Raw genomic sequence first — 144,179 nt, forward strand, 5'->3', positions numbered from 1 at the left:
CTATCTGTAACCATAATAAAACAGTTATTACTAATCCGGGTCCTATTCCTGCCGAAGGAGCGCAAGATGGCAGACACAGCAAGTGCAAACATTTAAACCAACTTAAAGCGGCCGTTAAAAATAATTCACAAGCATTTTAAAAACAGCCAAAACATTCACACCAGTTTTTTTAGATAAAAAACCCCCACAACTTGAAGCTATTCACAACTAGGGATCTCAGAGTTGCCAGAAGCAGTATATCTTCCAGCCACCAAACGCCTGAGCAATTAGAGGTGTTCCTAAATTTCTTCTGAGATTCAGTAATGAAGGAAGGTGTCCAACAAAGGGGGAGCCACCATTGATAAGGCCCTGCCCTTGCCCCCAGCACACCTGGTGGAGCCACCACCAAGAAGGCCTCACCTTCCAGCCATAGGGTGGGTCTGGAAGTCACTGGTTCAAATGTTGCTTTAAGTGAGACGCTTGCATATTGTTTGAATAATATATTTTTGAAATAATTTTAAAAGAAAAGGCCTTCTAGGTAGTTAAAGAATTTTTTTAAAAAATTATATTTATTGAAATTTCCAATAAAAACATAAACACAAACAACAATAAAAACATAAACAAACACAATACCTAAAACATGTATAATTTCAAATCTTATTTTCTTAAACCTAATTTCCTCGACCTCCTCACACCTCCCCCTTCTGTATTCCAATTCCATTTATCTAATCAGCAAATTCATTCCCTTATTTCCCATAGTTTTTAATAATTCTGTTCTTTTTCCTTAATCAATGCCTCTGAAAACCACAAAATTTTTAAACTCATGTCAGTTCTAGCCTTCATTAAATTTGTAGTATTTACTTAGGTAGTCCTTAAATTTCTTCCAATCTTCTTCCACTGTCTCTTTCTCCTGGTTTCGGATTCTGCAGGTCATCTCTGCCAATCCCATGTAATCTGTCATCTTCATCTGCCATTCTTCCAGAGTGGGTAGATCTGGTGTCTTCCAATACTTTGCGATAAGTATCCTTGCTGCTGTTGTGGCATACATAAAAAAAGTTCTGTCCTTCTTTAACACCACATGGCTAACCATGCCCAGGAGAAAGGCCTCTGGTTTCTTCAAGAAGGTATATTTAAATACCTTTTTCATTTCATTATATATCATTTCCCAGAAAGCCTTGATCCTCGGGCATGTCCACCAAAGGTGAAAGAATGTACCTTCATTTTCTTTACATTTCCAACATTTATTATCTGATAAGTGGTAAATTTTTGCAAGCTTGACTGGGGTCATGTACCACCTATAGATCATTTTCATAATATTCTCTCTCAAGGCATTGCATGCCGTAAATTTCATACCAGTGGTCCACAACCTTTCCCAGTCAGCAAACATAATGTTATGACCAATATCTTGTGCCCACTTAATCATAGCTGATTTAACTGTTTCATCCTGCGTATTCCATTTCAACAGCAAGTTATACATTTTTGACAGATTCTTAGTTTTGGATTCTAACAACTCTGTTTCCAGTTTTGATTTTTCCACCTGGAAGCCAATTTTCCTATCCAACTTATAGACCTCCAATATTTGATAATAATGAAGCCAGTCTCTCACTTTGTCTTTTAAATTGTCAAAACTCTGCAATTTCCACTTGTTACCCTCCTGTTCTAAAATTTCACAATATTTTGGCCATTTAGACTCCATATTAAGTTTTTTCAGCGCTTTTGCCTCCATTGGTGACAGCCACCTTGGAGTTTTGTTCTCCAACAAATCTTTATATTTAATCCAGACATTATACAATGTTTTCCTGACAATATGGTTTTTAAAACCTTTATGAGCTTTAAGCTTGTCATACCACAAGTATGCATGCCATCCAAAAAAATTGTTAAAACCTTCCAAATCCAAAATGTCAGTGTTCTCAAGAAGCAGCCAGTCTTTTAACCAGCAGAAAGCTGCTGATTCATAATAAAGTTTCAAATCCGGCAGGGCAAATCCCCCCCCCCTTTCCTTTACATCCGTTAAAATTTTAAATTTTATTCTGGGCTTTTTGCCCTGCCAGATAAATTTATAAATGTCTTGCTGCCAACCCTTGAAACACTCCATCTTCTCCACAATTTGCAATGTTTGAAACAAAAACAACATTCTAGGCAATACATTCATCTTTATAACTGCTATTCGACCAGACAAGGAAAGCTTCAAATTTGACCAAATTTCAAAATCATTTTTCACTTGTTTCCAACATTTCTCATAGTTATCTTTAAATAAATTCATATTTTTTGCTGTCATATTGATCCCCAAATATTTTACATTCTTAACCACTGTTAAATCCGTCTCATTCTGAAACCTCTCTTTCTCAGTTACTGTTAAATTTTTCTCTAATACCTTAGTTTTTAACTTACTCAATTTGAATCCTGCCACTTGACCAAATTCTTGAATTAATTCCAAAACCCTTTTAGTACTAGATTCTGGCTCTTGTAGTGTAAGTACCAAGTCATCTGCAAATGCTCTCAATTTGTATTGTTTCACTCCGACCTGAACCCCTTTAACCAGCTGGTCCTTTCTTATCATGTTCAGCAAAACCTCCAGGACCGAAATAAAAAGTAATGGGGAAATTGGGCACCCCTGGCGTGTCCCTTTTTCTACTTTAAATTCTTCCGTAATCACATTTGTCAGGGGCTCAGGAGCTGAGGCACAGGGAAGATGGGAGATGGAGAGCGAGGGAGAGGAATCCGAAGGGAGCGTAGGAGGGGACAGTGGTCCGAGGGATTCCATGAGCCTCTCCAGCGAATCGGAAGATTCACAGAAGGGAGCGCCAGTGGCCAGGGGCAGGAGGGTCCCAAGGGGAACGCCCCAGGAGCAAGGGGGCAGCAGGGACTCCCAGAGCAGTAGTTGGAAATCAGGACCAGCTTCCCCACCAGAGCAGAGTGGGGGGGAAGAGTCCCAGGCATCGGGGCCAGTGCTTTCCCCACCAGGGAGAGGAGACGAGGCAGAGCCTACCACGCCTCCCTCGGAGAGTCGGACAACAGAAGGGAGGTCAGATCCGGCCAGTGTCACGGAAGAGGGAAGCAGTGATAGAAGTAGTGTAACGGTTAGGAGAAAGGTCACTGGGTTGGCGCGAGAAGCAAGTTCAAATGTACAGGAGCACGGGACAGCAGAGAGTGAGGATTGGGAACCGGGTCCTAAAGCACGCCGGAGGCAGGGGGAGGAGCTAAGCGACTCAGCGTCGGAAGAGTCCAGAAAGGGCAATGCCCCAGAGGGCAGGAGGACCCAGAGGAGAAGAGAGCAGCACAGGAGGTGGAGCAGGGCTAGGATCTTAAACTGGTGCGGAAGGGGCGGAGACTCAGACGGGACTTCGCCGATCTAGAGTCTAGACGTAGGGCTGCACGCTCTGGCTTTGAAATGGAAATTAAACCTCAATAAAGACTTTTGTACATAACATCAGCCTGGCGTTGGTCCTCTGTGAGCTGGGACCTAGAGGCAGCTCTGACAGTAAGTCCCGTCTCCTTAAAAACCTCGCAGCGTGAGTGGACGCAGCGAGGGGCGAAGATTGGTGCTTCGCGAGCTCATGAAAGCAAGACAAGATGACTACCGAAGAACGCGGATATTCTAGCATCTAGGAAGAGGGAAGACGAAGCCGCTGCTGCCTGCAAGGATCTGCAAATCATGTTGGAAATGTTGACTAAACAGGGGGCGCCGGGAACCAGACCAGAGGGGATTGGGCTGGGAAAAAGAGGAGGCAGCCTCAAATCACTATGACAGCTGACAGAAATGGAATCCAAAAACTTCCCCCTGCATTTAGTGGCTTTTACTCTGAATGAAGCAACTCTCCAGGTTACATACTATCATGTGCTTATAGCAGGAAGCCCAGATTCTTTCAAATCCAAGTATTTAATTCTCTTTAATAATAGCTTGAAATAATGTTCTGTAATATCAGTATACAAGTGACACCGAAAGATATAATGAACCAAAGCCTCACAGACACTAGGATGTTGCACTGGGATCCCATGAAATCTCCCCAACGGCACCATAGATTCCATTTGTTCGAAATGTAATTGAGTGAAAGCTTTCCAATAGTCAGTTGTCAAAGGGAATAACAACATTTTTCATATTGATACTGATGTTTTACATTTCCCAACCATTTCACTGTTCTTGAGGATGTGGGAATTCTGGTTTTTCTTTGGATTACATACTGTAGATTAAGTTAGTGTTAATATGTCTATGGCCATCTCTGTTGAAAATGGTAAATGCTTTATTTTCCTTGCTCTCTTGGGAAAGTGGCAAGGTATCAAAGTAACCATTTCTTTAGTCTGCACATTTAGATAATAAGACAGATATATTTGTGGGGTCCTTCAATACAGCTCTGACTTGATTGGGTAGATAAGATTGGGTAGAATCATAAAATCACAGAATTGAAAAGGACTCCAAGGGCATCTAATCTAATTCCCTGAAATGCAAGTTATTAAATTGCTAAATAAACTGCTTTTATTATTTCAGTTTCCATGCTGCTATTCCACTCACAACATAACAATAAAAAATACAAATCAATACATTATTAACAATAACAGTTTAAATGCTAATTTATTTCAAAACATAATATGGCAATCCAAATAAGTAATTCATTTTGATAATATGGATGTTATATTTTAATTCATGATAAAATAAACTTTCAATCATGAAAACATATCAATTGATGTCTGTTGTTGTTGTTGTTGTTGTTGTTGTTGTTGTTGTTGTTGTTTAGTTGTGTCCGACTCTTCGTGACCCCATGGACCATATAAATCAGAATTGGATATTTGCTTGTTAAAATTAGTTCCTGACCTTGATCCCAAAGGAGCCTTGGTCTGTGGGAACATAATGATAAACATTTCCAGTACCATCAGATATAAACAGTTAAATAACCAGCAGCCAGTATGCGGCAGTAGTAACAAATAAAGTGCATAACACTTTTTTCCACAGAGGCTAAAAACTGAAGTGCACACAGTTTGCATTAGCTGGGTCACATACTATAAACGTGCACTAATTAATCCTTGCACAAAGTCATTCTGTGTTGGCAACAGGTGGTTTCAGTCACCTCCTTCAGTCTGGCTTATCAACAACCATCACAACACGCCTCCCTTTCCTCGATCTCACCTGGGGGGTGGCCATAACTAGGGCAGCCAAAAGGATACCCCCCATCCCCCACCCAAAGGGAACCCTTGTATTTCGCCCCACCACCTTCTTTTCACCCCTGACCAAAATACTGGCAAGGGGCCTCCCCCCCGCTCCCGTGTGGTCTCCAACCGTGGCTCTCAAATGGTGTGGCGGCAGGAGAGAATGGCATGTGTCAAAGAAGCATTTAAACATTTCAGTGCAGTATAGTATGCTATTGATTGATTGATTGTAGAATATGGATAAACGTATTTTCAAAATGAGAGCAAGACCATCAAGTGACAATGAGGACAATCCTAGCTGTTTTCCAATGTTTCCGTTATCAGAAAAAAAATTACCATACTTTTCCGTGTATAAGACTAGGATTTTTTTTACTAAAAATGTTAAAAGGGGGATAGTCTTATACACGGGGGCAATCTCCCCCCATTTTCTTAATTTTGAGTCCCCCCAAATAGGGGGAATCTTATACACGGAAAAATACAGTAAGTATTTTTATTTTATTTTATTCTGAAAGTGTCGGTCCACGGGAAAAAGTTTGAGCACCTATTATTTTTTGGGAGAACCACAGACAGCTTTAACACCTTCACCTTCGTGAGTGATGTCAAAGTTACAGCGCCTGCTGTGTCTGTGTACAGACTGATACTGGACGACGGACATGTTTTGCTGCAGCTGGGGCAGAGGAAAGTGTCTGCTTTGGCTGCTGCAGGTGCACTATTTCGTTGCACTGTGCAATGTTGCACTTGTGTAATGACAATAAAGAATCTATCTATCTATGGCAGTGCCTCTCTCTGTGCTCCTCCCAGCTGTCATTCCTCCTCTGGTCACTGCTGGGGATGCACCACCTGACCAACTGTCTCCAGGCACTGGCTGTCATCTGCAAAGGATTCCCACAAAGCAGAACCAGTGAAGATCCTGTGGTGAGCCAGTGTGGTGTAGTGGTTAAGAGCGGTGGACTCGTAATCTGGGGAACCGGGTTCGTGTCTCCGCTCCTCCACCTGCAGCTGCTGGGTGACCTTGGGCCAGTCACACTTCTCTGAAGTCTCTCAGCCCCACTCACCTCACAGAGGGTTTGTTGTGGGGGAGGAAGGGAAAGGGGAATGTGAGCCGCTTTGAGACTCCTTAAAGGGAGTGAAAGGCGGGATATCAAATCCAAACTCCTCCTCCTCCTCCTGTGTGAGTGTCTGGAGGTGGTTGGATGGCGGCTAACAGATTGAGGTTGAATCCTGACAAGACAGAAGTACTGTTATTGGGGGACAGGGGAGAGGCTGGTGTGGAAGACTCCCTGGTCCTGAATGGGGTAACTGTTCCTGAAGGACCAGGTGCACAGCCTGGGAGTCATTTTGGACTCACCTCTGTCCATGGAGGCGCAGGTCAATTCTGTGTCCAGGGCAGCTCCATCTGGGACGCAGGCTGAGACCCTCCCTGCCCGCAGACTGTCTGGCCAAAGTGGTGCATGCTCTGGTTATCTCTCGCTTGGACTACTGCAACGTGCTCTACGTGGGGCTGCCTTTGAAGGTGATATGGAAACTGCAATTAATCCAGAATGCGGCAGCTAGACTGGGGACTGGGAGTGGCTGCCAGGACCACATAACACCGGTCTTGAAAGACCTAAGTTGGCTCCCAGTATGTTTCCGAGCACAATTCAAAGGGTCGGTGCTGACCTTGAAAGCCCTCAATGGCCTTGGCCCAGTAGACCTGAAGGAGTGCCTCCACCCCGGATGCCAGGGTCTCTCTCCGGCAAGAAGCGAAGTTACAGGGAACCAGGCAAAGGGCCTTCTTGGTGGTGGTGCCCACCCTGTGGAACGCCCTCCCAGCAGATGTCAAGGCAATAAGCAACTACCTGACTTTTGAAAGACATCTGAAGGCAGCCCTGTTTAGGGAAGTTTTGAATGACGGATGTTTTAATGTATTTTTAATCTTTGTTGGAAGCCGCCCAGAGTGGCTGGGAAACCCAGCCGGATGGGTGGGCTATAAATAAATTATGATGATGATGTCATGTTTGTTGTAATAAGGAGGAATAGAGCTTCCACACCTGGATCTGCTGGTCCTGTGGCTCCTGCGTGGGTCTGCCCTGGGCGCAACCACTGCTCTTCCAAGGGGACCCACTCCGGAACGGGGCCATCTTTACCTGGGGGTGCAAGGGGGGTGGGGCACCCGGGCCTGCCGCTGAAGCCACCCAAGGTCTTAACTATCTACCTGTTATGAAATAATAAATAATTTGGATCAAACCAGAAAAACAATATACATATATACCTAGGTATTACTGATGCTCCCTGGCCAGGGCAGGCCTCCTGGCGAGAAGTTGGGCTGCAGCACACAAGCAGCCTGGCAGTGCCTGCTGGCCTATAGCAACGCCCTGCTCTCCATGCTCACCCCGTCCTGGGGGAAGCAGGTGCGTCCCTTGCTGGGGGAGGGGGAGCCGTTCGCCGCCACGCGAGGAGGGCGGGTCAGCTGCACCGGTTGTAGTCCCGCCTGCCCCGCGGACCAGGCTGGGAGCAGGAACGAGGCGGGGCTGCCCTTTCGCATGGAAGGGGCGAGGTTTCTGCAGCAGCCTCTTCCTTTTGGAAGGCGAAGCAGCGGGGCTGGATTAGAACAACGGCGGCGCTTGGCAGACGCAACTAAATTTGGGGGTGCTGGGCGGTTCTTTGCACCCCAGACGGCCCTGCATGATGTCACGTTTGTTGTAACAAGGAGGAATAGAGCTTCTTCCACACCGAGATCATCCTGCGGCCCCTGCTGCCACCTCGCCTCGCCTCCTGGGCGGGCCTGCGCCCTGGGCGCGACCGCTGCGCTTCCCAGGGGGACCCACTCCGGAGCCCACCCTGCGCTCCGCCGCGCGCCCGGCGCTGCTCTCCCCACGGCGCCTGCTCCTCGCGCGCCCCTGCTGGCCGCGCCTGCTCGGCCTGGGATCGGCGCTTCCTCCTCCCTCTCCAGTCCCGGCTGCGGGGAGGGAAGAAGCGGAGGGGGACCCGGAGGAGCCATGGCTGCCCTGGCCCAGCTGCCGCGGGGCGGCTGGAGAGCCGGGCCGGCGGGACACCTGGGGGACCCTGGCCGGCGGCAGCAGCGGCTGCTCCTGGGGCTGCTGCTGGTGGCGGCGGCGGCGGCGGGGCTGGGCGCCCGGGCAGAGCCGCTGCTGGCCTCCGGAGCGCGGCCCGTGGCGCTGGAGGAGGAGATTGTGTCCGAGAAGGCGGCCGAAGCCAGCCACCGCCAGGACAGCGCCAACCTGCTCATCTTCATCCTCCTGCTCACCCTCACCATCCTCACCATCTGGCTCTTCAAGCACCGCCGCGCGCGCTTCCTGCACGAGACGGGCCTGGCCATGATCTACGGTGGGTGCAGCGCGCCGCGCTGGGTGCAGGGAGGGAGGCTGGCAGAGACCCCCTGGCGGGCACCCGGGCCACTTTCCAAGGGGGCCCGCCGGCCATTTAGGAGCAGGGATGCAGGCGTGCCGGATGTACGTATGAGCTAAATAAGCTATAAGTTAGGGCCCCCCTCTCTTGGGGGCCCCCCAAAAAATGAAAGGGAAAAAATCCTGGATGTACATTTCCAAAATATAAGATAAAGAAAACCAAATAAAATAAAACCTACATACAGCAACAGTGTGTTGTGTTGTGTAGGCTCCTATTTGTTATGTGCAAATTTCTTCAGGTACCTATTAGGTCCATAAATTACCATATCATATATTCAACACAAAAAACAGTGGCAATTTGTTGTGGACAAAGGACAGCTGGACATAGAAAGGGCCCCATTAACTTCAGGAGCTGAGGGCTTCCTCAAACCTCAATGCAGCCCTGGATGCAGCACTGCTCCACTGTGGTGCCACGGTGCTGCACCCCCCCCCCCTTTTGAGGCATCTTCCCTTGCTCCCACCGCCTGCCCACGCCTAGGAGAGGGGCAGGGGGAATCGCTGGGGCCGTTATCAACGTGCCCGGCAGAAAGTCCACTGCCTACCTGTGCGCACACCTTTAGATTCAGGACCTGCACGGTTTCCTTCATGCATATGATGAAGCGAGCTGCTGCCTCCGAAATAAAGGTCGTGTTTATTAGCCCTCCGGGTATCGTGAAACTATTTGTTTTTTCATGTTCAGAGGCACTCCATGAGCATAAGCAACAGGTAGGATTGGTTGTATTGCTGCTCTTTCTGGAGCTTCTCACACAAGGTGAGGCTTGGTGACAGAATGCCTGGCCGAAAGGTGCCGGGGTTGAGACAATAGAGCTTCTTTTTCTGCCTTGCACTCCCTTTCACACAAAAATAAAAAGAAACGCCTGCCGTACTACGTAGTTGCCATTCTGCTCACAGTGCAGAATCCCTGAAACTGCCACACACTTGCCCCGGACCTGCCACCCTGTGGGCAGTTTATGACCTTTGGACAGTGCTGCTGCAAGGTTAGGAAACAAATCCATTAGTTTGGGACTCCTGAGGACCCCACTATAGCTGTGAGATGGTGATTTGGTTTCCTCACTCTGACCGCATCTTATAGCAGGATTAATAGTCACGAAGTGTTTTACAATCGGCTCCTGTTAGAGCTGACATGGGGGGGGGGGAGTCCAGCCAGGATCACAAAGTGTTGCTCCCTAGTTCTCATGCACAGGATCACAGCTCAGAACCATAAGAAGAGCCTCCTGGATCAGAGCAAAGGCCCATCTAGCCCAGCATCCTGTTCTCAGTGACCAGCCTGATGGCCGGAGGAGGCTCAAGCAGGACAGGACTGCAGCAGTGCCCTCCCCAATTGGGGTTCCCAGCAGTGGGCAGACAGGCGTTCTGCCTCCGAGAGTTACTGCTGATAGCCTTCTGCTCCATTAATTTGCCTAACCCTCTTCAGGATTAGTATGCCAGGTGTGTTATTATTCTCACCAGCCATCTTGGAGGTAGCTCTCTTTTAATCCTGTTTTTTACAGGCAGGGTGGGTTTGATTTAAATCAAATCAATTTAAATCACAATTTAAATCACTAGTCAGTAAGACTTGATTTAAATCATTTTTTTTTTTTACAGAAAGACTCATTCTTGCTGGTATATTCTAATATTTACAACCAGACGAAGGTTTCCTTTTTAGAACATTAAATTTTCAAAGTCATTTTGACAGTTCTATAAAAAATTACTGATTTAGTTATACTGTTAGAAATACATAGAAAGATAATTATGTAATTATGGTGAGGTTTAATAAGTTAACAGTTTATATTTGGACAACTTTTCAGCTGTACTTGATTGGAAGGAGAAAAATAATCATTTCCTTAATGACAATTTAAACAATTTATTTAACTAAAACAATAACATTATAGCATATGTATCCATGTTTGTGAACTGATGTAGTTAAACATTTTTTAAAAAAACAACACACACCTTAGACTGAGTTTTAGCACACATGAAAAACTTAAAACAAATCCTTATTTCCTGATGAATAGCCTCTGGACTATAATGTAACGTAGATAGAATACTATCTTTAGGAAGATTTTTCCTCCAAAAATATTTTATTTTAAAAATCCAATTTAAATCAAAATAATCCTATTTAAATAAAAAAAAATTGATTATATCAACAAAATCCTATTTTTTATTTTAAAAAATCATTGATTTCTCCCACCCTGCTTTATACAAATCTACTTGCGGAACACTGTGTGCAGTTCTGGTGAAGGAGAAGGCAGAGCTGGAAAAGTTTCTGAAAAGGGCAACTGAAATGATCAGGGGATGGCAGCCATTTTCCCTATGAGGAAAATGGACCTTTCTCACTTAGACATGATAAAGAACTATGCAATTCTGTGTGGGAAAAGTGGGTGATTTTTTTCTTCCCCCTCTCCTATAGGGCTGGAATCCAAGGTCATCCAATGAAGTGGATCCATTTTTTTTTATTTTTTTTTTTAAATCATTTATTTTTATCCACCTTGTTTACAGGTGAGGGTGAGAGATTTCGACCTTCTGAAGGCTATCTAGTGAGTTTGTGGCCAAACAGGCATTTAAATCATAGAATCATAGAGTTGGAAGAGACCACAAGGGCCATCGAGTCCAACCCCCTGCCAAGCAGGAAACACCATCAGAGCACTCCTGACATATGGTTGTCAAGCCTCTGCTTAAAGACCTCCAAAGAAGGAGACTCCACCACACTCCTTGGCAGCAAATTCCACTGTCAAACAGCTCTTACTGTCAGGAAGTTCTTCCTAATGTTTAAGTGGAATCTTCTTTCTTGTAGTTTGGAACCATTGCTCCGTGTCTGCTTCTCTGGAGCGGCAGAAAACAACCTTTCTCCCTCCTCTATGCGACATCCTTTTATATATTTGAACATGGCTATCATATCACCCCTTAACCTCCTCTTCTCCAGGTTAAACATGCCCAGCTCCCTTAGCCGTTCCTCATAAGGCATCGTTTCCAGGCCTTTGACCATTTTGGTTGCCCTCCTCTGGACACGTTCCAGTTTGTCAGTGTCCTTCTTGAACTGTGGTGCCCAGAACTGGACACTGGTGAGGTCTGACCAGAGAAGAATACAGTGGCACTATTACTTCCCTTGATCTAGATGCTATACTCCTATTGATGCAGCCCAGAATTGCATTGGCTTTTTTAGCTGCCGCGTCACACTGTTGGCTCATGTCAAGTTTGTGGTCAACCAAGACTCCTAGATCCTTTTCACATGTACTGCTCTCAAGCCAGGTGTCACCCATCTTGTATTTGTGCCTCTCATTTTTTTTGCCCAAGTGCAATACTTTACATTTCTCCCTGTTAAAATTCATCTTGTTTGTTTTGGCCCAGTTCTCTAATCTGTCCAGGTCGTTTTGAAGTGTGATCCTGTCCTCTGGGGTGTTAGCCACCCCTCCCAGTTTGGTGTCATCTGCAAATTTGATCAGGATGCTCTTGAGTCCATCATCCAAGTCGTTGATAAAGATGTTGAATAAGACCGGGCCCAAGACAGAACCCTGTGGCACCCCACTAGTCACTCTTCTCCAGGATGAAGAGTCACCATTGATGAGCACCCTTTGGGTTCGGTCAGTCAGCCAGTTACAAATCCACTGAGTGGTAGCATAGTCAAGACCGCATTTTACCAGCTTCTTTACAAGAATATCATGGGGCACCTTGTCAAATGCCTTGCTGAAATCAAGGTAGGCTACATCCACTGCGTTCCCTTCATCTACCAGGCTTGTAATTCTGTCAAAAAACGAGATCAGGTTAGTCTGACATGACTTATTTTTCAGAAATCCATGCTGACTATTGGTGATCACAGCATTCCTCTCTAGGTGCTCACAGACTGTTTGCTTAATGATCTGCTCCAGAATCTTCCCTGGTATTGATGTCAGACTGACTGGGCGGTAATTATTTGGGTCCTCTCTTTTCCCCTTTTTGAAAATAGGGATAACATTTGCCCTCCTCCAGTCTGCCGGGACTTCGCCTGTTCTCCAGGAATTCTCAAAGATGACTGCCAGTAGTTCTGAGATCACACCTGCCAGTTCTTTTAATACTCTTGGATGCAGTTCATCTGGCCCTGGAGACTTGAATACATCTAAACTAGCCAAGTATTCTTGTACTATCTCCTTAGTTATTCTGGGCTGTGTTTCCTCTGCTGAATCATTTGCTCCAAATTCTTCAGGTCGGGCATTGTTTTCTTTATCGGAGAAGACTGAGGCAAAGAAGGCATTGAGGAGTTCAGCCCTTTCTGTGTCCCCTGTTTGCATTTCACCATCTTCTCCTCTGAGTGACCCCACTGTTTCTTTGTTCTTCCTTTTGCTACGAACATACCCTTCAAAGCCTTTTTTTGTTGCTTTTAACCTCTCTAGCAAGCTTGAGTTCATTCTGTGCTTTAGCTTTTCTGACTTTGTGTCTACACGTGCTGGCTATTTGTTTGACTTCCTCTTTGGTGGTTTCCCCCCTTTTCCACCTTTTGTACACATCCTTTTTTAATCTTAACTCAGTTAAAAGTTCTTTAGATAGCCACCCTGGCTTCTTTAGGCACCTTCCATGTTTCCGTCTCCTTGGTATTGCCTGAATTTGTGCTTTTACTATCTCCCTCTTAACAAACTCCCAGCCATCATGAACTCCCTTTCCTTTTAGTATTACTGTCCATGGGATCTCACCCAGCACTTCCCTAAGTTTTATGAAGTCGGCTTTCTTAAAGTCAAGAAATTGAATGCTTGGCTGCTCTTTTCCGCTGTATAGTAAACTTCAGAAGAGCATGATCACTCGCGCCTAATGATCCTTCCACTTCTACCCTACTAACCAGGTCTTCAACATTGGTTAGGACCAGATCTAAAATGGCTGTTCCTCTTGTTGCTTCTCCCACTTTCTGGACAATGAAGTTGTCTGCAAGGCCAGTGAGGAATCTGTTTGACCTTATGCTCTTGGCTGAGTTTGACATCCAACAAATATCCGGGTAATTGAAGTCCCCCATTACTACTATCTCCCTTCCTTTTGCATGCTTGGCCATCTGTTCCAGGAAGGCATCATCTATGTCCTCCGTTTGGCTTGGGGATCTATAGTAAACTCCCACAATGAGGTCCCTGTTATTCTTCTCTCCCTTAATTTTGACCCAAATGCTCTCACTTTGGCTTTGAGGTTCTAAATCTTGGATCTCTTCACAGGTATACACATCCCTGACATATAACACCACTCCTCCTCCTTTCTTGTCTGGTCTGTTTCTCTGAAATAGATTGTATCCCTCCATTATTACATTCCAATCGTGGGACTTATCCCACCAGGTTTCAGTGATGCCTATTATGTCATATTTAGTTTCCTGTACCAAGAGCTCAAGCTCATCTTGTTTATTTCCCATGCTTTGCGCATTAGTGTACAGGCATTGAAGTCCATTAATCATTCCCCCGTGTCTCTTATTTAAGGATTTTTTCCTCCCACCACTAGGTCTGCGTGCTGTTTGCTCCATTTGGTCTATGACATTTGGATAATCATCTTCGTCAATTGATAGACTCCTACCTTCAGGAGCACTGTCTCCCTCCCCCACATTAGTCAGTTTAAAGCCCTCCTGATGAGGTTTCTGAGATTTTTGGCAAAAACATTCATCCCAACCGTTGTGAGGTGCAGCCCATCGCTTGCCAGAAGTCCATCTTCAAGAAACTGCAGTCCGTGATCTAAGAATCCAAACCATTCCTGTTTACACCATTTGTGAAGCCAGCTGTTCACTTCCACTATTTTTCCCTCTCTCCCTGGGCCACGTCGTTCAACTGGGAGGACAGATGAGGTGACAATTTGTGCATTAAATTGCTTCAATTTCCTGCCCAGAGCCTCGTAGTCTCTTTTGATCTTCTGGAGGCTAGTGCTTGCAGTGTCATTGGTTCCCACATGAACCAAGAGGAAGGGGTATTTGTCAGTGGGTTTTATGATTCCTTGCAGTCGTTCAGTTACATATTGGATCTTAGCCCCGGGGAGACAGCACACTTCCCGAGACATCTTGCCAGGCCCACAGATCTGCTTCTGTTCCCCTCAGTAGGGAATCCCCTATCACCACTACACGCCTCCTCTTAGGTCTGGTTGGGGTTCTTCCGTGAGCTGTCCGTTCCAAGGTCGCCTGGACATTCCCTGAAGACTGACTTTGCTGTTTGTCTTCATATACCTGATCGACTGTAATGAGGGAGAGATCCTCAAATGGAGTCTGCTCTTCGTCTTCCATGCTAGGGGAGAGGACCTCAAAGCGATTGTGTATTTCTAAACAATCAGAGCAAACCCTGGGCCTCCTACTTCTTTGAGTCACGTTTCTCCATATATCTGGCTCCTGTGTTGGTGAACTAGCCTCCTTCTCAGGAGGCCCAAATCTTCTCAGAAGATTTGAACTGAGAGTTCCCCAAATCCAGTATTGTACAGTGGTACCTCAGGTTACAGACGCTTCAGGTTACAGACTCTGCTAACCCAGAAATAGTACCTCGGGTTAAGAACTTTGCTTCATGATGAGAACAGAAATTGTGCTCAGGCGGTGCAGAGGCAGCAGGAGGCCCCATTAGCTAAAGTGGTACCTCTGGTTAAGAACAGTTTCAGGTCAAGAACAGACCTCCAGAACGAATTAAGTACCACTGTATTCTAGATCCTGACTGGTAACAAGCTTTCTCTTTCGAACATAGGAATCCTTTAACTTTGGCAGGGCCAGTAATGCTTGTACACATATACCATTAATCTGTTCTTCCTTCCAGTGCTGCTTTAAACATTTTTTAGAGAGCTGCTGGGAAATTGATAGCACTTCCTTTGCTCCCTCTCCAGTGCATGACTTGTGACACTTGGTTATTTTACTAGGGTAGTCACAAGAATGGTGCTGGAAAATTTGAGACCTTAAACACTTCGGAGAGAAAGCTGATTGCTCAACAGAAACAAACTAAAAACTGCAAGAAGTTTAAATTACTTTGTCTTAGATTCCCAAGTGATCAGGCTAGATATATCTGAGCTTGCTTATTACGAAGTTGCTAACTGAGCAAGGAAGCAAACATAACACCTGAGTTATATATAGAGAATGGTCTGCAAACATTTGGAATGGTTGTGTGCTACATATTTTTAAGAATTGGTGCCAGTGCATACCTATGTTCCTATTTTAAAAGATTATTGTACAGTGGTGCCCCGCAAGACGAATGCCTCGCAAGACGGAAAACTCGCTAGACGAAAGAGTTTTCCGTTTTGGAGCTGCTTCGCAAAACGAATTTCCTATGGGCTTGCTTCGCAAGACGAAAATGTCTTGCAAGTTCCTGCGGTTTTTTTCCCCTTTCCCCCCCTTTTTCTAAGCCGCTAAAAGCCACTAAACCGCTAATAGCGCTAATCCGCTAAGCCGTCAATGGGCTTGCTTCGCAAGACGAGAAAACCGCTAGACGAAGAAACTCGCGGAACGGATTCTTTTCGTCTTGCGAGGCACCACTGTACTTTCTTTGTAATTCCAGTGCTTACCATGGGGCCCAGTGACTTGAGCTTGGAAATGGGAGACCCCCCAAAGTCCGGCCAGCTGCAGAGGTTTTTGGGTAGTCCACAAAAGCAAGAATTTTGTGGCACTGTGAACAATAATGCCACTACAAATCTGGTAGTTTTCAGGGTGGCCTGAGACACACTGTCTTTATCACAGAGTTGTTATGAAGCTGAAAGAACAACACTTATAAATTGATTCTTAAGAACTGTAAAGCCATTTGTAATAGTGGGGAAAGATTTGGAGGGATCACTGTGGTAGTTGAGCATATAACCACATATATGCATATATATAAGGGTGTTTCTTGTGATATCTTTTGTTATTGATTAGAGTCCTGAGGTCCTTGTGTGAAGAGCCTGTTGGTGTCACCTTTAGTCAGGATGGGTAGAGATTTACTGTCACACACATGCACAGATGTGTCCTGCTCTGGAGGCCAGGACCTGAACCCATGGCTTCAAGTTACAAGAAAGGAGGTTCCAACTAAACATCAGGAAGAACTTTCTGACAGTAAGAGCTGTTTGACAGCGGAACAGACTCCCTTAGGAGGTAGTGGGCTCTTCTTCCTTGGAGGTTTTTAAGCAGAGCTTGGGTGGCCACTTGTCATGTATGATCTAGCTGAGATTCCTGCATTGAGAGGGTTGGACTAGATGGCCCCTGGGGTCCCTTCCAACTCTAAAATTCCAAGATCTGTGACCTGTGACTTGTTTCAGACTTCCCCTGGGAGTGAGATTAAACCCTTTTTCAAATCTTAACTTGAACTTCAAATGCCAGTTGAATGAATGAACCTCAGTTTCTGTGTATATAAACACACGAAAAGTGAAATTGGATTTTTATTCCTGACCCCATATGAGGGCTGTAAAAGGATAAAGGTGAAATGAGTGACATTCTAAGATTGTTTTAGTATTACTTTCAGCACCTGCTGTGACTTCAGTTGGCTCCCAGAAGAAGTCCTCCATGGTGGTATGGCTGTCACAAACTCCCCTCTGTGGGGCATGTAGACGATATCATCAGGACAACCTCAGTCACTTTCTCATGGGGTACATGTAGGTTCTGCCTTGTTTCCAAGATGTATCCAGGATCAGCATCCTAGGTTTCTCTTAGGTCCAGTTCTTGAGTCTCACCATGGACATATTTCTATGGATAACTCTTACATAAACTTTAAATGGTTATGTTTGTAATATCTTCCTAAAGTCTGCCTATAATGCATGGCTAACCACCCATTGAGAACCACATTGACCCTTAGCCAGCTGTTTGGGGAACACACACAAGGGGTGGGGGTGGTTGCCCCCCCTTACCCAGAGGACCCAGAGGCACCCCTCCAGCTGATCCACATAGCTCATCTCCCCCTCTCTCATCAAATGATCAGTCTGAGATGAAGAAGGGGACGGTTGGCATTACTGTCAGGGTGCTGAGCTGCATCTCTTTTTTTCAAACAAACAATTTTTACATCACCGCTGCCAAAATTATTTGTTCTTAGACAACCAGAAAAATTCGCATAGATGGCCAAACCAGACCTCCAGACTAGGGACTAACCACCAGTAACTTATATCCTTTGTTGTGTATCTTTTATATTCGTTTTATATGTTTTTATATTTCTGTATAAACCGAAATATAAATATATTCTGCGTCGTTATTGAGAAAGATGGCTAAAGAGAGGACTTCCGGTTTGGATCGCCAGCTGTAAGGGAGCGCGGAGAAGCCTCTCCGAACCGCACAGGGTTTTAAGGGGCAACGCAAGGGCACTGCGACCCCAAAATCTCAAGGGGGGGCCCCCTTGAGGGAATGCTAACCAACAGCGTTGGAAAGGTTCCGCTGCCCCTCCGGGTTTTTTTTTCACTTTGGAGAGACTCGGGAGCGACGGGACTGAGAAACGCAACGGTAAGCTCTGCGGACCCTGTGTGGCGATGCCTCTAGCTCTCACTGTAATGGCGACAAATCTCCGTAACTTTAAGAACAGACGCCCTTGGTGTTGAAAGATTCATTTGGAGTTAAAATTAAGAGCTATTAACTAAAGGAGCGTCGGATGTAAGAGGATTAAAAAATAAGGAGCCCGACCTGTTTTTCGGAGTTAAGATGTCACTGGACTTAAAATCGTAAGAGTGAAACAAAGAAACTACCACTTACCCGCTGTAGAAAGTGGGAACTGAAAGTCCTTGCTAGTAGCTAAGCGAGGCAAAGGATACAAAACAAAAGAAAAGTAGCAAAACGAAGAGAAAACTTTAAGAGACTTTGTATTGAGTTGGGGGTGCACGAAAGAATAAGAATAAGAGGAAGATTTAAAGTGAGCTGATATAAAGAAAGAACGCTGCAGACTCAGCGGAGGTTGCAATTAGAAGGAGAAGGACAAGAGAGGGAGAGAGGCGAAGCGGAAAGTTGAATCAAACAAAGATTGTAACGGAGTTGGAAGAGAACTTTTTACTCTTTATTTATCATCTACCCGTTACAGTGCAAATAAGTAAGTAATTACCTCCTCCCCCCACCTCTCCAGCTCGGACTACGGATTTTACATTGCTCAAAATAACCTAGAAGATTTCGGACTTTTAACTTCCTCTTTTTACTCTTATTTTGGACTTCTGCCTTTTCCCATTCTTTATCAATAATCGGTTTATAGATGATTCGACAGCATTTTTATTTTCTTTTTTTTCTATATACAGCACCAGTAGGACTTTACTTTTTTCACCATGCCACAAAGGATTAAACTATATTTATGAGATACTTCGCTTGCTGAAGGACTTAAATCATTCTGAGTTTAATAGGGGGTGGGAACAGAAGCCTTCACCCCCTCCCCCCATATATTGAACAATAGATAATTTTGCATTCCTGAACTTTCCTTTCAACACAACCTCCTCGACTGGAAGGTTCCAGCAATTCTCAGTAGTTGAAAACTAGCTGCAAATTTCCTCTCCTCATTATTTGGAACTCTTTTCTCTCTTACGGACTATCTTTGGACTGCATTGAAACTCTGAAACCTTGGAACCTCCTGCCCCCTCCCCCTCCCCTCCCCATTCCTCCTACCCTTCACCCTATCTCCTCCCTCTCTAAATCTTTAGTCACGCTTATTTTTTTTTTGAAAGAATATTACTTATTCGGATTACTAACTAGTCTGACAAATACTACTTATACCACGCGAAATTGGATTAAGCCAAACAAGTGGCTGAAGAGTGATCAAAGAAGAAGAAGTAAATTGCCCCTACTAGAAATAAAAGCTGGACATTGGACAAACATACAACTCTTCTAACCCCTGATCTTACTGCTTTCTCCCTCCCTTTTACACATCCCCCCTATATAAGAATAACAACTCTTAAAACTGATCTTATCATATCATTATATTTTCATATTATTAACAAGTTTCGGTTTGATAAACGTATAGGTGGTAAGTGAAATCTAATGAATTTATTTTAGATCTGAAGGTAGTGTGTTAGAGTTGGAAAAATTATAAAGGTAAAGTGTTAAAATAGTCTGACATACTAGGAAAATATTTGAAGTGTGGGGGACATTTGATTGATCAATCTGACAATATCGTTTCAACTGGTCTAAGGGGAAGGTTAATGTACATCTTATGAGAAAACTGATTAAGATTGTGCGCCCTCTAGGGGAGAGATATAAGAAATCAAAATTTGTGTAAGATTAAGGATAAAAGGTGAGGGAGAGTGGAAGTGGAGACAATGGCGGGAAAGAATGGGAAAAAGGTAGGAGGAACACCATCAGAGAGAAAAGCATCTCTACAAGAAGAAATTAAAGACCTAGATATACTATGGTTGAAAATAAAGGAGGAATTCAAACAGAATGAGATCCATATGGAGAGAAAATTAGGAGAGATGCAGGAATCGATTGATAAGAAAATAGAGGACGCGGTAGGTGAATTGTCAAACAAGATAAAAGAGTTGACGACTCGATCAAAGATTCTAGAGGATTCAAATAAGAAAATACAAAAAGAGATGAAAGATCAGAGAAAGGAGGCAGAAAAATTAAAAGAGAATTTTAGAGAACTGAACAGGAGCCAGGACCAGGTCTTGGACAATCTGTCCATGATGGAAATGAAACAAAAACAGTTAAACCTAAAATTCCGAGGAGTAGGAGAAGAAATTAATGAAGACATCAAAGGAAAAATGATTAGAGAATTGGCGAAATGGTTAGTATTTAACGAAGAGGAAGTTGCACAAACAATAGAGAATGCCTTTAGGATAAAAATAAGGCCCAAACAAACTAAACTCAAAAAGGCTCCAGGAGATTGTTTAGTGATTTTCAAATCAATAGAGATGAGAAATATAATTCTAAGAGAAAGTTACCAAAAGAGGCTAATAATTGATGGTAGACCAATTATTATCTTTAAAGAAATACCAACCAGGCTTCTACGCAAAAGAGAGGGTTACAAACAGTTAGTAAATACTTTGAAAAAGAATGGCATACAACATAGATGGGAATTTCCTGAAGGGATTTCCTTTTTCTATAAGGAGAAAAGATTTAAGATTACTGACTGTCAGGAAGTGGGTAAATTTCTGCGTAGATATGAAAAAGATCTCGGGAGGATGGAGGAGAGACATGGAGGGAAAAGCGGAAACACAGAGGAGGGAGGAGGCATGAAAGAGAGGGCGGGGGAGGGGGAGGCAGGGGAGGGGGGGTGGAGGATGAAGGAGAGGAGGAAGTAGGGGAGGAAGAAGTCGAAGAGGAAGAAGAAGAAACAGAAAGCCAAACTACCCGAATCTAAATTGGTAATTTACTGGTCTTTTAGTAGATAAACGTGATAATGAATTTGAAAATCTTAACATGGAATGTAAATGGCATGAATGAAAAAACCAAAAGGAATAAAATTGTAAGCGTCTTAAAAAGGAAAAAACTTGATGTAATTTGTATACAAGAGACGCATGTGACTAAAAAGCATAAACACATTTTACTAGACAAAAAACTAGGAGCAGAATTTGTAAATTCTACGGTAGAGAAAAAAAGGGGAGTAGTAACATATGTCAATGAAAAATGGGAACCTAAATTGATTTACAAAGATGAGGAAGGAAGGATATTGGGGGTGCAGATCAACTTCCAAGGGGAAAAACTAAATGTGGTAAATATATACGTTCCAAATTCAAATAAATTAGAATTTTTTAAGAAATTAGAACAAGTCTTATTGGAACTAGAAAATAATAAGACGATATTATTGGGAGACTTCAATGCAGTACCCGTACCAGAAATTGACAGACAAACGGAAAAGAAAAAACGAAACCAAGGGAAGCTACCAAAATCATTTGAAGACTTGGAAGAAAATATGGACTTAATAGACATCTGGAGACATAAACATCCAATGGAAAAGCAATTCACCTTTTTCTCAGAGGTACACAAAAGTTGGGGCAGAATAGACCAAATCTGGATCTCGAGAGAACTCACCTTAAGATGTTTAAAATGTGAAATCCAACCAAGAACCCTCTCCGACCATAATTCGATAATACTGGAATTAAGAGGTGTATCACAAGGAGGTTTCAGATGGAGGTTGAATGAATATTTATTAGACAGTGAAGAAGTTATTGGGAAGGCTAAAGCAACTCTTAAAGAATATTTTGATTTGAATCTTAATGCAGAAACAAACATAGAAGTAGTTTGGGATGCCAGTAAGGCTGTCTTAAGAGGTTTCTTCATTCAGCAGAACAATTACAAGAAGAAAATAAGACAACAAAAGAAAGAAGAGATACTTAGACAGCTAAGAGATTCCGAGAAAAAATTAACAGAAAACCCGAAAGATGAACAAAGTATACAAACAATAAAAATATTACAAACACAATACTCTATGTTAACAAATCAAGAAATTGAATGGAAAATTAAGTTAATGAAGCAAAAATATTTTGAGTCAGCGAATAAAACCGGAAAATTACTAGCCTGGCAACTCAGAAGAAGACAAAAACAAATGGTGATAAATAAAATAAAAACAGAGGAAGAGATGATAGAGGACCCAAAAAGGATACAAAGATTTTTTCTTAAATTCTATGAGAAGTTATGTAAGAGAGAAGAGGAAGACCCAATCCAAATAGAAAAATATTTAGAGGAACACAGTGGGAAGACCGTAACAGAAGAAGAAAGAGCTCAGTTAAATAAGCCCATAAAAATAGAAGAAATCCAGATTGCAATAAGAAAAATGAAATCGGGAAAGGCCCCGGGACCGGATGGTTTGTCTGCCAAATATTATAAAGTTTTAGAGAATCAATTGACACCAGCACTTTGCGATACTATGAATAACATTTTAGGAGGAGGAAGAATACCAGGGTCATGGAGGGAGGCTCATATTACACTAATCCCTAAACCAGACACGGATAAATTGAATATTAAGAACTATAGGCCGATATCTTTACTAAATAATGATTATAAAATCTATGCAGAAATCATGGCGAATAGATTGAAAAAGTGTCTAATAAATTTAATTCACAAAGACCAGGCAGGATTCCTCCCAAACAGATTTCTGAAAGATAATGTAAGGCATATCATAAACATAATTGAATATTTGGAGACTAATAATGAAGTACCTGCGGCACTGTTATTTATAGACGCGGAAAAAGCGTTTGATAATGTTTCTTGGCTGTTCCTGCTAAAATCTATGGAAAAAGCGGGGATAGAGGGCGAGTTTATGAAAGGAATAGAGGCAATATACTCAAGACAATCAGCTAAACTGATCATAAATAATAACCTTACAGATACATTTGAAATCGAAAAAGGAACAAGGCAGGGATGCCCTCTCTCCCCGCTTTTATTTATTATGGTACTAGAAGTGATAGCGAATAAAATAAGAACAACTCCAGAGATTCAAGGGATTAAAGTAGGAATAAAGGAATACAAACTAAAAGCGTATGCAGATGACCTGATGCTATCTCTGGAAGAACCACAAAAAAGTATTAGTAAAGCGCTGGAGATATTAGAGGAATATGGCAAGCTATCCGGTTTCAAATTGAACAAATCAAAGACAAAAATGCTGACCAAGAATCTGGGAAAAGATGAAAGAGAAAAATTAGAAAGACAACATGGAATCAAGGTGGCTAAGAAAATAAAATATCTAGGAATATGGCTTACATCAAAAAATATAAATTTAATTCAAGATAATTATTTAACAATGTGGAAGGAGATAAAAAAAGATCTTGATATTTGGAATAGAATCAAACTTTCGTGGATAGGTAGGATGGAGGCAATAAAAATGAATGTACTTCCAAGAGTGTTGTTCTTGTTTCAGAACATCCCTGTGATTAGAGGCTCTAAAATATTCAAAGACTGGCAGAAAATACTTTCGAGATTCATATGGCAGGGGAGAAGGCCGAGAATTAGGTTTAAACTACTCACAGACCGAAAGGAAAGGGGGGGGTTTTCAGTCCCGAACTTAAAATTATACTTCGAGGCTGCCTCCCTATGCTGGGTTAAAGACTGGATAACCTTAGAGAACACCGACCTATTGGACTTAGAGGGGTCCAACAACAGGTTCGGTTGGCATGCTTATCTTTGGTCAAACAAAGAAAAGGTTCACAAAGGGTTCTCAAGTCATATTATTAGAGGTCCAATATACAAAGTCTGGGAAAAAAATAAAAAACTTTTAGAATGGAAAACACCTTGGTGGCTGTCCCCAACAGATATCCTAATAATCAAAAAAGCAAATATGGAAGAGCAAAGGCTGACATACAAAGACCTATTGATAAGATCTGAAGGTGGCTGGAAATTAAGACCATATGAAGATTTGAAAGGAAAAATAACAGGCTGGCTACAATATCATCAAATAAATGCAAAATGGACGGAAGACAAAAAAATAGGAATGAATGAAAAGAAATCCAAATTCCAGATTGAAATAATTGAAAGTAAAACCAAATTATTATCTAAAATGTATGACATATTATTAGAATGGGATACAAAAGACGAAGAAATTAAGGAGGTTATGGTAAGATGGGCGATGGATCTGGGGTATAACATAGAATATGAAAAATGGTCAAAACTGTGGAATGAGGGGATAAAGTTTACGGCAAGCGTGGCAATTAGAGAAAATCTAGAGAAGATGATATACAGGTGGTATATAACCCCTGTAAAATTAAATAAGATGTATAAGACAGGAAATAAGGCCTGCTGGAAATGCAAAATAAAAGAAGGTAACTTCCTACATATGTGGTGGACATGTGAGGAAGTAAAGAAATTTTGGAATCTGATTTATAATGAGTTAAAAAAAATATTTAAGTACACATTCCCTAAAAAGCCAGAGGCCTTTTTATTAGGAATCATTGGAGAAGAAATTAAGAAAGAAGACAGGACTCTATTTCAATATTCGACAGCAGCGGCCAGAATATTAATCGCACAAAACTGGAAAAGCACAAACATCCCAAAAGTGAGGGATTGGCAGACAAAATTATTTGAATTCGTCGAATTGGCAAGAATGACGCAAAGGGTCAGAAATAAAAAAAATACAAAGTTTATTGGAGATTGGAATAAATTTATGGCCTATATTGAAGGAAACTATAGAAATTTACCAACTATAGTAGGTCTGTTATAAACTTACGATGTATAAACTAGTAATCAATACGAGCTGCAGAAAATGAAGCCTTTAATTTAAGAAACCCAAAACCAGCAGGGAAGGAAGTCAGTATGTATATTTGAAATGTATATTTAAATCTGTTGTTTGTGTCTAATGTTCTCCTTTTAATTTCTTTTATGCCTTTTATTAATTCTTTTTCTTGTTTTATGTGTAAGTGTACGTGTTTTCTAATTTATTTTTTGTTTAGGTTTATGTTTATGTGTATGTGGCAAATGAAAACTAATAAAAAATATTTATTTATTTTTTAAAAAGAGAAAGATGGCTAAAGAGATTCAACAAATAATATCGTACTTAGATGTATTGGTTGCTTTCCCCTCTTGTTGGTTACCAGATCTTTCTGAGAAGTGAAGCAAGTGCTGTTTCTCAAGTCCTGTTCCATTCTCTCTCATATAGGCAAGGACTTTACCCATGTGCTCAGGGTACAGAGTACAGTGGTACCTTGATTCTCAAACTTAATCCGTTCCGGAAGTCTGTTCCAAAACCAAAGCTTTCTAAAAGCAAGATGCACTTTCCCATAGAAAGTAATGCAAAATGGATTCATCTGTTTCAGACTTTTAAAAACAACCCTAAAACAGCAATTGAACATGAATTTTACTATCTAACGAGACCATGGATCCATAAAATGAAAGCAATAAATGATGCACTGCAGTCACACAGTCAGTCAGTCAATCAATCAGTAGCTGAACTGGGTACCACACAGTAACAAAAACAAAAAAGAGCTATGAAAACGCAAATGAATAGCAAAAACAGACAGACCTCAGTGTAACACTCAAAACAGAAGTGTGGCACTCAAAACAGATCATGTTTGGCTTCTGAAAAAAGTTCGCAAACCAGAACAGTTCCTTCCGAGCTTGCAGTGTTTGGGTTCCAAGTTGTTTGAGTATCAAGGCATTTGAGAACCTAGGTACCACTGTAAAGCAAAGAGGTAGTTGACAGTGTCATGGAAATTTCCTTCCCTGAGCTTTTAAGAAGCCTCTGAGTTCCAAACCGTCAATTCAGATGGGGGGGGGGGGGCTTTCCAGAAGATCAGCATTATCAAATGGAATTCTGCTTTGTAGGGAACATTGACACCTGAGAAGCAGTGAAGAGGCTGATCTCCTGGAAGGAGGGGCCAGACCTGCGCAATGAAAAGGTTGTAGGAAGAGCCACCTAGTTCAGTATTTTCTATGCCTGCTGGTGGACAGCATGGGTTCAGGCAGGGATGTGGAGATGCTGGGGATTGAACCAAGGACCTTTTGCATGCAATGTGTATGCTTTTGCTTCTGAGCTATGGCCCTTCCTTCCTTCCTCCTTCCTTCCTGGGAGGCAGGCAGGCTAACTGAGTGCAGCCTTCTTTTAGCAAGCTGGCCCAGCCCGGCCAATGCCTTAGGATGCTTCTTGTAGCACCAACCCCAGAAACGCTGCCCCTTCTCTGTCAGGGGACTAGCCACTTCCTTGCTCCCAGGCTACTCCGCTGTTGCTCAGCCTTCCTCTCTCCTCTCCCCTCTTGCTCCCTTTAGTCAATCTGTTATGCAAGATAGTTCCTAATAGCATCATGAGCATGTGTCATGTGAGCATGGAGGGTTTGTCCAAGTGTTTCTCTCGCTATTTTTATGAGTCCTTATAGTAATTAAGTGCCTTGGACAGACAGTCCAAGTTCCTTGTAGTCTCTACTTGCACATTTTTTTTAATGTGTTTACTTTGTGCATACATCACAGTTTCACTTGTGCACTTTACAAATGTGGCAAACAAAGCGGTTCTTTGAGTGTTACATCCTGAGATCTTGTAGCCCCAAGCCTTAAAATCTCTTGGCTGTGGCTGCAGTTCTTCTCATTCAGCGCTCCCTTTCACTTTATTTATTTACAGTATTTATATACTGCCCACTAACAGGAATTCTCCCAGTAGCTTGCAGGTTACAAAGGAAGGCGCTAAACTATAAAAATAGAACATGAAACACAAAATCTAAAACGGCCTTTGTGAGCCTAGCACGCTCCTGATCAAAACTTCTCCCATCAGTCCAAAACAATACTCACCAGCCCTGGCCAGCATGATCTTGCTTTCTGGGGCTGATGGCAGCGGTCGTCCAAAATATCTGAAGGGTGCCTGGCGGGTGCAGTTTGATCAAAACAAAATACAACCACAGCAGCAGAGTAAAACCATTGGCAGAAGACAACCGGGCAGACACTGAAAGAGCACTGAATTTACTATTCACAGGTGTCCTGGTGGGTGTCGTCCTTCGCTATGGCATCCACATTCCCAGTGATATCAACAACGTGACTTTAAGCTGCCCAGTGCAGACCAGCCCTGCAACTCTGTTGGTAAACCTCAGTGGGAAGTTCTACGAGTATACCCTGAAAGGGGAAATCAGTTCCCACGAACCTAATAACGTTCAGGATAATGAGATGCTCAGAAAGGTAAGCTGGTTTTCTCCCTTCTCTTCTTTGCCCCTCCACCCTGGAAAGGGTTTCTCAGTTCCACCTCTGGCTTTCCAAACCAGTCTGGTTGGGCTGGGCTGACCAGGGCCAGTGGGCCCTGAAGCAACCAAGCAAGAAACCTGGTTTGGTAGGCTTTCTCATGTATCTCCTCCTCCTCCACCACCACCACCACCACCACCACCATCATCCCATTGGTCCTTCTGTGTTCTGTTATGGAAACCTGTTCATGTGCCCTGAATTCCTTTCCCATCCTTGTCTGCCCACCCTCATGCACTCCAAGGTAATTAGCTAATAGCACTATCTATTTCATCTTAAATTCCTTAGGTAGAGCCTCCAGAATGGAAGTTTCCTATGTGTAGCCTTCTCCTTTTTTTCTCCCTGTACACACAAATCACATTTCTGTATTACCTAAAACTTTCCAGTTCCAGGTATGGTGAAGGGTGTTCCTGTTTAGAGTAATGAGAGCTTTTTCTTGTGAAATTATCCATTGTTCCCAGGTTGTAAAAGCCAAACATTTGGCTCCCTGAAGCGGTTGTGTTTGCTAACGTTTTTATTCTTGATTTAAAGTGAACTTAATTAAGCTTTATATACAGTCTTATGTAAAACTTTCCTTACCTGGATTTTTATTTGTTCTTTTTTAAAAAAAAACTTCTACAGGTGACATTCGATCCAGAAGTATTCTTCAACATCTTGCTCCCTCCAATTATATTTTATGCAGGATACAGCTTGAAAAGGGTATGTCCTTCCTCGTTTAAACCGATGCTTTAATATGTTGAAAGAAATTCTGGTGCTTTTACACCTTTGTCAGATGTGAATTCTGCTCTATCCTGTAGGCTCAGGTAATGATGCTGTCCATCTCAGCATTAATGTGTTAAAGGTGAAGGGACTCCTGACCATTAGGTCCAGTCGTGGCCGACTCTGGGATTGCGGCGCTCATCTTGCTTTATTGGCCGAGGGAGCCGGCGTACAGCTTCCGGGTCATGTGGCCAGCATGACTAAGCCGCTTCTGGCGAACCAGAGCAGCGCACGGAAGCGCCGTTTACCTTCCTGCCGGAGCAGTACCTGTTTATCTACTTGCACTTTGATGTGCTTTTGAACTGCTAGGTTGGCAGGAGCAGGGACCGAGCAACGGGAGGACACAAAGCTTCTTTTTAAAAAGCTGTAGAGCTATTATAACTGTTTGCAGGCCTAGCCCACTTATTGAGCAAAACAACAAATTAGCACACCTCCTGCCCCCACCTGCTGCCTCTCCTCCTTGCCTTACTTTTAATGTCTGGGCCCCTCCCCCTCCTTGGCCCTTCCTCAGAGTAAGGTGTTGCAGGAGAACTGGCCCAGGAGGATGCAGCCTGTGCTGCCATCACTTTTCTGGAATGGCAGAAATGTTGCCACATGTCCGGAATTTGGAAGTCTATACAGTATTTTAGAAGTCTATATTTTTGCAATTTCCCCCCAAAATAGCTCAGTTGTCTTTGAGATTTTGCTAAAAAGCTCAACCACTTTGTTCAAAACTAAAAAAGCTCAACAATCTTTGTGTCCAGATTTTGACTTTTTGAAATATGGCAACCCTATTTAACTTTCAAAGTTATTTTAAACTTTCAAGTGATGCTTCAGAAGAATTTAAAAAGTGAAGGGGAGAAGGAGAAGAGCAGCAACACAACACCCTGTCTTCTTATGCCACCCATGCCAACTTGTGCAACCTGTCCTGTGACTGAAAACAGGCTTTCTTGCACATCCAGGTATTGTTTGTAATGAATGGGACCTGCAGCAAAATGGAACGTTCTTGTTCCAGTCAACCAGCCATGCTGTCCTCCACAACACACTCTTCATTCCCCCCTCACACCCCATTTTCAACTCCCCCCTCCCCGTGTACCACCTTTTTAGCATTTCATGACCAATGAGTGCACACAGTTACTGAGTAGGTTTCTCCTCCTTGTCTTTCTTCTCCTTATATTTTTAAACTTCTGGCAACCACAGGGTTCCTGTGAGTCTGCGCATGATTGATGCTGCTTTAGCTAGATGAGCCATGGTACTCATGTGGGATAATTTCTGCTGCAAGGAGTTTTTGTATTTGTATAGGCTTCCTATGCTGTTTAGAATGTGTTACATTGTGGGCAGTGAACCTCCATCTGAATCACAACTCCTCCGCCGCAATCAGGGTCTTGCTGGCTGGGGTTGATGGATGCTGAAATCCAGCAATGTTGCGGGGGGGGCACAGGTTCCCCTCCTCGGGGGCAGGTTTTTTGTTGTTTATATGGGTGATAATCATTCCAACTTGGTTGACGTGGGAGTCCAGTGGAGCAATCTTGTGCATCTTTTGAACTCTGTTTTAAGCAATTGTTCAGACAGCTATTGAACTCAGAACAATATTTTGGAACCTTTGTTTTTTAAAAAAATAATATTTATTCAAAGTTTAAGAGTTACAGAAAGAAAAAAAATGAAAAATACAAAATACAAAAAAAAAAATACAACAACAACAAAAAAGGAAATACACTCACTTAAAAAAGAGAAAAAAGAACAGATTAAACCTTTACATAACTTTCTTCCTTTACTTATTTCCTTGACCTCCTCACACCTCCCATTTTTGTATTCTAGTTCAAATCGTTATTTCTGCAAATCCTTACAACCTTATTTTCATTTAAGTAATTTAATTTATTTTAAAAACCACTCCCATCCAAACCTACAGATCAATACCTATTCTTGAGACGTTTCTCCAAGGTCGAAAAAGATTCCCTTCCACGAATTTCCCAACTCTCATAAAAAAACAAAAAAGCAGATTATATTGTATACCCTTTGAGTTCCCAATTTCCATTCCACCCATACCCCCTTCCCGGTTTCAGTCCCCAACATAAGTCCATCAATCTCAAAAAGCCATTAGCCCGGAGATCTTACATCCGAGGCTCTTAAGTCTCTCTCATGTCCCCTCTGCCAGTCTTTTTGATAGTCCTTCGTATTGAAAGCCAAATCTCGGGGAAGCTCCAACCCAACAGCATCCACATTCCTTCCAGCCAAACCTCCATACTTAAAAGTAAAGCCTATGGGGTATTCCAAATCTTGTTTCATTCTCCTTTCAGATCCAAATGTCCCCAAAGCTCCAACTTAGAATCATAGAATCATAGAGTTGGAAGAGACCACAAGGGCCATCGAGTCCAACCCCCTGCCAAGCAGGAAACACCATCAGAGCACTCCTGACATATGGTTGTCAAGCCTCTGCTTAAAGACCTCCAAAGAAGGAGACTCCACCACACTCCTTGGCAGCAAATTCCACTGTCGAACAGCTCTTACTGTCAGGAAGTTCTTCCTAATGTTTAAGTGGAATCTTCTTTCTTGTAGTTTGGAACCATTGCTCCGTGTCCGCTTCTCTGGAGCAGCAGAAAACAACCTTTCTCCCTCCTCTATGTGACATCCTTTTATATATTTGAACATGGCTATCATATCACCCCTTAACCTCCTCTTCTCCAGGCTAAACATGCCCAGCTCCCTTAGCCGTTCTTCATAAGGCATCGTTTCCAGGCCTTTGACCATTTTGGTTGCCCTCCTCTGGACACGTTCCAGTTTGTCAGTGTCCTTCTTGAACTGTGGTGCCCAGAACTGGACACAGTACTCCAGGTGAGGTCTGACCAGAGCAGAATACAGTGGCACTATTACTTCCCTTGATCTAGATGCTATACTCCTATTGATGCAGCCCAGAATTGCATTGGCTTTTTTAGCTGCCGCGTCACACTGTTGGCTCATGTCAAGTTTGTGGTCAACCAAGACTCCTAGATCCTTTTCACATGTACTGCTCTCAAGCCAGGTGTCACCCATCTTGTATTTGTGCCTCTCATTTTTTTTGCCCAAGTGCAATACTTTACATTTCTCCCTGTTAAAATTCATCTTGTTTGTTTTGGCCCAGTTCTCTAATCTGTCCAGGTCGTTTTGAAGTGTGATCCTGTCCTCTGGGGTGTTAGCCACCCCTCCCAGTTTGGTGTCATCTGCAAATTTGATCAGGATGCCCTTGAGTCCATCATCCAAGTCGTTGATAAAGATGTTGAATAAGACCGGGCCCAAGACAGAACCCTGTGGCACCCCACTAGTCACTCTTCTCCAGGATGAAGAGGAACCATTGATGAGCACCCTTTGGGTTCGGTCAGACAGCCAGTTACAAATCCACTGAGTGGTAGCATAGTCAAGTCCGCATTTTACCAGCTTCTTTACAAGAATATCATGGGGCACCTTGTCAAATGCCTTGCTGAAATCAAGGTAGGCTACATCCACTGCGTTCCCTTCATCTACCAGGCTTGTAATTCTGTCAAAAAACGAGATCAGGTTAGTCTGACATGACTTATTTTTCAGAAATCCATGCTGACTATTGGTGATCACAGTATTCCTTTCTAGGTGCTCACAGACTTTTTGCTTAATGATCTGCTCCAGAATCTTCCCTGGTATTGATGTCAGACTGACTGGGCGGTAATTATTTGGGTCCTCTCTTTTCCCCTTTTTGAAAATAGGGACAACATTTGCCCTCCTCCAGTCTGCCGGGACTTCGCCTGTTCTCCAGGAATTCTCAAAGATGACTGCCAGTGGTTCTGAGATCATATCTGCCAGTTCTTTTAATACTCTTGGATGCAGTTCATCTGGCCCTGGAGACTTGAATACATCTAAACTAGCCAAGTATTCTTGTACTATCTCCTTAGTTATTCTGGGCTGTGTTTCCTCTGCTGAATCATTTGCTCCAAATTCTTCAGGTCGGGCATTGTTTTCTTTATCGGAGAAGACTGAGGCAAAGAAGGCTTTGAGGAGTTCAGCCCTTTCTGTATCCCCTGTTTGCATTTCACCATCTTCTCCTCTGAGTGACCCCACTGTTTCTTTGTTCTTCCTTTTGCTACGAACATACCCATAAAAGCCTTTTTTGTTGCTTTTAACCTCTCTAGCAAGCCTGAGTTCATTCTGTGCTTTAGCTTTTCTGACTTTGTGTCTACACGTGCTGGCTATTTGTTTGACTTCCTCTTTGGTGGTTCCCCCCTTTTCCATTTTTTGTACACATCCTTTTTTAATCTTAACTCAGTTAAAAGTTCTTTAGATAGCCACCCTGGCTTCTTTAGGCACCTTCCATGTTTCCGTCTCATTGGTATTACTTCCACCTGGATCAAATTTATAATCCTAGGGTCATCTGATTTCCACGTAAGGAGATCTCTCCATCTTTCACTTTCCAATTCAGGCCAAGCTTCCATCTTCAAAAATTTATTTCCCCTTGTTGCCATCATGTCAGGTCTCAAATTGCAGCTCTCCTTTCGCATCTGCAGGGTTACGGCTCCCCCTTTCTTCTCTTCAGAGACGACATAATTCTCCTTCTCAGATTTCCCTGTTTGTTCAGTTGAATAAAATTCCTGTGCCGAGTTCTTATCAGGTTCAATGATAGTACTCACTCTTGTGACCAAAGTTGTAGCATTTGTAGTCAAAACACCAATTTGACCTTGCAACTTTCCCAAGAGAAAGAATGTCCTATTCAGTTCAGACTGGATTTCCTTTCCAACAGCCATTCTCTGCAATATCCCAAAGCTCCCTCTAGGGGAATTTAAGTTTCTTTTTACTCCTTTCAGCACAGATCCAAAAGTCCAGTTAAATTGTAACAGTCCTTCCTTCTTTTCGAAAGCCAAGCTTGTTACAAATGTAGACAACAGAAACAAAGTCCTCTTTTTGCGTCTTGACAGCTAGCTTGACAGCTGTCAAATTGTTCTATACTTCATCAACGGGCTCTCACGGACCACTCCCGGTTCCGGGGGGGGGGTGGTGGCACATCAATTCCCAAATTTAATTCTTTTCCTGCAGGCTCCCCTGCTTCCAGATAGAATTTCTTATAGTGTCAATCCGTAGAATTAAAGTCCTTTACAGAAAAAAAGAGGGGAAAAAACTCTCCGCGACCTTAGTTGACAGGTTCTTTGCTTTAAATTATTTACAGAAAGGGGAGGCGGACTTCCTGTTTGGACCTTCCCCGATCGTGCCGAATTTAAGAATATTTTTAAAAATCCAATTTCCGTACTACTCACGGGTTGTTGTTTGAAATCTGAATGTCCACAAAAAGAAGTCAGCGCTCTCCGACAACGGCTGTGCGGCTTCACTCCGCAAAAATAGCAGTCGATTCGAGACACCGTGCCACTCACCCCGCGTCACTTTGGAGCCCCCGAAAAGGGGTTTCCATGTGGGTAGGGGGGGCGCTTCTGGTGTGAGCCGAATCCCACATTCCCAGGCTTCCTCCACCTTGGATTTTTAGAGGGTCTCCGCCTTCGCCGCCGCGGCCAGACCCGATTTTGGCGGAGCGGGTTCATCAGAGTCAGAGGAATTCCGCCATTGCCGATGGCGCTAACCCGGAAGTCTAATATTTTGGAACCTTTGGAAGCTTCCAGATTCTGAATTCATTGCAAGGCTCTTTCGCCTCTCATATCTAGCCAACAACAATCTATGGAGAACCTGCTCTTAATGAAACATTTTAGAAAAAGCAGAGGTTGGGCATACTTTCACTCTGAAATGCTTGGCTGAAAGTTCTAGCTTCCTTAGGAGTCCGCCCCCCCCGCCCCCAAATCAGATGATAAACTGCAGTCATGTGAAACCTTTAAGATTATATAAATGAATAACTGTTTGATCATTAGTTGTGGCTGTTTGTTCTTTGTAGTAATACTTACATTATAGACATGTGCACACAGTTGGCATCTGCCTGTTTGGATTTATTGTGGCAGGAATTGGCCCGGGTGAGCCTTGTGCCCTCTCCCTTCTGCTGCTCTCTTCTGGCATTGGCCACAACAAAGAATTCAGAAGCTTTTGCATCTTCCTGGCCCCATAGCTGGAGATGCTGGGTCCTTCTGCATGTAAAGCGGGTGCTCTCCCACTGAGCTATGAACCTTTCTTCTGTCAGTGAAAATCACTGCAGTTGTCTTAGAACGGAAGGCTTGCTTTGCTGCTTGTGACCAGGGCTCCAGCGTTCTGTTCCTGACGGTGGCAGCCAGGTGCCTCTGAGATGCTCTTGGGCAGAGCCCGGAGGCCGTGGCTTTCCCTTGTTTGCTCTCAGCTATGCAGAGGGTTTTGCCACTGGAGGTTCAGCTGTTATAAGCTATTAGCTTTCAATATACCCATCCTCCACCAAGCTTTCTAACCCTTGTTAAAAAACCATCTAAACTAATGGCCTCCAACACATCTTTGGTAATGAGTTGCATAAATTAGTTATGCATGGTGTGAATAAGTGTTTTATTTATTTCTCCCTCTGTTTCTGGACTTCATGCCAGTTTGATTGGGTGGCCTCAACTTCCAGTATTCTGAGAGAAGGAGGGGAAATTCCCCTAATGGGTGCCTGTTTCACTTCCAACAGCAACATAAACAACCCACACCAGGCCAGTGCCTGCGTGTCGAGGAAAATGATTTCCATCTGAACATTATCAAAGACTATCCTTTGTAATCCAAGGCTTCACATATGTCCCCTTCTACCCTGATTCTCAGTGTGGTAGTGACTGTCATAGGAGTATAATTTACTTGAAGGAGCCACGGGGATTGTGACTTTTCTAGACAGGATGAATTGTAAAATCACCTGCTTCTGACCAAGCAGTGTGCAAGCCTATAAGCCTGTGGAGTCCACCCCCAGTCTTCTCTCCTCCCCAGTACTCGTTTATTCTTTGCCCTAAGCACTGTATTGGGGAAAGCCAGAAGCAACGGTAGTGCCTCTAAACTATAACCAAGTAGGTTGTAAAAATAAAGATTACAGCCGGACTCTGTAAGAGCTGGGGACCCACTGCATCTCCCAAGCATGTGCCACCCTCTTTATTTTATTTCTCTGCTTGGGGGTGCATGGCCTGAGCTAATGGAGAGATTGTGCATTTTGGAACAAGTAATCAAGAATCCACTTGAACAAGTATTTGACCATCGGCTCTGAAGCAGTTTAATTTAATGGAAGACTCTCTTGCTTGCCTCTTAGCGGCATTTCTTTCGAAACCTGGGATCCATCTTGGCATACGCTTTCCTCGGAACGGCCATTTCCTGCTTTGTGATAGGGTGAGTGTTTGCTTTGTTCCTCTAGACTTCTTGAAAATGGAAGGAGAATGGATCGTGATGGGTGTAGGAATTCTGAAGGGTGCGTATGGTCCCCTTTGAGCAGCTGTTTAGTATACACCAGATGTAGAAAGCATTCTTATTTCTCTATGGTTTTTTTGTTATTAAGCTTAGGAATCTGAAGGTGCTAAATGTTCAGTTTAAAATCAGTGTTGTTATTGTACTTGAGGAGATTATCACATTAATATTCATTTATCCTGCCCTGGACCAGCATTTAACAAAATGCTGTGTTAGTGCATTTTGTAATGTTACAAGCTATGTGACTTTGCTACTCAGTTATCTATTTTTACATGGGCTGTGGTATTTTTTGTATTGTGACTTTACTGTTGTTTTCCTTAATCATAGTCTAGTAATGAATTGCAATTGTTGGGAATAATTTTCTGTACAATTACAGATTGCTGATTTTGAGAGTTGATTTTATCATGTAATATCAGAAGCAAAATATTGAATATTACCTTACTTTATTTAAGTTTATTTTACTAGTCATATTTTTTGGTTACGACTTATTTGTATTGGGCCGGATTGATGTAGGTTGTGTGGCCTTTATACTGCCTTGTATATAGCAATGTTGGAAGGCAGTATACAAATTAAATGAGAAATGAGAAAATGTTACCTGTCCATGTTCCTGTTGAATCACCAGGTCCATCATGTATGGCTGTGTTTCTCTGATGAAGGTGATGGGACAGCTTGGAGGAGATTTCTACTTTACTGACTGCCTCTTGTTCGGTGCCATTGCCTCTGCTACTGACCCAGGTGTGTTGCAGACTTGGGCCAGATGTTCCACGGAAGATATTCCTTGGATCCCAGCTCACTTTTTGTTCTTGGGTTTTTCTGTCTGCTACAAGAGTGGAGATAGTTTTTGGTTTTTTAAAATGATTTTTATTGAATTTTGCATCTTTTTTAACATAATCACAACTAACAATATAAACACAAAATAAATTCTCGATTACCCCTTCCCCCCAACTTCCCCCAACTTCTCTTCCTGGTTTCTTACACATTCATTTCTCCTGCTTATTATTTATTTTGTTCTTAATGTTTTAACCTCATTTTTATATTTTTGCTTTTTGTTTTGCTAATTGTAAGTGTTTAATCAAACCCTGGCGTGCTCTGGTCCATGGGGTCACGAAGAGTCGGACACGACTAAACGACTAAACAACAACAACAATCAAACACTGCAAGTGAATTCATTTCCTTACATTGTTTCTGTAGATAAAAGGTTCCCAGTCTTTTTAAAAGTCTCTGTTGTCCTTACCTTTTAATCTTTCATTTAACTTCACCATTTCAGCATACACCATCTGTTTTTCTTGCCATTGTTCTTTCACAGGTATTTCATCATTTTCCCATTTTCGGCTAGCAAAATCCTAGTCGCTGTTGTAGCAGACATAAATAAATTCTTCTTATTTTTTGGCAGATCTTTGCCTGAAATGTGTAATAAAAAAGCTTCTGGCCTCCCAACAAAATTTAACTTAAACATTTTTTTATTTCATTATAAATCATTTCCCAGTAATTTTAAATTATTTTACAATTCCACCACATATGAAAAAACATACCTTCCTTTCCTTTCCATTTCCAGCACTTATTGGAGCCTGTTCTATACATTTTTGCCATTTTCACAGGTGTGATATACCATCGATACATCATTTTCATATAATTCTCTTTTAACAATATACAGTACAGTCAGTAAATTTTAAATTGGCTTTCCATAATTTTTCCCAATCTTCCATTTGTATATTGTGTCCTATATCTTGTGCCCATTTAATCACTACAGATTTGACCTATTTATCTTTAGTCCCCCATTCTAACAATAAATTGTGCATTTCTTTAAGAGTTTATTATTATCACCTACAATTCCTCTTTGAAATCTAGATATAGTGTATCCAAATCCTTTCTTATTACCTAAGAGTGGAGATAGTTTTTTAAAGTTGAGAATGGGCAGGCATAAGAACACAAGAAAAGCGCAGCTGGTCAGACACAAAGGCAGCCCATGTACTGCAGCACCATCTTTCTCGCAGTGGCTGGCCAGATGTTTTGTCTAGCAAGCCCACCAGGGCATCATGGCCGTAGTCCCCTCCTGCGTGTGTTTTCATGGCAACTGGCAGTTCCAGTTGTGTTCTGCTCCTAGAGGCAGTGCTTAGTATACCTGACATCCATAAATTTGTCTAATCTCCTTTTAAAGTTCCTGGCCACCAGCACATAATGTGGCAACAAATTCTATTGTCAAACCTTTTGAAAGGAGTATTTGCTTTTTTGTCTTGCCTTGAATAGCCCACCATTCCACTTCATTGGATGACCTTGGATTCTAGCCCTATAGGAGAGGGGGAAGAAAAAAATCACCCACTTTTCCCACACAGAATTGCATAGTCCTTTATCATGTCTAAGTGAGAAAGGTCCATTTTCCTCATAGGGAAAATGGCTGCCATCCCCTGATCATTTCAGTTGCCCTTCTCAGAAACTTTTCCAGCTCTGCCTTCTCCTTCACCAGAACTGCACACAGTGTTCCGCAAGTAGATTTGTATAATGGTGTTACAATCACGGAGCTCCTATTTGCAGAACCTTTCCTGATGATCTGCATTGTCATGAGGAAGGGAATTTCTGTGGTCTCCCATGCTTTTCCTGTTACCAATGTTAAAAAGGGGGAACCAAGGAAACCAGAATTTTCTGTTTATTACGTAAACACAAGACTTTCATTTCCACCTCCATGACATGGAATGTTTGTGTACTTAGAGACTTGAGCTGGGCTTAGGGCAGGTGCTACACGTAAGCCAGGCAGTCCAAAGGAGCCGGTTTTCTTCCCTGCCCCCTGCTTTTTTATATTGATAACAAATGGGATTTGGAGGGCTTTTATTGGTAACAAAGAGCACTTGAGCTCTCTCAGATTGTATGAAAAGTTTTACCGTATTTTTCGCTCCATAGGGCGCACCAGACCATAAGGCGCATCTAGTTTTTAGAGGTGGAAATCAAGAAAAAAAATCTTATTCCCAGCCCCAAAGAACAAAGAAGCCAAGACATTGAGCGGGATCCATCCTGCTGGCTGTTTTGGCTTCCTCTTTAGCCGTGCACAACCTCTCCAGCCGGGAGAGGCTGCGCGGGGCTAAAGTAGCCATAGCCGCGTGCAGCCTCTCCCTGCCGGAGGGGCTGCACGCGGCTATCTCTGAAGTCTTCGGAGCGCAGCGCGAGTTCCCGCTGCGTTCTGGAGGCTTCATAGAATCATAGAATCATAGAGTTGGAAGAGACCACAAGGGCCATCGAGTCCAACCCCCTGCCAAGCAGGAAACACCATCAGAGCACTCCTGACATATGGTTGTCAAGCCTCTGCTTAAAGACCTCCAAAGAAGGAGACTCCACCACACTCCTTGGCAGCAAATTCCACTGTCGAACAGCTCTTACTGTCAGGAAGTTCCTCCTAATGTTTAGGTGGAATCTCTTTTCTTGTAGTTTGGAACCATTGCTCCGTGTCCGCTTCTCTGGAGCAGCAGAAAACAACCTTTCTCCCTCCTCTATGTGACATCCTTTTATATATTTGAACATGGCTATCATATCACCCCTTAACCTCCTCTTCTCCAGGCTAAACATGCCCAGCTCCCTTAGCCGTTCTTCATAAGGCCATCGTTTCCAGGCCTTTGACCATTTTGGTTGCCCTCCTCTGGACACGTTCCAGTTTGTCAGTGTCCTTCTTGAACTGTGGTGCCCAGAACTGGACACAGTACTCCAGGTAAGGTCTGACCAGAGCAGAATACAGTGGCACTATTACTTCCCTTGATCTAGATGCAATACTCCTATTGATGCAGCCCAGAATTGCATTGGCTTTTTTAGCTGCCGCGTCACACAGTTGGCTCATGTCAAGTTTGTGGTCAACCAAGACTCCTAGATCCTTTTCACATGTACTGCTCTCAAGCCAGGTGTCACCCATCTTGTATTTGTGCCTCTCATTTTTTTTGCCCAAGTGCAATACTTTACATTTCTCCCTATTAAAATTCATCTTGTTTGTTTTGGCCCAGTTCTCTAATCTGTCCAGGTCGTTTTGAAGTGTGATCCTGTCCTCTGGGGTGTTAGCCACCCCTCCCAGTTTGGTGTCATCTGCAAATTTGATCAGGATGCCCTTGAGTCCATCATCCAAGTCGTTGATAAAGATGCTTTGGGTTCCTTTTGCTGAAGCCAGGAGAGTCTTGCTCTACCGGCTTCAGCAAAAGGAACCTGAAGCCTCCGTAACGCAGCAGGAATTCGCGCTGTGCTCCGAAGGCCTTCAGGCGGCTATCCCTGAAGCCTGGAGAGCAAGAGGGGTCGGTGCGCACTGATGCCTCTCGCTCTCCAGGCTTCAGCGAAAGCAACGCAAAGCCTCCGGAGCGCGGAGGGAGCGCTCCCTCTGCGCTTCAGAGGCTTAGCGTTGCTATCATTGAAGCCAAGGAGCCTGCATTCGCTCCATAGGATGCACACACACTTCCCCTCAATTTTTGGAGGGGAAAAAGTGCATCCTATAGAGCAAAAAATATGTGAGACTTGCCTCAGTCTGTGTGAGCTCTCTTTAGTGAAATTGAATCCCTTAAACATATTTGGGTGCACATATTGGCTTTGCTAGGTGATATAAACTAAGTTGAGATGCCTAAGTCTGTATTTTTCCATGTATAAGATGCTCCCATGTATAAGACGACCCCTGTTTTTTGAGCCCAAAATCAAGAAATAATTAATTGCAACAGTCTGTGTATAAGACAACCCCCAATTTTAAACTTTAAAAATTTTGGGAGAAATATAGTCTTATACCTACTTCATCACTAAAGAAAATGTACTTGAGCATGTGCTTAGGAAGAAGTGTTTCAGACAACTGGCTGTACAAGTAATGGGGAAAACTTTAGAAAATACATACATACATACATACATACATACATACATACATAAAGTAACTGTACTTCTGAAGTAATCCTAACATAACAAATATCTTAGCAGTGGATTTATAATGTGAGAAGTCAGTCATCTTTGAGGGAAGATCTGGCTTTTTTCATGAGAAAGAAAGACCATATAGAGAACAGCCAACCTAGTATATGAGTTAGGAACTGGCATGAGTTAAAAACCCCCAGTTCAAATTACTGGAATGCCAGGAGGCAGTATGGTGTGGCGGCGTCAAGGCTAGAACTGGAGAGATCTGGGTTCAAATTCCAACACAGTCATAAAATTCAGTGATTGACCTGGGAGCATTACTCCTCTGTTTGTCTGATCTATATCACCACCTTGTTGTGAGGGTAAAATGGGAGAAAAACTAGAACAATGTACTCCTGAGCTATTGGGATATAAATGTGATGAAATAAGCCTCCACATCTACAACATGGGCAAAACAATACTGGCATCTCTACATTGAAGGGTTGCTGTCAATATGTCTGAGATAATTCATACAAAGAGCTATGAGTAGTTTACTTAGATGAATGATTATGATAAACACAGGAAATGAAAAAGGCCCAGAAGAAACCCTTATGAAATAAATTTAGAATGATTGTCTCAGGGTGCTGGTAACAATACAGAATTCTTGCAAGAGCCCGTTGGTCTGAATTTCATTTTTCAACTTTCCTTTATTGTTTTCTTGGACAGTGACCGTACTTGCCATTTTCCACGAGCTTCAGGTGGATGTTGAACTGTATGCCCTTCTGTTTGGCGAAAGTGTCCTCAATGATGCCGTTGCCATTGTCCTGTCTTCGTAAGTTCTCTGTCATCTTTCTCAAGGTTTAAGTAAGCGACATTTCAAATGAGACACTACAGATGTCATCTGGGAAGCCTCCATGCCAGCAGTAGGTGCCTCTAGGAACACAGAGTGCTGGCAAGGAAGCTGTAATTGGGAGGAACTGTAAGCGGTGTAAAAAGGGAAGCTACCTCCAAACCAAGGCATTGCTTGTTTTCAAAGGAACAACCCATTGTTTGTGTCCGTTATAAGGTGAGCCTTGCTGGATCAGACCAAAGTCCATCTAGTCCAGCAACCTGATCCCTATTGTGGTTGACCAGATAGCGCCAGGATGCCCACAGTCAGCGTGTGTGGTTAACATGCTGTGGCTCCCCAGTAAATGGCATTCAGAGGTGTGCTGCTTCTGGACACAGTTGGAGGCAGCAGTGCTTCTGAATGGCAGTTGCCAGAAACCACAGGAGGGAGAGGGCTCTTCTGCTCGAACCCAGCCTGCGCAGGCATATGGCTGGCCACTGTGAAACTAGATGGGCCTGATCCAGCAGGTGCTTCTTGTGTTCTTATGACCTCGGGGTTCTATATTCCTGTCAAAACTAGACACCCAAATTCCCCATTCTCACCTGCATCCCTTTGATTGGAAAGGCAGCCAAGCATTCTCATGCACCTGTGCTTAGGTTAATGACTTTCCTTGCTCATAATATTTAAGATGCTGTTCTCTGCTGTGGACTGCTTCAGTTGCCCTGATGTTGAACGGGACTTTCCTGTTGCACACAGCTGCCCTGCAATGCATCTGATAACCAGCAAGATATGCTAATAAGAAACCTTTGTGTATGTTTGCATCCAGCTCGATTGTAGCCTACCAACCAGCAGGGGACAACAGCCACACTTTTGATTTAACGGCAATGTTCAAGTCCATTGGGATTTTCCTGGGGATCTTCAGCGGATCATTTGCCATGGGAGCAGCTACTGGAGTCGTGACTGCTTTGATATCCTTTAAGTTCAATGAGTATTTCTTGGCTTTCTAACTGCTTCATGTCTGTCAGGGAACTGCCATCAGTGCCGGAGGGAGAGAGCAAAAGCCAGAGGGATTCCAGAGAGCGTCCTGGGATTGGGAGAGGCAGCCCATCTTCTGGGGAAGAGAATCAGCGTAGCACCAGTGGAGAAGGGGGGCAGATGGGGGAAGCGGCGAGGCGGTCCCATGACTCCTTGCTGGAGACCAGCGGGGAGAGTAAGGGTCCTCCGCTGCCCACGCCCTCCTTGCACAGAAGGCTTTCGTGCAGAGAGAGTAGGCGGAGACTAGGCGTCAAAGAGCTTCTTTGCTGGAAGAAGTTTAAGAAACGCCCACTGACGGATTCTGCCAGCGATTCAGGCAGCCACGGGTGAGTGGCTGTCCGGACATAAAAGGTTCACTCAGGCAACACAGCCAGCTGTTTGCACCCAGCCGGGGAGAAAAGCACCGGCTTACACACGAGCAACCCCTAGAACCATTACAATGTCTCTGCAAATTCGAACCATTTTTCTTCAGCATAATACAAGGGTGTGTAACTTTGGGAGAGGCAGGAGTAGTTCTAAATGCTTGTTAACAGCTTGGCTGAAAGATGCAAAAAGAACTACTCCACAGATAACTAAATGCGGAGAATGGTATGTGAAACTCTGGGGTATTTTATGTGAACCACCCTGAGACCTTTGGGTATAGGGCGGTATAGAAATAATAATAATAATAATAATAATAATAATAATAATAATAATAATAATAATAATGCCTTAAATAAACTAGCCTGGGTCCTGCAGGTGAAACAGGCAGCACAAAATGGCATTCTGCTTAGAAAGGAATGGGCTTGCTTCCTCTAATCCTGGAATGGAAGATAAGATTATATACTAAGAGCTCTGTTTCCATTACAGTGGTACCTCAGGTTACATACGCTTCAGGTTACAGACTCCGCTAACCCAGAAATAGTACCTTGGATTAAGAACTTTGCTTCAGGTTGAGAACAGAAATTGCACAGCAGCGGCAGCAGGAAGCCCCATTAGCTAAAGTGGTACCTCAGGTTAAGAACAGTTTCAGGTTAAGAACATACCTCCAGAAGGAATTAAGTACTTAATCCGAGGTACCACTGTATTATAGATATTGGTGGGGGAGGTAGTACATAAGCAAACACACGTTTGTATCCTTTTTTGTGTAACTTGAATTTTGGTTACAGATAGGTAGCCGTGTTGGTCTGCCATAGTCAAAACAAAACAAATTCCTTCCAGTAGCACCTTAAAGACCAACTAAGTCAGTTCTTGGTATGAGCTTTCGTGTGCATGCACACGAAAGCTCATACCAAGAACTGACTTAGTTGGTCTTTAAGGTGCTACTGGAAGGAATTTGTTTTGTTTTGAATTTTGGTGCCATTTTGAATCAAGATGGCAGACTGAAATGTGACTTTGCCCACGTTTTGTCATAGATCCAGCCATCTTCTGTGATATTGTCACCAAACTTGACACAAGGCTTTCTGAGGTGGGGATGGGGGTCTGTGTTGAAGTTCAGGTGCCAGGCACCATTTTGGATCAAGATGGCAAACAAACTTGGTTTTAGTGTGACACTTCCCATTTTTTTGGCATAGGCTTGGCTGGCTCTTGAGATAAAACTCAGCGCCAAACCTCGTACAAGGGTTCCTGACAAGGGGATGGCAGACTTTGTCACCATTAGGATCCTGGACACCATTATGAATCAAGATGGCAGACCAGAACATCACTTGGCACATTTCTTGACATATGTTTGGCTTCCTCTTAAGATATCATCACCAAACTCAGCACAAGGGTTCTTAAGGAGGTGGTGGTGGTCTTTGTCAATATTTGGACTCCAGGAGCCATTTTGAATGAAGCTGGTTTATTGAAATGGGACTTAGGTGTAACCACTTGATTTTTGGTGTGTTGGGTCCAAACTCAGAAATTACACTATCAGTTTGGGGGGGGGGGGAGGATTTTATTTTTTTGTTATTTCTAAAAGATACGGATACTTCCTGCTAGCAAAGAATGAATCATCAGGGTAACAGTGCCAATAATCAACATGCATATATGACTGTCCTTTGGGGCCTGAATAATCAGATTGGGAGATTACTTGCTTCTTGCTCTATTTCCCCCTGCTGAATATTTTCATCCGCAGAGGAGCCCACCTGTGTCTTTTCCTTAACCCCTCTGTCACGTCACCAAATTCACCAAACTCCGTGAGTTCCAGCTGCTGGAAACAGGCTTGTTTTTCCTGATGTCTTGGAGCACCTTTCTATTGGCTGAAGCTTGTGGCTTTACAGGTAAGCTATGGCCTGTCTGCTTGTCTGGGTGTGTTGGATTGCTTGATGGGATGGATAACAGTTACAGAGTCTTAGAATCGGAACTGTGTAGAGTTGGAAGGGACCCCAAGGATCATCTAGTCCAACCCCCTGCAATGCAGAAATCTCAGCTAGATCATCCCTGACAGATGGCCATCCCTCTGCTTTAAAACATCCAAGGAAGGAGAGCCCACCACCTCCCAAGGGAGACTCTTCCACTGTTGAACAGATCGTACTGTCAGAAGTGTCTTCCTGAAGTTTAGTCAAAATCTCCTTTTTTGTAACTTGAAGCGATTGGTTTGAGTCCTACCTTCTGGAACAGGAGAAAACAAGCTTGCTCCCTCTTCCATGGGACAGCCCTCAATATATTTGAAGATGGCTCTCATATCTCTTCTAAGTCTCCTCCAGGCTAAACATACCCAGCTCCTTCAACCATTCCTCATAAGGCTCAGTTTCCAGACCCTGGATCATCTTGGTTGCCCTCCTCTGCACATCTTCCAGCTTGTCAATATTCTTCTTAAATAGTCAGATAGATGATCCCCTTGTTGTCAGTGAGGCAACTGAGGAATTTGTTGGACCTTATATTCCCGGCAGAGTTTGAGTTCTATCAGATATTGAGGGAGCTGAAGTCTCCGATTACTATTATATATCTCCTTTTTCTAACATATTTGGTGTGGCACAGAAGCCTGCAGTGAAACAGGTGTATCCTCCCCCACCCCCTTAAACCAGCAATCAGACTCGAAGTAAGACAGCTTCTTGAGTTCCTGTGGTTCTGCGAACCCAGACCTGCCCAGTCATCTGTTTCTGTGCCATTCTTTATGGGAAAGAAGCTCTGTCCAACAGAACAGCCCATGTTTGCTGTACTGATTGAAACACATCTCAGTTCCATGTACTTTGTGACAGTTTTAATGTAATTCTCTGCCTCCAGGTGTTGTAGCTGTGCTGTTTTGTGGCATCACTCAGGCCCATTATACTTATAACAACTTGTCCACTGAGTCCCAGCACAGAACTAAACAGGTGAGTCCTCTGTCCCAGTGGTGACCTGTGGGTCCCACTGCCCCTTCATCATCCAATTTCATTTTCCTTAATATGTTTTAAATGTTCTCTCCTCCGCACCAGCCATTTTCATAACCCATCAAAACACCAGACATCCAGTAGTTTGGGGAGGGGCTTATGGTTGCCTTTTCAGGTTTTTCTTTTTTAAATTATACTTGAAAACTTCTGTTCTGTTATACCATGCATCACTGCAATTCTTTTTAGTTTTTGGGTTGTGCTGACTGTGTATTGGGCATGGGATGGTTTACAGCATGGGTAGGCAAACAAAGGCCTGGGGGCCGGATCCAGCCCAATCGCCTTCTAAATCCAACCCCCGGACGGTCCGGAAATCAGTGTGTTTTTACATGAGTAGAATGTGTCCTTTTATTTAAAATGCACCTCTGGGTTATTTGTGGGGCATAGGAATTTGTTCATTTCTCCCCCCCACAAGGTCTGAGGGACAGTGGACCGGCCCCCCGCTGAAAAAGTTTGCTGACCCCTGGCTTACAGTAATCACAAACTATTGTGCCAGTAATCATAAACTCATCCTCTTTTTGCAATGTGTGCCCAAAGAAATTCGCTGCCCAGACATTTCACTTATGGACATACTTGGTGTTTTCTATACTATCTTGACATGTGTCACAGCTATGATTGATATTCCTTCTCTCTCCCTTGTGTGTGTATGTTTTGCTTTAGTTGTTTGAGCTCCTCAATTTCTTGGCTGAAAACTTCATCTTCTCCTATATGGGCCTTACGCTGTTCACCTTCCAGAATCATGTGTTTAATCCAACGTTTGTAGTGGGAGCTTTTGTATCCTTTTATTCCAAAAGAGTAGAAGTTGCCTTTTGCCACCTCCCCAATCAACAGATATAAATGGGGAGAAACCTCAGATATAAATAACAACAACATATGTTGCATAGGATAACAGAATGGAAAAGAAAGGGGAAAGAGAGGTGGTGGGGACAGAGGCCCGCAGCCTGGGAGCATATCATTCCACCTTAAGCAAGAAATGATCAGTGCTTACGGCTGTTGAGTGTTGCAAATTTTTGCAGCAGTTGTTAGAGGTCATTTCATAGGTGTATGTCACAAACTCTAGCACTTTCAACCGAACCTTTAGATTCCAGAGGCAAAGCTTGTGAAGAAGGTTTGGAGGCAGTGGGAAAGAGACGAGCGAGGGGGCACAGTGTGGCCTGCCCTGGAGAAAGGGACAAAAGCATCTGAGCTCCAGCCAAGCTGTACCCAGTGTCCTTAAGTTGCTGGAGAGCAGATTTTGGATGAACACGAGGAAAAACTTGTTAATGGTCAGAGCAGATTGAAAACAGAGCCAGGGCCCTAGGGAGTGGGCAAGAGGAAGGAGAGGAAGGTACAGGGGAAGGAAGGAAGGAAGGAAGGAAGGAAGGAAGGAAGGAAGGAAGGAAGGAAGGAAGGAAGGAAGGAAATATTTGAGAGGATAAAGCAGCAGAGGAAAAGGTGGGGAAAGAGTGTGGGTTGAGGAGGGAAGGGGAAAGGCTCCCATTGGTGCCCGAGGTCTCCCCCGGAAGCCTTGAACTGGCCCTGATTTTGAACAGCTGGAGCCTTGTTGGCTCAAGGATGGGGATAATCATATACAGGGATAGTCTCTGTGTAGGAATACATGTGTACAGTGTAATGCAGGGATGTGTGACCTGTGGCACTCCAGTCATGGCTGGGCACTAACCCCCACCCTTCCCAGCCACTGACCATGCTGACTGGGGCTGATGGGCATTCAATAACATCTGGAGGGTCGCAGATGTTCCTACCCCTGCTGTAGAGGAAGCTATTGGGCTTGTTTTGGTCCTCTTTGAATCTGTGGTTAGGACAGGTGCTGTGTGTGCTTGGCATATGGTAAATGCATTCATAAGAAACCTCTCATCAATGCATAACATACTTCTGATTTCTGGTGCACACATGTCTGTCCTTTGTAGAGATGACCTCCATTTAGGGGGAATGTAAGATATGGTAGCCCAGGGGTGGCTCTCCCATTTTGCCACTTGAGGTGGGACAGGAATGCCCAGAATCAGCAGTGGGGGCCCCATAGACCTGCCTCTGGGGTGGGGGTGGGGCTTCTGCCACCTGAAACAGCAGCCTCACCCTTCCTAATGGCTGGGCTGACTGTGGTAGCCTTTAGATACCATGGCTAGAATCCAAAAAAACATGGTTAGCTCTGTGCACTAATAGGAATATTTAAGTCCAATCCTTTCCTCAGACGTAAGCTGTGTTTTGTTCACTGGAACCGTCTGCCTAGTGAGTATGAGTCTTAGATGCTCATTTCTCAAAAGACCTTCCATGTAGCCTTGTGCCAGACATGGGTGCTTTTAATACCCAGACTTTTAAAAGCAGCTTGAGCTGTAATAAGAGTGGTTTGCCTGTGGCACAGAGCGCTTGATGGAAGATCTGGGCATTGTGTCAAGGATTCAGGATGCTTAAAGCTTTCTGGGAAAAGCCATGGCTCAGTGGTGCAACAGCTGCTCGGCATGCAGTAGGGTCCCCAGTTCAATTCCTTGCGTCCCCAGGTAGGGCTGGGAGAAATCCAGTGCCTGAATTCCTGGAGGGCGGCTGCTGGTAGGCAACATAACCTAGTGGCCTGATAAAAGGCAGTTTCCTATGTTCCCGTACTCAGAAGTGGTCCAATCAATGTTAGGTAGTATGGCTGAGATCTCTGAACAGATTGCTTCTCAGCAGTCAGGTTTTTTTGCAGTTTTGAAATTGCTAGTTTGGGATTGCAGGAGGTACTCACGCTCTCTGAAGGCCACTGATTCTTCTTCTTGGCATGATTATTTGTTATTTGTCACTGTTGGAATAAAAACTCTTCTTTCTTGTGCAGTAGGAACATTGGTAACTAATTTTCGCAAACCTGTCAACAAGGGGGGAAAATCCTTAATATGTGCCCAAATCTAGCTGGCTGTATTCCTGGGGAGAGCTGCAAACATTTACCCTCTCTCTTTCCTGCTTAATTTGGGGAGAAGAAACAAGATCGGGACAAATTTCCAACATATGATGATGTTTGCTGGTGAGTAATCACCTCTTGGGGTGTTTCAAATCCATCCCTTCATAGATTATTTTCATAAGTACAAAGTCTGCTTGTAGAAAGAGACAAAGGATGGAACCTTTAGAGATGCCTTAGATTTTATCTTAGGGCAGAGATTGCCCTGCCTGGTCCCCCAGGCCAGCCAGATGCCTCCAGGAAGCTGCAAGCGGGAAATGTCTGCAAAGAAGACAATTACTGGCTGTCATCAGAACCAAGATTGGGAGAATGCGCGTGAAAATGTTTTGAATACATGCTTAGTATTAATAGCAACCATTTTCGCTTCTTGCAGTGATTCAGCCATTTTTGCTTATTTTGTTTATACTTACTCTTTCTCTTCCCTGCCCAGGCTTGCTTTCAACCAAAAATAAAAATAATACAAAAACAGCAACATGTGAAAGCAAAGTACAATTGACAACAGGGTGGATTTGATTTAAATCAAATTGATTTACCGTATTTTTCGCTCTATAGGACGCATTTTTTCCCCTCCAAAAATTAAGGGGAAGTGTGTGTGCGTCCTATAGAGCGAATGCAGGCTGTGCGGCTAAGCCCAAAGCCAGAACAGGGAGATGGAGCGCTGCAGAGCGCTCCGTCTCGCTGTTCTAGCTTGGGGATGGCTGCGTGCAAAGCCTCTGCAGGGCAGCGGGGTGCCTTTGGAGCACAGCGGGACCTCGCGCTGCGCTCCAAAGCAGCGCTTCCCCCCACCGCCAGCCCCAAAGAGCAGGTCGAAAGGAACCTGAAGCCTCCGGAGCCCAGCGGGAACTGCCCCCCGCGCTCTAGAGGCTTTGGGTTGCCTTCACTGAAGCCTGGAGAGCGAGAGGGGTCAGTGCGCACCGACCCCTCTCGCTCTCCAGGCTTCCAAGGTAGCCGTCTGAAGCCTCTGGAGCGCAGTGGGAACTCCCGCTGTGCTCCGGAGGCTTTGGGTGAATGCACCTTGAACGCACCTTGTTTTAGAGGGGGAGAACAAGAAGAAGAGAAGAAGAGTTTGGATTTGATATCCCGCCTTTCACTCCCTTTAAGGGGTCTCAAAGCGGCTCACATTCTCCTTTCCCTTCCTCCCCCACACCAAACACTCTGTGAGGTGAGTGGGGCTGAGAGACTTCAGAGAAGTGTGACTGGCCCAAGGTCACCCAGCAGCTGCAGGTGGAGGAGCAGGGAAGCGAACGCGGTTCACCAGATTACAAGACTACCGCTCTTAACCACTACACCACACTGTTCTCCCTGTTCCCTGTTCTCCCCCTCCTATGGTCTGGTGCGTCCTATAGAGCGAGAAATATGGTAAATCATGATTTAAATCACCAGTCAGCAAGACTTGATTTAAATCATTTTTTTTACAGAAAGACTCATTCTTGCTGGTATAATCTTAACAATGGCAACCAGATGAAGGTTTCATTTTTGGAATAATAAATTTTCAGAGTAGTTTTTGCAGTTATATCAAAAATTACTGGTTTGGTTATACTATTAGAAATACATAGACAGATAATTATGAAATTATTGTGAGGTTTAATAAGTTAACTGTTTATATTTGGACAACCTTTCTGCTGTACTTGATTGGAAGGAGAAAAATAATCATTTCCGTTGTAACAATTTAAACAATTTATTTAACTAAAACAATAACATGATAGCAAATGTATCCATGTTTGTTAACTGATGTGGTTAAATGGTTTTCTTTTAAAAAAAAACCTGAGTTTTAGCACACATGAAAAACTTTTAAAAAATCCTTATTTCCTGTTGAATAGCCTTTGGACTAGAATGTAATTTAAAGAGAAAATCTTTAGAAAGGTTTTTTCTCCAAAAGCATTTTATTTAAAAATTCCGATATAAATCAATAAAAAATCCGATTAAAAAACAATCCTATTTAAAAAATTTAAATCTTTTTTTTTTTAAATAAACCATTGATTTTTAGCCACCCTGATTGACAAATTTACGGTTAAAGTACAAATATATGGCCTGTTATGTTACATCGGCCTCGCCATCGGCTGTGGTGAGGACTGCAGGCCCTGCTCCCTTCCAGGGCCTTTTCCAGCTGGCCCAGGCCCTCATTTGGAACAAACTTTTGGGGAAGTGTGGGAAGTTGTTCTGCTATTGCTTCCCTGTTCCAAGTGGTTAATGTGTTTTAAAATGTCCTCAAGCAGTCGGTGGCATGTTAAATTTTTCTTTCTTTTTTTCCTTTTTTCCTTTGTTGGGGGTGGGTGGGTGGGATGGATATCTAGTTGGGGATTAATTTTATTATAACTGTTCTGTTTTTGTTTTTTGTTGTTTTATTGGTTGCTGTATAGTTTGTGTTTTGTTTTTAAGGGGTGGGATCAGGGCTGCCTGGGAGTGGGGCCCCAGCCAACACGATGGCTGGGGCAAGTTCCACAGGGGGGGAGGCACTGGGACATCCGATCTCGGTGATCATGGGCAGGAGGAAGAGTTACGCTAAGACCAGACCATGTCATTACCGAGGAGGCAGGTTTAGTCGTTGTTTGAAGACTATCCCTGCCTCCGGGTCTGGCCTTGACCGGATGGATACTGGAATCAACAAGGGAAACCCACATGATCTGAAAGTGTTGCTGTGCAATGCCAGGTCAATGATTCATAAGACCACTGCCATCCATGGCTTGATCGTGGATGGAAGACTTGACCTGGCATGCGTGACAGAGACTTGGTTGGATGAAGCAGATGGGCCTGTCCTTGCCGCTGCTTGTCCACCAGGTTTCTCTTATGCACAGCAATCTAGGCTTTGTGGGCGGGGAGGGAGGGGTTTCAGTGATTTTTAGGAAGTCACTAGTTTGCACCAGGCGTCCTATTGGGAAGACCCAGTTTTCTAAGTGCATGTTCTGGAAGTTGGGCAATAGGGGCAGTACAGGATTGCTTTTGGTTTACCGACCTCCCCGCTGCACCAAGGATTCCCTGCCCGGGCTGCTTCAGGTTGTGGCGAATGTTCTCCTAGATACACCTAGTTTGGTTGTCCTGGGGGATTTTAACATCCATGCCGACATGGCCTTACAAAGGGCCGCTCAGGACTTCATGGAAAGCATGGCCTCCATGGGGCTGTCCCTGAATAAGTTTGGCCCAACTCATAGTCATGGACATGCCTTAGACCTGGTGTTCACTTCTATGGATGTTGGTGATCTGACACTAAGTAAAAGTGATACAAAAGAAGTGCCATGGTCAGATCACTTCCTGGTGCAACTGGACTTCTCCGCGACCCATCCCCTCTGCAGGGAGGTGAGACCGATTTGGATGGTCCGTCCCCGCCACTTAGAATCATAGAATCATAGAGTTGGAAGAGACCACAAGGGCCATCGAGTCCAACCCCCTGCCAAGCAGGAAACACCATCAGAGCACTCCTGACATATGGTTGTCAAGCCTCTGCTTAAAGACCTCCAAAGAAGGAGACTCCACCACACTCCTTGGCAGCAAATTCCACTGTCGAACAGCTCTTACTGTCAGGAAGTTCCTCCTAATGTTTAGGTGGAATCTCTTTTCTTGTAGTTTGGAACCATTGCTCCGTGTCCGCTTCTCTGGAGCAGCAGAAAACAACCTTTCTCCCTCCTCTATGTGACATCCTTTTATATATTTGAACATGGCTATCATATCACCCCTTAACCTCCTCTTCTCCAGGCTAAACATGCCCAGCTCCCTTAGCCGTTCCTCATAAGGCATCGTTTCCAGGCCTTTGACCATTTTGGTTGCCCTCCTCTGGACACGTTCCAGTTTGTCAGTGTCCTTCTTGAACTGTAGTGCCCAGAACTGGACACAGTACTCCAGGTGAGGTCTGACCAGAGCAGAATACAGTGGCACTATTACTTCCCTTGATCTAGATGCAATACTCCTATTGATGCAGCCCAGAATTGCATTGGCTTTTTTAGCTGCCGCGTCACACTGTTGGCTCATGTCAAGTTTGTGGTCAACCAAGACTCCTAGATCCTTTTCACATGTACTGCTCTCAAGCCAGGTGTCACCCATCTTGTATTTGTGCCTCTCATTTTTTTTGCCCAAGTGCAATACTTTACATTTCTCCCTGTTAAAATTCATCTTGTTTGTTTTGGCCCAGTTCTCTAATCTGTCCAGGTCGTTTTGAAGTGTGATCCTGTCCTCTGGGGTGTTAGCCACCCCTCCCAGTTTGGTGTCATCTGCAAATTTGATCAGGATGCCCTTGAGTCCATCATCCAAGTCGTTGATAAAGATGTTGAATAAGACCGGGCCCAAGACAGAACCCTGTGGCACCCCACTAGTCACTCTTCTCCAGTATGAAGAGTCACCATTGATGAGCACCCTTTGGGTTCGGTCAGTCAGCCAGTTACAAATCCACTGAGTGGTAGCATAGTCAAGTCCGCATTTTACCAGCTTCTTTACAAGAATATCATGGGGCACCTTGTCAAATGCCTTGCTGAAATCAAGGTAGGCTACATCCACTGTGTTCCCTTCATCTACCAGGCTTGTAATTCTGTCAAAAAACGAGATCAGGTTAGTCTGACATGACTTATTTTTCAGAAATCCATGCTGACTATTGGTGATCACAGTATTCCTTTCTAGGTACTCACAGACTGTTTGCTTAATGATCTGCTCCAGAATCTTCCCTGGTATTGATGTCAGACTGACTGGGCGGTAATTACAGTGGTGCCCCACAAGACGAACGCCTCGCAAGACGGAAAACCCACTAGACGAAAGGGTTTTCAGTTTTGGAGGCACTTCGCAAAACGAATTTCCCTGTGGGCTTGCTTCGCAAGACGAAAATGTCCTCCGAGTTCCTGCGGGGTTTTTTCCCTTTTTTCCCCCTTTTCCTAAGCCCTAAGCCGCTTATCAGCTGATCCGCTGATAAGCCGCTAAACCGCTAATAGCGCTAATCCGCTAAGCTATCAATGGGCTTGCTTCGCAAGACGAAAAAACCGCTATACGAAGAGCCTCACGGAACGGATTAATTTCGTCTTGCAAGGCACCACTGTATTTGGGTCCTCTCTTTTCCCCTTTTTGAAAATAGGGACAACATTTGCCCTCCTCCAGTCTGCCGGGACTTCGCCTGTTCTCCAGGAATTCTCAAAGATGACCGCCAGTGGTTCTGAGATCACATCTGCCAGTTCTTTTAATACTCTTGGATGCAGTTCATCTGGCCCTGGAGACTTGAATACATCTAAACTAGCCAAGTATTCTTGTACTATCTCCTTAGTTATTCTGGGCTGTGCTTCCTCTGCTGAATCATTTGCTCCAAATTCTTCAGGTCGGGCATTGTTTTCTTTATCGGAGAAGACTCAGGCAAAGAAGGCTTTGAGGAGTTCAGCCCTTTCTGTGTCCCCTGTTTGCATTTCACCATCTTCTCCTCTGAGTGACCCCACTGTTTCTTTGTTCTTCCTTTTGCTACGAACATACCCTTCAAAGCCTTTTTTGTTGCTTTTAACCTCTCTAGCAAGCCTGAGTTCATTCTGTGCTTTAGCTTTTCTGACTTTGTGTCTACAGGTGCTGGCTATTTGTTTGAATTCCTCTTTGGTGGTTCCCCCCCTTTTCCATCTTTTGTACACATCCTTTTTTAATCTTAACTCAGTTAAAAGTTCTTTAGATAGCCACCCTGGCTTCTTTAGGCACCTTCCATGTTTCCGTCTCCTTGGTATTGCCTGAAGTTGTGCTTTTACTATCTTCCTCTTAACAAACTCCCAGCCATCATGAACTCCCTTTCCTTTTAGTATTACTGTCCATGGGATCTCACCCAGCACTTCCCTAAGTTTTATGAAGTCGGCTTTCTTAAAGTCAAGAAATTGAGTCCTAGTATGCTTGGCTGCTCCTTTCCGCTGTATAATAAACTTCAGAAGAGCATGATCACTCGCGCCTAATGATCCTTCCACTTCTACCCCACTAACCAGGTCATCAACATTGGTTAGGACCAGATCTAAAATGGCTGTTCCTCTTGTTGCTTCTCCCACTTTCTGGACAATGAAGTTGTCTGCAAGGCCAGTGAGGAATCTGTTTGACCTTATGCTCTTGGCTGAGTTTGACATCCAGCAAATATCCGGGTAATTGAAGTCCCCCATTACTACTATCTCCCTTCCTTTTGCATGCTTGGCCATCTGTTCCAGGAAGGCATCATCTATGTCCTCCGTTTGGCTCGGGGATCTATAGTAAACTCCCACAATGAGGTCCCTGTTATTCTTCTCTCCCTTAATTTTGACCCAAATGCTCTCACTTTGGCTTTGAGGTTCTAAATCTTGGATCTCCTCACAGGTATACACATCCCTGTCATATAACGCCACTCCTCCTCCTTTCTTGTCTGGTCTGTTTCTCTGAAATAGATTGTATCCCTCCATTATTACATTCCAGTCGTGGGACTTATCCCACCAGGTTTCAGTGATGCCTATTATGTCATATTTAGTTTGCTGTACTAAGAGCTCAAGCTCATCTTGTTTATTACCCATGCTTTGCGCATTAGTGTACAGACATTGAAGTCCATTAATCATTCCCCCGTGTCTCTTATTTAAGGATTTTTTCCTCCCACCACTAGGTCTGCGTGCTGTTTGCTCCATTTGGTCTATGACATTTGGATGATCATCTTCGTCAATTGATAGACTCCTACCTTCAGGAGCACTGTCTCCCTCCCCCACATTAGTCAGTTTAAAGCCCTCCTGATGAGGTTTCTGAGATTTTTGGCAAAAACATTCATCCCAACCGTTGTGAGGTGCAGCCCATCGCTTGCCAGAAGTCCATCTTCAAGAAACTGCAGTCCGTGATCTAAGAATCCAAACCATTCCTGTTTACACCATTTGCGAAGCCAGCTGTTCACTTCCACTATTTTTCTCTCTCTCCCTGGGCCACGTCGTTCAACTTAATGGATCCAAATGGTTTCCAGAGAGTGGTAGGGGATGTTTTATCCCATGTTGATGGCCTTTCAGCTGATTCCCTGGTGGCCCGCTGGAATGTGCAGTTAAACAGGACTATTGACTCTCTGGCTCCGAAGCGCCCTCTCCGATTGCATGGAGCCCGACAGCCCCATGGTTTTCCATGGATCTGAGGGCAATGAAACAATCACTGAGACGGGTACAGCGCCGCCGGCAGATAACTCATTCTGAATCTGACTGGACACGGGTTAGAGCTCCATGTCGAGCCTACCAAGTGGCGATAGCGACGGCGAAGAAGACTTTCTTCACCGCCTCTATTGCATCTGCAGAAAATAGTAGCAGGAGACTCTTTCAGGTGGTTCACAATTTAATGGAACCACCTTTACCATCGGGGCCTTGTAAAGACCCCAAGATCTCCTGCAACAATTTTGCAAAGTTTTTTGCAGATAAAGTTACTCATATTCGGAAGAAGGTAGACACCACCGTGGGAGCAGGGCTGGGGCGGGAGAGTGCTAGAGCCCTGTCTGGTCAAGTTGCATGGAATCAGTTTCAATCTGGTACCTCTGAGGATGTGGACAGGCTGCTTGGATGCGTGAAACCAACCACCTGTCTCCTTGATCCTTGCCCATCCTGGCTAATAAAAGCAAGCCGGGAAGGGCTGGGCGATGGGCTCTGCGGGGTGGTGAATGCTTCCCTCTGTGAGGGAACATTCCCAGATCCGCTGAAAGAGGCGGTCATTAAACCGCTTCTTTAAAAAAACATCTTTAGATGCGGCCAGTATGGCCAACTATCGCCCAGTCTCAGTTCTTCCATTCTTGGGCAGGGTGATTGAGTGGGTGGTTGCTGAACAACTCCAGGCATGCCTGGAGGATGCGGACCATTTGGATCCCTTCCAGTTGGGATTCAGGCCTCATCATGGGACTGAAACTGCCTTGGTCGCGCTGGTTGATGATCTCAGGAGGGCTAGGAACAAAGGTGAGAGCTGTTTCCTAGTTCTGCTGGACCTCTGAGTGGCCTTTGATACAATTGACCATAACATCCTTCTGGACCGTCTTGAGGGGCTGGGAGCTGGGGGCACTGTTATACAGTGGTTTCGCTCCTTCCTCCTGGGCTGTGAGTGTTCTGGGATGAGTGTTCAGACCCCTGGACCTTCACTTGTGGGGTGCCTCAGGGTTCCGTCCTCTCCCCCATGCTTTTTAACATCTATATGAAGCCGCTGGGAGAGATCATCAGGGGGTTTGGACTGGGTGTCCATCAGTATGCAGATGATACCCAGCTCTACCTCTCTTTCAAATCAGAACCAGTGAAGGCGGTGAAGGTCCTGCGTGAGTGCCTGGAGGCGGTTGGAGGATGGATGGTGGCTAATGGATTGAGGTTGAATCCTGACAAGACAGAAGTACTGTTTTTGGGGAACGGGGCGGCCTGGTGTGGAGGACTCCCTGGTCATGAATGGGGTAACTCTGCCCCTGAAGGACCAGATGCGCAGCCTGGGAGTCATTTTGGACTCACAGCTGTCCATGGAGGCGCAGGTCAATTCTGTATGCAGGGCAGCTGTCTACCAGCTCCACCTGGTACGCAGGCTGAGACCCTACCTGCCCGCGGACTGTCTCGCCAGAGTGGTGCATGCTCTAGTTATCTCCCACTTGGACTACTGCAATGCACTCTACGTGGGGCTACCTTTGAAGGTGACCAGGAAACTACAAGTAATCCAGAATGCGGCAGCTAGACTGGGGACTTGGAGCGGCCACCGGGACCACATAACACTGGTTCTGAGAGATCTGCATTGGCTCCTAGTACGTTTCCGAGCACAATTCAAAGTGTTGGTGTTGACCTTTAAAGCCCTAAACGGCCTCGACCCTGTATACCTGAAGGAGCGTCTCCACCCCCATCATTCTGCTCGGACACTGAGATCCAGCGCCGAGAGCCTTCTGGCGGTTCCCTCATTGCGATAAGCAAAGCTACAGGGAACCAGGCAGAGGGCCTTCTCGGTAGTGGCGCCCGCCCTGTGGAACACCCTCCCACCAGATGTCAAAGAGATAAACAACTACCTGACATTCAGAAGACATCTTAAGGCAGCCCTGTTCAGGGAAGTTTTCAATGTGTGACATCTTAGTGTATTTTTGGTCTTTGTGGAAGCTGCCCAGAGTGGCTGGGGAAACCCAGCCAGATGGACGGGGTACAAATAATAAATTATTATTATTATTATTATTATTATTATTATTATTATTATTATTATTTCTACATAATGAAGGCCTTCTGGAACAAATGAGCTTTTAATTGCTGACTGAATGCAGACCAAGTGAGAGAGAGCCAGATCTCCACAGGGAGGGCGTTTCATAGCAAAGGTGGTGGTGCCACTGAGAAGGCCCTGCTGTGTATATGCCCTACTGGGCTATGCTCAACGAGGGAACCTTCAGCAGGGCCTTTCTTGCAGATGTCAAAACCTAGCTTGGGTAGTACTGCAGAAGGCACTCCTTCAAACACTTGGGTCCTAAGCTGTTTGGAATTGGTTTGTTGGTACTTATACTTTGAACTGGGCCTGGTTGCTCTCCTGCAGTGATTTCAAATTCAGTGTAAAATGATCCCATCTCACTGCAAGAGAGCAGCATTATGCACTAGCTGCAAATACTGGATCATCTTCAAGGGAAGCCAAACACTACAACAGTCTAACTCAGAGGTTGTTCCTAGAATGGCCATAGCTGGAGAAACAGCTGTAGCTCCGTATAGGTTGCATCCTTGTCACATGGGCCTGCAATAATAATATATTATAATAATTTATTATTTATACCCCATCCATCTGGCTGGGTTTCCCCAGCCGTTCTGGGCGGCTCCCAATTGAATATTAAAAACACAATACAGCAAGAAACATGAAAAACTTCCCTAAACAGGGCTGCCTTCAGATGTCTTTTGAAAGTAGGATAGTTGCTTATCAACATCTGGTGGGAGGGCGTTCCACAGGGCGGGCACCACCACCGAGAAGGCCCCCTGCCTGCTTCCCTGTAACCTCGCTTCTTGCAGGAGAGGGACCCCGGTGTCCGGGGTGGAGACACTCCTTCAGGTCTACTGGGCCAAGGCCGTTGAGGGCTTTCAAGGTCAGCCCAATACTTTGAATTGTACTCAGACATGCAATGGCAGCTTGGAATCTAGGAAGTCCCCCCCCCCCCCGACTCCAGGCATCTCCCTTCTAGAAGATTGCCAGAACAAGCTGTCTTACCTAATTTTTGGACCTCAGAAGCACCAGCCCACAGATAATGCACCTTTTTCAAATTAATAATTTTTATTAAATTTTCAAATTGTACATTTCAAATTAAACATCTTTTATTATACCATACATTCACTTACTTACCTCCCTCCCTCCCCTTCCAGGATTCATTTATCTTATCCAACATTCCTACATATTCTAATATATCTATCTAATTTAATTTTCCTATCTTACATCAGTACAGAATATGTTATATTGTTGAGTTACTTTAATACTGCCAGCGTTTTTAACTGTGCACAATTATTTTCATTATACTCAACAAAAAAATACCACTCCTCTTTAAATACCTGTTCTTCTTGTTCTGTTATTCTACTTGTTAGACCTGCTAATTCTGCATATTCTGTCATCTTCAGTTGCCAATTCTCTTTCTTTTGTGTCAATCAAAATTTTGTCTTTAATTCGTGGCTCCCCCACCCCGACAAATTTAGAAATACCCCTTTTCCATTCCTTGAGGCAACTTGGTTTGTCAATAATCAGGATCGGTTGAAATAAAAGCAGCATTTTGGGGAGCACATTCATTTTGATAGCTGAAATTCTCCCTAGTAGGAAAAGTTTAATCCTTCCCCAAATCTCTACTCTTTTTAAATCTCTTTCCATAGTTTAATGTAGTTATCTTGAAATAAGTCAAGATTCCTCACCGTCGACCAGACACCTAGATATTTTCAGGCCACTCTCCATTTCCACAGGGAAAGCATCTTATCTGGGTTCAGCTTCAGTTTTATTAGCCATCCTCCATCCCTGCTTTCAGGCACTCAAACAGTAATTGTACAGCTGTTCCTGATGCAGATGAAATGGAGAGAGAGGATTTTGCCCTGTCCCCTATATTTATCTTTGTATTTATCTGTATTTATCTTTGTACTTGTGATTTTGAAAGTGCAAAAATACGACACTTGATCTTAGCCAAAAGGCCGAGAATTGATGAAAGTGCAAAAATACGAGCTCCTGCCATTTGATTGGTTTCACTGCACTAAACATGAAGGTGGCATCATTCCAGTGGCAGAGGCTTAAAAGATGATCTAAGCATCTCTTAAGGCAGGATCTAGGCCCTTGTGCAGCTTGCTCTGGACGTCTTTCTCTCGTGCCTCTGCAGAAGTACAGCGTAATCTCTTCACACACATGTTACTTGTGCAAATGCAACTACACACACTTTGGTCTTGCAGCAGCAGCCTTCCCAACTTAGCGGAGGAGGGCAGGCAGGCAGAGCAAGAAGAAACCCCACCTGTCTGCTGCTTCTACCTGCCTCTCTCCCTGTCTGCCTCTGCTCCCTCCCGCACCTGAGGAAGTTGTGCTTTCTTCTTTCTCTGGCAGCGGTGGCACAGGGAGGGTCCTCCATGCAGGCTTTCCCTCTTGCCAGCCAGCAGCCTTTGGCTTTGAGCAATGTGGTGTATGGGCACTGCCTCTGGAAGAGAGCCCTCAATAATAATAATAATAATAATAATAATAATAATAATAATAATTTATTTCTTCCCCAGGCACTCTGGGCAGCTTCCAACAAAATATTAAAATATAATAGTCCATCAAACTTTAAAAGCTTCCCTAAACAGGGCTTCCTTCAGATGTCTTCTAAATGTCAGATAGTTGTTTATTTCTTTGACATCTGATGGGAGGGCGTTCCACAGGGCGGGCGGCACCACCAAGAAAGCCCTCAGCCTGGATCCCTGTAACCTCACTTCTCACAGGGAGGGAACCGCCAGAAGGCCCTTGGGAAAGGAACCCCGGCATCTGGGATGGAGACGCTCCTTCAGTTCTACTGGGCCAAAGCTATTTAGGGCTTTCAAGGTCAGCACCAACACTTTGAATTGTGCCTGGAAACTTCCTGAGAGCCAATGTAGGTCTGTCAAGACCAGTGTTACGTGGTCTCAGCGGTCCCAGTCACCAGTCTGGCTGCCATATTCTGGATTAGTTGTAGTTTCTGGGTCACCTTCAAAGGGAGCCCCACGTAGAGCGCATGGCAGTAGTCTAAGCGGGAGATAACCAGAGCATGCAGCAGTCTGATCAGACAGTCGGCAGGCAGGGAGGGTCTCCACCTGTGTACCAGCGGGAGCTGGGAGACAGCTGCCCTGTGATCATACTGTAGATTCTGGTCCACGAAAGCTTATGCTATAATGACTGTGTTCATCTTGAAGTCACAACAAGATTCTTTTTTGCTGGAAGTTGCAGCTTGGAACAGTAGCACTCCCCTCCTGCAACACCACGTGAAAGGGAAGAGAGTTTTTTAGGGGAAGTGGGTTGGGGTTTGCACTCGAAAGGTGAAAAGTAGAAAAGCGTGTGTGTGTGTGCGTGCGCGGCCACACGTTCTTGCATGTGCATACTGCATTCAGACTCCGGGACAAAAATGGAATAGGCTCTTAGGAGCCCAGCCATAGGCCACACAAGGTTTGATGAGCCTTTCTTCCCAGGCCTCCGTGGAGCCATGGCTTTTGCGCTGGCCATTCGGGACACAGCCACCTATGCGCGGCAGATGATGTTCAGTACAACGCTTCTCATCGTCTTCTTTACCGTCTGGGTGTTTGGAGGTGGCACCACTCCTATGCTGTCGTGCCTTCATATCAGGTGAGTGTCGGTTCGAGTCTTGTGCTGTTGCCTTAAATAAGGAATCTTGCTGTGATCTGTACAATGTATTGTGTATGGTAGGGATGTGATAAAATCAAAAAGTTCTGGAGTAATATTTATGAAGAATTAAAAAATATGTTTAAAATAACATTTGAGAAAAAGCCAGAAGCGTTCCTTCTAGGTATAGTGACAAAAGACATCCCCAATGATAAGAAAAAAATATTCCTATACGCGACGGCTGCTGCTAGGGTTTTACTGGCAAAAAACCTGAAGGGAGATATAGTCCCATTAGTAGCAGATTGGCAAATTAAATTTTGTGAATTTATTGAATTGGGCAAAATGATGGCAGCAATCAGATTACAATTTAATCAAAAACTGAGGAAAGAATGGGAATGTGTAGAGGAGTATAAGGCAAAACATTGTTCCAAAAGAAACTTACTGATATAGGATAAAAGTTGGAAAAGATTATAAGGGTTTTTATATAAAGTATATTGCTTTAACACAATATTAAAATAATATAAAATTAACTAAATAATGCTAAGCATGGGGGGGAGGGAAGTCACAGGGATATAAAGGGGGAAAATGTACAGTGATGCAGTGGAACCTGGGGTTACGGCAGGAATCCATTCCAGAGGCCCCGCCACAACCTGAAAATGATGCACATCAAAGCTCCGTGTCTGCGCATGCACGATTTAGCGCTTCTGCGCATGCACGAGTGGCGAACCCAGAAGTACCCCATTCCAGTACTTCCGGGTTTGCTGCAGATGTTTGCTGAAGCGGATGCAAGCGGAGGCAGACACAGAACGAGGTTTGACTGTATATGTATGTAAGAAACAGAATGTAAGAAATGTTAAAAGATGTTCTTTTTGTTGAATGTAATACTGTAAGAAATAAATTAAAAAAGGGAAAAGGGGAAAAAAGGAAACCTGTTGTGCAGCTTGTCATCCAGCTGGTTCAGTTATCACAGGCTTGAGCAGGTAAATGCCCACTCTCCCCCGCTCACTTTCCCTGCCTCCCACCCATCAAACCTCTACTGCCCTCAGATTTCTATGGGTCCCTGAGGCCTCTAAGCATGAGTTCTTATGTTGCTTTTCAATTATTTCATTTGCAGCTTTTTCCTTCCCTTTTTGGGGGGATACCTGGTGAGATCTCGTGTGGAGAAACCCTTATCTTGTCTGTAGGTGGCCCCATTTTGCTGCCCAAGCGCTGGGTGCTCACGTTTCGTTTTAGAAGAAATAATAAATGCCACAATTCATTAATAAGCAGCATAACAAATAGTTGCAGTTTATTAAAATGGTGCTGAGATTCCAGATGAAGAACTTTTTTCAGACACTTGAAACAGTGTTTATAGCCAAGTGGGTCACATAGAATGAGAAATCTAGAACAGATAAAATGGTTCTTACTGAATGGACCACATAATTATTAGCCTTTATTTTCAAATCCTATCAGAGACTTTTCATCTCAGTAAACATAGTTCAGGTGTGCATGTTTGTCCTTGAGAAGCAACTGTGCCTCTACAGCCTGTAATCATTTGTGGGGGTGAAAACCAGGAAGCCAGCGAAGGAAGAGAAACCCTTTGCTCCACATTTCCCCACTTCATAACAATGGAATCTGAGGGTCCGTCTTTCTGAAGTGAGAAAGAGTGTTAAGCAGGAACTGAATGATGGGGAAAGTGTGCTTGTGAAATGTCTCCTCTTGGTCGCTGGGGGTCTCCTTGGTCACATGACTTAATGAGAAGGATAAAATCAGTGGCCAGATACAGTTGGATTAGCTTAGAAATCTAAGACTGCAGGGCTTGACATACATAGCCTAGCAGGGAGTAAGTCCTGTTGAACTTAGTGGGGCTTCATTTACTAAATTATTCCATGCCTCCCTCCTGCAAAACGTTAGGGTGGTCCACAGCAACATGAAAACCTTTAAAAGGACTCTGGAGCAGGCAGGTGTAATTTGTTATGGGCATTTCATAATATAATTTAATTTTTTAAAACAGTAGTTTGATTTTTGTGTGAGGAAAAAAAGGTGGTTTCTTTCTTTCTTTCTTTCTTTCTTTCTTTCTTTCTTTCTTTCTTTCTTTCTTTCTACCATGCACCCTTCCTGCCAAGGGCAAGTGCTGTGGGCTTGTGTTTTTAGCTTTTAAGCCCACATCTGGGCAGTGAGAGGCCTTGTAGATGAAGCCCACAGGAGAACTTGAGTAATTGTTTCCTCTTCTCTGCAGGGTTGGTGTGGATGCAGATCAGGAGAACGTGGTAGGTGGCTGTGCTCTTTTTCTCTGCCTCTAACACAGGAGTGTCCATGGTGGATATCCTCACATTTGTTGTGGTGGCATGTTGGTTAATTTCCTCACGTAAACATTTTTTTATTTATGTATCCAAAACGGTTTACCGTTCTGTTTCTGCAGCAGCCTTGCAGAGTAGTGACTGCCTTCAAGGCACCTCGAAGCTGAGTAGATACTTGAACTCTGTTGCAAGCGTATCTTCTGAAATAACATACCAGGGGAATAATTATGGGCAGAGGAAACCAGTCCCAAGCAGATGGGGAGGGTCTGTTGGTTCTCCCATGCAGATTACAAGCACCGGCATGCAAACCCAAGACTAGAGACTAGCTGTGCAGAATTTGAGCCAGAAGCTTCTGGGAAGGATTGGTGCCGTTTCGGGACCAAGGGCCAACATGAAGAAGAGGAAGAGCAAAGCCAACTCTCCTTGCTCTGTAGGCCCTGCCTTTCCTTGCCTGCCCCCAGTCACATGAAAGAGTATGTGAAAGCAGCTTTTGAAACTCCCACTGCTCCAGGCGCATTTTGTGACAGGGAATTTCATTAGCGTGAGCAGTTTCTGAGCTTTGCACCTGAGATTTCAGATTAAAACTGCAGAATGGAAGGAAAGGAGGACCTTTTTCTGCCTCCCCACTTCCAGCTACTCTCTGAAGAATAGAGAAGAGTCTGTCTTAAGAATATTAGGAGGGTGGGCAGGGGAAGGACTGGACCATGTGAAAAATGAACATAAGATTTTAGGTGCAGTTCATTCATTTTCAGCTTTGTATTCTTGATATAAAAAAGCATGCCTAGACACTCAGTTGCAGCACCCATAACCTAGGTTTAAGGTGCCATTTAGCTCCTAGCTTTCATATCTCTGTTTCTAACACTGCATGAAAGCACCATTTCAGTGCCTCGACTTGCTGGAACCCAGGACATGTCAATCTGCCAGAAATTAGGACAATTCAGCATGGCCTTCCAGTGAAAGAGGGGGTGGCAGGAAAAGGGAAGCTTCTGTTTGTGGTTCACGTCACTGAAAATGCTTGCAAGCCTCTGACACCAATGCTTTGCCAAGCTATCACAGGCAGAAGAGTTTCTTTTCCTTGCCAAATGCCTTGTTTGGAGTGTGATTCTTGTCAACCAAAGTACTGTAATTGTGCCTCATTGATTTGTTTCAGGGAGTGCCGGAAAATGAAAGGAGAAGTACCAGAGCAGAGAGCGCTTGGTTATTCCGGCTGTGGTACAACTTCGACCATAAGTATCCTTAAGAGAAACAAAAACCGGTTCTCCTTCTTTCTCCTCCTCCTTTGTACTAGGAGGCCAATATCTGCCTCTGTCCATGATGGGGGAAGAGAGCTTCTCCTCTCTGAGAAGTCTCTTCTGCTCAGCTGTGGATCCTCGTCTTTCATAAAGCCAATTGCCTGGCAGTCAAGAGTCAAGAGTGATAAATCTGCCATATTTTCAGTTACTTAAAGTCAGCCAGCTATTTTAGCCTCTGGAGGTATGGATGTTTTCCAAAGGTATAGTTTGTCACACAGGCTGCCCCCTAGAAATGTGGTTCCCAATTTGCTAGGTACTGCAGACCCACAGTTTTTCAAAAGCCAAGCCATGGACCCCCTGCTTTTGAAAATCCTGGTATCTCTGTAGCAGTTTTTGTTATGTGAATTGAGCCACCGTACCTTCCAGCTTGTCCTAGTGCCAAACCATCCATGCCAGACTAGTCACATGACCTGCTCGAGAGCATGGTGCCCCCAAAACATGCACTTTTGGGCCCTGCAATCTCAAGCTCACAGGAGAGCACGGCCCCCCAACAAAGGATGTCCTGGATAGTTGACAGATATGTGCCATGGATCCCAGTGGCTCTAGTATAAAACTCATACCACTCAGCAGCGAATGTTTCTGGGTTGTGGAACAAAAACAACCTATTACTGAAGTGCCCCGACGGGAGCAGAGAGGCCCCCCCCCCCCGCTTTCTTGGGATGTTGGAAAACCAGTTTTCAGAAAGTGAAACTGGATGAAACTTTTTACCACCACTTAGTGAACAATTAGGTAGGACTACTAAAGGCTTGATAAAATTACTTTGCTCTGATCCTGGGTAGCCAGTTAGCCAGTCGTTGCCCATCAGAACCACTTGTTTGTGTGTTGCTTTTGTGAAGAAGTTGGCCTGGAAAGTAAGACCTTAGTGCCATCTGTGGGCATGAGCTGAACACGAAATAAGGGCAACTTTGGAACGCATTCCTACTTGAAACTCACCTGGCTCCCTCTCTGTGTCTTCCCTGTTGGAAAAACACAAGGCATTTTTACACAGGGCTTTTTATGTACAATACCACATTCAATTGCCGCCACTTATCATATATCATATTTTTGAGCCTCGCTGTTGTTAACCTTTTTTTTTTTTAACAGTCACTTGCATTATATTTTACTACTTTTTAAAAACAATCATTTTAAAATGATTTTACTGTATATTTTCATGATTATGTTGTATGCATCTCTTGGTGAATGCATATAGTGGGATTTAATAGGTTTTCGTTAATATCCTTGGCTTCAGTGAAGGTCCTGTGTGAGTGCCTGGAGACGGTTGGGGGATGGATGGCGGCTAACAGATTGAGGTTGAATCCTGACAAGACTAAGTCCTGTTGTGGGTGGGCAGGTGGGTGTGGTAGACTCCCTGCTCCTGAATCGGGCAGCTGTGCCCCTGAAGAACTAGCTGCGCAGCCTGGAGGTCATTTTGGACCCATGGAGGCCCATTCTGGTCCATTCTGTGTCCAGGGCAGCTCCATCTGGGACGCAGGATGAGACCCTCCCTGCCCGCAGACTGTCTGGCCAGGATGGTGCATGCTCTGGTTATCCCTCGCTTGGACTACTGCAATGCACTCTATGTGGGGCTACCTTTGAAGGTGACCCAGAAACTACAACTAATCCAGAATGCGGCAGCCAGACTGGTGACTGGGAGTGGCCGCCAAGACCATATAACACCGGTCGTGAGAGATCTTCATTGGCTCCCAATACGTTTCCGAGCACAATTCAAAGTGTTGGTGCTGACCTTTAAAGCCCTAAACAGCCTCGGTCCAGTATATCTGAAGGAGCGTCTCCACCCCCATCCTTCAGCCTGGACACTGAGGTCCAGCTCCAAGGGCCTTCTGGCAGTTCCCTCGCTGCTAGAAGCCAAGTTATACAGGGAACCAGGCAGAGGGCCTTCTCGGTGGTGGTGCCTGCCCTGTGGAACGCCCTCCCACCAGATGTCCAAGAAATAAACAACTATCAGAAATTTAGAAGACATCTGAAGGAAGCCCTGTTTAGGGAAGCTTTTAATAACTGATGTTTTAATCTGTTTTTAATCTTTTGTTGGAAGCCACCCAGAGTGGCTGGGGAAACCCAGCCAGATGGGCAGGGTATAAATAATAAATTGTTTTTGTTGTTGTTGCTATATAAAAAACCCATGAAGTGCTCTCATTGAAGTGTTTTGTGCCTTAATAACGCCCCCCTTCAGTTACTTGAAGCCCCTCCTGACGCACAGTGGTCCTCCTCTAACAACAACGCTCCCAAGCTGCTGCGGCCCCATTGCCAGGTGCCTGACCAGCCCTCAGGCTTATGAGGTACGTGCAGAACCTCCCAGAATGACCATGGAATACTTTCTGTGTATGTTGTGTTTCCGCAGCTGCTGAGGTTTGGCTGTGCAAAACAGTTACTGTATTCTTGGAGCAGCTTTTTCCACCAAGTGCTGTGATTGCTTTTCAGTTTCCAAATCAGACTGGCTTCTGTCTTTATCTATTTATCCTATGCCACTTTCTTGCTCAAAATCGTGCTCGGAGCAGCTCCAAACAGCATCAGAAAGTGCAATAAACATATATAGCAACATTTCAAGATAATCCACTGCTAACATAATGCAGCCACATACCATACTTTTCCATGTATAAGACTATGGTTTTTTATTCAAAAATCTTGTTCAAAATTTGGGGTCATCTTATACATGGATAGTGCATTGTGGGGACATGGGATTGGTTGCTGCCGCGAGTCGGAGATTGCTATTGGTAGCTGTGGGAAGGGCTGGTGTTGATTTGCTGTCGCTGCAGCAGTTGGGCAGGCAATTTACTGCTTTTGACGGCGAGGGGACAGAGGATAGTTTGCTTTGTTGATGCACGTGAGCAGCACTGTTGGTCTGGCGGGTGAGTGATTTTTGTCATTCCCAAAAAAATCTGGGCCACCCCCCCCCCAAAAAAAAGTTCAACAACTCTGGGCAATCCCCCCCCCCAGTTTCTTAATTTTTTGTCCCCCCAAATAGGGGGTGTCTTATAGGGGGTGTGTTATACATGGAAAAATACAGTAAACGTTGCTTGGTCAGTCAAAGTCCATCCATACCTTCATCATGTTCCCAATAGACCACCCTTTATTGGCATTCCTAAGCACCTGATACTTCTGAACTTGGCAGTTTGATTTTGGTAATGGCCTTTGGGAGACCTGTTTGCCTCTGTAAAATTGTTAAATACTATGGGAGTCAAAGAAGATAAATTCTATGGTGTTTTATGAATGCAGATGGACTTAATTTTTAAGCAATATTCTTGTGGAGCAGGTATTTAGCCCCATTTTACAGGGAGGGGAGAAATGATGACTATTCCAGTGGGGTTAGGACCCAATTGTCCTGGATCTGAATCTTGTGGAACATGCCTAGGTTGTGAAACCTTCATATCCTGCTTGGGACATGGGTACCTTGTAGAAAATTGCAGTCATAAAATAAAAACTTTCCAATTTTATTATGCCAGTCAGACATCTTGGGCAGCAGGAATAGATATTAATTCAGCATATTAGCTGCTTGGTAAAATAGCTCTTTTCTTTTACTCAGAATCAAGAGCAGCTGAAAGACGATGATTCAGACCTTATTTTGAATGACGGAGATATCAGTTTGACCTACGGGGATTCCACCATGAACACAGATTCTTTGACATCTGGCGCATCTCGAAGGGCGGCGGGAAATGGTTCCGAGGACACCCTGGACCAGGAGCTTGGGTTTGGGGACCACGAACTTGTCATAAGGGGCACACGCCTCGTTCTCCCCATGGATGATTCAGAGCCACCCTCAAATGTAGTAGACAATGCCAGACATGGGCCGGCATGAGATCTGCTGGTAACAAGGTGATCAGTAACCCACCCCCCACCCCCCACATACGATCATGAAGAAAAATGTACTACCTACAACAAAAAAACTACTGCATGTCTCAGAATGTCTAAGCTGTATAAATATTACTTATTTATATGGTGTTAGGAGAATATAACTACCCATATGAGACAACTTGTGAAGAGCGACTCTTAATTTTCATAAGTTAAACTCATGGACTATACTGTGTAGCAGTGGAACTGTTTTAGAACAAATATCCTTTATGAAGGGGGAAGGGGGGGGCTGCTGCCAAGATCTTCCCTCCCAACTTGTGTCAAATAGTCTGCTTTTCTTTTGCAATTTCCCATCACTTACCTGAGAGTAGGAAGGAGGTAGTGGTGGCATCTTGGGTTGCGTTTTGCCACGTCCATCTCAGGTGGTGAGCAGGTGGTTTTGGCTGCCTTCCTTTAGTGGATGGCAGCTCTGGAGACTTGAAATTTCCTCTCTGTAGCACTGCTATAGGATTTGTTAGAACAGACCTTGATATTATGATGGCCTGCATGCTAAACCTGCCACCAGCTGATAAGAAGCTGTGATGGTAATAGAGTGCTTGGATGAAACGGTCAAGGAGCAAATGGTCAGTGGCTTGTTGACAGGAGCCGCTTGCATCTGTCTTCCAGTTGCAACAGGTGCTTCTCATAATAAGGCTCCAGGTGATTCATAAAAGCAAGTTCTTTAAGATTTGTGCTTGGATTGAAGGTGGGTGTTTGTTTTCTTTTTGTGTTTAAATTTCTCTCATGCCTTATTCCATAGGGCCAGGGGCAGGTTCTGAGTTATGAAGCAGTCAAAGTGGGCAAAGTTTGGTTTTTCACATAGAGAATTAAGTAGTGTTTCTAGATCAATTAACAGCCATACGAAGCCATTGCTGGCTCCCTTTCTAAACTTGCAATTGAGTGGCTGTGCCTTTAAGCTATGTCAAAATTTTCTTCTTGCTGCATAGCTGCCAAGAAGACCAGTTCCACACCATATCATGGAGTTCAGCTGTGTGAACAGGACATGCAGAGGTTTAAGACTTTTAGGTGTGGGTTTTCAAAAGTGGCAGTTTAGGTAGCACCGAAAGGGGGTTGTCTGTCCATCCATCCTGTATAGTTGCACTTTGGTTTGGTCACTTCTTCGCATGCTTATGTGACTATAAAAAAACTACAACCTTTGGTTTTTGTTCTTGTGTCTCTTTCATGTTAAACGAGAAATATATTTGTGAGCTGCCATAGATTATTTACATGTTTTTGTTTTGTTTTGTTTTGCCTAAGGAAGAGCACTGAGCAACTCGCTGATATTGCACTTGGTGTACTCAGCCTCATCCTGCCATGATATTTTTTTTATTAAGCCTTTTGATTTATTTTTTTTACTTGGTGCAGTGGGTGTTTTTGGGAAGCCAGGATTTCTGAATGCCATGTTTTCTTCGGAGAAAACAGTTGCCATATAAAACCTTTCAGTGTACAGCTCTTATTTCTGCCCCTTTTCTCAAAGCGCTATAGGGCTGTACAAACTTAACACTTTGCTCTGCTAACACAAAAGTGTGATGACCCTGAAAAAAGAAGAGAATCCGGTTTTGATTTGTTTGAACATCATTCCATTTAACAACAGTACAAAGAAAAGAGAGAGCAAGAAGCTGGAGAGAAGCAAAGCCACCCTCTAAAGGCAGTAGATTCCCTAACTCGGTTGCAGCAGGATGTTGGGAAAGGTGTGGGGAGTCAGACCCCTATGTGGTGGATGTGCCCCATAGCACAAGGTTTATGGAAGAAAGGCAGCTGCAGCAGGAGAAGGAGAAGCAGCCTGGACTATCTCCTCCAGGAGGGAGAGTGTGGCACATGTTCACACCTGCAAGAGAGCTTGGATTCTTAGGGGTGCCAGCCGGACTTCTTGTATTTATAAGAATTGGGGGCCTTTGACTTTCATCAGTGGGTGATGGTTCCCATCTTTTCCAGCACTAAGCAGGAAGCACTTAAGTGCAAAAATAGCAGGAGGTGGAGTTCTTACAATACAGCCAAGAAACCAAGATAACGTCTCTCTCTTTCTTTTCAAACTTTTTTTTTATGTTCTCAGGTCTGAATGTCATGCCTTAAGTATGCTTCCATGCAGTTCCTTGTTATTTATGTCCTTTCTTTTAAGATTGAACATTCTGGCTGCAGCCAGCCATAGAGGTTGTTCATGCAAGCCCTATTGAAACGAAGGGAAATTTTTCAAGAACAACCTCTGATTCATGTTTTTCCTCTTCTCCTCCAGCTGCACAAGAGAAGTAGGACCTCCACTGCACCTAAAAAATTAATAAATGCCGGTTTCCATTGTTATCATAGGAATTCGTTGTTGAGTACTGATACATCCTCCCCCCTCCCCCCCCCCCCCCCCGCTATGCAGGAATTCCATGAAGTGTGTGTGTGGATTTTTATATGATGTCTGTATCTTAAAAGTTTGATGTTAAAACAGTAATAGGGAAAATGTTCATGAGTTGAGATTTTTACATCACCTGCACATTAATGATTTCCTTTGTTTAAGGCTTTTCCAAACAAGAGTCAATGACCTCTTTATCCCCCTCTTATTAAATATTTTGTAAACTGATATAACCAGTAATCATATTGACAAAAATTTCCCCTTCTGATACTGTGGAATGTTGTGAAACAAACTTCCTTGACAAATCCGCTTCTAGTCCACAGGGTGTCACTGCACTCCTCACCTGAACAGGGAGAGTGCCTGTGCCCCTTGGTGCCCCCTTGGACCTTGTTCTGATGAACTTTTTTTGTAGGTAATACCAGAGGGAAATAATTCTTAGGCTCGCATTGGCCGCCTCCCTTTTCTGTCTTCCCATTGCAGAAAGTAGCCCATGTCACAGCGTTGCAATGCTGTGTCTGTGCCAGTCACCTCTCAATACAGGAGAGCCAGAGAGGGGCTACCAGTAGCAGATTCAGTGAGATCTTGATGCAGCTGGATCCAGTAAAGTGAAACACTAAAATGTTTATCAGTGCCACGATAAATAAACCGTATTCAATAAGTAAACCCAGCCAGATAGGCAGGGTGTAAACAATACAATTGTTGTTGTTGATGATGATTATAATAGATGTTTAAATACAATAATAAATAATAAATAAAATGATAGATCCAGATATGAGAAGCAACAAATGATGCATAAGATCAAATGCAGATCATCCAGACAGACTAGATTTACTGTGACAAATCATATGGAGAAATGTTTTGGATCACTGAGGAAGTCCCACATGGTTGGAACACATTTTGGTCTTGGCACAATTGTTTGTCACCGGAGTTGGTTGATCAGGCATCGATTGGATATATCAGTATATTTATTAATCCCTTTATTTTATTTGAATACATTTTATCTCTCGTGGTATTAAAGCTTGCATACTTCTTTCTAACATTTCTGGAGTAGCAAGTTTTATTCTTTTGATCTTACCCAGTTCACTGTTCTGTGTCTTGCTTTGGAGGTTAGGGCCCATGCACCCTCTTTCCAATATAGTGTCCCGTCATTCTTTACTGTCTCACTGGGAATAGAAGGATGAAGTGCATTCAATAGCCAAAGTCTTCCTCCCTTTTGCAGAAAAGGGTAGAAAAATATTCCCTCTTTGTTGTCAAGAGCAGTCATGGAAAGTTCCCATAACCCTGTAAGGTGGGATGATCAAAGTTGCAAGTTATCATTTGTTGAAGTGGGCACTTGGGAAGAATATAGGTTCCCTGGCACAAGCGATGTATTCATGCTCAAAGTGGGGCATGAACAGCAGGCACAGATATTATCCCTGCCATGCTCCAGAGGAGACATATGGGGCTCTTTCAGTCTCACTTTCCAAAATGGTGGCAATTGAATGTACATAATTTATGGGTGAGAGGATCAGCTGCCAGCATTGCTTCTGTATCTTAGTTATGAATTAAGGATTTGTAGTCATCCACATAAATTTTGTGGGTTGCTGTGCTGGCCGGGATCCCCTGCCCTCGATTTCCCTTTGCCCAGACTGAGCATCTCTGCTAAAATGAAATACCATTTTTAAAAAACAATCTCTCCTTATGTAGTAGTAAGCTCCCCATCTTTGTTTCATACATTTAGCTGCTTGGCATGTTTATGTCAACAGGCTGCTGTAAGTTCCAGATTTCTGATGCTTATTAGATGAATATTCTGTTTTCGTCAGGGTGATTGTTTTGGTCCCAGATTTTATTGCATGTGAATAATAAAGAGAACCTTTTAACAGAACTGATTAAAGACATATACTGAAATTGCCCAAGGTTCACCCATGATTTCCCAGAAATAGCTCCTAATATTTTGTATTGACTAATTTATTTGATGTTAACGTAGAACATTATTTGTGCTTAATATCTTCAGGGGGTCTTTGCACTCTTCCCCCATCCTTAATGACCTCGAATACAGCTGTGGGAATTTATTACCTCCCAGGTCCAGGTATGGACCCTGATAGGCCATGTCTGGTGACACAGGAGCATAATCCTTGATAAAAGGATTAAGAAACCCCTTCCTTTGGAGCTGTCTTTTCTCTGAACAGAATGGACACATTTTTCTGCATCAGATGACACTGTATGTCAAGTTCTGGTTTATTCTACTTACTATTGGAATTGTCTGCTGGAATTTCATGGTACTATTAACTGTTATAGTTGTGGTGTTCTTGTAATTATATTCTGAAGCATAATTGCACCTTTTTTGGTTTATGATGACTAAATCTTTGATTGTTCCCTGCACTGTGAAAGGAAAAAAGAATCATGGGCCTATAAAAAATAAGTTTGTTTCTTTGGATTTTGTGTCTCTTTGTGTTCCTTGTAACAACTTACAATTCCACACTTATTTTGCATATTTGATGATTTTAAATCTTTGCTAGGGTTTTATCACGAAAGAGTACTTGTCCCAAACCTGGATCTTGCTATCTATGGAATTCTTCATTTTATTATACGTAGCATTTTATCTTTTAACCAAAATAGAAAAAACAACAAGTATTCACCCTGACTGATCCAAGCACCTTGTCCACATTCTTGAGCCTTACGAACCATAACTCATCCAACACAGCAGGGCTAGACACCTTGAGATTCATCTGCTGTAACAGCAGTCAAGGTCCCAGTGGGTGCAAGCAATTTTATCCTCAAAGAGCTTTGCTGACAAGTCACAGTGCGGTACTGTGGGCCCCACCACCTCCTTTGGGCCAGGCTAAAAGGTTCTGCACCATCTGGAAAAGCTCTTCTGGGTGGCCCAACTGGGATGCAGTGGAGGCAGCAAAGTAGGCCTTCTTGATGATAAGCCTGCATCAGTGCTCAACTGCATTCAGCTGGAGTTTTTCTCCACTTGCATGGAAGCCTTGGGTGGGTAGGGGGGCCAGCTCCCTCCCCCCATCAATAAAAATAGCTAACTGAGGCTCTGCCCCCCAGTGGCGGAGGAAGGGGGCGCGCCCTGCCCTGGGTGTCATCACTGGGGTGTGTGTGACAAAATGAGTTTTTGTTTTTTAAAAGGGCTCACGAAACTTTTTAGGAGTGACATGGTGGCTTAGGTGCCTGCAGGTTCAGCACTGCCTGAAACAGCAGCGTGGGACTTGCATCTGCCTCTCCCTCAGCCGCCCTACAGCTGGTGGGGGGGCGGCGGAGAGGCTCCAAGCTTTGGAGAGGCTTGCCCTGCCCTCACGGGCAGATCACCCCACCCCCAACAGCAGGACACTCCCCCGCACCAGGCACCCAAGCGGCTAGCTATACCACTGCTGGCCCCTCCCAAAAAAATCCTGGCTACGCTCATAATTGAAGCTGTCTCCCAGCTCATTTCCTTGCCCTAAGCTCTGCAGTAGACCAGGAAGCCAGGCAGGCTCTCCAAACAGGAGCAATCATGTCAATGGCTTGAGCCATTCAGATGTTCTAGATCAGGCTTCCTCAACCTCAGCCCCCCAGATGTTTTTGGCCTACAGCTCCCATGATCCCTAGCGAGCGGGATCAGTGGTCAAGGCTGATGGGAATTGTAGTCTCAACGTGCTGCAGCCCCCGGAGCGGAGAACAGGTAGGGGCGTGGCTGGTGCGCGTTCCAGGGGCGCAGCTGTGATGGCACCCTTTCCCCAAATGGTACCCGGTGCAGCGCATTCCCCCGCCCACCCTTCGTATGCCAGTACTAGAGGTTGGCCAGGGCTTCAGCCTCAGAAATCTCCCAGAACCGCCTGGAAACCCATTGGATCCATCAGCCTCTGAGGGTGAACTGTCCTAACAGGTCCGCTACCTCTGTAGAGTGGGAAAGGTGCTAAAAGCCTAAATCTCTGGAGCTACTGCAGCAGCACAGAAAGGAAGAGGCACAGCTTGCCTATGTCAGGATTTTTTTCTTGGAAGTCAAATGCAAGCATGATGCATGCATTTTCCAGCCAGGCCTTTCTCTCAGTGCAGCAGGCACAGATCTGCTTCTTCCGAATTCTCGAGAGGAGGTGCAGCCTGCAATGGAAGCAAAAAGACTGCTGTTGCTCAGACAAGAAGCAAGCAGTATGGCCTTAGCCAAATGGCAGTAACTAAACTCAGGAAGTGTGATGAAGACAGACCCCAAAGTCCCTGCTATTTGGCATCGCTGTTGAGTCATTTATACAGGGAGAAGAAAGGGAAACCAAGGAGTTCTTAAAAGAAGGTTTCAACCCTCCAGGACTTGTGTGGAGACAGTCCCATGCATAAGGAGGGACAGAAATAAGGAGAGGGGTTGCAGGAGACCACCTGGCAGCTGGGTGGGATGTCACAGGTAAAGGTGCATTTGGAAATAAGAGCAGAAGCGAGAGGCAGCTCTTCAAAGCACCAGATGCAGTCTATGCCAGATGCAGAAGGCACCTGGGAGCCAGTACAGTGGTACCTCGGGTTACAAACACTTTGGGTACAGACTCCACTAACCCGGAAGTAGTACCTCGGGTTAAGTCAGAACCTTGCCTCAGGATGAGAACAGAAATCATGCATTGGCAGCAGCAGGAGGCCCCATTAGCTAAAGTGGTGCCTCAGGTTAAGAATGGTTTCAGGTTAAGAACGGACCTCTGGAATGAATTAAGTACTTAACCCGAGGTACCACTGTATAGTCATATGGTGGGAGGAATAAGAAGCTTCGGCTTTGGAAGACCGTGGCATGATCATAGCTCATTGGTAGGGAGCGTACATGTCTTGCAGGCAGAAGACTTACCTCTGGGCATCTTCAGTGAAAAGGCTCTTGAGTAGCAAAGTGTCTGCCTTGGGCCTTGGGAAGCCGCTGATACTGAACTATGTGGACCAGTTTATTTGCCTTGGAGAAGGCAGCTGTGTATGTTTGTATGATTATAGCAGCATTTATAGGATCACAGATCTGAAAGAGAGCAGCCGGCAGGCCAAATATTTCAAGGAGCAACAGAGATTGGGTGGAAGCTGTAAAAGTGGAATAGGACTTCAGGGGGAGGAGCTCTATCAACTGAACATCTTTTGTTGGCAGGTTGCCAACAGAGATAATTACAGTGATAGATGATAGCCAGGCATGAATCTTGGCTATCAAATTCACTCTAGAGCAATGGTATAGCGTGAGGGGCAAGGGATGCTGTGGCCCTCAGTGCAGAATTCTGAGGGGGTGCCAAGGCTATGTGTCTGCTGTGTTCTTCTCACAGTCAGTGAAGGGACAGCAACTCCTAGGTGGAATTCCCACTGGCTGGAGGCCAGACTTTTCCTGGTCCATGCCAGTCCTTCCCTGGGGCCTCCTTTCCATTGTGTGTCCTTGGGCAATGTGTGTGCCCCACAACAGGACCTTCCTTCACCTGTCCTTGCACAGTGCAGCCAAGGAGTGGCAGCTGGGAAAGGGCTGCGCTTGGTGCCTTGGCTTGCTCCCTGCCACCCTCCTACTAGGCCTGCTGCAGCTGCAGCTCAGGTGCTTCTGGGACGCTGCCAAACCCACCAAGGAGCACCAGGAGCACACCAAGCTGAGAGGGCAAACATGGTAACCAACAGGCAAACTCCATGAGGAGCAGCTGCTGAAGGGGTGCAGCACAGCCCCCCTCTTGCCTCCCATGCAATCCCTGCAAGGAGATTAGGGGGAACAATCTTTGCCTTGCTCCGGGTGCTGCCAGTGCACACTAATGCTCTAGAGATATGAGTGAAAGGCAATTAACCTCTAATGCTCTGAAAAAGACATTTTCTACATCAGGAGACAGAGAAGCTGTCAGCTCCGGGGAAACTAGAGGGGGTGATTGACTTATGAGCGGAGGAATCAACATCTTTCCAAAAGATATGTTAAAACTCTGATGGGCATAAGGTGTGCAAAAGCCTCCCTTTCTTTAATTATCTCTGAGATGGTTATAATTTATGACTGAGAAAGGTTTCTCTGTCAGCCAGTGGATATTTACATCTGGTGTGTGAGCTACTTTCTGGCTTTAAGAAGAGTCCATCATTAAAGGCTGAAGGCAGAACAGAAAGCACGCTCTAATTGTTTTAGACAATAAACTTTTAAATAATTACAGGAAGTTATGAGTGCTAAGAATTTTTATTTTCTTAATTTTTAATTTTCTTTTTTCTTAATGAAAATTCTTTTTTTCTTGAAATCAAAAATAATTTTGCCACTTCGTATTTATTCCATGGGAAAGGAAGGTGTTTTCATTAGAGAAAACACTGTGAAGATCTTAAGGTGGAGATGGGAGATGTAAAAAGACTGAAATATTAGTAAGACCAAAAACATTCAGTATGGCAAATATATCACTGGACATTCCACCAACTGTTGGCATCCTTCAGCAAATGTTTGATGAGCAGAAAAGGTCATTAAAGCTAGGATTGATGAAATGGTTAATGAAAGAGGATCAGAGGATGAAATGGAAACAAAGAGGACAAAGAGACTTCGGAGAAAAATATAGATAAAGGATTGCCAGAACAGGAAGGTGAAACGGGAAAAGTCTTTGATACAGATTTTTAGAAGACTGAAAGAGTTAAATAGTGAAGCTGAGATGTTGGAGGAGTGCAATGAAGAGGGAGGGAGAGCGGAAGAGACATGATGAGCTAGCAGAGATAACTGAGTAAGGACTCTCTGTACAGCTTGGAGTGATTTTCCAGGAAAAAGCTATCAAACCTCTGGAGCTTTTCTTGGAAATATAATAAAAGAAGCATAAATTGAAGGATTTTTTTTTTCCAAAATCAAGGTGAAGAAACCATGGCAAATACAGCAGGAAATGGGAATGGAAAATATATAACTGGTTGTGAATTGATGAATACATAATCAGAAAAGAAATATGGATTATTATTTTAATATATGATCACAGCAGAGAGATTTGCGAGGAAAAGATGGAAAGCCTTATTATGGTTTAATATGGAGGAATTATTTGTTGACATTATTGGTGATGAAGCTGATATGTTTGAATGGAGAAAAACAATTGCTGACATTTATTAATAACAAAAATTAGATAACCCCTTTGGACTTTTTGTGTGAAAAGGAAAAGGAATTAATCTGAGACATTTGGGTTGGAAGACTGGGAAAATAGATCAGTTGGATGTCAAGCCAGAGTGAATATTTTGAATGATTTCTTTCATGTAAGTGACAAACAGAAAATCATAGAATCATAGAATCATAGAGTTGGAAGAGACCACAAGGGCCATCGAGTCCAACCCCCTGCCAAGCAGGAAACACCATCAGAGCACTCCTGACATATGGTTGTCAAGCCTCTGCTTAAAGACCTCCAAAGAAGGAGACTCCACCACACTCCCTGGCAGCAAATTCCACTGTCAAACAGCTCTTCTGTCAGGAAGTTCTTTCTAATGTTTAGCTGGAATCTTCTTTCTTGTAGTTTGGAACCATTGCTCCGTGTCCGCTTCTCTGGAGCAGCAGAAAACAACCTTTCCCCCTCCTCTATGTGACATCCTTTTATATATTTGAACATGGCTATCATATCACCCCTTAACCTCCTCTTCTCCAGGCTAAACATGCCCAGCTCCCTTAGCCGTTCCTCATAAGGCATCGTTTCCAGGCCTTTGACCATTTTGGTTGCCCTCCTCTGGACACGTTCAAAACTTTTATTTTTCTTCTTGTGTTCTATTTTTGTTTTCCTTTGGTGTTTTCTCTTTCTCTCTCTGTTCTTGCTTTTATTTAAATTAGTTTCTTTTAACTTATTGTATTATGAAAAAGCTTATTTAAAAAAAAAAAGTGGCATAGGGCTCCCTTAAACTATTTTTTCCTGTAAATCTTACCAATGAAGTATTGGCAGAGGAGGCAACTGTCTCACCATATTGGGGAATTTTAAATTGTATATTGGGTGTATAAAATGACATAGTGGCAAGATTAGTAAGCCCTCGTAAGATTGTGTTCTATGTATTTTGTAATTTTGCATTTACTGTTAAGATACCTTGACTTTCTAAGCCAGTATGATGTGGTGGTTAGCATATTGGATTATGAGTTACAGCACAATGTATACATATGTGCACTTGAGAATAAGCCCTAATGTGTTCCATGGGCCTTACTCCCAGGCAAGTGTGTGTAGGATCCAATACAGTCAGGTCGTGGAAGGGTCAGGTCATGCCCTGCCTTGTCCCTGGGTTTTCAAACTGTGGCCTGGCTTTCAGAACATTCCAGAAGAGCAGTGACTAGGTATGTGGAGAATGTTCCGCTGGAAATTGATGTCACAGTGACATGCATCTCATAGCAAGGAAGACATTTCGAGAGAGAACTCTATTAACTGATATACCAGTCACACGGCTGTGATAATTGCTCTCATATAAGAGCACAAGAAGAATCCTGCTGGATCAAACCTGACTCTCATTTCTCCAGCATCTGTTTTCACAGTGGTCCACAGAGGGGGAGGCTCACAAGGAGGACTTGAGCGCACCATCACTCTCCCCACCAGTAAGGAGAATCCATAGGTAAAGAGCCTCTGACGGAGGAGGGAGAATAAAGCCATCGTGGGTAGCAACCAGTAGTCTCATCCACCAAGAATTTATCTAATTATCTTTCAGGTTCATTGAAGCTGATGGACGTCTTTGCCTGTTGTGGGAGCAAATGCCATAGTTAACTATGTGCTGTGTGTAGAAGGACTGTCTTTTGTCCATCCTGAATCTCCCAACATTTGCTTCATCAGATGTCCCTGAGTTCTAGCATTGTGAGAGAATAACAGCTTCACTGCCCACTTTCTCCAGGCTAGGCTTCATTATATAAAATTCTGCTCATATTTTCTATACACCAAAACACCCCAAATGTTGTTGGGGACCCTGTTATGCAGTGGTTCCGCTCCTTTCTCCTGGGCTGTGTCCAGAAAGTGGTGTTGGGGGATGAGTGTTCAGACCCCTTGTGGGGTGCCTCAGGCTTCCGTCCTCCCCCCCATCCTTTTTAACGTTTACATGAAGCTGCTGGGAGAGATTATCAGGGGGGTTGAGTTGGGCGTTCATCAGTATGCGGATGATACCCAGCTCTACCTCTTCTTCAAATCTGAAACAGTGAAGGTCCTGTATAAGTGCCTGGAAGCGGTTGGAGGATGGGTGGCAGCTAACAGATTGAGGTTGAATCCTGACAAGACAGAAGTACTGTTTTGGGGGGACAGGGGACGGGCAGGTGTGGAGGACTCCCTGGTCCTGAATGGGGTAACTGTGCCCTTGAAGGACCAGGTGCAGAGCCTGGGAGTCATTTTGGACACACAGCTGTTCATGGAGGAACAGGTTAATTCTGTGTCGAGGGCAACTACCAGCTCCATCTGGTATGCAGGCTGAGACCCTCCCTGCCCGCAGACTGTCTTGCCAGAGTGGTGCGTGCTCTAGTTATCTCTCGCTTGGACTACTGCAATGCGCTCTACGTGGGGCTACCTTTGAAGGGGACACAGAAACTGCAATTAATCCAGAATGCGGCAGCCAGACTGGGGACTGGGAGTGGCTGCCGGGACCACATAACACCAGTCCTGAGAGATCTGCATTGGCTCCTAATACGTTTCCGAGCCCTCAATGGCCTTGGCCCAGTAGACCTGAAGGAGCATCTCCATCCCCATTATCAAGAATGGACACTGAGGTCCAGTGCCGAGGGCCTTCTGGCAGGTCCCTCTCTGCGAGAAGAAAGGTTACAGGGAACCAGGCAGATGTCCTCCTTGGTAGTGGCGCCTATCCTGTGGACCACCCTCCCTTCAGATGTCAAGGAGATAAAGAACTCCATAAGTTTTAGAAGACATCTAAAGGCAGGCCTGTTTTGGGAAGTTTTTTATGTTTGATGTTTCATTATGTTTCGATATATGATGTAAGCCGCCCTGAGTGGCTAGGAAAACCCAGCCAGATGGGTGTGGTATAAATAAAATTATTATTATTATTAACACTTCTTCATGCAGAAGAAGAAAACAGAAGATTGAATCAAATGCTGTAAACTGCAGATTCCCAACTGAATTCATTTTATCTCATTGTAGTTTATTGTGTGTGGTCTACAGAAGAAAGTTTTCTGGAGTTCATGTACCATTTGTGAACAGTGTTCGAAACTCCCACTGTTCTAGGCGCATTTTGCAACAGGGAATTTTATTAATGTGAGCAGTTTCTGATCTTTGGGCATACTATTGAGCCTCAGATTTCAGATTAAAACTGTGGAGTGGAAGGAAAGGAGGACCTTTTTCTGCCTCCCCACTCCCAGTTACTCTCTGAAGAATAGAGAAATGACCCTCTTAAGAATGTTAGGGGGGTGGGCAGGGGAAAGAATAAAGCATGTGAAAAATGAACATAATACTTTAGCTGCAGTTCATTCATTTTCAGCTTTGTATTCTTGTTATTTAAAAAGCATGCCTAGACATTCCATTGTTGTGCCCATAACCTAAGCTTATGGTGCCATTTAGCTTCTAGCTTTCATAGGTCAGTTTCTAACACTGTTTGTTAGACCGTCTATGGGCCAATAAACCATGGCATATGCCCGCTACGTTTAATAGACAGTACCACACTTATAAAAGATAAAGAAACTATTGCACTGTGCTGGAAAGAACATTACCAGCATCTCCTTAACAGCAGCTCCCCTTTTGCTGCTGAGGTTCTCTCACAAATTCCGCAAAAACGAGTTAGAGATGAGCTTGCAGTACAGTGGTACCTCTGGTTAAGTACTTAATTCGTTCTGGAGGTCCGTTCTTAACCTGAAACTGTTCTTATCCTGAAGCACCACTTTAGCTAATGGGGCCTCCTGCTGGTGCCGCACCGCCAGAGCATGATTTCTGTTCTCATCCTGAAGCAAAGTTCTTAACCCGAGGTACTATTTCTGGGTTAGCGGAGTCTGTAACCACTGTATCTCCAAATCTGGGAGAGTTGTGTACAGTGGTAGCTCGGGTTACAGACGCTTCAGGTTACATACACTTCAGGTTACAGACTCCACTAACCCAGAAATAGTACCTTGGGTTAAGAACCAAAATGCTTGTTTACAAAGCTATTGTACTGCCAACCTTACTATGTGTTTGTGAAACATGGACCACTTATCAACACCATCTCCAACTCCTCGAAAGATTCCATCAATGGTGTCTCCAAAAATTTTTACACATCATTTGGGAAAACAGGCGAACTAATGCCAGTGTACTGGAAGAAGCAAAGATCACCAATGTCAAAGCAATGATTCTTCAACATCAACTTCATTGGACTGGTCATGTTTTGCGATTGTCTTCCAAAGCAACTACTCTATTCTGAACTTAAAAACGGAAAGCATAATGTTGGTGGTCCACAAAGAGGTTTAAAGACTGTCTCAAAGCAAATCTAAAAAAATGTAGTATGACAACTGGGAAACACTGGCCTGAGAGCGCTCCAGTTGGAGAACAGCCTTTACCAAAGGTATCATGGGCTTTGAAGACACTCAAACTCAGGACACAAGGGAGAAACGGGCGAAGAGGAAGGCATGCTTGGCAAATCCATGCCGTGATCAACTTCTGCCCAGAAACCAATGTCCCCACTGTGGAAGGACACTGTGAATCCACAGAATTGTCCTCCACAGTCACTTATGGACTCATAGTTAAAACCATGTTTATGGAAGACAATCTTACTCGGCTACGAGTAATCGCCAAAGAAGAAGAAGAAAGAAGAAGACTGTGAATTACAGTAATGGTGACATTTACTTCTATTTAGTTTATAGACTTAAAAGCAAGGTTTCATAACATCATTTAGTTCACATTCATGAAATATTATGAAAGAAATATACTACATAGCATTTTTTAAAACTTACAAATCTTAAGGATGCATTCAGATGGGCTCAAATCCTGCCTATGCCTCTGAGGCAGGTGGAATCATGGGCTGTGAAATTTCAAAAAGTTCCACAATCTGCTCCCAGCATGCAATACTCAATGGAATGAGGCCTGAGGTTTGTGGCGGAACATAACTGCCTTGTCCTGGATCTAAAGGTTCCAAAACAGGAATCTCATCCTCATCTGCCTTTATTCTTGCAAGCCCATGTCTTACCAAGTATAAAACATGATACATGTTATCCAGGGTTTGCGCAAAAGAATTTGGATCAGTCACAAACTTAAAGAAGTTTATGGGACTCTCACCGCCTTCTCTATAAAAGACTTTCAATAGTCCCAAGATCCTTTCTGCTTCTTTTATCGTTGCTTCATTGTCACATGATTCTTCCATGTCTTCTGACTCTGCAGAGTCTGTCATGGCTTGTTGCGGAGATGAATGCCCCTTGACTTGTGCCCCAACAACGGGAGGGTCAGCACTGTGGGCAGCTTCTCCCCCCTCTGAAGGCTCCGGGCCAGTTTCTGCTATTGCTCTCTCTTCCTCCTCTTTACTGTGGAATAAAAGTAATTGCGATAAGGCACCACAGAGGGAAAGCAGCCATCACTAAAACATAGATAACACAATGATTCAAAAGAAATTAAACACTGATAGAAGAGAATGGAATTGTAGAGATGGAGGGGAGCCCCAGGGGTCATCTAGTCCAACACCCTACAATGCAGGAATAGGCAATAAGGCAACTGCAAAAGTAGAGGGCACACATACTAATTCTCTCAATTACAGTAGAATAGCATAAAATAAAACATATAAAACTCTTTGTTCTTTTTGTTTTTGCTTCCACCATACAGCAGAAAGAAAAAGCAGGCAGTTTGACTTACCGTGTGTTATAAAAAGTGGTAAATATTTCTAAATTATTCATATAGAAACAGAAATTTAGTTTGCGCCCAGCTTAGACATCCTACTGGTCAGATTCTCAGGGTGGAAGCAAAAAATAAAAGAAAAAGAAAAGAAAAGAAAAAAATATAGAACAAAGAGTTTGGTAACCCCCTTCCTCCTAAGTGGGATGGTGGTGACCAACTAAGCCTAATAGGACAGATTGAGCTATGGTTTTAACCCCTTCATGCATGAATTAAAAGTTAAGTGGCTTAGTTACATAAGATTGATTTATCCCACAACAGAAAAAATAATAATCTGCCAGCAGAAGGACAACAAGAAGAAGGGGAATAATGTTCTCTTAAGAGCATGAGCTTTTTGGAAAAACAAGTTCTGTTCTTTATCTTGAATGTTTATCAGCTAAGTAGACTAAATATTTATCACCAGGCTGTTATCAGTTTTTGCTCTTCAATATCACCTCCTGCTTCAGAACAAATAATTCAAGACATGTTAATATCTCTGAGTGGAAGTTGTGTCCACTAGATCATGTTAACGGTTAAGCCATAGAGGGTGAACCACTTTCTATAAAAGACATACAATCCCACCTTGGAAATTCTCATGGTTCCAGGGAGCTGGTTAAAATCTTTCCTTTTGAATATTAAAAAAGCGGTTGGAAAACGTTGAAAAAGTAATTATATGAGAAACCATTCTACTAAAAGGACTGATTTCTGTATTTTATAAAGCATTAATATTTTATTCCCTTGACTCAACAAATCTCTGTAATGGAGGGGCTCACTGGGATAGCCAAATAGAGGATGAAAGCTGGCAGAATCTATGGTCCAAGAGACCATACAAATCTTCATTGGCTTTGACAAGGAAACATCCTCTCCAGCTAGTCATGGTTGGTGCTGACCTCCAGGCCATGGTCCTTTACAAAACCAACTGGCTCTCCTCTATGTTGGAGGTGCTGTGCAGGTATATGCCCAAAAATATGTGGTGGGAGGACTGCCCCAAGGTAGCAACTTTTTGGAAAGGTATTTCACTGATCACAGCACAAAGTAGCCCTCTCTGCCCTTATTTGGCTCTGCCTGATGTGTTTACACAAGAAAGGATGAATTTGGGAAGTAAGGACTTACATAACATCTGTTAACTGAAGGCACACTGCCATCTTGGATAACTGAAATCTGGATCAGTGGTACACTATACTTTGGCAAACAGTGCTGTTAGAAGAATTATGATGCAAACTGAAAGTTGCAAGAGGTCAAAGGAAACATGGCAATTTCTATGCTTTTTGATATAACTATTTCTTTCTGCTTATTTATTTATTTCATAATATGTATACCACTTCTTTGTAGAAAAACCTCAAAGCAGTTTAAAACTATCACTGTAAAATTTACAATCGTAATTTAAAACAGAGAAAGTTAATGAGGTTCAGGTAATGGGGTACATAACATAGGAGTCCCCTCAGTTTTTTGGCATAGTTTCATAATTAAAGACTTATTTTCAGGCTGGCAGTTACACCTTTGAACCCTGTAACAAAGAAAGTAAAAGAACAATAATGTTAAAAAACCTCAGCAAATCTTTTAAAAAAGTGATCTTAACTTACCGGTTTTCAGCCATTATTTTGTATAATTGTATATCTGGTCTTGTTTTCTTATTCTTTCTTCTATTATATGCTGAAGATTTGAAAAAGATCAAACAAAACATTAGAAAAAGCATGTTTGTTTACGCAATCCTGAAATGTTTTTAGCTTATTCTTGATTTTAATTTTCTGAATGTTTGAATAGTAGTTTTTAACTGTGTTCACTCATAATTACCAAAGCAAAATAACTCTTGAGCAGTGTCATAGAGTGTGGTGGCTTCCCCCAATTGTATTTAATGCATTTTACTTGAACATTTCTCTACTGGCATTCTCTGCATCTGGCTCCAGAAGGACTTGCACGACTTCAGCGGACACGTCCCATCAATAGGGGGCTGGACTAGATGAGGCTTGGGGTCCCTCCCGGCCCTGCAATTCTGTGATGAATATAGTCCTTCACTTTTATCCTGCCTGGACCAGCCTGAGTTTACCATAAGCAAAACAGGCTCATGCGCTCTCTTTTTTCAAGGTCTTCGCATGTCACCATGGCCTCGACTTCTGCACCGTTGCCAGGGAGCCAACTGAACTGGTCCGCAAGAGCCAGACTTTTGGCCAACGTGCCGCCCGCTCCAGAGGCTTTGCAGAACAACTTCCACCATCCCCCCGGTTCCCAAAGATTGGGAGAAGAAGCCCGAAACGGCGCCATGAGTGCTGGGCTGGGAAGGCTTCTTCTAAACCCAATTGAGGGAGGGAGCATTTGGGGGAGGGAAAGAGTTATTTCTCCACCAGTCTCAACCCGCCCCCCGCAACCCCCTTCTCTGCTGCAATGAGGCTTGAGAGCAGCGTTTTCAAGGGGCAGTTTCGGGGGGGGGGACAGCCGAGGTGCGGACAGTTAACCCTTTCCTCCCAGGTATGGCCACCCAAGGACTCGCGGCTAGAGCAGAAGTCTTCTGTCAAGCCGCCCTGCAAGCCCGACTCCAGCGTTTTATTCCCATGCACGCGTATCCTTTCCAGCTCTGACACGCAAAAACCTTTGCAATGGCAAAGGATGGAGCACCGCAGGCGCACACGCGAGTACACCTCGGAACAAACCCGTAGATGACACGGCGTCTTTGCAAGGGCTCCCGGGGGCGGCAAAACCGGGATTCGGGGTGCGGGAAAACCCCCCAACATGCTCCGCCCGGGACGAGCTACGTGTTGAACCCCTCGGAGGTTTCCCGTTAGGAGCAGAAGAGCAGCGGGGTCCCTTTCCTGCCCTCTCCAAATGCACCTCTGGAACGCCCCGGGGCAGGATTTGAACGGGAGTCAGCCCACGAGAGCCGAGGAGGGTCCCGCAGCCCACCGCTCACCTTTTTCTGCGCTCCGAATCACCGTCCGCAGGACCTGCTTCAATCTTAGCGCTCAGCAGCGGGACAGACCTGATCGGCGCTCCTTTGAGCCGCAGAAGCAAAGCCTGTCGTGTCATTGGCCCAATCTGAGGATGGCTCCACCAATAGGCATTCAACAGGCAGCTTCGGGGATCACATTTCAAACACCTGCGGAAAACTTTCGGCATACTCCCGGCTTCTGCTGGCACTTAAGGATCCATCTTCCCAGGAGAGGGGCTTTCTGACTGCAATGCTTCGGATTGTGGGATATTCCACATATAACTGTTCCTGAATTGCAGGGGTCCTCGGCGACCCTTCCAACTCAGTGAAAAGTTTCTGTTGTAAATAGCGCAGTGCCTAGTTATGTATTATTGCTCCATATCATGAAGAGTAAGGTGTTTTTTATTGCTCTGGTTCCCTCCCCCGCCGCCCCCGCCCCTACATTTAAAGCCCGATCACAGTGCATGACTTCCCCCCAAAGAGTCATGGGAACTGTAGTTTTACACCTCAAACAGCATGCAGAGAACTGGGCTGGGGCTGGGGAGAGCGAACACGGGTCAACGTTGCCTACTTGGGTCACCCCCCCCCCCCCCGTCTCTTGTCTAAATTGTGTCCTTCATCCTGCCAGGGGTGTGTGAGACCAAACGTGCGGATACAGAGTGCTTTCTGCTCTGAAATGTGCTCTGTACATGATGAGGACCATGGCAGTTAAACTCCATTTCCAAATGAGTAGCGTGGGAGACTCTCTGCAGACCAAGCTTTCCACAACCTCTAGAAAAGTCCAAGATGTAGATCCCAAAGCCCAAGAGGTGGAACAACTGCATGCAAGGGTCTGCATGCAACTGACCAAGGGTCAGCTAGTCCAAGCCCCTGCAATGCAGCAATCAATCAATCAATCAATCAATCGTTCAATCACTTTATTTGCATGCCGCCTTTACAAAATTAAAATCATGCTCATAAACAATCATCAAAACGTCAAAAAGTACGCAACCAATCAAATACTTTCCACATACATAAATCATAACATCCAAAATAAAGCTACAAAAACTAACATCAACAAAAGGAACAACTCCCTCCCAACAAAACCACCTAAACAATGGTTCAGCTCCATAATCTCTAACAGATGGCCACCCAACCTCTGCTTAGAACCTCCACGGAGAGTCCACTACCTCCTGAAGGAGTCTGTTCCACTTTCAATCAGTTTTTGCCATCAGAAATTTCTTCCTAATATTTGGTTGGAATATCATTTCTTATTATTTGCTTCTGTTGGTTTGGGTGCTCCCCTTAGTTTTGTCACTCTTCTGTGCACATGTTCAAGTTTGTCAATATTCTTCTTAAATTGTGGTGCCCAGATTGAGTCCGGACTGAGCCCAGGACTCTGGGTGGGGTCTGACTAAGGCAGAAGAGAGTGAACCTGCAACTTCTCTTGATCTGGACACTAGACTTCTCTTGATACAGCCTAGAAAACCATTTGCTTTTTTTGCTGCTGCATCACACTGTTGACTCGTGCTAAGCCTGTGGTCCACCAAAACCCCTAGATCCTTTTCACATGTACAACTTCAGAACCTGACATTTGTCCCTGTTGAAGTTCATTGTGTTAAGCACCTTGTTTCTCAAATAGGAATTCTGTTAATCTCCCCCCTGGTACCACCTTCTCCATTTAGACCACAATTTATCTGAGGGATGATGTTCTCATTTTGTCCTTAGCTTCTTTCTTTATCTGAGGCACTGCCATGGAGTCTTCAGGCTGCTGTCCCTTGCACCCTTTTCCCTTCACGCAGCATCAAAAAACAGTGATATAATCCAACCTTGGCATATTCTTCTGTGGGGCCATGAGCGAGGCCTTGTGTAGGTTTCTGTCTGCTGCTGTTTGTAGCTGTGATACAAACGAAACAACCCAGCACTAGGAACATTCAGTTAGTTGCTTGTCTCAAGATGCTTACGAATGCAAGGCCATCATTTGTTTTTATTTGCTTAGTTTTATTTTTATTTTAAAATTCTTGGTTTATAAAACTACGTGCATTGCCTCTTTTTGGAAGCTGTGGAGTCTTTTTACATTTGATATGAGACATTGGTGCAGTATACAGAATAAGGTTGGGGAAGAAGAAAAGAGGGAAGGAGGGGAGCTGGTAAACTTATATTCCAGGTCAGCATTTCTATATATTTTTATATATCATATATATTTATAAACAATAATGGAATGGCTGAAGGGGCACTTCTCGCCGCAGCCCTTGGTGGTAGCTTGCTGAAATGCCTTCTACGCAAAGCGGCAAGCCCCTAGGGAAACCGGTTTGTTACCTCCCTCCGCCAAGCTGCCTGGCTCTGCAACTCCTCAGAGCTGGAGAACATGCTTCATGACCGCCTCGTTGGTGGCCTGAGGGACCGTTGCAGAAGCTGCAATGATGCTTCTACGCCAAGAAGGACCTAACGTTCCAGACGCACCAAGGCAACTCGACGGAGATCACGGACTGCCAGGTATACCAGTTGCCCCATTCCAACACAGATAAAATTTACGTAGAGGTACAGATAGAAGAAGCCCTGTGCCACATGGAGCTTGACACGGGTTCAACTCTATCCATAATCTCGGCATGGACCTTAAGGGAACTGTGTCCTAATGGGGGTCCCAAACTCAGGCCGATCCATTCACCCTCCAGGACTTCCAGAAACGTAAGGTCGCCACAATGGGGGTGGGGACCTTCAGGGTGCAATATTGAGGGCAGAAGCGACAATTGGACTTGCTTGTGATCAAGGGCCCCTACATAATCTTGCTGGGATTGGCATGGTTTGGACCACTGGGGCTAGCTGTCACCGGGGTGAACCGCACTAGCTTACAAGTGGATGTGGACGCCATATGCAAAGAGTTTCCAGGGGTTTTCGATGGGGCATTGGGACGATATACGCCCCCCCCCCATTGCCCTACAGCTAGACACTGCCGTACGACCCATCAGGCTCAAGGGCTGCTGGGTCCGATTCGCCCTGAAACCCCTCATAGACTAGGAATTGGACTGGCTCATGGAGCAAGGAGCGCTGGAGCCAGTGCCTATGGCCCCCGGGAAACCCTGATCGTCACACCTGTCAAGCCTAATGGTTCGGTCTGCATCTGCACAGACTACAAATGTACCATAAACAAGGGCCTCATGGCCCACGCATACCCAGTGCCAGTTGTCAGCCCTGTCCTCACCACCCTGGCTGGGTCAAAAAATTTTGGCAAGTTGGACTTGGCCCAAGCCTATTAGCAGTTGCCGGTGGACAAGGCCACAGCAGAAGCACAGACGATTGTGGCGCACAGAGGAGCGTTCAGGGTAAAGCAGCTGCAATTTGGTGTCAGCGTGATGCCAGGCATATTCCAGAATCTAATGGACTCTCTCCTTAAAGGGATTCCTGGCGTCACCCCCTTCTTCGATGATGTGTTGCTTGCTGGGCCCACGCCAGAGGAGTTTGGGGACCGCCTCCACACCGTCCTGCACCGTTTCCAGATGGTGTGTCTCAAGGTGAAGTGGGAATAGTGTCTACTAGGAGTGCCCCAGGTGGACATCCCAGGATTTACAGTGGACGCAGAAGGGGTCCACCCAACTGGGGACAAGGTACGGGCCGTTTGTGATACCCCAGCGCCCAAGGGCAAGACTGAACTTCAGGCCTTCTTGGGACTATTGAACTTTTACCATGCCTTCTTTTCCCATAAGGCGGCGTTAGCGGAGCCCCTACACAGACTCCTGGACAAGCGGACCCCTTGGGTGTGGGGCCAGCACCAGGAGGCTGCATTCCAGGCAGTCAAGGATTTGCTCATCTTGAACTCAGTCTTGGCACACTTCGATGAGAGGCTGCCGGTGGTGCTAGCATGCGGCGCCTCGCCCTACGGCATTGGCACTGTCCTGGGACACCAACTCCCAGATGTAAGAGAGGTGCCGGTGGCATACTTTTCCCAAACGCTCACCGCAGCCGAGCGGAACTACTCGCAAATCGACAAAGAGGGTCTGGCAATCGTGAAGGGAGTAAAAAAATTCCATTATTTCTTGTATGGGCAGCCCTTTACCGTGGTGACTGACCACAAGCCGTTGCTCGGCCTGTTTGCCCCTGAGAAGCAGACCCTCCAAGTGCTGTCTCCCGGCGTCCTCAGGTGGTCAATTTTTCTTGCCAGCTACCAGTATGCACTGATTCACCGCCCGGGGAAGGCGATGGGCCATGCGGACTCCCTCAGCAGGCTACCACTACCGGAAACAGGCCCCGACCCAGCGCCCGCGCAAGATGTTATGAGCCTGGAGCTGCTTCCTGACTGCCCCATTCAGGCACAAGAAGTTGCACATCATTCCAAGAAAGATAGGGTCATCTCCCGGGTCCTGGACTGGGTGTGGAGGGGATGGCCCAGTAGCAGCCCCGGGCCAGAATTTGCTGGCTACACAACCTGCAAACATGAACTGTCGGCCCACAAGGGGTGCCTGTTATGGGGAAGCAGAGTTGTTGTTCCCCAGCCCCTCCGCCAAAGGGTCCTCAAAGCCCTACACGAGACTCACCCAGGGGTAGTGAGAATGAAGGCCCTGGCCAGGAGTTATGTGTGGTCGCCAGAGACTGACAGAGAGATAGAGGCCTGGGTCAAACACTGCCAGGTCTGCCAAGAATCCCGCCCAGATCCCCCAAGGGCCCCAGTCCAGTCCTGGGAGTCCGCCCAAGCACCATGGTCACGCCTGCATGTGGACTTCACTGGCCCCTTTCAGGGGAAAACATTCTTCATAGTGGTGGACTCCTACACCAAATGGCTGGCGGTCGCACTGGTACCATCCACTTCTATGGCCGCAGCCATCCGGGTACTACGTAGGCTGTTTGCAACCCACGGGCTCCCTGATACTCTCGTCTCAGACAACGGGACCGCATTTATGTCAGGAGAATTCTAAACCTTCACAGCGCAGAACGCCATCCACCACATCTGCTCGGCACTATTCCACATCTGCTTGCCACCAATGGCCAAGCAGAGCGCATGGTGCGGACCACCAAGAACACCCTCCGCCGCATGACGTAAAGGGACTGGGAGTACAGCCTTGCCACATTCCTTCCAGCACAGCGCAGCACCCCCAGCACAACGACTGGCCGGAGCCCCGCTGAACTACTAATGGGCCGGCGCCTTGCAATCAGACTGGACCGCCTTCACCCCGACAGAGCTCAGGATGAGGTAGTGGTGGGGGAAGGCAGGAACCCCCAGACCCTCGTGGCCCAGGACCAAGTGTATGCAAATAATTTTGGGGCAGGCCCGGCATAGTCACCAGGGTGACTGCTTCCATGTCGTATGAGGTGCTAATGGGGGGGGGGCAATGCTGGCATCCCCACTGCAACCAGCTATGGCAATGATTCCCAGGAGAAAACTGGGAGGAGGAAAGGGCAGAGGGGTCCCAAGGGGACAGCTGAGCAGTGAGGCCGTAGAAAGGCCTGTAAAGGGGCGGCTGGCGTACCTTGAGGACTATGAATGCAACCTCCCAGGCTGGACTGGAACTTAGAGGGGAGGGGTGTTATGTACTGAGCTGAATCCTAGAACAATAGGATCCAGAATGCAGCAGTCTGATTGGTCTGCAGGAGCCACCCAATTCAGCTCCAGGTGGAAGTGAATCAGCATTTTTATATATATATATTTCCAGTGGAAGCCTCTTAAGCTATACGTGGTGTCAGATCCAACACAACTGTGGACAGAATACTCAGATCTTCTTGCCACATTAGCAGAGGTGCTCTTCACCTCCTCCTCACTCTGGCCTTTGACACTTGAGGTGCGTATGTTTTCAGGACCCACCTTATGTTTGTGGTTGTAAGCTGTTTTGAATTGTTTTTGATGTGTTTTAAAGCTGTAATTTGCCCTAGGGCCTTAGGGTGAAGGGTGGATAATAAACAAAAAAACCAACAAAAAAAGAAGTTATCCACACTTTATTTTCCTTCCCCTCACGTCCTGGAATGGGTAGAGGGAAAAGGCTTTGGGGAAAGGGGTTGTGCCATGTCAATTTTAAATCTGAAAGGAATGCAATGGGAGTTTGAACTTGGGTTTCCCTGCAGCCTAGATGTACACACCAAAAATTTAAAACACTTTTCACAGACACACACAAAAGAATCCTCAGAACTGTATAGTTTTACCCCACACAGAGCTACAACTCCCATCTCTTAAGAAACTACACTCCCCAATAGTCTTTGCCAGAGGGAGGGAGGCTCTAAATGCATGGCGTGTTTATGGACCCCTGTTTGAAACTCTTAACTTCTTTCCCACAGGAAATAATTTCTTTTATAAAAAGGATGCCTCTTCCTTCAGGGCTCTGCTGTCAGTTTTTACCCAGAAGCAAATGTAGGGTTTGTAATGATGATTGAATGCATTGTTTAAATTGGTGGCTACTTGTTATTATCCTGTTCTCTTGGTAAAGTTCAAGGGCAGCTAGATACTGCTGATGCAAGCTACTGCCTTGGAACAACGATTCCAGAAGTCCTCCAGTCTCTGGGACAGACCCACCAGCCTCTTCCTCCTCCTCCTCGGCTTCAATCCTGCCACCCCGTCGCCTCCCCTCCCCTGGCGCAGCAAGCCAGCCAGGGCCAAAGGAGCTCCAGAGTCTTGTTTACATAGGATATACCAGGGCCAAAACTAGACTTTCTGTCACCCGGGTCAAAGACCCAGTTTGGCACACACACACAGACCCAATGTGTGTTTGCGTACACACACACATCATCTATTCGTAAGGGGCATAAAAAGTAGGCAATATATCATTTGAATACAAAAGAATCCTAAGACGTATTATGGCTGTATGACCAAAGGGGAAATGGGTATCCCTTACAGTAAAAGCAAATTGTTTGTCAAAAGCAGAACTTTCATGTGCAGCAATTGTCTATCTGAAATCAGGTTTTGAATTAGATTTATTTAGTTACAGGATCATTAAAAGACTGAATTTCCATAAGATCAGTCAAGACCCTCTGGTTTCCTTTTAAAATGATTCCTTTCCATATTATTTTTGTTTGATTACTGATTTCAGGAAATGATAATTTTGTAGTCACTTTAGATTCCATGTAAGGTGAAGAAATGCTTTTTGTGAGTCTAAAGTAGAAAGTGCCCTTTTGTTACAATCCTTATGCCCTGGGCTCCCAGAGCTTGCCAGGGAACTGCCTCTGGCAGAAAAAATGCTCACACACCCCTTGCTTTCCTGTGTATGGATCATGTAAAGTGAATCAACCTTAGCTATTTAAACACATTCAAAGTTCTGAAGGATCATAGAACTGTAGAGTTGGAAGGTACCCCAAGGGTCATCTAGTCCCACCCCCTGCAATGCAGGAAACTCAGCTAAAGTATCCATGACAGATGGCCATTCAAGCTCTGCTTAAAAACCTCCGGTTAAGGAGTGTCCACTACCTCCTGAAGGAGTCCATTCCACTGTCAAACAGCTCTTGCCATCAGAACATTCTTCCCAATGTTGAGTTGGAATCTCCTTTCTTTTGCTTGAAGCCATTGTTTCAATTCCTACCCTTCAGAGCAGGAGAAAGCAAGCTTGTTCCATCTTCCATGTGACAGCCCTTGAGGTATTTGAAGATGGCTATCATATCACCATCGACACAGGTGGTGCTGTGGTCTAAACCACAGTGCCTAGGGCTTGCCAATCAGAAGGTCGGCGATTCGAATCCCCGTGACGGGGTGAGCTCCTGTTGCTTGGTCCCAGCTTCTGCCAACCTAGCAGTCTGAAAGCACAAAGTGAAAGTAGATAAATAGGTGCCGCTCCGGCGGGAAGGTAAATGGCGTTTTCATGCGTTGCTCTGGTTCACCAGAAGCAGCTTAGTCATGCTGGCCACACGACCCGGAAGCTGTACGCCGGCTCCCTCGGCCAGTAAAGCGAGATGAGCGCCGCAACCCCAGAGTTGGTCACGACTGGACCTAATGGTCAGGGGTCCCTTTACCTTTCCTATCATATTGCCTCTCAGTCTCCTGTTTTTCAGGTTAAACATACCCAACTCCTTCAACCATTCCTCATATGGCTTGGGTTCCAGGCCCTTGATCATCTTGGTTGCCCTCCTCTGCACATGTTCCATCTCATCAACATCCTTCTTAAATTGTGGTGCCCAGAACTGGACCCAGTATTCCAGGTGTGGTCTGACAAAGGCATAATAGAGCAGGACTATGACTTCCGTTAGTCTGGACACTAGGCCTCTGGTGATATAGCCTAGAATAGCATTAGATTCTTTTTTTTTCTTTTTTGCTGCTACATCACATTGTTGTTGTTTTTATGTTTTTATTAAATATTTATTAGTTTACAAAAATACAGTACTTGCATTATCTATTTTTTCAAGTTGTGCTTTCTACAGATCAGTTTCATTTGTTGTGAGACGTTAATGTTGCATACGGTGTTAGGTTAGGAAGAAAAGCGGGGGGAAGATGGGGGAGAGGGAATGGTGGGTGGGGTGGGGTCAGGTGGCAATGCTTCTATTCTTCCACATAGTGTATGTGTAGGGTTTTGTGTCAGCGGATTGCTATGGTATTAGAGTCCATATTGTTAGTCTTGCAATACTAACAATATGGCTCGGGAGTATATTTGTTTGTAATATACATTGGGCCAAATTTCATGTTAGTTACTACTGCTAATAGATATTTCCACTCTAAGCAATCAGAAGCTTTGAGGATGTCTAGGGACATACCGTATTTTTTGCTCTATAACACGCACCCGACCATAACACGCATGTAGTTTTTAGAGGAGGAAAACAAGAAAAAAAAAATTCTAAACAAAACAGTGGATGTATGATTTTTGTGGTTCATGCTGTGGCCACAGACATGTGATCTGACAGTGAGTTTGGAGTAGCCCAATGCAAAAATCCGGAGGATCCATGTGGATCCATGCTTTGTAACCACGTTTTTGCACCACTGTGGCCCCAGGCTACAGTGGGTGCGTGATTTTGGGGGTGCAAGATGTAGCCATGGACATGCTATGTGATCTGATGGTGAATTTGGGGTGACCCAGTGCAAAAATCCTGAGGATCCATAGAATCATAGAATCATAGAGTTGGAAGAGACTACAAGGGCCATCGAGTCCAACCCCCTGCCAAGCAGGAAACACCATCAGAGCACTCCTGACATATGGTTGTCAAGCCTCTGCTTAAAGACCTCCAAAGAAGGAGACTCCACCACACTCCTTGGCAGCAAATTCCACTGTCAAACAGCTCTTACTGTTTGCTTAATGATCTGCTCCAGAATCTTCCCTGGTATTGATGTCAGACTGACTGGGTGGTAATTATTTGGGTCCTCTCTTTTCCCCTTTTTGAAAATAGGGACAACATTTGCCCTCCTCCAGTCTGCCGGGACTTCGCCTGTTCTCCAGGAATTCTCGAAGATGACTGCCAGTGGTTCTGAGATCACATCTGCCAGTTCTTTTAATACTCTTGGATGCAGTTCATCCGGCCCTGGAGACTTGAATACATCTAAACTAGCCAAGTATTCTTGTACTATCTCCTTAGTTATTCTGGGCTGTGTTTCCTCTGCTGAATCATTTGCTCCAAATTCTTCAGGTCGGGCATTGTTTTTTTTATCGGAGAAGACTCAGGCAAAGAAGGCTTTGAGGAGTTCAGCCCTTTCTGTATCCCGTTTGCATTTCACCATCTTCTCCTCTGAGTGACCCCACTGTTTCTTTGTTCTTCCTTTTGCTACGAACATACCCATAAAAGCCTTTTCTGTTGCTTTTAACCTCTCTAGCAAGCCTGAGTTCATTCTGTGCTTTAGCTTTTCTGACTTTGTGTCTACACGTGCTGGCTATTTGTTTGAATTCCTCTTTGGTGGTTCCCCCCCTTTTCCATCTTTTGTACACATTCTTTTTTAATCTTAACTCAGTTAAAAGTTCTTTAGATAGCCACCCTGGCTTCTTTAGGCACCTTCCATGTTTCCGTCTCATTGGTATTGCCTGAAGTTGTGCTTTTACTATCTCCCTCTTAACAAACTCCCAGCCATCATGAACTCCCTTTCCTTTTAGTATTACTGTCCATGGGATCTCACCCAGCACTTCCCTAAGTTTTAGAAGTCGGCTTTCTTAAAGTCAAGAAATTGAGTCCTAGTATGCTTCGCTGCTCCTTTCTGCTGTATAGTAAACTTCAGAAGAGCATGATCACTCGCACCTAATGATCCTTCCACTTCTACCCCACTAACCAGGTCATCAACATTGGTTAGGACCAGATCTAAAATGGCTGTTCCTCTTGTTGCTTCTCCCACTTTCTGGACAACGAAGTTGTCTGCAAGGCCAGTGAGGAATCTGTTTGACCTTATGCTCTTGGCTGAGCATAAGGACTCAAGGGACACGCGTGGGGGGGGTGGAGAAGGATGCTGCTAATAATGAAGAAGAGGGGTATAAGGGGAGAAGGTTCCCCTCCTCTCCCGCTTTGTTCCTTTAAAGCAAGCAGGCTCTGCTTTTCTCCCTCCTCCCCGCTCATCGCCGGCTTACCGAGCTGAAAAACTTTGCTGCTATGTAGCGAGCTGAGTGAGGAGGAGAGAGGGACAGAGAGCCTGCTTGCTTTAAAGAACCAACCTCACTCGTGTAAGCGGCTCCTCTCCTCTCCCGTTTTGCTCCTTTAAAGAAGCAGGCTCTCTGTCTCTCTCTCCTCCTCACTCAGCAGCTCTTCTCCCGCTTTGCTGTTTCAAAGTGAGCCACGGAGGAGGGAAGGAAGGGGAACCATGGATCCTCTGCTCACGACTGCAGCAGATCTCTCCCTCCCCCCCGTCACCCGTAGGCATTCCCTCCATAACATGCACAGACATTTCCCCTTACTTTCTAGGAGGAAAAAAGTGAGTGTTATGGTGCAAAAAATACGGTAATTGTCAGTGGGAGTTTAGTTGCCTTGCTGTGTTCAATCAGATTCAGTAATTTCCTTTTTTTAAAAAAGATATTTATTGAGGTTTTACCAACAGAAAAAAGAAAGTAATTACAGAATAAAAAAGAAAAAGTTACAAATACAAAAATACAAAAGAAAAATACAAAGTACCTGAAAAATGAAAAATAAAACAATTAGAGAAAAAGAAAAAAATCAATCTTTTCATATCTTATATTTTGTTTACATGTTTCCTGACCTCCTCACACCTCCCTTTTTCGTATTCCAGTTCACATGGTTGGTTCAGCAAATCCTTTCCCTCTTTGTTTTTATCTTAATTCTATATCTTAACATATTATAGCATCATATTTTCATCTGATTATCAATCCATTTTTTACATACTCTTTTTAACCTTATTGCTAAAACCGTTTCATTTCAATCCAACATTATTTTAACATTCATTAATTTTACAATGTTTCTGCAAATAGTCTTTAAATTTCTTCCAATCTTCTTCCACCAACTCTTCTCCCTGGTCTCGGATTCTGCCAGTCATTTCCGCCAGTTCCATATAGTCCATTACTTTCATCTGCCATTCTTCCAGGGTGGGTAGATCTTGTGTCTTCCAATACTTCGCGATGAGTATTCTTGCTGCTGTTGTGGTGTACATAAAGAAAGTTCTATCTTTCTTTGGCACCAATTGGCCGACCATGCCCAGGAGAAAGGCCTCTGGTTTCTTCAAGAACGTATACTTAAATACCTTTTTCAATTCATTATAGATCATCTCCCAGAAAGCCTTAATCCTTGGGCATGTCCACCAAAGGTGAAAGAATGTACCTTCAGTCTCTTTACATTTCCAACACTTGTTATCGGGCAGATGGTATATTTTTGCAAGCTTGACTGGTGTCATGTACCACCTGTATATCATTTTCATAATATTTTCTCTTAAGGCACTTCCAAAACTAGCATCTGCAAAGATTTCAAGACCTCCAGTCTTCTGACTGGTGAACCTCAGCCTGTAGTGCATAGTCCCTTTCAAATAGCGGGCTATGCGCTTCAGAGCTTTCCAATCCTGAACAGTAGGATTGTTAGCATGTCTGCTAAGTAGGTTAGTGCTTACAGCTATGTCAGGTCTTGAACATTTAGCAATGAAATTCAACTTGCCTAGAATGCATCTGTACAGTGTAGTGTCAGAAAACGCTTCAGCAGTACTATCTACCTGGTAACCTGTCACCATCGGTGTGTCTGCTGGGTTTGCATCAACCAAATTCAACCTGGTTAATACATCAGCAATTTTCTGTGTTTGGTATACCAGAAAATTATCTGCTTGGTCCCTCTCCACCTGCAGAGAAAGATAGTTGGATACCTCACCAAGATCCTTCATGTCAAAGTGCTCCTTCAGCTGAGCTAGGGTGCTTTGGTAGAAAGCCTGATTCTTCCAAAACATCAGAAGATCATCAACAAAACATAAACAATACAGTTTGTTTTGCCCCTCCTCCTTGACAAACACACACAAATCAGCTTTGCCCTGGTGAAAACCTAGAGAAAGCAATGTCTCAGTGAGTTTTGTGTTCCAACACCTGGCACTCTGCTTGAGACCATATAAGGATTTCCGCAGTTTACAGACCATTCCCTTCTGTATCTGCATTCCATCAGGTGGAAGCATGAACAGCTCCTCCCCCAAAATCCCGTACAAAAAAGCTGTATTAATGTCATGATGGGAAACATGCAGTTTCTCCTCTGCAGCAATTTTGAGCATCAGCCGAATGCTCTCATATTTGACGGTGGGTGAGTAGGTCTCGTGGTAATCCTGTCCTGGTACCTGTGAAAAACCTCTGGCAACCAATCTGGCTTTGTGTCTGACAACCTTGCCATTCTGGTCTGTCTTGGCCTTGAAGACCCATTTGCTGCCAACCAGTCTCATTCCTGGGACTACCGGTAACAGCTCCCAAGTTTGGTTCCTATTCAAGGAATCAACTTCAGCCTTCATGGCATTTAGCCAAGGCTCAGCATCTTTAGAGGTTAACTCCTGAACCTCTTTGAAGCTTGAAGGTTCCCATACCTTCTCTGAGCTACTAAGAACAGCAGTTGCTGTCTTAGCAAACTCATCAGCAAATCTCTTTAGAGATCTGCCTTTCGTTGCCCTTTCAGACCTGCAAACTAGACGCAAGTCTTCTGGACTCATCTCCTCCTTCTTAGGAGAAAAGTGACCAATGGTGAACAGTGGTTCTTCCAGTTCATTGTCAGATGCATCAGATGGTCTGACTGAGGCCTTTGCGCTTTTGTAGTCTGCTGTGTCATCACTGTCGCTGACACCAGCAGCAGCGCCACCCACTGAACTGGAATCCGAACTCTGATCATCATCATCATCATTATCATCCTCAGCTTCCTCAACATTATCTGTTTTTTTCACATCACCTTCATCTTCCTCTGGGTAACTCTGGAAAATTCCCACATTCCCCCCCCCCCCACTTAGGATTGTACTCAACACTCTTTGTGAACTTAATGGACTTAGAGTCAGTCATCCATACCCTGTATGCACCTTTTTCATACCCCATGAACAAACCATGTGCCCCACGCTTCCCAAGCTTGTTGCTCTGTGGGGTGTGTACCCACATGTCAGAACCAAAGATTCTCATGTGCTTGACATTAGGTTTCTTACCAAACATCTTCTCATAGGGAGTGCAACCAATAGGTGATGACAGTCTGCGATTTAAGGTATAAACAACCGTTGACAGAGCCTCCCGCCAAAACTTCTCAGGGAGATTGGCATCATGCAACAAGGTTTTTAGGCCTTGAAGCAAAGTCTGATTTGCTCGCTCTGCAAGTCCATTCATCCATGGCGATCTAGGCGTTGACAAGTCATGCTGGATTCCCTTCTCAGTCAGGAAAGCTTCAAACTACTGAGAAGTGAACTCCCTGCCCCAATCAGTAAAGAGACAGCCGATACGTTTACCGTGAACATTCTCCAACCAAGCACAGAATGCCTTGAACCTAGGAAACGCTTGTGATTTATGCTCGAGCATAAACACATGAATGTACCTGGAAAAAGAATAAATTAGAACCATGAAGTACCTTGCTCCACCCAAAGAGGGTGCAAGTGGACCAACCAGGTCTGCATGGACTAGCTGGTAGGGTTTGGAAGCCTTGCCTTTTGGAGCCACCTTCACCTTGTTCTCTGCACAAGATACACATTTCATGTGAAACTTACAGGGTTTGATGTTCAAACCTTCAACCAACTCAGGCATCTTGGCCAGCGCCTGCCAAGACATGTGACAAAATCTTCGATGTGCTTCATGAATACATCCTGCATGAAGAACCTTGTTAGTTTGTGCAACACAACAAGAATCCACATTAGACACAGCAACAGCATTGTCACCATAAGTTATACAGAATAAGCCATCCATCAACTTTGCATGCAAAATGTCCTCTTTGCCTTTCCTGATGACACAGACGCTCCTCTTGAAGGAAATCTCTAAGCCACGCCCAGTCAGCTGTGGGACACTGAGCAAATTGTCTGCAGCACCTGGAACGTAAAGTACATCTTTGATGGTAGTGTGCAGACTTGCCAGTTTCACAGTCCCTTCTTCTGCAATTCGCAACGTCTTTCCATCAGCCAGGTGGATCTCACCATCTTGAGGTGTGAAGGAGATAAAAAGATGCCGATCCTTTGTTAGATGGCGGGTGCATCCAGAATCTACGATAAATCTGACCTTGACCTTTGGAGCAGTTTTTCCAGCAAGCAAAACCTTGTTTTCCACCGGCGTGGGCTTTTGCTGCTTGCCCCCCCCTGTTCCTGGCCATCAAACTTGCCTTTAGCCTTTGGTGAAGCTGTGCCAGCAAACAAAGCCTTGTTTTTCCCTGGCGTGGGCTTTTCACCCCCCCTTCTGCTTTGGGCCATCTGCAGGCATCTGTCTCTGTTTACCTCTGGCCTTCCGGCCTATGCAAAGTTGACCTTGGCTCCCATGAGAAACAGAGCTTTCAGCTGCCGGCTCCTTGGCTCCCCCTGGAGACTGGAATGCTGACTGGTATGACATCACAGTCAGCTCCCCCTGTAGCTTGCAACCGGTGCCCTCGGCATCCCTGCAAACACTCTCATTCTGGGAAACAGCCAGGACCTCCGATGCAGTCAAACTCTGGGCTGGAATGACCGGCAGATGAGCTACTTTCAAAGCATTCCACATCTGACGTGCAGTCGTGTTGCCAGCTAGCGTAGCAATTTCCTCCAGAGAGACGGACAAGACTATTACGTCTATGGCTTTTGAATCTTGGGCCTTCCATCTATCTGTCAGAGGAACTGGAGGGGCTTCACACACAGTATGCCACACACCAAACTGTCGCAGCAAGCTCTCACAGCACACAGCCCAGGTCTCATAATTGTGCCGGTTTAACTTTGGGCACTCAGCAGCTTCAGAGGCTTGGAAAAACTCCATTCCAGCTCTTTACTTGAGCCATGAGTCTTTTTCACTTCAGAGACTCCTTATCTTGGCACCCATTAATCACGAAGCCTTCTTGGCTCGGCTCCAAGGCCAATTAGGCCAGCCAGACATCAGAGTCTCTCGCCGCGGCAAACAGAAAAGCCTTAGCTTTCGCTTTTCCCACACATACCTCAGCAGTCTGTCGCAGTCTTACTCTCCTGTAAATGCCGTGAATCTGGGCCCATAACCTGTTGTTGGGATACTGCCAGGGAGACAAAGGCCATCACTGCCTCCACGTCGACTCCGGACGTCCATCGATCTCCCGTAGATACAGTATCAGCAATTAGCGACACGAGCTCCAGAAAATAGCTTGTGACATTCCAGAGCAGATACACGCTCTATCGCAGAGTTCGTACAGTGAAAGATGCACTCAGGAGAGTATTAATTAGAAGTTTGTTCAGCGTTGGTCAGAACAAAGAAAAAACATGACTGCCTGCTTCGGTCTGTTCAGGCAGAGAGAAACGAAAGCATAGACGCAACAGAAACATCCTGTGAACAGGAAATACACAGACTCTGTGACTCACAAAGCCTGCTCTCTTTTAAGGTGAAACGGAAATATCCTAACAAGGACCTCTGTCTTCGAAGGATTTAGTTTCAATCGGCTCCCATGAAACCATCCAGCCACAGCTTCCAAGCATCTGGTCAGTGTGTCTGGGGCCGAGTCGGTGTGGCCATCCATCAGCAGATAGAGCTGAGTGTCATCAGCATATTGGTGACAGCCCAGCCCAAAGCTCCGAACAGTCTGGGCAAGGGGGCACATAAAGATGTTAAAAAGCATCAGAGAGAGGATTGCGCCCTGCGGCACTCCACACACCAAGGGGTGGCGCGATGACAACTCCCTCCCTAGTGCCACCCTCTGTCCCTGACCAGAGATAAAAGAGCACAGCCAGTTACGGGCTCTGCCCTGTATCCCCACGTCTGCGAGGTGGTGGTGCAGAAGATCATGAACGACCATGTCAAAGGCTGCTGACAAATCTAAAAGGATCAGCAGGGAAATGTAACTTATTAAATTATTTAATTGCAAAGGTTCATCAGCCAACAATTGTTTAGGAAACCTGTGGGGGTGTTTATTCCTTTATTGTATGTAAGTTAAGCCTCACAGGACTGCTCAGAAGTAAGTCCCACTGAATGCCATGGAGCTTACTCCCAGGTAACTGGGAAGGAGTGTGCGATCTCACACTGCAATCCTAAGCACTTTTACTCAGAAGTAAGTCCCACTGAGTTCAATAGGACTTACTCCCTGGTATGTGCCTGGTCATTCTCACAGATTGGTTGGTTGGTTGGTTGGTTTCCCACCCTTTCCCTTGACAAGGCAACTTAGTCCACTGAGTCCGGCATCCTGTTCTCACCTTCTCTGTGAATCCGCATCATTCAGGCACCTGGTATTTATTACTTCCTGCAGGTCTCACCAGAATGGCTTGCGAAGCTTGAGTTAGAAAAAAACACATTAACCCAGCAGAATGCCAGAATCACTTCTCCTCCCATTGACCCTGTATGTAGGATTTGCTGTGTTCCGCTAGTCTTGGATTTCCCCCTTCTGGTTTCATGCGAAAACTGCAATAAATGAAGTGTGGGGAGAAGGGAGAAAATAAATAACTGAGTGCATGCATCACAAGTGGCAATTCAAGGCAAATGTACTTGTGTGCATATATGACAGACCTGTGCAAACTAATTTACACAAACTTATGTATAAGCCCCACTAAATGAAGACTTGATTCTGAATAGGATTGGCCTCCTGCATTTCTTCAATCCTGTACTCACTAGAAGTAAATCTGCAATCAATGCACATTTACTATGGAGTGAACAAAAATGTTTAAATCTACCTATTCCATCTTTTAAAATGGTTGTTTCTATTTATACACAAATAAACTGAAATACTAGTTCCTTAGGTTGCTTTCTGCTGCTCCAGAGAAGCGGACACGGAGCAATGGTTCCAAACTACAAGAAAGAAGATTCCACCTAAACATTAGGAAGAACTTCCTGACAGTAAGAGCTGTTCGACAGTGGAATTTGCTGCCAAGGAGTGTGGTGGAGTCTCCTTCTTTGGAGGTCTTTAAGCAGAGGCTTGACAACCATATGTCAGGAGTGCTCTGGTGGTGTTTCCTGCTTGGCAGGGGGTTGGACTCGATGGCTCTTGTGGTCTCTTCCAACTCTATGATTCTATGATTCAAAGAAGGAGACTCCACCACACTCCTTGGCAGCAAATTCCACTGTTGAACAGCTCTTACTGTCAGGAAGTTCTTCCTAATGTTTAGGTGGAATCTTCTTTCTTGTAGTTTGGATCCATTGCTCCGTGTCCGCTTCTCTGGAGCGGCAGAAAACAACCTTTCTCCCTCCTCTATGTGACATCCTTTTATATATTTGAACATGGCTATCATATCACCCCTTAACCTCCTCTTCTCCAGGCTAAACATGCCCAGCTCCCTTAGCCGTTCCTCATAAGGCATCATTTCCAGGCCTTTGACCATTTTGGTTGCCCTCCTCTGGACACGTTCCAGTTTGTCAGTGTCCTTCTTGAACTGTGGTGCCCAGAACTGGACACAGTACTCCAGGTGAGGTCTGACCAGAGCAGAATACAGTGGCACTATTACTTCCCTTGATCTAGATGCTATATTCTGGCTGAAAAAAAGCCCTGCATATACATATAAGATTATTTCATTTTTGGGCTACAGGAATGGTTGGGGATGCTGCATAGCACTGGGCCAGTGAGTCCTCATCCACCCACCATCTTAATTTGCTGAGACCTAGATATGAATATGCTAATTTCCTGTGAATTTCCTGTGTCCTTTTACATACCTAGGAATCCCCTGGACTGGGACATGCTTGGCAGCTTCCCAAGGGCGATTAGTGTTGAATTATTATTATTATTATTAGTAGTAGTAGTAGCAGTAGTAGTCTTTTTATTATTGTTTCCATCTATAGACCACTTACTCTCCAGAAAGCTTGAAGAATTTCACAGTAAATAAAAGTATATAACTCTCTAAGCAGTGAACCCAAACATTTATTAAACAATATAAAATCAAAATATACAATACATTTATTTCTCAAATTCACATGCCACCACAAGGTGGATTACAACATATAACACAATAAACTCTCTCTCTCTCTCTAATATCACATAACATAATATGCACCAAATACAAAAAAGTTATGCAAACACAATTATAAGCAATACATACTATTATATAATATGTAAGAGTGTGCGATATATAGTAAATACATACTAAAAAGTCATTTCACATTTTATATAATGTCATCTCTGCGGCAAATATAAGACAAAAAAGGTACTGTATCTAACAACAACAAAACCCTGAAAAAGGGGGGCAGGAATCAGCAGCAGCGTTATCTGAAGTTCAGAGACACAGTGGGAGAAGGGGGGCAGAGGCTCCAGGGCTCACCTCCAGGCTCCCAAAATTGTGGGCTCTCTTCACCTAGGCTTTTCTTGTTTAATATTGTTAATTTGATCACAGCCAGAACTGTATTTTGAATATCATTCCTTTATTATATTTTTATCATTTATTTGCTGTATTTAGTTTCTGTACATCCCTTTGATTTCTGGATGTTTAGTGGTCTAAAACTCATTAGAAATGTTTTGTTGCTTAATTGTAAAAAAAAATTTTAATCCTGTAAAATAAATTAAAAGAAATAGGCTTTGTTTCAGGAGGAGATGAACTATTTGATGCAATGTAGGATTCCCCCATACTTCTGAGTGGCATAGGTAAAGGGACCCCTGACCATTGGGTCCAGTCGTGACCGACTCTGGGGTTGCGGCGCTCATCTTGCTTTATTGGCTGAGGGAGCCGGGCTACAGCTTCCGGATCATGTGGCCAGCATGACTAAGCTGCTTCTGGTGAACCAGAACAGCACACAGAAACGCCGTTTACCTTCCCGCTGGAGTGGTACCTATTTATCTACTTGCACTTTGATGTGCTTTCGAACTGCTGGGTTGGCAGGTGCAGGGACTGAGCAACGGGAGCTCACCCTGTCACGGGGATTCGAACTTCTGACCTTCTGATCGGCAAGTCCTAGGCTCTGTGGTTTAACGCACAGCGCCACCTTCGTCCCTTTCTGAGTGGCATACACACATACATGCTTTTAATTCAAATAAGAACTGAAATCCTGTCCCCACGACAGAATGCAAAACATAACATTTTATTACTGTTTGTCTACCCTCCTTAAGTCAGATAAATTACTCCTCCTCGCACCTCTGATGGAATCTAAAATCAGTGAACCCTACACAAAGGCTAACAACAAAAGGTAATGCACTCCAATAGAGCACATAAAATTAAATCAAGGACAATGCAACCCTCCTGCCACAGAAGTAAAGGCATATAAAACCTTCTCTTCTTACCCCGGGGCCCTGCATTACCAGACATGGAGGCTTTCTGCCTAGAATGGTTCTCTTCTTGTCAGCCTTGATTTGCCATTTGTAAAATGGGAACAACAGTGACCTCAGTTCACAGAGTTATGTATTTACTTATTTCTTTAAAAGTTTCCACTGCTTGGCTGTAGAAACAAAACAAAACAAAGCTCAAATCAGCTTTCAATAAGAAAAAATAACAACAATACAGTAATTTTAGATTTTTGAAAAGATAAAATAGCAGTAGACTAAAAATAGATTTAAACTCACATCAACTTTGTAACTAAAATGTTTTATCAGATACTGTAAAGCATATGGTGACTGCGCCTACCTGATCTCAAGAGGCAGGGAGTTCCACAGTGTAGGTGCTGCCACACTAAAAGGCTGAATTCTTATAAATGTAGAATGGGTACTTTGTGGCACTTGTAACTCTGCCCATTAAAATGCAATTGCAAATTAAAAATCCCTGGCCACAAGCGTGTTTGCTGCTTACTGAGCAGAAGCAGTGATGAATTAACATGCAAATAAAAAAATGGAATTGCCTTCCACCCTCCAGTGCGGATCTGACCCTGCAAAGTAGGAACCAGTCAATCCCAGTAAAGTACAGGTAACTGCATTCCCCTCTCCACCCCACCAGGGGGCAACTCCACAGTGCAGAGCCTGACTACTCTCAGCCGAATGTTTGGATGTTGCTCAGCCTTTCTCTCCAGAGTTGGTGGAGATCAGGTGGGGGAAGGGACAGGGAAAGTGACAGGGCGCAACAGACAGGACCCCAAACCCAAAGATCTTTCTTAATTACCTGGTACCCCTTAATTGTTCCTATTAATAAACAAGATGATAGCTTGCATCCTCTGATTTCGCAAAAGGCCCTTGTCTTCCAAGCATTTCTGACCACTGGTTTGACAACAACATAACCTATGTCTGTTTTACCTCACATTGCACTGGATTCTAAGAGCTGGGTGTCCTATCTGTACCAAGTGTTAAAATAGTAGTAATTAATTAAGTTTTAAAGAAATGAAATGTGTTTCAGTTTACTCTGGGCACCATGGAAGCTTCATCTTTGACTGCCCATCATGACCCACACATGCAACAATTTGATGGGGCAGTCCAGGAACAACTAGACACCCTGCAGAAGCAGGTTGTGACTCCTGCAATGCATGTCACTTCTTGCATCCATGATTCTCAGCCAAGCAAAAATGTATCTTTGCACAAGGCACCATGTCCCTCCTGCCACGTAGCTGACAGCCAGGGGGCCTCAGATCGAAGTTGCTCCAAATGCACAATATCTCTGACAGCAGGAAGGGGGAGCAGCCAGATGTTGGTGAGCTCCCAGCTCCCCTCATCCCTGGCCACTGGTCCTGCTGGCTGCTAGGAGCCCAACATCTGGAAGACCACAGGATTTGCCTTCTCTGAGTCACCTTCCTCTTCCATTCAGTCCTGGCTTTTATCCCTTGCCCCTGATACCATATGGCACATCCAGCACACATCTATAGCACATTATTTTCCCTAGAGAACATGGCGGACTGTAGTTTGGTAAGGGTGTGGGAACTGTAGCTTTGTGGGACGAACTACAGTTTCCAGGACTATTTGGGTAACGTCATGCACTTTGAATGTTATTTCAATGTTTGGTGCAACACATACACCACACAACCAGAGCAAAAAAAATATGTTTTGTGTGTTGGACGTGATTTAAATGGATGGCACACATCTGCCCCAGAGGCAGAAAAGAGAAAGGTAGCATTAACACTCAATCAGGACTGCTCCCCACTTTGGACCCACAAGGCACAGGCCCTTTGCTCTCTCCCGGGACTCCCCCAGCAAAGGAGTGGTCCATTCTGTGCAGAAGGAAGGAATAAAATATCAGAGATTCCCCGACCAGCTCCCTCTCCCGAAAGCTGCCCTCCAGAGTAGAACACCCCCTGGCCAGAATGATCCAACCCAAGAGAGCCTTTGGTCAGCCTTCCTGTACGCCCTGCCACGCACATAATCGCCTTGTTTTTATTAACTTTTATTTATACAGTACAGTGCTGTCAATGCACAAGGCTCCGCACTCATTTAAAATAAGCCACACAGTAAAAAGGGCTTTGGTCTGAAGGGCTCAGCTCACAAGTCCTGACATCTTAAAATGAAAACGGAACATCCGGACTCAACTTACCCTTCCCTGAGACAAGAACGCGATGCAATTCACCCCCACTTCGCATTTTTCGGGGGGGGGAAGAACCCCCCCACACATTTATTGGGATGGTTGAGGTGAGCGTGTGCTATTTTAACGTTTTCCTCTTCAAAAACAACCGCACTGAGTATCGCAGGCGCGCGCGCAGAACTGCCTCCACGGCTCCCCGCCCGCGATCCATAATGCAATGGAAGAAGAAGAAGGAGAATAAGAGAATGACAGCATCTGTTGCATAAACTCAGCCTTTCGCGTCCCCAATAAATGGGAAGCTGTTACCTCTCCAAGGGCGCAGCAAGGCGAGGAGGTTCGGGCAGTGCCCCCGAGAACCCCTCCCTCCCTCGCTCTCACGCGCCCCCCACCCCAGTCCGTTCATCCGTCCGAATAACAAAACACAAGAGCAGCCTCCGCGCGAAACTTCCCACGCGCCCTGACTTGCGCGCGCCAAGAGCAAGAAGCTCCGCGAGGCTCCACGGGCGCAGGGAGATGGGGAGGGAGAGAGGGCGCCCCCCGCCCCGCTCAGCTCAGCCAAGCCCGGCCTCGCCCTGGCCGATGCCCCCCCCGCCCGCCAGCTCTGGGCGGTGCCTGCTCCCCGTCTCCCCCCGCTCCCAGCAGCCTTTGCACTCTCGCTACAATGAAATTTGCAAAGTTTTTTCGGTTTCGGCGCCATTTTCGAGTGGACTCGGAGGTGAGGAGGGAGGGCGGGGAAAAGGAGGGCGCCTGAGGCAGGGGGGGCAAGCGGGGGGCGCCCCAAAAATCACCAAAAAATCCCTAAAAATCCCCTCTGGGCGGGGAGGCCCCGTGGAGGCCGGCGGAGGGCCGGGAAAGGACCGGACGGGCCGGGAGAAGAGGAGGCGTCGCGGGGGAGGAGGAGAAGGGGGGCGCACCGGCCACTGCCCCCCAGCATAATTTCTCCTTCACCCACCAGTGGGATAATTTTTTAAAACAAATGGTGTATCATTAAAATAGTACCCTCCCCCCCCCATGTGGGAAAACTTTTAAATTTGGGACCCCGGAGAGGGCAATTGGTTAAGGTAGGTTCCCTTTCCAAATTTATTTTTAAGGGAGGGGGAGAGGGAAAAGTGGGGAGGGGGCAAAAAGAACACAAAGTAGCTCGGGGTTTTTATCCCCCCAGCAGCTGGAGAGAAGGAAGAAGTGCGGACCCCCCCCCCCCAATTCCAGCATAGGGAAATTTGGCTCTGAGGACCTAAATGACGCTCTCTTTTGAAGCCTGGAGATAATTTTGGTTTAAAAGTGGAGAAACGGGGATGTGGGCGGAGGGGGGGGGCGAATTTAAAAGGAGCTGGCCCGTTTCCCACCCGCTCTTTTCCTTTCTTCTTCTTCCTCCTGCTACTTTTTAGCTAAAAACGGATACAAGCGAACGAAGCTACAAAAAATGGCTTATTTGTGTGTGTGTGTGTGTGTGTGTGTGTGTGTGTGTGTGTGTGTGTATTTCGTTTCAGATCTGCAAGTAGCTTCCTCTACAGTTAAGTTTCGTGGGGATTTCTTTTCTTTAAAGAAACTTCTTTCTTTAACTTCAAAATCCCTCCCCGCTCTCTGCCTCTTTTGTATTTCATATCCCCCTGTTCTTTCCCCCAGTCTTCTTCTTCTTCTTCCTCCTAAAAACAACAACCTAGGTTGACTCTGAGTCTCCCGTTCAGCCGCTCCCTTAATTTCCCCACTTTTCCCCCAATGCAATTTTGCGCCCCCCTCTCAACACACACCGGAGCTGGGCGGGAGGGGGGGGTTGCCTCTGAGACAGTTCTGAAATGGCCAAGGGGACACTTTGGAACCTGGGGGAAAGCCTAGGGATGCTCCTTCCCCCCTTTTTTGGTTGACTTCTGTCTCCCCTTCTCTCCCCACCCCCGCCATTCCTCCACCCTCTGCAAAATGAGGGTACTTCCAGAGTTACAGACCGTTACAACACTGGCCAGCAGAGAAAGGGTTAAAAAGGTGCAAGATTCGTTCCCAAGAGAAATGCAATTGTACCAAAAAGATTTCCCAAACACACATCTCCCCGCATCTCCCCGCCTGCCCTTCAACAAAAGTGAATTGGAAAGAAAATAAGTTTGAGCTGCCTTGGGACTCTTGTCACTTTAGCTGCTGTGTCATATTTAGGATTTGGAAGAAAGCATAAACTTAACGGCTGACCCTCCTAGGCTGGGGGGGGGGCAGAAACTTTAATTTGGTGCTGTGTTGTTGTTTCTCAACATATCTTAAATTTATTTCTATTTTTTACTACATATTGTTCTCTTTTTGTTGGCCCAGTGTTTAATTAATATCATTATCATTTTTTAAACACAAAAGACACTTTGAAATTGAAACATAAAATCTGGATGTTTTTAAAATTACAGTGAAGAACATAAAAACTAAATACACACACACAAAAAAAACCTTTACCAACATTCTTACAATTTTCCACCAAAACTTCAAATACTCGCCTTTTGAGAAATACTTTATTTTAATATATATATATTAAAATTATGTATGTGTTTTAATATGTATTAATTCTACAGGTGTTGTGAAAATAAGTTCTTAAATTATATTTTGAATATAAAAATATGCTATTCTGCTTTGGAGAGTCAACACTTAATATGTTTAGAAAATTTAATTTTAATTACTAAAACTACTAGCCAATTTCTATATTATGGCTTTAAAAATTACTTTACTTAATATGATTTAAAACTATTTGTACTGATGGTTATTTGTAAAACACTATATGTCATGGTTTTTTAAAAATTCATGTAGAATTTAATATTTTGTAATGCTGCTTAAAATTGTCATGGCTTTAATCTTACATTTTAAATGAACTCGATTGATGCACTTTGCTCAAATATTCATCCCTTCAACAACAAACACTGAAATAATAATGTGTGTGAATGAAATGTATAAAAGCTCAGCAAAACCCAAAAACTTTCATACTTTTGCCGGTGGGAGGCGGGAATAACAATGTATGTTTTTCTATATATTTTCTGCTGTGTTTTGCACAGGAAATTTGAGTGACTGACATACAATCTTTTGCATTGTCTTGAATACCGTACATGACTATAGTACTTTTTCTTTTTTATAGCAGAGAATACTGTCTTATAATGCACTCTATTTACCATGTGTAAACAGCAGTTAAAACTATCTTGGGGGGTTGCCTAGGAAGACAGTTCCTCCCCCACTCTTGTTTCAAACTCTGCAAATGCATTCCCTTTCATGACTGGCGGGGGCGGGCGGGCGGGGGGGGTTACAGCAAGAAGGCTCAGTTGTGTGCAAGTTAGCATTTGCCTGCTTTAGTTGTGCAGTGGTGTCTGAAGGGGGGGGGCATGAGAAATCTGGAGAAAGCCCTTGACATTTTAAGTGTATACAGTACACAATTTTTAAAAGAGACCGTTTTTTAGTTATAGGGTTTCTTACAGCCTTCGGAAAGCTGGTTGCAGAACTTAATGAAAACTGTTCTGGTCTTGTGCATGCAGCTGACTTTGAATGAACGCTGATGCAGGACAGATTTCAACCCCCGCCTCTTGTACATAATGAATTCATGTTTTTTAGAAATTCCATTTTCAGGTCTGCCGTGTAGCTTTTAAATCTGAAGGAGGCGACACTACCCAAACTGAAACACCTCCCCCTAGTAAGATACAGTTCATCGTCAGCAGTTTTGAGAGAAAACTTTAGCACTCTAACTTCCAGTGAGCTCAGCCCTTATTTTCTCTGCGTTATTATTTTTTCTTTGAAAAAAGCTTCTTAACATGGAATAATATAGCATAAGGCTTCCCCGCCCCCTCTTTAAGCTGTGTATATGTAGCAGGACCATACATTAAAGTGTAAGTGTAAACTTAATTATATGCAAATGTTAACCTAGTATTGACTTGTAGATAACTTTTTCTGCATTTTTTGTTTCTGTGTGTGTGTGTGTGTGTGCGCGCGCGCTTTTGTGTTGAGTGGATGAGAAAAACTGAAAAACGTGTCAGTTGTCTATCAGATTGGGAGTGCTGTTGCTAATAAACTGACAATTTTAATATTTATGACAATTTGGTGTTTTGGTTCTGTTGTTTAAGCTAATACTACAGTGGAAACAAGTTTTTGCTGCCATTTATTTAGATTTATTTTGGAAAAAATTTTATCCTGCTTTCCCCTAAATTGAAACAATAAAAGTATAGAGATTGCTTAAAGTTGCATTCTGAGGAGTTTGGGGTGGACAGGAATCAGACAAGGCACAGTGTATTTTCCAGCTGCAAGTGGAAGGAGGAAAGTTATTTCAAAAGGTGTTTTTTTTAAGGATAATGTTTTTGGTATTTCTTCACAAATAAATAGTATTTTACCCCACTCCACTCAAAATATGATTACGACTTGCTGCAGTGCATGATTGAGGTAGGTGCTAAAGTGAACATTCCATGTACACACATAAATGGGAAATATTAAATGTAGCTGCAATGTTTGGATATAGGACACCTTTGCTCAACCTGGTGTCTGCCAGACAATTTGGTCTACAGCACCTATCATCTCCAGTATGGAGATGGCCAGTAATGGAGAATGATGAAAGTTGTTGTCCAAAACCTCTAGAGGCTCCAGGCTGGGGATAGGCAAGTCAATGGGAAGTTCTCCCGCACAATCTCCATTTAGAGGAGAATTGCACAAGAACCTTACTCTGTTCTTGTGCAATGTCCACAGGAGACTTTCCTGGTGGATTGTGCCCAGTTGATAGTCTAGCTAGGATGTGTCTTGTATTTCTGTAGATTGTGGTTTCTGTATTATGTAATTATTTAAGTTTCCTACAGCTTAGTATATAACTGGCATGCAAAGGTATAGATGTGTGTGTGTGTGTGTGTGTGTGTGTGTGTGTGTGTGTGTGTGTGTGTGTGTTCATTTATATAAGAAACGGGTAGATTGACAAAACCATTAAAATATAGGGTTCAACTGCTGGACATGTGTAGATGGGTTCATACAACTCTTTTTACCTTCCACTAATGAATCCTTACAGCCATTTTTTTGTGCTGGAGATCCAGTCTAGTGGAAGCTCAAATTTATGTGGTTTTGGTGCATGAAGTTATCAGAGTTGTATCAGGTCTGGGTTGTCCTGCATCGTCACCAGTTGAACCATTCACAGGACCAAGCTTCTCAACAGGAGTTAGGAGAGCGCTGTTGTGAATTGACCCTGTAATATCCTGTGATCATGAAAGTATTTTTGGTAACAAAAACCCTTGTCAAAAGTGCAGCTGTGTCATCCCGTGTTGAAATGCAGGCTTTGTTGCTTCCAGCTGATTTATATAACCTTGTGGTTCATCCTTTCACTAATGCAAATAAAGTTATAGGCAAGCCATTAACTTTGCAAAACTAAAGTATCAGTCTGTTAAAAAGGAATTATTAAAACACTGCAAGGACCATGGCCATTAGTTTTCTCTGATAACTTCTAAGGTCTTTTGTGCCTTCTGGAGTGAGGGGAAAGGGAGCCTCTGTGGGCCCATGCACACACTTCTCTCTTTCTATATGATTATGGTGTATTTTCTGCTGTGGAGTCTGTGGAGGAGGGAAAGTTGGAAGATGCCACAAACACCAGCCTTTGTTTGCTTGGTGGGGGCTGGTCAGCAGCCAGAGCGTATAACTAACAGCCTCTTCTCTGCCCTTTCCTTGGGCAAAGGGTTGAGTGAGGTACCAGCTCCTGTTCCACATCTGTAAACACAATCTGCATCTAACCCTATTTAATTTTAACGGAGCCCCACCTGCAACAATTAAGTCTGCTTCCTCTTTGTAAACTTTCAGGCAGCAGTTCTACTCAGTGGCTGCATCTCCATCGCAACAGCGAGAGTACCATGCAGAATTTGCGGGGGGGGGGGGGGCAGCAGCAGGCATCGTGTCTGAAGTGTGCTCTCTTTTGCCTCTTGCTGAATTCACAGGGTGAGCTGTATTCCACTCTCTTCGGGCGGCTCTTAGGTGAATGTTTGTTGCTGCTAGGGGAAGCTTCCCATGCCTTTTCAAAACATGTTTCTCCAATTCACAATGGACAGTTTATTATTTGCGTGGCAAAAAGGTTGTGCCCCATTGTGTGTGAGCGAGCTCTCTGGATTCTTAAGAAACTGGCAGGTAGATGCCCCTGCATCTGGCAGATCTATCTCATGTTGAGTATTCTTTGGAGGTTACTTTGCAGGGCTTGGGAAACGGTATGGCAGCCTTTGCCAACTAGGTACCTCCCATCAGTGCTGGGGGCAAAGGGAGTTGAAGTACAAAACATCTGGAGGGCACCAGGTTGACAAAGGCAGCTGTACACAGTCCTACTGCTAATCAGTGCCCCAGGTGTGCTGGGTGCATCTCAGCCAAAGTTAAGCATTCTAGGTCCCATTGCTAAATCATTTTCATTTATTTCATGGAAGACCATTAAGCCTAAGTATAACTCTCCCATTGGCAACAAAAGGACTTAAATGGTGCTTAAATTGCACTGCATTACACCCCAGTTCCAATTGCCTGTTTTGGTGTTTTGACAGATTAATTTTTATTTAAATAAAATAAAAATGGAGAACAAACGGATGGGTGTGATGAACTGTCTGTATTTCTTGCTTTTTGTACTACACTTACATCTGGGAGAGTGGGGTTTTCCCCAAGTAAGAAATTAGCACATGCAACTTCCTCTAACAGCCTTTGTTGTTTAATTGTGAAGACCGGTCTAAAGGGTAGGAGCACTCCTTGGTTGTCCTCTGTACTCACCACTTTTATCTAAAATATGTATTGCAACCATTTGTAAGAATGTGTGTGTGTTGTGTATTGGTTCCTTTTGCAACTGTTCTACTGTAATTACTAGTTCTATTTATAGTTCCAACACTCTTCCCATAGATATGGGGGCGGGGGCAGAAAGGAGAGGAGAGGAGGACCAGTAACTTGTGTAACCCTGCTCCATAGCTTGACTTTGCAGCCAGGGTCTCCTTCTGGAACAGTTGCCCAAATAATTCTCCTTGAGGAGGTGTAGCAGCACGACATGGTTTGTAGGGACAAGGAGATACAGACCGTTCTGGGCTGCCTCATGACCTCAAGGGCTAAGACAAGAAAACCAGCCACACATTTATCAGCACAGCTGGAGCCAAGATGCTCCCAGTCTAACTGAACTCGTAGATTGCACAGCCAGGTATGTTTAGAAATAGTTGTTGTTTTTTAAGTTGCATGTTTCCCCCACAAATAATGATTTTTACTAAAAGCATGTTAGGTTTTATTTTTGTCTAAAAGCGTTCTAGCATTCACAAAGGTTGAATAAATATTGGGGAAATCGTTGCATGTTAATCCCTAATCTCTAGAGGATGCTCACGTAGACACAGAGCCAGCCTTCTTTTTCAAAGTTTAGAATGTTGGTGGGGGGCAGGAAATGGGAGGAGCCTTTGCAGATAAAAAGGGGCGTTTGGAATTGGTGAAAGCCATTTCAAAATCTGCTTTAATTGTCCCATGGAATTCAGTCTGAAGACTGCCCACAGCTGTTTCTGTGCTAAAGGAAATAAGAGGGCACCTGTAACATTTCTTTTGCACAACTACCTGCTCAGACAGATGGGGAGCATCATGCCATCCTTGAGCCTCACAGAGATGACTGCAGAAGGGGAACATCTGTCTGCTGTGCTCTAGCAGCACGTAAATACTGGAGTTTAAAATTGCCTCCAGTATTGCTTTGCTGCTTTAGCGCAGCTGGACATTGGCACAAGCTCCACAGAGAACACCTCTCAAAATGAAGGAAAAGAAGCTCTTTTGGGTTGTCTGTTTGTTGCGCCAGTATCAGCATGTTGGGGATACCGGGTGAAAGTTTCAAAGATTGAGTTCGGAACATTCCCTCTCCAATATGGTAAGTTTGGGGTTTTTTGGGTGGGTAGATGGGCTTGTGCTAAAAAGATTTGTTGGCTACAACTTTTCAAAATTATCATCAGATGCGCTCTTGAGGCTACAAGATCTGAGCAATTATGGGCAAAAAAAACCCAAAACCCCGCAACAACCTATTAATCAGTTTCCCCCAAATTGTTCAATATTGACCCTCTGAGGGTCAGTGGAGCTGCGCAAGAGGTGAATGAACACCTTAGTGTAGAAAGGGGATTGAAAGGGGACTGGGGTGAAAAAGAAGTTTATGAGGTATGCTGTGAATCATTTAATTAGGAACTATAAGCCTCAAAAATAATGGGCATGTGCAGAGGGCAGCCCCATGCCAATGAGGAACCTCTGTATTGAATAAAATGATTTCTCATTATAACGGTTAAAACCCATCCTGTCTCATTATAGGATATTAAAAGTGTGGTGTTATTTTCACTTCTATTTGTTTGTTATTTTTTTTTACATTTTATGATTCCTTGTAATGGTGACTGCTGATCAATAAATATTGGTTATATACTGAGATTCCTTTACTTTGTTTCATTTGGACTCCTTGGGCTGGGCTTGGTGACAACTTTATAAGCTCATCAAGGGGTCAATTAACTCAGAAGTTTGGGGAAACCCCTCTATAAATACATGTAGAACAACAGAAGTATTTGTTACAGGATCCTGAGATCAGAGATGAGTTCAGGACTTCTAGGCAGCTTCCTGCAGCACAGACCTCAGCAGGGCACAGGACCAAACTTTGATGGGCACAGTTTTTCACAAATTAGTTTTTCTTATATCTCTTTTATCATCTTTGAAGTAATTTTTGAAGTAATTCATACATTAGAATATACATAAAATAGACTAACCGTAGAGTTGATTGGAGATATATATATCACATAACAAGTAAAAATTCCCAACTTTGTGACAGCTTACAATACAACATGGACCACAGCGGGTTGTATCACATGAATTCCACAAACACTCAAAAACCATAAGTTTCCCCTATACACTATGAGGAGACTAGCGAATGGTGAAGTAGTGTGCTATCAATGGTTGACATGTTCAGCTTCAAAAGATGAGTTTTTTGCTGTCTATTGTTCAGCAAAAAAAAATATGGTGCACTAATTCTACACAGAGCAGGTTCAAAAAACTGTAAGAACGTTGAAATAATTCTGTCTTCACATGAGAGGAAAATGTCAGATCTGGAGAGAACTTGAATTGCACTTACATAAAGGAAAAATAATTGATGATACTAACCAGCAGAAAATTAGGCAAGAAAAACAATATTGGTGACCAATCTTGGACCACTTGATCACTTTGCTCAGAGTTCGTGGTATGCAAAACTTTGCATTCTGTGGTACAGCTGAAAAGTTGTGCTGTGCTAGCTATTCAACTTTTTTGAATTTTGTAGAATATCTGGCCCTTTTTGATCTATCATGAATAAACATTTATTTGCACAGAGTGAAAGATCAAGAAACGATGGTTCACTACCTAGAAAAAGATATCCAAAATGAAATTATATATCTTCTAGTCAGTGCTATAAAGCACAACATTTTAGCACATGCAAATAGCCCTGCTATTTACACTCTTTAAGTAGTCAATGATTGTGCTAAGTGTTATCTGGAAGCAGTTTGGTTCAGCAGACCAAGTGACCAAGAATTACCTTATAGGCTGCAGGTGTGGTGAAGATTTTCAACAATTTTTCATAGATGCTACTGAGATTGCAAAAGAGCTAGGAATACTACTATCATCCAGGAGTGTTGAACCCATCAGGGACTAAGTGACCAATTTCATGTACTGCCTCTGAGTGGTGGTTTTAGATATTGTTCTGATCTAGCAAGCTCCCTGGAAGAATGTGGAGAGGCAATGCGGAGGACATCTTCTATTTTAGGGGTTGTTATGAGGGACTGGGAACGGGTGGCACTGTGGTCTGAACCTCATGGGCTTGCCAATTGGGAGGTTGGTGGTTAAAATCTGCACAACAGGACTAGTTCCTGTTGCTTTTTCCCAGTTCCTGTTATCTAGCAGTTCAAAAGCACACCAGTGCTAGTAGATAAATAGGTACTGGTATGGCGGGAAGGTAAATGGCATTTTTGTGCGCTCTGGAACTTGTCACAGTGTCCTGTTGCGCCAGAAGTGCATTTTCAACGAAAGTGACATGAATGCACTGATAAGCCCCACTGTGCTATGTGGGTCTCACTTGGGTGGGCAGGAGAAAACTAACTGGTGGGGTGTGACATGATTAGAGTTTTGCAAAATTATTAATAGTATGGTAGAATCTCCAGCACAGCGTTTCCCCAACCTGGTGACTTCCAGATTCCCCTGATGACATCCCTTTACACCATCTGGCATGGCCTAAGGGCCCTGGAGTATTTGGATCTGTAAGAGGATGTCTGGTTTGATCCAGAAGGGCTCTCCTTGCCATCTTACAGTGCAAGTCTGATCTTGTCTACTTAGAAGTAAGCCCTATTGAGTCCATTGAGGTTACCTTTAAAAAAAAGGTTTTTTTAAGCTTTAAAAGTGCCACATGGCAACAAGTCATTTTGAGCGTAGGCTAAAAGGTGAAAGCCTTCTAATCTCCGCCCCAGCTTAATTTCGGTCTGCCCTCTTCTTGTTCTGTGGGGTCCCATCCTCTCTTGGTCTGTTCCATGTAATTGGAGTCAAGTCATATATACTCAAGTATACGCGGCAATTTCCAGCGAGAAATTGCTGTGCAGTTGAATGACCCCCACCTCACCCCGCCCCTGTACAGTACTTAGAAATACAAATTTAAATAAGCGTTTTTAAACTTCGCCTAGATGGTGTGTAACGAACGTTATGTCATTAACATGGTGGATGCTGTGTGTGCAAATCCAAGCGCAGAAGGCAGACTTCTGAGCCAGGGCTTACAGAGCTTGGTAGTGATTAAAACATTTTTTTATAAACCCGCTAGCAAGAACCAAACACACCCCTGCAAGCCGTGCTTAGGCGCGGTAGAAGCCGTCTTTCCCAGAGTCAGACCTTCGGTCAATTTCGCTCTGCATTGCCGACTACATTGAGTGGTGGCGGCGGCTGGTCTCGGAGACCCTCCTCTCCCATGGGTCTTTCCCGGCTTTCCCTGGGATGCCCGGTACACTAACCCTGGGGCTACCTGCGCGCAAGATACGCACCGCAACCACGAGCCCATCCTCTGGCTTAACGGGCTTGCACGAAGCACATTCGCGGGGCGCATCTTCTAGCCTAGATCCCCGTGGGCGTGATGTTTCTTTGCATTAATAGATCTGCACGTGTTTAGGTTGGGGCTAGAAGGATTCCTGGTGCTTCCCCTCGTGAAGTTAGTCTACCGGTCCCACGCCCAAGAGAGCGACCTGGTGGCTTAAGGCCAGTGCAGTCCTGGGCACTGCCAGGATGGGACGCAGCTCTTGGGTCTCCCCTGGGGTTTAGAGGAATGACTGCGCAGGCACCTGCCGGTTCGGAGGCTGCTTAGCGGCTCCCGGGCACATTGCATGCTGCCAGCCCGGGCTGGGACTCAGCGCCGCGTTCAGGATCCCTGCCTGCCTGGGCGCCCGGGAATGGGCAGAGAGGCCACTGGGATGTATCTCCGTCCTTTCCCAGGAGAGAAGGCCTCGACTGCCCGCCTGGCGCCTTAGCCAGTAAAACGCCGCAAAGCAAGCCCCGCGTGGCGGCTCCCTGGACCCAAGCGGTGGCGGCTGTTCCTCATGGCCCAAGGCAGTAGCAGCCGGAGTTCTTTGCGTTCCAGCCCAGTTTTATACTTTCTGTGCTTACTCTGGCGTAAATCCAAAGTACCGCCACAGCGCCTTTCCGCGCCTTAACTTGGAAGCCCGGGGTGGGCGGCCTCGGCTGGGGACCCTGGAAAAGCGCGTGGCTTTGGGCGCTTTCCCCCTACCGTGGGAAAAACCGCGGGTGCTCAAAGCGCGCGCGGAGCCAGTTCCTTAATGTGCTGCCAGCAAGCATCTCCTTGGCCCGCCGGGAGCAAAGCTAAATCGCAGAGGGATTTGTGCTGTTTTACCGCTCCTTTCTCCAAAACATGAGTTTGGAATATATTCCTGAATTAATACTGAGGAATATCCCCTGCCTCGCCGTCCGCGGGCGCGCAGCAAATGCACGCCTTCCTTTTCCCCAACATTGGCCCTCCAGTCTTGCGGCTCTTGCCGCCGGTCGCTTCGTTGGAGATGTTGTGTGTGTATGTGCTTTGTGCTAGAGACAGTTCCAGTTTAGGGGTCGCGGAAGTGGGGGGCATTTCTCTTCGCTCCGCAGGCTGCCCAATTCTCGCCGACGAGCCACCGCGGCAGTTCCGTCGAGGTCTTGGATCCCGTCGGGTCTCTGGGGAATGCCCAGAAAGGCGCAGAGGACTCAATCCACGCCCCCACGGCACTCAGAAGGAAAGGACTTTCGAACCAGTCGACAAGGCCAGGTGTTCGCTCGAGTCCTGCCCCCCTCGTTCTTTCATCGAGCCCAACTTTTCCGACTTATCTGTCAGGAGAAAGAAGTCCTGGCTTCTGCTCCCTGGCCGTGATCCCTCCTCCTACACCCCGGACGAGAGATGGCGAGCGAGCAGGTAGAGCCCCCCCCCCCGAAACAGGGCAATCAAAGAACCCGAAACGCCAGCGCAGCCTTTCCCCTCGCGGCATAGCAGCAAGGATCAGGGCGATTGACGGTTGCAAGGAGTCGCCACTGGCCTACCGCCCTTTCTCTGAGAGGCTCCATCCACGTTCTTAGCCTCCACTTTGGGGTGGTGCACCGGTGGGCTTCCTCACTCCTCTCTCTGAGCAAGAGTTTCAGGATTGTGAACAGCTGCTCCTTGCAATTAACCTTCCCTGCCAGCTTTCAAGGCTTATGGAAGGCAGCACCTCCCCTTGAGCCCAAGGTGGTGTACCCCCTGGCCTTTACATCCATATTTTAATATATGTCCATCCCTTCCCCCAAGGGTGAGCAAACACTTACCGGTAAGTCACTGCTTGGCCAAGTTGGAAGAAGCAATTTCTGATGGCGGTGGTGGTGGGACCCTCAAAGCAGTAAATTGTACCAATTATCAAGGAGCACAGAAGCACACTTTGGAACTTCCTTTTGTGTCAAGTTGCTGTGGGCTTCTCATTTGCAAGGAAATTACACTCAAGCACCACAAAAAAGGGTTCTAAGCTGAAGAGACTTCTGCACTCTGCTGAATTCTTATTTGCTGGGTGATTTCGTTCCAAAGACAACATAGCATCCAAAAACATGTTTTTGCATTTGTGGATTGAAGTGGCACAAGACACTCTTCCCCCTCTTTCTACCATTATATGTGGGCCTGTCATGCATAAATGCAACTTACATGCCCATTGGCCCAGTTGTGTGCAGCCATCAGATGTGTTTCAGACCTTGTGGTGCGCTTTGCTAGGATGGCCAGGTGCATCAATCTTTTCCTTACTGCAGTGTCCTTACTGGAAAAAAGCTTGTGGTTGCAACCTTGGAAATATGCCTTCTTGGTCCCCCCCCCCCAACTAGAGTGTCTTGAACAAAATAAGCAGTTCAGTCTTTGATTCCATTAGTAACAATATAAGGCCAACATCTCATCTAGACCAGCAAGCTGCTCTCATGGTAGTCAGCCAGATTCCTCCGGGAAGTTCAAAAGCAGGACCCAAGTGCAACAGCAGAACAATCCCCAAGGTTCTAGTTTCAGGTAAAGCCAGGAAAACTAGCATTTGTGGGAGTCCTAATAATTTCCCCTGAACATCAGTAGCTGGGTAAACTTCTATTTCCTACCATTAACGTATTCATTTTAATTCCAGGGAATTGTATTAGCACAAAATGCACATTGTAAATCATCTTTATTTGTCTTCCAGATTGCTGCTTCTACATCTTTGCCAAGTTCATTTGGTTTTTTATATTTTTCTATGCATTTACAAGCAGCACTGGTTGTGAGGATGAAAGTGGGAGAGAGAAGGAACTCTGCACACCACCTTGGGCTCTTCAGAGGAAATGGGGAGATAGAAATGAAATGGAAAAAATGTGTCTTGTTATTATGAATGTGTCTTGTTATTATGAATTTTTGTACCTTGAAAATTTCAATAAAAATTGTATTTAAAAGAAAAAGAATGCATATGGCAGGAAAATGGGGGGGGGGAGGAGGGTTACTCAAGTTTCAATATACAGATGCCATGGAAATGAGAGTACACAGAGGGGGCTGAAAGAAGCACAAGTAGAGAACTATTAACAACTCTGTTCTTGTTCAAATAATTACACCCAATGGCTCTTCATCTTTGCTTTTTCATACCAGCTCTTATCCCATCCTAGGCTTCTTTGCAGATGTTAAGAGGAGGGAACTGGATGCTGCATTTATCAACAATACTCTGGGCACTTAATTTGGTCTAGGCAGGCAGAAGCAGCCATTTCAAAGTTCATTGGTCCCTTAAATGTTTAACACTTCATTTATTATTTATTTCTAGAATTTATATATATTTTCCTGTGCATTTAATCCCCACAGCAACCCTGTGAGGTGGGTTCGGCTGAGAGACAAAGGCAGGTCCAAGGTCACCCAGTGTGCTTTGTGGCTGATTGGGATTTGAACCCTGTTTCCCAGGTCGCAGTCCAACACTCTGTCACACCACACTGCCTGCCACAAGTTGTGCTCGTGGTACATGAAGGGTCTCAACACTGACCTGATGAGCAGCTATGATGGGCACAGATTGTTCAACAACTTAAAAATTGCTCAGGTAAAAGCCATAGGTATATTTCACAGTCAAGCTTCTACTGAGGCTGGGATTTGATCTTCATAAAGGCCTGAGGAAATAGCTTCATAAGTCTAGTTGCAGATTGTGGAGAGACAATGAAGTTCAAAGGAAAAGTGCAGAATAGGCAATTTATTCTTTTGGAAGAGGGATGAGCAAAAGAGCACAGAAGCTATGTAACTGAGACTCTGAGGGCCCTCTGAAGAAATCCACACTGCTGAAGGCCAAAATGCAAGTGTAAAGAAACAAGACCAATGGGGCCATGACCCAAAAGACTAGGTTGAAAAACAGTGACCCAAACTGACAACCAAATGGATGGTGAAGACATACAGTTTGCCAAATGGAGGAGCAATTTTGCTTTAAATTAACCAAACAATTATTTTGGTGATATTTTTAACCTTTCTGATCTGTCCAATTTGGCTGCAATGAGATGTGAATTGTACTGTACTGTAATTTACCAAGTTTACACTGAGGTTTGATGCTCAGCCATCATCTTAATCTCTTCCCACTGAAGCTTTACTGCCAGCTGAGGCAAGAGCAACGTTCAAATGCATCAACATATCAGCTACCATAAAATCTGCTTTTGCAAGGTTCAACAGAAGGCGGAGGTCTCTGTAAAATGCAGGGGGGTCAGAGGTGGGGCAACCCTGAACTGCAGTTTCAAAGCACCACCTCTACTCTTTTGAAGCAATGGCCTGGCAAGAGCAAAACACGACACTTTAAATCTTCATTGCACAGCAGTAACTGAATGACTTAAAAAGACACAGAACCATGACTTTACCTGTGAGAGGGGAGAAGTAAACTAAAACATAGTTGTGGTTGCCCAGCACTTCAATGCATTTCTGATGTGGCTCAATAAAATTTCTACCTGGAAAGAGCAATAGAGAACCAACCACCCATTTGAAAAAGCCCACAAAGAAACAAGCTAAGGGGAAAAAGAATAAAAGGGTAACTTGCAAAGCATCCTCTGATGGCCCACACATGGGTGCTTAGTGAACAACTGATCTTCGCCAGGGCACTGGTTGCACTGGTTTCATCTAGTGCAGAGCGCTGGGCCCTCTGCCTGGGGCCCACAGACCTTGCTTCCTTCAACAGAGAGGGAAGGTGTAGCGAACCCTGAGGAGGCATATGTACCGCAGATGTTTTGGCAGATGGAAGAGGCCAGCGCAGTCGTCAAGGTGCTACCTTTGGAGAAACAGCCTTTATTTAAAAGTATGTTGGTTGTGCATACAGTCAACATTACAATCATTTTTCATTGAGGTGAAATACAGGAAGATAGTTCTGAAAGGCAGTTTTGCTCCACTGATGGAGAAGGGAAAGGAAAATTAAGACAGAATCCACCTGGAGCTTGGAGGGGACAATCCTGATGTGAATCAATTCCCATTTTCTTCTCCCCTTGGGTTTGTGTAAGAGAAGTTCCAGGTGGACTATACAATTAATTTTATAGGAGGTGATAAGCCTGGTAGCTGCCTCAACATTCTATATGTCACTTGCTCTCTTTTCAGGCTGAAATGGCATTATTTTTTGTGCAGAGCTCCTGTAAGAGGCAAGTAAGGCAACTACAGAGAAAGCAGTTTAGCATAACATTATCCATACTCCTTCAAGAGCATCATGCCTCTGTTGCAGGGTGGTGGCACACCCTGGATATCCAATAATCACCTTAATTTCTGCTTTCATTACTATATAAAACTTAAATTACTTGGTTTTTTTAAAAAAATATTACTAATATAATTTCCCATCTTAAAATGCCTTATACATTTACAGTACTTAAAACTATTTGAGTTCTGAAGTTTAAAAGCGGGGAGAGAGGAATATGTTTGGGGGTCAAACACACAGCAAATCCCACTAGGAAAGGAGCTAGAATCAGTAGATTCATAGTGCAATTTTCTTAAAAAAGGAAAGAGAAAGAGAGAACACACAACGACACCCCCTTTTTGTTTCTCAAATGTAAATGAACAAGACGAGGTTATTATACTGTACATGCAATAAGTTATAGCAAGCAAATGACAACAAAGTTGGAGAACTCTACAATTTTAAGCTGGTGACCAGAGCCAAAGGCAGAGGAAAATGGACACTGTGGATGCACATTTCAAAGTCCCGTAACTGTGGTGCTGGAGCAACTGCTGTCATGCCTTGTATTTCTGTTTCCCAGTCTCACTTATGACACAAATGTGCTGAAAGAGAGAGGGTAAAAGCACTGTGTGGATTAGGAGTTTAACAGCTAGGAGATGAACAAACACTCTGCAGAGCCTGTTAGCACTGAGTGTGACCAAGAAATAGGACCCAGGGGACATCTCCCACTAGGGCCTTCAACATGAGAGAAGCTCATCCCGTTCTTCATAAATACACTGGGGGCGTGAGGAACTGCCCCAGTAGATGCCCCAAGCAGAGCACCCTCTTTTTTTGGAAGGAGAAAAGGAAGTGAGTGGAGGCATTGCTGCAGTCCTGGCATAGCTCCTTCCCTGCCCCAGCACGGGGCACCTCTCTCTCCTCTCCAACACTGCCCAAAGAGTTGGCTCTGCATTTCTAGGGGGTCCTTCAAATAAGGGCCTATCCTTCCCACTATAAAGGCCTGTCACCATACACTTTCCTTTCTATGTTAGATTTGCCTTAGAATTCTTGGGATGCATTCAACGTAGGGCTATGTAACCTGCAGGTATAGAGCAGTATACTAATTTATAAATACAGTGGTGCCCGGCAAGACGAACGCCTCGCAAGATGGAAAACCCGCTAGACGAAAGAGTTTTCCGTTTTGGAGGTGCTTCACAAAACGAATTTCCTATGGGCTTGCTTTGCAAGACGAAAATGTCTTGCGAGTTCCTGCGGGTTTTTTTCCCCTTTCCCCCCCTTTTTCTAAGCCGCTAAGCCGCTTATCTGCTTATCCGCTAAGCCGATAAGCCGCTAAAAGCCGCTAAACCGCTAATAGCGCTAATCTGCTAAGCTGTCAATGGGCTTGCTTCGCAAGACGAAAAAACCGCTAGACGAAGAGACTCGCGGAACAGATTCTTTTCGTCTTGTGAGGCACCACTGTAATAAGAATAACAGTAAGTTCAATCAGCACAAAGATTTATTCTTCTGCAACACAACTTCCCCTTCTCCCTTCCCCCATGAGTCCCCTAAATCAATTCTAGGGGTTTTCCCAACCCTCTGGAGAAGATCTGGGGAGGAGTGGGGGAGAAGCCCCATTTTGCTAGGGTAATCCTTTTGCTGACAGGAAGAGTTCACAGAATAACCACCATCTTATCAGCCACTAATGACTCCAAGGGTAAGTAGCTCTATTCCCTGCAGTGACAAATTATTTGGTGAATTTATTTCCAAATAACTAATCCTTCAGTTTTTAAAAGAATCCAACATTTCCAACTCTTGAAACTTGTATTTAGGAGCAACTGTGCACTTCACAAGTCCTTGATTCTGAATTACTCTTTTCCAAATCAACTGCAATTCTTTTAGAATTGTATCCGTTACTAATTAATGTGTATAAATTTACCCCTCAAGGACTGACTACCCTTCTGTAAAATAATAAAAAAAGGTAACGGAAAAGACCCCTGACAGCTCATGATAAAAAGAAATGGTGGAGAGTGAAGCACAGAACCTGTTAGTCTGAGAGACAGCAGATGCAAACCCTGGACAAGCTGACACAGGAGGGGTGAAAAGGACAGTACTTTTTATCTTCTGTTCTTATTTCTAGTTTAGGGGGAAAAAATTACTGTGGTGTTGGTGGGGAAACACAACATTGTGAGAGAGGTTCATAAAATTAAGCTTGGAGTACAGAAAATCTCCCCTCAGCTCATAATACTTGAATTTCGGATCCCCTAATAAAACTGACAATAAATTCAGGACAGACAAAGAAGTAAAAGACTTCTTTACAAAACACATAATTAACTTTCCAAATACACAGCAACAGGATATGGGGATGGCAAGCAGCTCAAACAGCTTTGGAAGGGGGTTAGGCAAAGTCCATGGCAGTTCACCATCATAACCAGGTTCAGAGGCAGCGCATCTCTGAGTTACAGCTGCCTGGGGTGGTGAGAGGGGTGGTGCCACAGCAGAAAAGGCCTAGTGCCTGGTGGGCTTGGCAGAAGGAAGCCTAGAGACAGACCACTGTGTGAAACAGGGTGATGGAGAAATGGACCTTTCACTGACGAAGCTGCAGGGCTCCTTTTACCTCATTATCATCAGGAATGGAACCTGAAGGGGTAGCTATTCAGTCTAATTACAAGCCACAAAATTATGATATTCGGTAACACTAGCATCAGCTTGGCTACATGGATATTTAAAACAACAGAAGCTATGTCAGCTGTCTCACCTGCCCACCTCAGTAGATTCTAAAATGGCCATTTATTTATTATTATATTATATTATATTATATTATATTATATTATATATTATATTATAAACATATTATATTTATTATATATTTTTATTATTTATTATATATTTATTATATATATTATATATAATTATTATATATATATAATTATTATTTATGTTTACATTCCACTTTCATAAAGTATACCAAGGAAGCTTACAACATACAAACTATAATAAAATATAAATATATATAAGAAAATAATTAAAAACATCAATAGAAATTCAGTAAATACTAGTTAGCCTTTCTTGCAAAAACTGCTTTGAGACAGGCTCTCTGCCCATCTCTACTGGGAAATGTCACACTTGACCAATAAGGCTTAAGGATATAGAATTGAGGTTGGAGGAGAACCTAAACTGCTGTCAGGTTAATGGGGTTGTTTGGGAGCCCAACGGATCTGGGTGGGAAATACAGGAAACAGCCCTTGTGCGTGGGGAGTGTGCGTGAGCCCCCTCCACTCCATTATGTGCCTGTAAAGTTTATGGCCAGCAGAGCCTGGGGTTCCCCAAGAGCAGAATATGCGTGTGCCGAAAACCTCATTCTGGCATTTCTCTACCCACCGGTAAAAGAAGCAAAGGAAATGTTGCACCAAGGGGAAGGGGGGCTGTGGCTCAGTGGCAGAGCATCTGTTTTGCATGCAGAAGGCCCCAGGCTCAATTCCCAGTATCCCCAGTTATGAATGGAAAAGACCTTCTGCCTTGAACCCTGGGAAGTTCTGTCAGTCAGCACTGAAAATACTGGACCAGTGGTTTGACTCTGCATAAGCCAGTTTCCTACGTTCCTACTTGACAGTAAAGATCAGGCAGAAGGGGAGCAGGGGGGGGAATACTCTTCCTCAATTTATACAGAAGACAATCTTTGTTCATTACTTACATTTAGATCTCTGAAGTATTCATTGTAATCTAGAGCATATCCCACCACAAACTTATCTGGTACTTCAAACCCAACAACTGAAAAAGAGCCAGAATTCATCAGTATGTTAAATTTGGGCAATGTTTAGATAATCATATTACATTATTTGGATTATTCATAATCAGTTTCCTATTTGATAATGCTGCCTATTGGCATTGTTTAAAAAATGTAACAAGGATAAAACAGGGAGACATAAAACTGACAGTACATTTTGATACAGGGAAAAGCTACACCATGTCCGATTGGCAAGTCCTAGGCTCTGTGGTTTAACCCACAGCACCACCCGCGTCATGGTAGGGACTAGGTGACAAGGCCCCAGATGAGTGGAAAAACACATACCACTGAAAGGAGTTAAATTATTGCAAAAGCTGCAATTTAAGCTGCAATCCTAAACACATTTAATAGGGAGAAAGCCCCACTGAACACAGTTTGGAGTAAATATGCCCAGGATTGCACCGTTACCCATTTCACAAGTCCTTCAGGTATCTCTACTTAAACACACTGCAAACCAAGTACAGTACATATCCACGGAGGCCAGGTCACTCTCCTTAATTCTGCTCCAGCTCCTATAAATCTTTTCTGTCCTCATTTATCCCTCCCTCCCTATTTTGTAACATTAGGGTTGTTCTTTAGGCCAGTGACTCCCTGCAGTCAAATTTCATCTACTTTCAATCTGAATATAGAGATTTTTACATTGCTTTAAAAATGTATATATTTTAAGGTGCACTGAAGACTTCACTTACAGTCAGGACGGTATCCTACACTTCGAGGTGTTCTTTTGACCAACAAGCTGTTAAAAAGACCCCAAAGCAAAAAAAGTAAATTGTGGGTAGAAATTAACTCATGAAATGCACTCCATGCTCCCTGCATGCCAAGCCACTAAGTTCTGTACTCCTCCACTGCTATATCACAGTGGAAACACTGAATCTGGATTACAGTGGCAGTTAGAGGGTTCTTTCTACAGCCAAGTTTTAAGTGAGCATAAAGGCTGCTCTCCCCTTCATGGATCACTGCCTTGCCGTGGCGAAGGGGCTTGAATAACTCACAGAAGCTATGAGCTATGCCGTGCAGGGCCACTCAAGATGGACAGGTCATAGTGGAGAGTTTAGACCAAACGTGATCCACCTGGAGGAGGAACCGGCAAGCCACTCCAGTATCCCTGCCAAGAAAACTCCATGGACAAAGACAACAGGCATATAAAAGTTATGACGCTGGAAGATGAGCCCCTCAGGTCGGAAGGCGTCCAACAAGCTACTGAGGAAGAGCAGAGGACAAGTACAAGTAGATTCAGAGCTGATGAAGCAGCTGGGCCAAAGCCGAAAGGACGCTCAGTTGCGGATATGCCTGGAAGCGAAAGGAAAGTCCAATGCTGTAAAGAAAAATATTGCATAGGAACCTGGAATGTAAGAACCATGAACCTGGGTAAGTTGGATGTGGTCAAAAATGAGATGGCAAGAATAAATATTGACATCCTGGGCTTCTTGTTCCACATAGAGATTTCTCAGGAGACAGATGAGGTGATCAGGCACTCCCATTTCTTTAAGAACTTGCCATAGTTTGCTGTGGTCAACACAGTCAAAGGCTTTTGCATAGTCAATGAAGCAGAAGTAGATGTCTTTCTGGAACTCTCTAGCTTTCTCCGTAATCCAGTGCATGTTTGCAATTTGGTCTCTGGTTCCTCTGCCGCTTCGAAATCCAGCTTGCACTTCTAGGAGTTCTCGGTCCACATACTGCTTAAGCCTGCCTTGTAGAATTTTAAGCATAACCTTGCTAGCGTGTGAAATGAGTGCGATTGTGCAGTAGTTGGAAAAGACCCTGATGCTGGGAAAGAATGAAGGCACAAGGAGAAGGGGACGACGGAGGACGAGATGGTTGGACAGTGTTCTCGAAGCTACCAGCATGAGTCTGACCAAACTGCGGGAGGCAGTGGAAGACAGGAGTGCCTGGCGTGCTCTGGTCCATGGGGTCACGAAGAATCGGACACGACTAAACAACAACAACAAAGGCTGCTCTTTGACCAATTGTGTATGAGGAGGAGCAGGCATTGAAAAGTATTCTCTTCCTCCTTCAGTGGTGCCAGAAGGGGAAATTCAGCACATCACCGTTCTGTGCCTGAAGCATCTCCCCCCTGCCTAGGCCCCTGCACTGCCATGAAACTTGTGCAGCAGAAAAGTGACTTTACCTATGCTCAAAATATACTGTGGACAGTGGGAGACTTTCCTCAAAATATACAGAATAAATAAAGAAGTTTGTTTAGGAAGGCAGAGTTATTCTGATAATTAAAGTTAAAAATTAGTATTTAAGCTAGCTACTGGGTGAGATGCAAGAGTCATTGTACTAAGAACGCAGAAGGTCTACTAAGAGTAAGTATAATATGTGGGTGTTTAAGAGAGAAGTGATCCAAGATGACACTCATTTTTAGACCAAAAATTAAACTGTTAAAACCTTTTAATAAAGCAATTTCCCTTAGACTAGTTCTCTTTGTTATTCAGTCTTGGGCAGCTGAAGCATAGAGGTGGATTGAGAGCCCACTGCTTTTAACTATGGGCACCTTCATCACAAAGGCAATGATCAATATCCAGCACAAGCAATGGAGAAAAATTAACACCCCCAACCTTGCACTTATAACTCCTAAACGTAACTGACCTCAAAAGGATACAAAAAGATGTGTAACTGTACCACCTTTTTTCATCATTCTGCAAAAGTTCCTGAGAAAGCAAATTGTAGAAAATGCAGGAATTAAACATACCTGGCTACTTTCACCATCTTTGGGTTGTACTGCTTAAGCAGAGACAGAAGAGTCTTCATTGTCTTACCAGTGTCAATTATATCCTGACATTTAAAACAAAAAGAGCCTTGTGAAGTGAAGCTGCAGCCAAGTACCTCTTACAGGTTCATAATTAACTAAATCATACATATGAGGAGGAATAAAATTCAGGGTCATTTGGTGCTCATTTGTGTCTGTCAGTAATTATAAAGGGGGGGGGGAATGAAGGGAACATATCTGCAAATGGATATGGTCCCAGAATTTGAAGTGCACACCAATACTTGATCAGCTCTTTACATGGTCTCCACAAGAACAAAAGCATTTTTGTGTAAAATATTAACAAGCTCCAGCTGAATTAAGTCACAATGCAATTAAGCAGAATCAGTTCAACAATGCATTATTGGCTATCCATCTTAGTAGTAAAAAAAACTGCATGCGAATTAAGTGTCCCCCTGATGGCAGCTGCTCGTACAAGAGAAATTGCTTTTTCTTTTGAGAGAGCTTTAATCCATACTTTAGCTTAGGGATAGTTATTGTTCTGGAGTAAAATGGTGCTACATTATTTGTACTGGTTTCACAGCATTACCTCAAATCATACCTATTAAAAAAGGAAAATGTAAACTGTTGTACTTACTTCTACAATCAAGACATTCTAGGAGAAAGAGAAAAATAGAAACTCATGAGTTTAATTAAGTCAACACTTGGTTTCCAATTTATATTTATCCAAACCTTTTCAGGATGCCTGTTTTTCATTTTTCATTTCCCTGATTAACCAGCACACAAATATAGGTGGATACTTCAACTATGAAGCAAACCAGCAGAAAATGGCTACAAAATTATGCCCTGTGGTTAAACGACTCAGGTTTCTACTGCTCATTAGCACAAACTCAAAATCGAAAGTTTATCATAGTTCAGAAATAAAGTACCAATTTCAATGCAACAAGTTTCAGAACCAACTGAGGGGGCGAGGAAGCATTAGTACCAGAGGAAATACAACATGTGCCACATCCTATTCTTTCTAATGCACTGATATTGCTTAGCTAGTTTAGGCACCTTCTCAAGGGCAAGCTAACAACAACAAAAATATTGAACATTCATCATCAGAACAGCTTTGTAAAAATTAGGACGGCCCTGGATCAGTAGCAGAAGGTCCCAATTTCAATGCCTGGCTATCCAGGAGGGGCTGGAAATGTTCCATCTGAAACCCTGCCGAGAAATCGCCAGTCAGGGAAGACCATCCTGAGCTTGATGGATCAATGGCCTGACTATGTATAAGGCAGTTTATAACTAGTGCCACATTAGAATTCAGAACAGGGAGTACTCATTCATATTTTCATGAGTTGTCTTCATATTTAAAGTAGAGAGTGATTTAGAACTGAATCATGTACCTAAATATGAATGTGCTATCTATCCATGAAGAAATTGAGTAGGGGGTGAACCCCCCAACCCCCACATAAACAAAGCCTAGAGGTTGCAGAGTGCAAGTAAGGGAGCACCCAAGGCCCTAGAGGCATCATTGGTATGGCCACTTGCAGACAGAACCTCAAGACGTCCTGTGCAATCCTACATCTCTATATCTACTGGGAGGCACAATCGGAAGCCTTCTGTGAAAGCTTAGAGAATAACTGATAGCAGGGGAGGGGTTAAGGTTTTCAAAAAAATTGTATGATCCTTATAGCATTACTTGCTACTGTCATTAATATTTACTGTTAGAAGTGAAACGTTTCACACCTTACATGACAAATGAAAGTTGAATGTCTTGACAAGCAGCTCTGTTTGTACGGCAGAACCAGGAGAGGGGAGACGTAACAGAATATTGCAACAGCCTTTGGGGGACATTTCTTGCTCTATATAGCAGTAGGCACAAAATAGAGGATGAGATGAATGCTGCTATTAGACAGAAGCAGCACTACAAAGAAGACAAGATGCACTTCAGAAGATGTTCGAGTGCAGGAGTGGGGAACCTGTGGCCCTCCAGAGACTGTTGGAATCCAACCCACATCAGCCACTGCCAGCACGGCCAACCGTCAAGGATGATCACAAGGAGTTGTAATCCAGCAGCATCTGGAGGGGCACAAGCTCCCCACCCCAGAATTATATTTTAAGAAGTCTTATCTTCTCAATACTGTAAAGATAAGGGAAAGGGCTCAGTGGTAGGGCAGCTGCATTGCATGCAAAAGGCCCAAAGTTCAACACCCTCCAAGCCCCTCCAGGGTCAGGTTGGTAGGTGATCAGGTGACTGGAAGAGACTCTTTGCTGCCAGATATCCTGCAGAACCATTGCTAACTGGAGCAAACAATGCTGGGTTAGGGGGACAAATACACATACCACATTGGAGATACAGTGGTACCTTGGCTTACATACGCTTCAGGTTACATACGCTTCAGGTTACAGACTCCGCTAACCCAGAAATAGTACCTCGGGTTAAGAACTTTGCTTCAGGATGAGAACAGAAATCGTGCTCCGGCAGTGCGGCAGCAGCAGGAGGCCCCATTAGCTAAAGTGGTGCTTCAGGTTAAGAACAGTTTCAGGTTAAGAACAGACCTCCGGAACGAATTAAGTACTTAACCTGAGGTACCACCGTATTGCAGGCTCGGTTCCATACCACCACAATAAAGCTAGTATTGCAATAAAGCAAGTCACACTTTTTGTTGTTGTTGTTTCCATTTGGATATAAAAGCTATATTTACACTATGCTGTAGTCTAGGCAAGGGGCCCCTGCAACCAAGGGCAGGAGGAGAAAAACCCAGCCTCAGCCCTGGCCAGCTCCACTGCTGTGGCCAGAAGAGGGGGGGGGGGGCTTTCTTCCACTGGAAGTGAGTGGGCTGCCTGCAGCTGCACCCTGGTCCTCGTAAAGAGCAGTATCTGCGGAGTGCAACAAAGGAGGCATGCCTGCAGTCTGACCTGCAGCTTCATGTGTTCCTTTGAAGATGTATCAGACTGCAAGAGCTAATCCTAGAAACAAAAGTGTCAGGGGAAATAAAAAACTTGAAACCTGAACCAACAAAATGCCACAAATAAACATAATATGCCTACATCTGTGCCAGGCATATTCTGTTCACAGGTTGCACTTCACTGATTCAGATTTCAAGTCTTATACTTTGGTTTTTAAAATTGTTTCCTTGACTTGATTACTGTAGCATTATGTTTCTTTGGTCACAGTTGTCTCCTTTTATACTTCTAAAGTAACAAGACTCCCGAAGAGTATTTGCAGTTTACCTTTTTCAAATTTAGATTGCCTTCCACAAACAGACTTTGCAGCATGGAACACTGGAACAAAAATGAGGGAAATTGCTCCTAAGGTGTTGCATGCAGTTGATATGGCCATGTTCTATTATAATATTTCTTAGTAGCAAGTGCTACCATTTACAAAAGACAACATAAGCCACATCCGTCAGAACAATAGTCTTGCCTAGTCCTCATTCCAGCAGTGACTCTCAGGTGCCTCTGGGGACTTACAAATTGCGCATGAGGATAATAACCTTCCCCAGATTTTGTCCCCAGCATCTGGTATAGAGAGCTCTGCTGCTTCTGTATAATGAAGTTCTACTTCACTATAACAGCTAATAGGAATTGATGTGTTTTTTCTCTATGATTTTTTTTAAGCCCCTAAGGAAGTGGCGACAAAAACATACACAGCAATTGTGCTGTTGCAAAATACAGCCAGCGAGAGAAGAGGACCTTGAAACCTGGTGCACGTGCACTCTCACCTTTATTTGCCTCTCACAGAATGGGTTCAATTGTGCTCTGCCTTTAAGTGTAACTAATTGGTGATGGAAAATTAGTAGCATACAAAAGTGCTTCACAGAAATTTCCCTATCTATCTATCTATCTATCTATCTATCTATCTATCTATCTATCGCCATTTATTACATACCTTGCCAGTCAAGGTTGAAAGGTCATCCCCACCAATTACCTTTATATCACCAGTGGACTGGTCATTCTGATTTTAGAGAGAAAAGAAAAAGAAAGGGTTTGGAGGAGAATAATAATAAAGTGAATCTTCACTAAACACAAAAACAAACAAACAAACAAACAAACAAACAAACAAACAAACAAACAAACCAAAAGCCCTACTCGAAAAATGAAGCTTTTAAAAAGTTTGTAAATCCTGGCTGGCAACATTCACCATACAACAGAGGAAGAGGAAAATTTTCCCAATCCTGCACAGAAGAAGGCTCCCTCTTTCTTCTTCTTCTTCCTCTTCTTCTTCTTCTTCTTCCTCCTCCTCCTCCTCCTCCTCCTCCTCCCATCAGGTTTTTTTCAGAAATGTGAACTCAAAGCGACTTACAAAGACAGGAGTGCTTCTCCCCCACCTTGACTAAGCCTCTTAAAAATGAACATAAAACATCACTCCCACCCACAGTGGAACACAAAGCTGTCTGTCTGGAAGAGACAGTCAAGGATGTACCAGGGACTAAAAAGGCGATTGACAGAATGGATAGCTGAAAGTACATCTACATTATTTTTAAATATGAGGACATACCAAAGTGTAAAGGTACAAAACATCTAGAAAAGAAGGCACTTAATGTTTCCATTTGTAGTTTTAAGAAGAAGGAAGCTGTCATACTTGTATCTGTGCTTTTGACAGCAAACAAGAATTGCCTTTAAAAATTGATGTCTAAAAAGAAATATACTATCACTCATGTGATGTCAATACCCTACTTGCCTAATCCCAACCCTCAAAACTCTGTAAACAATTTAATTTCTAATTTCACAGACAACTTAAGCAAATTATAAATTTATGTTTCCAATTAGGTTGTTTCTACTTATCTCCCCTCCTTTTTGTGTACTTTAATCAGGTCCTTAGTTAAGGGGAATGGGATCACAGAAGTATAGTGCCCTGATCACAGAAATAATATACTCCATATGTGCTTTTCAAATTCTTAGTTTAAGTTTTTCTTATATGACTTTAAACTCCCAAGTATTTTCTGTTTCCTCAATGATAAATGTTACACTGAACAATCACCTACCTTCTTAAAGTAAAAGAAAAACCTTTAATAATCAAAAAGTAAAACCAAGCACATAATTTCCAAAAGCAAGTTGTTATCCTCCTTGGACCTAAGCCTCAGCTAAATGTTAACATCAATGGTATTCCTCATAGAATCACAGAACTGTAGAGTTGGAAGGTGTGGGATGTAAAAATGTATTGCAGTCAAATACAACATTCCCACAATGCACATGCAATGTATCACTCAGGAGAAAACTTGCTAGTTCCTCCTGAGCTGGGACAGACTTCCTTTGCATGTGACTTAGTGTGGGTGTGGTCTGTTCTTTTTTGTGTTCCTAAGAGTTAGGAGAAGTGACTACTGAATCGCAGCCACTTGATAGTTCACATTGTTATAGGCTGCCTTCAGGGATCTTATTGTGAACTGGATGATTGTAAGTAAACTAGTTTTATGTTAACTTTAATCATATGGTTGTGTCTATTCTTTTAGGAGGGATATAAAAAGGGAAACCAGGAATCCTAAATAGTGAGGCTCAGACAAGCCTGCAACTAGCTAACTGCTGTGTAATTTAAAAGGGAGATTGTTTAACAACTCTGCTAAGTTATGGAACTTGCTGATGCAAGTTAGGAAGGATATAATAAAATAATATATCCCCTCAAACATCCCCACAGAAGGGACCTCCAAGAGTCATGTAGCCCAACCCCCCACAATGGAGGAATCACAACTAAAGAATCCCTGTCAGATGGCTATCCAACCTCTGCTTTAAAACCTCCAGCGCTATTTGAATAGGACATGGAAGATGCAGCAGGCTTGTTTGCTCCTATTCCAGAAGGCAGAACCAGAACCAGCAGGTTCAGATTACAAGAAAGGGGACCCTGACACAACATTAGGAAGAACATTGTGACAGTAAGAGCCGTTCAACAGTAGAACAGGCAGCCTTGGAAGGTGGCAGACTCTCCTTCATTGGTGCTTTTAAACAGTGGTTGGATAGCCATCTGCGTGAGCGACTGCAGACACACTTACGCAATAGCTCTTCAGCCTGATGAAGTCAACGGTCATAGGGATAGACTTGTCACTGTTTCGATTCAGGGCTTTGATATAATCCAGCAAGTCAGCAAAGAACTTGTAGCCCCCTTTAAGTACACAGAGAGCCACGATGTGATGCCCTCCCATACTCTGCATGATTTCTCGTGCCAGTCTTTCTGTTCTGTGGAAAGAGAAACAAACTAATTTGCCACACCGAGGCCAGTGTCAGGTCTCTCTCTCTCTCTCTCTCTCTCTCTCTCTCTCTCTCTCACACACACACACACACACACTTATTTGTACCATTTCTAAACCAGCCTTCCTCCAAGGAGATTCCAGGGCATATACAAATCTATATCATAAGAATAATAAATTACAACATAAAAATATAAAACTATTCCAAAAGACCAACAGTCAGAACATGAGTTAAAATCAAACTGCTACTCTAAGGCCTGCCCAAACAGATGTGTCTTCACACCACATGGAAAACTCAGTAAGAAAGAAGTCAGCCATAGTTCTGGAGAGAGGAGAAAAAATATATGCAGATGGAGCCTTAAGACTATTAATACTCTTCCCCGCACAACTCCCCACTGAGTAGAAATCACCAGTGGGATTGCAAGAAGGGTGTCCCAATAAGATTTCAACACCCAGACTGACAAGTAACAGGAGAGGCCCTCCTTCAAGGACTTGAGACTGAAAATTATTCTCATTATATCATGTTATTATTCACCCCCACTGGCTTGGACAAACCATGGTAAGCATTCATGCAAAGATAAAGCCAACAGAGCATCTTTCCCTGATACTGTATTTATCTCCCATCTGACAAAATAGGGCTATTTACTGGTCAGTGACATTTCTGCTTTTTCTCACTTGTCAAGGTTAATCTAATAGCAGTACTGCCAAACTCCCTTGATTTTACAGGGCAGCATGTGCCAAAGTAAATCTCTGTCTCTGCCTAGTTACTGGACAACTTTCAAAAGATATGAAGCATACAGGTCTTCAGAAGGTAAATTAATTCACTTTTTAAAGCATATTGCAGCTTGGATTAGTAAGGCACCAACAATACACTCCGGAAATTCAGAAACAAGGAAACAGAAAGCTGTTCAAATTTTTAAAGTTCTGTGTGTGTCAGTGAGGAAACTTGTTACCTAATATATACACATGCACACACTTAATTTACAGTATGTCCTTATATCCCTTTTCTCATTAACATATGAATTATGGGCAAATTACCTGTCTTTTTATGGGTCAGGAACTGGTAACAATTTGCTAGAGGTGCAGAAAATTAGAGCAATGGTTCCCAAGCTTCACTACCCCCTTAGACCACCTCAAAATTGCTGATGGACCACATAAGGATTTTTGTTTGCTGTAGCAATGGTAATGTACTCCACTAGAAGCCATTTGATTTGCAATTGCATTTTTACTTCTTATATATTGTACTTTTTGTATTACAAATTAAAACCCAATATAAGAATTAAAAGACACAATAAAAATACCATTACGAATTAGTATCAATATTTAATGTGATGGATGTGCCATCTCCTGTCTTCAGCCACAATCTACATAAATGCTGTGGACAGGCTGAATGGAGCAGTCATCCGCAGACCACAATTTGGGTTCCACTGAACTAGGAAGTCCAACTCAGGAGGAGCTGTGTGCTCCTCAGAGCATTGTGTTGCTGGCATAGGAGATGTTCCCTTCCACAGCAACTGCCTTTACTGTGTACAGAGGCAATTTATCTACGCTCCAGTAAACCAGACACTGCAAGCTGCAAGAGCCACCATAAAGTAAAACCTCCTTAGAACATGCAGAGGCTTGCATGCAAATAGTCATTTTTGAATATTGCTGAGAGTAAAACAAACCTGTCCATAATAAGCCCATGAGGAATATATACTTTTTCCAAATCTTCTGCATAATGTTTTGGTATGCAAAACAAGTCTAGGTCATATCCTTGTTCATCATCTCCAATCTAAAAGGAAAACAGAAAAGGTGAGGTCAGGTACAATGTGTTACATATCCTCCAAGAGAACAAAAATATATTAAAAAGCCTCATAATCTGGGATTACTCAAAAATTCAAAGCTTTAATCTATTGGCAGAGTGTATGTTTTGCCTGCGTGAGGCTCCAGGGGGCTTCAACCATGGTATTTCCAGTGAAAAAGATATCGGGGAATGGATTTTATTCTGTTAATTAGCTTTGAGATGAAGGAAAAATATTCTGATGCAAAGATAGTTTGTGCAGTTGGGGGTGGGTTATCATTTATAATGGAAAAATGGGAAAAGTTAAATAAAAATAATATTGAGAAAATATCATCTAAGGACTAGGCAAGGCAATGGAAGAGTCAGAGCTATGGAAGAGTCAGTGGGATCAATAGAGGACAATAGTGCACCATTTCTGACTTGAATCCTCAAAATACATGACAGCAAAGCTCCACAGCAGAGCATGCAAGTACAGTTTTCTCCTCCCCATCCTCCAGCAAAGAGGGCTCCTCTAGGAAAGCAAGCTGAATTATGTATATTTGCTACTACTCATGGGTTTATCTGCCACCACAGCCTTCACATCCTACTCAGAGACTCATTGACTCTGGGAGGAATGCACCAGTTGAAAACTGCAGACAACTACAATCTCCTCCCATCTTTGAACTGGGAATCGTGATTCTGCTACAGGCATACTTTAGCACCAAGAGAATGCTGGGCACTGCACAGAACGCACAGCTGACCAGGGACCAGGGAGAGAAAGTGGGGAAGGGTTGAGGGGAATCAAGTGGCAGGGGAGGAAGTAGTTTGGGAGAGGCTTTGGGGAAGAAGTAGACCCTGAGGAGGACAATACAGTATTTGTGATTAGGTATTATGCTGAGGTGGCAAGAATACACAGAGGAACTATACCAGAAAGAAATGGATGTCCCGTACACCCCAGGTAGTGTGGTTGCTGACCTTGTTTTCCCTGTAGTGATGTATGGAAGTGAGAGCTGGATGATAAAGAAGGCTGATCGCCGAAGAATGGATGCTTTTGAATTCTGGTGCTGGAGGAGACTCTTGAGAGTCCCATGGACTGCAAGAAGATCAAACGTATCCATTCTGAAGGAAATCAGCCCTGAGTGCTCACTGGAAGGACAGATCCTGAAGCTGAGGCTCCAATACTTTGGCCACCTCGTGAGAAGAGAAGACTCCCTGGAAAAGTCCCTGATGTTGGGAAAGATGGAGGGCACAAGGAGAAGGGGATGACAGAGGACGAGATGGTTGGACAGTGTTCTCGAAGCTACGAACATGAGTCTGACCAAACTGCGGGAGGCAGTGGAAGACAGGAGGGCCTGGCGTGCTCTGGTCCATGGGGTCACGAAGAGTCGGACATGACTAAACGACTAAACAACATTATGCTGACCCTTTCAGTTCCCACATTTCTGAGGCTTTTTTGAAAACAGCAATAACAGAAGTTTTTTTTTTTTATGTGGAATTTGATTTAAAAAACCTAAAAGTTTGAGAAAAAGCCAGGATACTCCACTACAAGCAGCTCCTAAAATAATATAGCCCCAAGATATCAAAAACAAAACACTGTTCGGAATGTTTAAAATACGTTAGAGAATACTGAAAACCTCAGTTTCAAACAGCAGTAAGTGACTAGACCTTATTAGTCCTAGAGATACATTTGGCGACTTTTAAAGGCATGGAGAGGTGCATGTTCCCCTTATCAAAGCTAAGATCAACATACTGATTATAGAATCATAGAATCATAGAGTTGGAAGAGACCACAAGGGCCATCGAGTCCAACCCCCTGCCAAGCAGGAAACACCATCAGAGCACTCCTGACATATGGTTGTCAAGCCTCTGCTTAAAGACTTCCAAAGAAGGAGACTCCACCACACTCCTTGGCAGCAAATTCCACTGTCGAACAGCTCTCACTGTCAGGAAGTTCTTCCTAATGTTTAGGTGGAATCTTTTTTCTTGTAGTTTGGAACCATTGCTCCGTGTCTGCTTCTCTGGAGCAGCAGAAAACAACCTTTCTCCCTCCTCTATGTGACATCCTTTTATATATTTGAACATGGCTATCATATCACACCTTAACCTCCTCTTCTCCAGGCTAAACATTATGTGTGTGTGGTTTTTTAATTGCTTCTGCTACCAATCACACTTGGCTGTCCTGTATGCTACTGAGCAGCAATACAACTAAAGAATCCCTCGTTGTGAATTATAGTCTCATGAGAAACATTCTGCAGGTAGAAACAACTAATTTGATTGCAGCAAGCCAGACACACTTTTATGCAATGGCCTTGAGAGGAACACCATGCTCCTTTGCCTCTTCATAAACCAATTGGTTAACACCCACATGGCAGAAAGAAACTGAACCCGGCTTGTGATAGATGCTGAAAATGTGTTTTAATTTTCCACGGAGACTGTAGCACTTGGAACAGAACAGCCTTCCCCAAACTGGTACCCTCTAGTCAAAAACACCTGAAGGGCTAGAATAAAATATGCTGCAGCAATCCATAAACAGCAAATGTTTAGATTTATCAGAAGGCTTGTGCAGAACCCTGTTGGCTCTGCATTTATTATTAGGTTCCTCAAATAACATTTTCTCATCTTTCCACTGAACTGAGCATTTCAGTTCATCTGCCAGAGATAGAGGTTCTATCAGTGGGCATTACTGGTGTCTGGAAGACCCCAGATTGGGTTCCCCTACTTGCAGTGCCTACTATGAGAGAATTTATTTATTTATTAAAATTTCTATACTGCACTTCAGCAGAGGATCACAGGTGAAGGGCCAAATACATAACATAGTAAAGAACAAAAACAATTCAAAAGGCTGTAGATTGCTAAACTAGCCAAGGCCTTGGGAGAAGAGGAATGTTTTTGCCTCGCACCTAAAGATATATAATGAAGGTGCCAGGTGAGCCTCCCTTAAATGCCACAAACAAGGAGCCACCGCAGAAAAGGCATTCTCATGTTGTGGCTTTCCGGACCTCTCATGAAGGAGGCACACAAAGAAGGGCCTCCGATTATGATCACAGGGTCCGGGTAGGCTCATATGGGGAGAGGTGGTCCTTGAGGTATTGCAGTTCTGAGTCAAAACGCAGCACTTTTAACTGAGCCTGGAAAATAATTGGCAACTGGTGCAGTCGGGCCAGGATTGGTGTAATATGCTCAAACTGGTTTGCCCTGGTGAGCAACCTGGCCACTGAATTCTGCACCAAGTTTCCAAACCGTCTTCAGAGGAAGCCTCACATATAATGCATTACAGCAATCAAACCTAGAGGTTACCAGAGCATAGACAACAGAAGTACTGTTCTGAATCCAGGGAGGATTTCTTGGCTGAGTGGTTTCACCACTGCCTCCCTGAAGCAGGCAGGGACCACCTCCTCCTCTCGCAAGACGGTATTAACCACTTCCCTGGCCCAGCCAGCTGTCCCTCCCCTGCTAGTTTCTATCAGCCAGGAGGAGCAAGGGTCCAGAGCGAAAGCGAGTGCCCTGACCGATCCTAGCACCTTGTCCATGTCTTTGAGCCTTACTAACGGAAACTCATCCAACATAACAGGACTAGACTGTGCTCTGGACACCCCTCGAGATTCATCTGCTATTAACAGTGGCGTCAAGATCCTGGCAGATGTAAGCAGTTTTATCCAATGCTTTGCAACCAAATCACAGTGAGCTACTGTCTGTTCTCCCACCTCCTTTGCTCCCAACTGTAAAAGGTCCGGTACTACCCAGAAAAGCTCTGTACTGGACAGCACAGCGAGGAGGCATACTTTGCTATCATTCACTGCCACTAAGTAAGCTTGATGATGATCGCTCGCCAGTGTTCAATTGCATTCCACTGGAGTTTTCATTCATTTGCGTTCAAGCCACCTCCAAGCTTGTCTATGCCCTAAGCTCTGCAGTATATCAGGGAGCCAAGCTCCTTGCATAGAACTTGACCAGCGTTAAACAGCAACTGATCAATCCAGACTTTTGTACCCCTTCAATTCAAGAAGTAGGAGTCAGGCAGTGGTAGCGGTTCCTCTATGAACATCAGTTTAGAAAGCCTGGGTTCAAATGATAACATAAAAGATGCCATGTTGCTGATATTTCAAAGTATTTCACCAGAGGAAACTTTGAGGTTCCCTGACTTGTGGTGATGCCTCTCTCTCTCCCTACTAAATCTGGCTTTTGACACCCCACCTTAATTCTACCCCTCAAGTTATAATAATAATAACATAACATAACATAACATAACATAACATAACATAACATAACATAACATAACATAACATAGGTATAAGTATTGTATACAGTTGTATACTGTATACTTATGTATTGCAGAAAGAAAGAATAACTATCCTGAGATGAGGAAAACTGAAATTCCAAATCCACTTTCATAGTAAGTAAGGCATTGGGTTAATTTAATGAAAAACGTTCAAACTTATGGTGTTGTCTTATCCAACTGAACATGCTGACATGTTCAGTTACAGAAATCAGTTGGAGTCCTTTTTATTTGCATCAAACCCAAATATGGCTAGCTCAAGGACACACAAGAAACATATTTCAGAACTAGACTCCTTGAACAGGAAATTACTCATCTTCACATGTGCTTGGTGAGCACAGTCCTATGCACATTTACTAGGAAGTAAGCACCACTGAGTTTAATAGGTTACACAGCACAATCCTAACCATGTAAATGCAGAAGTAAGTCCTACTGAATTCAGTGGGGCTTACTCCCAGGCAAGTGGGTTTAGGATTGCAGCCCAAATGTGTCTAAGGCTGCAACATTAAACCACTTACCTAGAAATAAGCTGATTGACCTCAGTAGGCCTAATAATTTTTTTTTTAAGAACACAAAAAATAGTTGCATACTTTTGTAGATATTAACTCTGGCAATATCCATATACAAACAGATAAATTATTGTAATGGTTTGATGCAAAAGGCATAACTTGAGATGAAGGCATTCTGAATATGCCCAGAAACCTGATTCTTTATTTATACCTCAAAAAAAATCATCCCTAGTATATTAGAAATACAGATTATGGTCAGGGTGATGAGTGCTTTTACAAGTTAAGCCTTCTATCCCTTATCAGTAACACTACTGAAAAACATCGTTTCCCCTCTTTAAAAACCTCTCTTTCCTTGAGACACCAAATGAATATCCCCCCTCCACTTTAAACTCTTCAACCCTCCCCAGATTAACCTCCAGTTTAAAGCCATTCACCTTCTCCTTCCTTCCTCTTTGAACCCTATTAGCTGGGGGTACATATTAATTCCCCCAACTCTCTGAATGTAACAAAATCTTTTTTCCTTCTGTTCCAGGTTATCATTCTCCTCTCCAGAGTTTCCTGAGGAGGCGCTAACCCTGCCCTTCCCCAGCACCCCTTCAAAAAGTAGGGATGTGGGGAGGAGGGCTGACCCTGGTCCAAATCAGCCTCCCCAAATTCAGCCGCACAACCAACTGGACGCTCCTTCGCCTGCCCTGCCTGCAACAAAACATGCCTCTCCCCTTTTGGGCTCTGCAGCCACAGCTGAAACCCTCCAAGGCTTCACTCCCAAAGGCAGCACACTCTTCGTATGTCAACCAACTGCCCCTTAACAAAACCTGGAATTAAGGTATATAGCCAGATTCTTAGAAATGCTGGTGGTGTGCCTCTTTATCTGTTTGAGTGTTTTAAACTTCTTGTACATTATAATGCATTGCAATCTTCCCCTTCCCCTGATTTTAGAGTTTTATCACATTTTGTAAACCGATCTGAGGCTTTTTAATGTGTTTTTCTCTTTTTGGGGGCCATCAATTTGGTGTATGAATTTTATGAAATAATATATGCAAACCATCACAATCATTTTGGGGGTGGCGTGTGGAGGGGATAACTGCGGGGGAGGGGGAG

General features: G+C 44.2%; 2 protein-coding genes and 4 long non-coding RNA genes across 7 annotated transcripts in view; 1 reads left to right on the forward strand and 5 right to left on the reverse strand.

Moving 5' to 3' along the window:
- Positions 1 to 4,530: 4,530 nt before the first annotated feature.
- LOC309333402 lies at positions 4,531 to 5,834 on the reverse strand. Its single transcript, XR_014152488.1, has 2 exons — positions 5,707 to 5,834; positions 4,531 to 4,812 (listed from the first exon to the last, which is right to left on the reverse strand). It is a non-coding gene; the product is annotated as an uncharacterized lncRNA (long non-coding RNA).
- A 451-nt stretch (positions 5,835 to 6,285) lies between these two features.
- On the reverse strand, positions 6,286 to 7,503 carry LOC309333406. The gene is made up of 3 exons (XR_014152497.1): positions 7,373 to 7,503; positions 6,470 to 6,626; positions 6,286 to 6,342 (listed from the first exon to the last, which is right to left on the reverse strand). It is a non-coding gene; the product is annotated as an uncharacterized lncRNA (long non-coding RNA).
- Positions 7,378 to 71,045, forward strand: SLC9A6 (solute carrier family 9 member A6). The gene is made up of 16 exons (XM_081846857.1): positions 7,378 to 8,448; positions 26,720 to 26,919; positions 27,598 to 27,675; positions 34,880 to 34,956; positions 35,654 to 35,766; positions 40,591 to 40,696; positions 41,520 to 41,661; positions 43,863 to 43,968; positions 44,915 to 45,003; positions 45,718 to 45,831; positions 47,938 to 48,049; positions 60,538 to 60,691; positions 62,907 to 62,937; positions 64,118 to 64,197; positions 66,430 to 66,535; positions 67,780 to 71,045. The coding sequence occupies exons 1-16, from the start codon at positions 7,386 to 7,388 to the stop codon at positions 68,050 to 68,052; spliced, it is 2,844 nt and encodes a 947-aa protein (XP_081702983.1). The 5' UTR covers positions 7,378 to 7,385; the 3' UTR covers positions 68,053 to 71,045.
- A 3,178-nt stretch (positions 71,046 to 74,223) lies between these two features.
- LOC309333305 lies at positions 74,224 to 78,613 on the reverse strand. Its single transcript, XR_014152460.1, has 3 exons — positions 78,378 to 78,613; positions 75,215 to 75,373; positions 74,224 to 74,493 (listed from the first exon to the last, which is right to left on the reverse strand). It is a non-coding gene; the product is annotated as an uncharacterized lncRNA (long non-coding RNA).
- Positions 78,614 to 82,063: 3,450 nt separating this feature from the next.
- Positions 82,064 to 86,396, reverse strand: LOC309333409. Its single transcript, XR_014152501.1, has 3 exons — positions 85,996 to 86,396; positions 84,674 to 84,743; positions 82,064 to 82,747 (listed from the first exon to the last, which is right to left on the reverse strand). It is a non-coding gene; the product is annotated as an uncharacterized lncRNA (long non-coding RNA).
- A 37,102-nt stretch (positions 86,397 to 123,498) lies between these two features.
- HPRT1 (hypoxanthine phosphoribosyltransferase 1) overlaps positions 123,499 to 144,179 on the reverse strand; it is a 21,276-nt gene continuing 595 nt past the window's right edge. The window contains exons 2-9 of one of the 2 annotated variants that reach the window (XM_081846849.1): positions 138,199 to 138,305; positions 136,337 to 136,520; positions 134,242 to 134,307; positions 130,999 to 131,016; positions 130,347 to 130,429; positions 128,341 to 128,387; positions 127,559 to 127,635; positions 123,499 to 124,490 (exon numbers count right to left, since the gene is read on the reverse strand). In XM_081846849.1, coding sequence (XP_081702975.1) covers positions 124,443 to 124,490; positions 127,559 to 127,635; positions 128,341 to 128,387; positions 130,347 to 130,429; positions 130,999 to 131,016; positions 134,242 to 134,307; positions 136,337 to 136,520; positions 138,199 to 138,305 — 630 coding nt within the window. In that variant the 3' untranslated portion in view covers positions 123,499 to 124,442. Of the gene's footprint in view, positions 124,491 to 127,558; positions 127,636 to 128,340; positions 128,388 to 130,346; positions 130,430 to 130,998; positions 131,017 to 131,037; positions 132,212 to 134,241; positions 134,308 to 136,336; positions 136,521 to 138,198; positions 138,306 to 144,179 lie in introns of those variants that run through there. The other variant, XM_081846850.1, reaches the window with a different exon arrangement.

Source organism: Podarcis erhardii, assembly GCF_964252035.2.
Source record: "Podarcis erhardii genome assembly, chromosome: Z".
Classification (NCBI taxonomy): Eukaryota; Metazoa; Chordata; class Lepidosauria; order Squamata; family Lacertidae; genus Podarcis; species Podarcis erhardii.

Coding starts and splice junctions, on each gene's coding strand:
- SLC9A6 (XM_081846857.1), top strand. CDS start 7,386: ATGCTCCCTGGCCAGGGCAGGCCTCCTGGCGAGAAGTTGGGCTGCAGC. Junction 45,832..47,937: donor CGTTTGTAGTGGGAGCTTTT/GTATCCTTTTAT, acceptor GCCCAAATCTAG/CTGGCTGTATTCCTGGGGAG. Junction 48,050..60,537: donor ACATATGATGATGTTTGCTG/GTGAGTAATCAC, acceptor CTTTCTTCCCAG/GCCTCCGTGGAGCCATGGCT.